Source organism: Mustelus asterias, chromosome 19, assembly GCF_964213995.1.
Source record: "Mustelus asterias chromosome 19, sMusAst1.hap1.1, whole genome shotgun sequence".
Taxonomy (NCBI): Eukaryota; Metazoa; Chordata; class Chondrichthyes; order Carcharhiniformes; family Triakidae; genus Mustelus; species Mustelus asterias.
Window position 1 is genome coordinate 19,821,367 of NC_135819.1, and position 119,940 is coordinate 19,941,306.

Below are 119,940 nucleotides of genomic sequence, written 5' to 3' on the forward strand. Positions count from 1 at the left end.
GTCAGGGCTCAGTGGGAGCAAAACTGAAAACCCGGGGCCCGAACACCCTGTGGGGGAGGGGTGTGGTTGTATTGGGGCAAACCAAGGAAACCAAAAAAAAAGGGAGGGGGTCAAAAAGCAGGGGAAAGTTCTGAGTGTAAAGTTGTTGAACGGCACGGTGGGACAGCGGTTAGCACTGCTGCCTCACAGCACCGGGGGCCCGGGTTCAATTCCAGCCTTGGGTCACTGTCTATGAGGAATTTGAACGTTCTCCCTGTGTATGCGTGGGTTTCCTCCCCCACTCTGAAGACATGCGGGTTAGGTAGATTGGCCATGCTAAATTGCCCCTAGTGTCAGAGGGATTAACTAGGGTGAATGGAGTTATGGGGATAGGGCCTGGGTGGGATTGTGGTTGGTGCAGACTCAAAGGGCCGAATGGCCGCCTTCTGCACTGTAGGGATTCTATGATTCCGTGAAGAGTTCAGAAGGCTGTAACTTGGAAGACAAGGCTGCTATTAGCACATCCTCAATCCTTAACGTCACCATTAACCTTTGTCTTATGTCCATGATATCTTTGATTTGATTTATTGTCACATGTATTAGTATACAGTGAAAAGTATTGTTTCTTGCGCGCTATACAGACATAGCATACCGTTCATAGAGAAGGAAAGAAGAGAGTGCAGAATGTAGTGTTACAGTCATAGCTAGGGTGTAGAGAAAGATCAACTTAACGCGAGGTGGGTCCATTCAAAAGTCTGGTGGCAGCAGGAAAGAAGCTGTTCTTGAGTCGGTTGGTTCGTGACCTCAGACTTTATCTTTTTCCCGACAGAAGAAGGTGGAAGACAGAATGTCCGGGGTGTGGGGTCCTTAATTATGCTGGCTGCTTTGCCGAGGCAGCGGGAAGTGTAGACAGAGTCAATGGACGGGAGGCTGGTTTGAGTGACGGATTGGGCTGCGTTCATGGCCCTTTGTGTTGCCTCTTATGGGGCAACCTAGGACAAGAGGTCACAGGTATTGGTTGCGAGGCGATTTGATTTACTGTCACATGTATTAGCATACAGTGAAAAGAGGGGTCACGAGCTCAAGGTGAGAGGGGCGAAGTATAACTCAGATATTAGAGGGATGTTTTTTACACAGAGGGTGGTGGGGGCCTGGAATGCGCTGCCAAGTAGGGTGGTGGAGGCAGGCACGCTGACATCGTTTAAGACTTACCTGGATAGTCACATGAGCAGCCTGGGAATGGAGGGATACAAACGATCGGTCTAGTTGGACCAAGGAGCGGCACAGGCTTGGAGGGCCGAAGGGCCTGTTTCCTGTGCTGTACTGTTCTTTGTTCTATTGTTTCTTGCGCGCTATACGGAGAAAACATACTGTTCATAGAGAGTGCAGAATTTAGTGTTACAGTCATAGCTAGTGTGTAGAGAAAGATTACCTGTCAATTGCTCCTTAAGCTGTGACCTACCCCTGACCTTCTGATCTGCCTGACCCCTGTATGATTCGTCATGTTTCTATCCCTCTTCTGGGTCTGTTGAAGAATCACGTGGACTGGAAACGTTAACTCCGTTTCTCTCTCCGCAGATGCTGCCACAGCTGCTGAGCTTATCCGCCCTGTTCGGTTTCTATTTCAGATCTGCAGGGGTATTTTGCTTTGATCTGAATGAACGCCACCGCATTAGGACGTGCAGGAATTAGGGCCTGCAAGTGGGCTTTCGCTTGGAGTGTTACTTTTTTAAAAAAAACTTATTTTCGGGAAATGAAGAACGTTTGCAAATTCACAGAGCTCATCACAAACACTGCCGGCGACTCATTTGTACGTGTGACATAAAATAAAGGAGTTGGGTGGTTTGCCATCATGTCTCATTGCACAAGAATGCTTTCCAGCCCGCTGCCCCGTGCAGCCTGAAAAACAGCACATGACGCCATCCGAGATTACAGTATTTAACAAGACTCGAGTGTGAAAAGGAACACACTCCAGATTGTGGGGGACACAAGGTCACTTACAGGAGTTACTGACAACAATAAACCAGAGACACGGGCTGGAATAAAACCCCAAACGAGACAAGCACATTAACCTGAATTTATTATTTGTGCGTCTGGGAGACAGAAGTATAACATAGGAAATTGCACACGGGTTTGTTATATTATCTCGGAGAAGTGCGCTCCGAGCAGCGTGGCGAAGACAGAAAGCACACACACAAGGAATGTACGGCCGGAAAGAATGGCCCAAGTTGTCAAACCCAAAGCGAGTATCTGAATTCTCGGAGTGCCGTCCTCACGTCTATAAATAATCCCAAACCGTGTGAAGGGGAGCGATGTGAAACCTGCCTTGACGGGACAAACACCCCCTCAGTGCGCGGATGCCAAATTTCCAGAGTTATCCGTGCTCCCTCGCATTGAGATAGCGATGCGGTGCGTGGTTAATCACCCCTGCACAACATCGGCCATCTGAAGCAGACACTCCCAACTCTGGACAAACACGCGCACAGGCCCGTCAGTGTACAAGAGGGTTGAGCTCAGACCTTCCATAGGGAGCAGACCACTCGAGGGGGTCGGATACAGACCCTTCACTGTAACCGAACTCCCAAGAGGGCCAGGTGCAGACCCTTTATCAGAAACAAACTCCACACAGCATTGGGTGCAGACCCTCATTGTTGTAAGCACTGGATGAGATAGCGAGGAGAGTCTGATGTTCGTAGGTCCTCTCTCCCTCTCAGCTGCTGGGTGACATGTCTCGAAATTCAGATTCTTAGAATTTACCATTTCTTTCTTTATTTTTGGGACTGGAAACAGGGAAACCATCTCATCCGGCAGCCCCTGGAGAGCTTAGGAATAGGGAGGTCACAAGGCATGGTTTGAACGTTGGTCAGCTATCACTAGAGTCCCACCAGAACGGCCCCAGAGTCCTGCTGGCATTGCTCTCGTGATCGCCTCAGCTACAAACTCCACTCCCCTGCTGCGCCCCTCCCTAAAAACCAGGCCCACCAGCCCTCTCATCTAACACCCCAATCGACTAGCAACTGGAATCGGTGCGTCACAGCTGGAGGGCTAACAGCTGTCCGTTTGCAATTTATTCTTTTTTTAAACACAGTCTTGCCTTGAAAAGAAAATCTTAATTTTCTAAAAATGTTCTAAAAAGTGCTTCAAACTAAAACAAAATTTAGTTCCTTTAAATCTTCAGCCCCTTTTTATCGGGGCTTTGTCAGCAGAGGCCTAGATTACTGCGGAACCATCTTGTACCAACATCTCATACCTTAGTTAAGACATGATTCCATAAAGTGCTGAACGTGGCTCTTCCACCCCTGACAGATGCTGCGGAAATTCATCTCACCAAAATAGAATCGTAGAAACCCTACAGTGCAGGAAGAGGCCCATCGCGTCTGCACCGACCACAATCCCACCCAGGTCCTATCCCCCCCCATAGCCCTACTTATTTACCCGGGCAGCACCATGAGATAAACAGCCTGAAGCCAGCCGAGGGGCCAGAGTCCTGAGCTGTTGTGCGAACGGCCACCAGAAACCTGCGCCACCTCAACACTCGATGTCTCCGCACCACCTCCACCCCAGCAGCATATCTCTACCTGCAAAAGGGCTGCAGACAGTGACAACACAAGTCCCAGTCTGGATGCAGATGAACTCCCCGCTTCGATCCCAGCACTGCACTGCTGCCAAGCCGTCATGATGTGGAGATGCCGGCGTTGGACTGGGGTGATGGGTGATGGACTAATGGTACTTGCTACCAAATAAACCTGTTGGACTTTAACCTGGCGTTGTTAAAACTCTTACTGCTGTCAAGCGACAGACTGGTTTCACTCACGTCATTTGCATTGTGCAACTTAACCCTCCGCTCACTGCACCGGGGAAATAACCCTCCTTTCATTGAGAGGTGTCACTGGAGATTGTTTTAAATAGACCTGGTTTGCTGCGATGGAGGTTAAACAGATTCTGGCAAATAAATAAGACTTTGCTCGCCGCTAAACACTTACTCAGCGTCCGACCACAACTCTCCCACTGCCTCCAACTCACTGGCCAACACTCATGTCAACTGGCACCTCCTGAGGGCGGAGAAAAGGAGTTGGAAAAAGACACTCCTTTTGTGCCCAACTCACAAAGCAAAATAAAACTGTTGATGGTCACTTCCCAGATGATTACTGACTGATGGGGAAATCAATAGCCAGTAATAAAAAAAATAAACTGGTCATACCGGCGCCAGTTCCAGACGTCACGAAGAATACATCAGCCTTGGAGGGGAGACGGCCAAGGCTGAAAGGATTAAGTTGAATATTCTGGAGGACAGGGTGAGCAAATCGAGGTGTTTTGACATGATGATAGAACCACGCTGTAAGTGGGGGTTAAAATGCAGTATCTAACTGGCTGGTGGAGTTGGAAAAGCAGAAGGGACCGAACAGCCCAGAGGCTGATCTCGGAGGGTGACAGACCCCAAACTTTAACCCTGCCCCATTTGCCAACACATTGATCCAGTTCACCGAGGGAGGTGGCAGAAATAACGGATCATTACCAGACCGGGAGCACACTCCAACGCACAGGGAGAATGATTGAAGTCACTTGAAGTCTGGTCGGGTCGATTTACCATCAGGTGAGACAGCCAGTTACTGTCACACTTAACCAGCGGAATACAGAGAAACGTCAATGCTTATAGTTCATTGCTTTAAAATCACTAAATTACATGATAGTCTCTCAGTAATGTTCCCTTCGTATTAATACATAAAATTTAAAATATCTCTACTCGAAAGTAATTCTTCCTTACAGTAAACGTGTCAGTTATTTGGAGGAAGGACTTCCGTTACTCACTCCCTCAGGCCACTCTGTTGCAAGTGCCCCCCGTCTCACTCGAAAGCACAGAGGACAAACCCTCTGCTGATCCTCCCCAAAGGTGTGCGTGTGTGTTTGATCGGAAGGTTTCGGTTACTCCACACCGTGTGGGGACGGCTGGAATCGCTGTGCAAGGCCCGGGGCAGCGTCTGGAGCACGCACCACCTTCAGTTTACCGACAGGTTGTCCTCGTAAGTGGTTACCCTGTGGGGGGAGGAGGGCACAGACAGGTTTAAAATCAAGGTCCGGTCGCACAAACACAACTCGAACAACCACCAAGCATTTCGTCATTAGTCTCAATAATTGTGGGAGCCACGCTGATCCAGATCCTGCTCTGTGAGGCTCCCAATCCGGTTTGATCTGGGGACTGACTCTAACCAGAGTGAAGCTTGATTCGTACATGGACGGGAAACTATTTGGGAATGCCAAGTTCAGCAAGCTTTTAAAACTCTTCGGAGATGAAGGCAGGCACCACAATCATTGAAATCATTGAAATCATAGAAACACTAGTGCAGAAAGAGGCCATTCGGCCCATCGGGTCTGCACCGACCACAATCCCACCCAGGCCGTATCCCCATACTCCTACATATTTTACCCCCTAATCCCTCTAATCTACACATCTCAGGACACTAAGGGGCAATTTTAGCATGGTCAATCAACCTAACCCGCACATCTTTGGACTGTGGGAGGAAACCGGAGCACCCGGAGGAAACCCACGCAGACACGGGGAGAATGTGCAAACTCCACACAGTGACCCAAACCGGGAATCGAACCCAGGTCCCTGGAGCTGTGAAGCAGCAGTGCTAACCACTGTGCCACCGTGCCGCCATAATGCACAGGGAGTTCTTGGATTTTCTTTTGCTTTATGCATTTTTAAATTGAATTTAAATTGGACCACATAGTCGTTTATCATTAATGATGCCCTCACATGGACAGTTTTGCTTTCAGTGTTAACTCGAACATATCGGTCGCACCCAGAGCCCAACACCAACTGTTTCTTGGATGAATGAACCGGAGGGGCAGACGCTCCTACTCTGGGTTCGAATCCGGCATTAGCTGTACTTTGGGGAAGGGTATGACAGAGTGAAGAGTGATATTTAACACAGTGTCGACGGCTCCCCACAAGGATGTCAGCTTGACGTGGAGCGCACGTTCCCTTCCGACAGCGACACGCACGCAGGGAGCCCAGGGTACACTCACTGGACAATAACCAGACACAGCGCAGGGAGCCCAGGGTACACTCACTGGACAATAACCAGACACAGCGCAGGGAGCCCAGGCTACACTCACTGGACAATAACAAGACACAGTGCAGAGAGCCCAGGGTACACTCACTGGAGACTAACCAGACACAGTGCAGAGAGCCCAGGGCACACTCACTGGAGACTAACCAGACACAGTGCAGAGAACCCAGGGTACACTCACTGGAGACTAACCAGACACAGCGCAGAGAACCCAGGGTACACTCACTGGAGACTAACCAGACACAGCGCAGAGAACCCAGGGTACACTCACTGGAGACTAACCAGACACAGTGCAGGGAGCCCAGGGTATACTCACTGGACAATAACCAGACACAGTGCAGGGAGCCCAGGGTATACTCACTGGACAATAACCAGACACAGTGCAGGGAGACCAGGGTATACTCACTGGACAATAACCAGACACAGTGCAGAGAACCCAGGGTACACTCACTGGAGACTAACCAGACACAATGCAGAGAACCCAGGGTACACTCACTGGACAATAACAAGACACAGTGCAGGGAGCCCAGGGTATACTCACTGGACAATAAACAGACACAGTGCAGGGAGCCCAGGGTACACTCACTGGAGACTAACCAGACACAGTGCAGAGAACCCAGGGTACACTCACTGGACAATAACCAGACACAGTGCAGGGAGCCCAGGGTATACTCACTGGAGACTAACCAGACACAGTGCAGGGAGCCCAGGGTACACTCACTGGAGACTAACCAGACACAGCGCAGGGAGCCCAGGGTACATTCACTGGAGACTAACCAGACACAGCACAGAGAACCCAGGGTACACTCACTGGAGACTAACCAGACACAGTGCAGGGAGCCCAGGGTATACTCACTGGACAATAACCAGACACAGTGCAGAGAACCCAGGGTACACTCACTGGACAATAACAAGACACAGTGCAGGGAGACCAGGGTATACTCACTGGAGACTAACCAGACACAGTGCAGAGAACCCAGGGTATACTCACTGGAGACTAACCAGACACAGTGCAGGGAGTCCAGGGTACACTCACTGGAGACTAACCAGACACAGTGCAGGGAGCCCAGGGTACACTCACTGGAGACTAACCAGACACAGTGCAGGGAGCCCAGGGTACACTCACTGGAGACTAACCAGACACAGTGCAGAGAACCCAGGGTATACTCACTGGAGACTAACCAGACACAGTGCAGGGAGTCCAGGGTATACTCACTGGAGACAAACCAGACACAGTGCAGGGAGTCCAGGGTACACTCACTGGAGACTAACCAGACACAGTGCAGAGAACCCAGGGTATACTCACTGGACAATAACCAGACACAGTGCAGGGAGACCAGGGTATACTCACTGGACAATAACCAGACAGTGCAGGGAGACCAGGGTATACTCACTGGACAATAACCAGACACAGTGCAGAGAGCCCAGGGTACACTCACTGGAGACTAACCAGACACAGTGCAGAGAACCCAGGGTATACTCACTGGAGACTAACCAGACACAGTGCAGAGAACCCAGGGTACACTCACTGGAGACTAACCAGACACAGTGCAGGGAGCCCAGGGTACACTCACTGGAGACTAACCAGACACAGTGCAGGGAGCCCAGGGTACACTCACTGGAGACTAACCAGACACAGTGCAGGGAGCCCAGGGTACACTCACTGGAGACTAACCAGACACAGCGCAGGGAGCCCAGGGTACACTCACTGGAGACTAACCAGACACAGTGCAGAGAACCCAGGGTATACTCACTGGAGACTAACCAGACACAGTGCAGAGAACCCAGGGTATACTCACTGGAGACTAACCAGACACAGTGCAGAGAACCCAGGGTATACTCACTGGAGACTAACCAGACACAGTGCAGAGAACCCAGGGTATACTCACTGGAGACTAACCAGACACAGTGCAGAGAACCCAGGGTATACTCACTGGACAATAACAAGACACAGTGCAGGGAGCCCAGGGTACACTCACTGGAGACTAACCAGACACAGTGCAGGGAGCCCAGGGTACACTCACTGGAGACTAACCAGACACAGTGCAGAGAACCCAGGGTATACTCACTGGAGACTAACCAGACACAGTGCAGGGAGTCCAGGGTATACTCACTGGAGACAAACCAGACACAGTGCAGAGAACCCAGGGTACACTCACTGGACAATAACCAGACACAGTGCAGGGAGTCCAGGGTACACTCACTGGAGACTAACCAGACACAGTGCAGAGAACCCAGGGTATACTCACTGGACAATAACCAGACACAGTGCAGGGAGACCAGGGTATACTCACTGGACAATAACCAGACACAGTGCAGAGAGCCCAGGGTACACTCACTGGAGACTAACCAGACACAGTGCAGAGAGCCCAGGGTACACTCACTGGAGACTAACCAGACACAGTGCAGAGAACCCAGGGTATACTCACTGGAGACTAACCAGACACAGTGCAGAGAACCCAGGGTACACTCACTGGAGACTAACCAGACACAGTGCAGGGAGCCCAGGGTACACTCACTGGAGACTAACCAGACACAGTGCAGGGAGCCCAGGGTACACTCACTGGAGACTAACCAGACACAGTGCAGGGAGCCCAGGGTACACTCACTGGAGACTAACCAGACACAGCGCAGGGAGCCCAGGGTACACTCACTGGAGACTAACCAGACACAGTGCAGAGAACCCAGGGTATACTCACTGGAGACTAACCAGACACAGTGCAGAGAACCCAGGGTATACTCACTGGAGACTAACCAGACACAGTGCAGAGAACCCAGGGTATACTCACTGGAGACTAACCAGACACAGTGCAGAGAACCCAGGGTACACTCACTGGAGACTAACCAGACACAGTGCGGAGAACCCAGGGTATACTCACTGGACAATAACCAGACACAGTGCAGAGAGCCCAGGGTACACTCACTGGAGACTAACCAGACACAGTGCAGAGAACCCAGGGTATACTCACTGGAGACTAACCAGACACAGTGCAGAGAACCCAGGGTACACTCACTGGAGACTAACCAGACACAGTGCAGGGAGCCCAGGGTACACTCACTGGAGACTAACCAGACACAGTGCAGGGAGCCCAGGGTACACTCACTGGAGACTAACCAGACACAGTGCAGGGAGCCCAGGGTACACTCACTGGAGACTAACCAGACACAGCGCAGGGAGCCCAGGGTACACTCACTGGAGACTAACCAGACACAGTGCAGAGAACCCAGGGTATACTCACTGGAGACTAACCAGACACAGTGCAGAGAACCCAGGGTATACTCACTGGAGACTAACCAGACACAGTGCAGAGAACCCAGGGTACACTCACTGGACAATAACCAGACACAGTGCAGAGAACCCAGGGTATACTCACTGGAGACTAACCAGACACAGTGCAGAGAACCCAGGGTATACTCACTGGAGACTAACCAGACACAGTGCGGAGAACCCAGGGTACACTCACTGGACAATAACCAGACACAGTGCAGAGAACCCAGGGTATACTCACTGGACAATAACAAGACACAGTGCAGAGAACCCAGGGTATACTCACTGGAGACTAACCAGACACAGTGCGGAGAACCCAGGGTACACTCACTGGACAATAACCAGACACAGTGCAGAGAACCCAGGGTACACTCACTGGACAATAACAAGACACAGTGCAGAGAACCCAGGGTATACTCACTGGAGACTAACCAGACACAGTGCAGAGAACCCAGGGTATACTCACTGGAGACTAACCAGACACAGCGCAGGGAGCCCAGGGTACACTCACTGGACAATAACCAGACACAGCGCAGGGAGCCCAGGGTATACTCACTGGACAATAACCAGACACAGCGCAGGGAGCCTAGGGTACACTCACTGGACAATAACCAGACACAGTGCAGAGAACCCAGGGTACACTCACTGGACAATAACCAGACACAGTGCAGAGAACCCAGGGTACACTCACTGGAGACTAACCAGACACAGTGCAGAGAGCCCAGGGTACACTCACTGGAGACTAACCAGACACAGCGCAGGGAGCCCAGGGTATACTCACTGGACAATAACCAGACACAGTGCAGAGAACCCAGGGTATACTCACTGGACAATAACCAGACACAGTGCAGAGAACCCAGGGTATACTCACTGGACAATAACCAGACACAGTGCAGAGAACCCAGGGTATACTCACTGGACAATAACCAGACACAGTGCAGGGAGCCCAGGGTACACTCACTGGACAATAACCAGACACAGTGCAGAGAGCCCAGGGTACACTCACTGGAGACTAACCAGACACAGTGCAGAGAGCCCAGGGTACACTCACTGGAGACTAACCAGACACAGTGCAGAGAACCCAGGGTATACTCACTGGAGACTAACCAGACACAGTGCAGAGAACCCAGGGTATACTCACTGGACAATAACCAGACACAGTGCAGAGAACCCAGGGTATACTCACTGGACAATAACCAGACACAGTGCAGGGAGCCCAGGGTATACTCACTGGAGACTAACCAGACACAGTGCAGGGAGCCCAGGGTACACTCACTGGAGACTAACCAGACACAGTGCAGGGAGCCTCGGGCATATTGGCTGGAGACCAACCAGAAACAATGATGTAGGAAGTCTGGGTGTACACGGCAGGTGTAGGGCAGCACCGTAGCACAGTGGTCAGCACTGCTCCCTCACAGCGCCAGGGACCTGGGTTTGATTCCAGCCTCGGGTCAGTGTGTCTGTGTGGAGTTTGCACATTCTTCCCGTGTCTGCGCGGGTTTCCCCCGGGTGCTCCGGTTTCCTCCCACGCTGTGGGGTTAGGTGGATTGTCCATGATGAATCGCCCCTCAGTGTCCAAAGATGGTGTAGGTTAAGGGGATTAGTGGGGTAAATACGTGGGGGTTACGGGGATAGGTCCTGGGTGAGATGCTCTGTCAGAGAGCTGGTGCAGACGTGATGGGCTGAATGGCCTCTTCTGCACTGTAGGGATTCTATACTTATTGGAGAATGTCCAATTGGGGCGGCACGATAGCACAGTGGTCAGCACTGCTGCTTCACAGCTCCAGGGTCCCGGGTTCAATTCCCGGCTCAGGTCACTGTCTGTGTGGAGTTTGCACATTCTCCTCGTGTCTGCGTGGGTTTCCTCCGGGTGCTCCGGTTTCCTCCCACAGTCCAAAGATGTGCGGGTTAGGTTGATTGGCCAGGTTAGAAATTGCCCCTTAGAGTCCTGAGATGTGCAGGTTAGAGGGATTAGCGGGTAAATATGTGGGGATAGGGCCTGGGTGGGATTGTGGTCGGTGCAGACTCGATGGGCCGAATGGCCTCCTTCTGCACTGTAGGGTTTCTATGGTTTCTAAACAATGGTGTCGGGAGTCTGGAGTAAACTCACTGGAAAATAACCAGAAACAATTGTGTCGGGGGTCTTCTCCGAACTGCTTCTAATGTAATTGTATGCTTCCTTGAGTAAGGAGACCAAGGGGTGGGGGGCTGGGTGCCACATGGAGAACGTTCTGACGATTTGAAGGCCATCTTATCAGGCCCACAGAAACCACAATCGCACCAACTTCCTGCCTTACCTGTCACAGCAGCAGAAAAAGGAGCAGACGGAACTCTCCACTTCACGGAATTTGCCAGAGTTTGGAGCATCTGTGCACTCGGCGATGAACTCGCGCAGCTCGATGGGGTGTACCCCACTGATACCATGGTGCTGGAATAGAAACAACACAGAGTCTGACTGGCGCTCGGCACGGTGGGGAGTCCCCACTGCTTCAATGTTAAACCGAGGTCTCAGCTGATCTCTGACGCCCAGACCCCATTTTAACATAAGAACTAGGAGCAGGAGTAGGCCATCTGGCCCCTCGAGCCTGCTCCGCCATTCCATAAGATCATGGCTGATCTTTTCATGGACTCAGCTCCACTTACCCACCCGCTCACCATAACCCTTAATTCCTTTACTGTTCAAAAAATTATCTATCCTTGCCTTAAAAACATTCAATGAGGTAGCCTCAACTGCTTCACTGGGCAGGGAATTCCACAGATTCACAACCCTTTGGGTGAAGAAGTTCATCCTCAACTCAGTCCTAAATCTGCTTCCCCTTATTTTGAGGCCATGCCCCCTAGTTCTAGTTTCACCTGCCAGTGGAAACAACTTCCCTGCTTCTATCTTATCTATTCCCTTCATAATCTTACATGTTTCTATAAGCTCTCCCCTCATTCTTATGAATTCCAATGAGTATAGCCCCAGTTTACTCAGTCTCTCCTCATAAGCCAACCCTCTCAACTCCAGAATCAACCGAGTGAATCTCCTCTGCACCCCCTCCAGTGCCAGTATATCCTTTCTCAAATAACTCAGAGCAGGAGCTTTCCCCAGCGTCTTCTACGAAGTAGAAAGGGTCGAGAGCTTCAGGTTTTTAGGTGTCCAGATCACCAACAAACTGTCCTGGTCCCCCCCATGCCGACACTATAGTTAAGAAAGCCCACCAACGCCTCTAGTTTCTCAGAAGACTGAGAAAATTTGGCATGTCGGTTATGATTCTCACCAACTTTTACAGATGCACCATAGAAAGCATTCTTTCTGGTTGTATCACAGCTTGGTATGGCTCCTGCTCTGCCCAAGACTGCAAGAAACTCCAAAAGTGGTTGTGAATGTAGCCCAATCCATCACGCAAACCAGCCTCCCATCCATTGACTCCGTCTACACTTCCCGCTGCCTCGGAAAAGCAGCCAGCATAATTAAGGACCCCACGCACCCCGGACATTCTCTCTTCCACCTTCTTCCTTCGGGAAAAAGATACAAAAGGCTGAGGTCACGTACCAACCGACTCAAGAACAGCTTCTTCCCTGCTGCTGTCAGACTTTGGAATGGACCTACCTCGCATTAAGTTGATCTTTCTCTACACCCTAGCTATGACTGTAACACTACATTCTGCACTCTCTCCTTTCCTTCTCTATGAACGGTATGCTCTGTCTGCATAGCGCGCAAGAAACAATACTTTTCACTGTATACTAATACATGTGACAATAATAAATCAAATCAAATTATCAATATTCACCCTTGAACCAATATCATTTAAACAGACAATCTGGTCATCTCCAGTTTGTGGGATCTTGCTGTGCACAGACTGACTTGCCAGTTTCCTACATTACCTCCCATTAAATGCTTTCCTGTAGTGTTTTGGGATGCCCCGAGTGTTTGTTGGCTGGGTTGACACCCAGTAGGACTGGCAGTGAGACAATCCGCCCTGTGCAGCAACACTGCCACCTTCAGGGTGATACAGAGGATGGCAGCTCCAGGATCCCTCTCGCATAGATCTATCTATAGCTGTACCAGCCGGTAACACGCTGTGAGGTGTGGGCAGTGCCAGTCACTGTGCACTGCTGCTGTAGTTCCTGTGCCTGGTCTGTATACTTTGCCAGCCGCAGGTACTGCAATTGTTGTCCAGAGCTGGATGGACTCAGCAAAGGCCCCCTCCAATTCAAAACCTCAGGTCCCATCACATCAGGGAATCTCTCCCAATCATTCATACGCAAGGAAATCCCCCATTCTAAATGGAGGAATGCAGATTTTCCCCCCCATTTTATCTCCCCTTTATATCCTCAGATACTTGGGGCATCATCCTGGGGCTCTGTTGCCCAGTAAGAATACCACTATGTCACCACCTGCCCCTCATATAAACCAGTTCACTCTAGGTGTCTGGGACCAACTGGGCGAGTCTGTGACTACCGTCTGGGAAATACAGGCTCGCTTTAAGACTTGCTCCTCCTCAACACCAATTATTAGGGCAGCACGGTGGCACAGTGGTTAGCGCTGCTGCCTCACAGCTCCAAGGACCCAGGTTCGATTCCCAGCTTGGGTCCGTCGCCTGTTCGGGTACACTGAGGGAAAATTTAGCACGGCCAATGCACTTAACCAGCACGTCTTTCGGACTGTGGGAGGAAACCAGAGCACCCGGAGGAAACCCACGCAGACATGGGGAGAACGTGCAGACTCCGCACAGACAGTGACCCAAGCCGGGAATCGAACCTGGACCCCTGGTGTTGTGAGGCAGCAATGCTAACACTGTGCCGCCCATGTAGACCTCCATCAGGTCTCCCCTCAGCCTCCGTCTTTTCAGTGAAAACAATCCTAGTTTATTCAATTTCTTCTCATAGCCGACACCCTCAGTGTAAAGGCAAAACATCGCGGATGCTGGAATCTGAAACAAAAACAGAAAATGCTGGAAAATCTCAGCTGTCCGACAGCATTTGTGGGGAACTCTGATGAAGGGTCACCCAGACGCGAAACGTTGGCTCTATTCTCTCCCCACAGATGCTGTCAGACCTGCTGAGATTTTCCAGCATTTTCTATTTTTGCGCCCTTAGTTACTTTTCCAGGGCAGGGATCAGTCACATGGGGGGCCGGGGGGGGGGGGGGGGGGGTTACAGGTTTGAAGGCGAATGAGTCTTAGAGTGTGAGAGCACAGGCACTCGAGGGTGAGTGCGTGCTCGTGAGGGTGTGAGTGAGCGTAACGCGGAGCGCGTAACACGGAGAGCGCAACGCGGAGAGCGCAATGCGGAGCGCAACGGAGAGTGGGGGCAGTACGGTGGCAAAGTGGTTAGTATTGCGACCTCACAGCATCGGGGACCCAGGTTCAATTCCGACCTCAGGTCGCTGTCTGTGCAGAGTCTGCACGTTCTCCCCGTGTCTGTGTGGGTTTCCTCCGGGTGCTCCGGTTTCCTCCCACAGTCCGAAAGACGTGCTGGTTAGGGTGCATTGACCCGAACAGGCGCCGGAGTGTGGCGACTGGGGGATTTTCACAGTAACTTCATTGCAGTGTTAATGTCAGCCTACCTGTGACACTAATAAATAAGCTTTAGGTGTGGGAGTGTGTGTGAGCGTGAAAGTGCAGGCACGAGTGACAGCGAGTGTGGGAGTGAGGGTGAGGGAGAGTGAGGGTGAATGTGCTACTGACACATGCAACCACCCAGTTTGAGATTAGTTAATGTTTCCTGTTCTGTATTGCTCTCTCCCTCATCCTGAGCACTGGACTAAAAGCCCTTATGAAGTACATTTTAACCCAATAACTCTATCTCAGTAATTTTATACAATGTCACTAACTGAGTGAATTTACACAGAGTTTCACAGCACAGTTACAGGCAATTCAATATAACACTTTATTTTCTGTAGAAGCCTGCTCCTCCTTTAGCCTCCAGATCCCTCTTAAATGTCGCTGGTGTGCCTGCTTCCGCCACCTCCTCTGGCAGCGCGTTCCAGGCACCCGCCACTCTCTGCATGAAAAACTTTACCTCACCTCATCAGCACCCCATTCCTTTCCCAAGTGTAGAATCCTACAGTGCAGAAAGAGGCCATTCGGCCCATCGAGTCTGCACCGACCACAATCCCACCCTGGCCCTATCCACATATCCCTACATATTTACCCACTAATCCCTCTAACCTATGCATCCCGGGACACTAAGGGGCAATTTAGAATGGCCAATCAACCTAGCTCGCACATCTTTGGACTGTGGGTGGAAACCGGAGCACCCGGAGGAAACCCACACAGACACAGGGAGAATGTGCAAACTCCACACAGACAGCAACCCGAGCCGGGATTTGAACCCAGGTCCCTGGAGCTGTGAAGCAGCAGTGCTAACCACTGTGCTACCGTGCCGCCCAACTTACCAGCTTCCCCTTAGAGGCATCAACACTATTCAACTCGATGTAATAATCTGCACGTGCCTGTCCTTGCAACTCTGTTCACACAAGAGCTTCAAGTTTTTAGGTGCCCAGATCACCAACAACCTGTCCAGGTCCCCCCCATGCTGACACTATCGTTAAGAAAGCCCACCAACGCCTCTGCTTTCTCAGAAGACTGAGGAAATTTGACATGTCCGCTACAACTCTGACCAACTTTTACAGGTGCACCATAGAAAGCATTCTTTCTGGTTGTATCACAGCTTGGTATGGCTCCTGCTCTGACCAAGAACGCAAGGAACTACACAAAGTCGTGAATGTAGCCCAATCCATCAGGCAAACCAGCCTCCCATCCATTGACTCTGTCTACACTTCCCGCTGCCTCGGGAAAGCAGCCAGCATAATTAAGGACGCCACCCACCCGGACATTCTCTCTTCCACCTTCTTCCGTCGGGAAAAAGATACAAATGTCTGAGGTCACGTACCAACCGACTCAAGAACAGCTTCTTCCCTGCTGCTCTCAGACTTTTGAATGGACCTACCTCGCATTAAGTTGATCTTTCTCTACACCCTAGCTATGACTGTAACACTACATTCTGCACTGTCTCCTTTCCTTCTCTATGAACGGTATGCTTTGTCTGTATAGTGCGCAAGAAACAATACTTTTCACTGTGTGTTAATACATGTGACAATAATAAATCAAATCAAACCAAACCTTGACGGCTTCATAGGAGCCAGTGATGAGGGCGATGAAGAGACTGAGGACCATGTAGATGAAGAGACTGATGAAGGTATACAGGTACAGCTGGCTGAATAGCCACACCAGCGTACTCTTCTGCCTCATGTGAGAGAAGGTCACAAACATGTCGTCCCCATTGATGAGTGAGAACAAGCACTCCGAGACCATGGAGAGCGTTCGAAACTGCAACATGAGGAGGAGGAGGAACATCAGGACAACTTCAAACAGACTCGCCTCCCACCCCTCGCCTCTCAGGTAGAAACCCTCCCACTGCGCACTGGCTCAAACGCTGACCCACAGGAGGTCAGCCAGCCTCTCCTGTTAACCCCGGACAGGCGCTGAACACAAGAAATACTCAGCAGCCAACACCGACGGGGGAGCGTCAACATAAAGGGCCCACAGAGCCAGGAGTGGCCCTAGCAAGAAGAGGATGGGGGGGGGGGGAGGAGGGCAGGGGGGAAACCGAGCCAGAAGGTGAGAGGACTGGGTGGGAGGAGAGAATGGAGGGCCGGCGGCAGCCAGGGGGCGGGGGTCGGCAGCCAGGGGGCGGGGGTCGGCAGCCAGGGGGCGGGGGTCGGCAGCCAGGGGGCGGGGGTCGGCAGCCAGGGGGCGGGGGTCGGCAGCCAGGGGGCGGGGGTCGGCAGCCAGGGGGCGGGGGTCGGCAGCCAGGGGGCGGGGGTCGGCAGCAGGGCTGCGCTGAATTTGAAAGCTGAAGCCACGGAGGGTTTAAAACACGAGGATGAAAATGTTAATAATGCCCAGGTCAAAGTCCATTGAATCCCTACAGTAGAAAAGGAGACTGTTCGGCCCATCGAACCTGCACCGACTCTCCCAACCAGCATCCCACCCAGACCTCATCCCATCCACCCAACACCAAGACCAATCCATCTTTGGACTGTGGGAGGAAACCCACGCAGACACGGGGAGAATATGCAAACTCCACACAGACAGTGACCCAAGCCGGGAATCGAACCCTGACGAGGTGAGGCGGCAGTGCGAACCACTGTGCCACCCACAAAGCGAGCTCAGAAATTACAGCATTGGCTGTAAAGCAAATTGAGACACTGTGAAACAGCTATAGAAATGCATCATCTCCCTATGCCTGCGTGTCCCCCAATGCCCCCCACAACCTACCTTGTCGTGATAAGGCCCCAGCACTATCCAGCCACAGAAGCAGTAACCCATGTAGATAACAGCCACACAGCAGCAGAACCGGATTACGTTGGGGAAAGCAGCTCGCAGAGTCACGATGAGGATCTGCGGAGAAAGCAGTGTCACTTCAGGAACCCAGAAGAGTACCGCAGACAGTGACGCACACCGCGACAACACACACGAACTCAGATAGTACTCTTTCCAAAGGGGTAAGTATATTCCAGAGGGGCAGTGCTTAAAAAAAACAGGAAAGTCAGGATGGAGTTTGAAAGAAATCTGAGGTTTGGAAGGAGGGAGACAGGGAGGGAAATCATAGAATCCCTACAGTACAGAAGGAGGCCATTCGGCCCATCGAGTCTGCACTGACCACAATCCCACCCAGGCCCTACCCCCATATCCCTACATATTTTACCTGCTAATCCCTCCAATCTATGCATCCCAGGACACTAAGGGGCAATTTTTAGCATGGCCAATCAACCTAACCCGCACATCTTTGGACTGTGGGAGGAAACCGGAGCACCCGGAGGAAACCCACGCAGACACGAGGAGAATGTGCAAACTCCACACAGACAGTGACCCAAGCCGGGAATCGAACCCAGGTCCCTGGAGCTGTGAAGCAGCAGTGCTAACCACTGTGCTACCGTGCTGCCCGGTGAAATGTTAAAGCTGTGGACAGCACATGTCAAGGAGATTCCACTGGTCTGGGAGTGAGTGCAGTTTCACCAGAGGGGCACTGGTGCTAAAAGGGTGAAATTACAAAGACAGGTCGCACTGGGAGAAGATTAGGAAGAATGGAAATGATTGAAGAATTTGGAAAGTGTGGAGAGTGAGAAACATTTAATATCAGTTGTTTAGGTTTAATCTCAGTTGTTTTGGGTTTAATCTCAGTTGTTTGGGTTTAATATCAGTTGTTCTGGGTTTAATCTCAGTTGTTCTGGGTTTAATATCAGTTGTTTGGGTTTAATCCCAGTTGTTTGGGTTTAATATCAGTTGTTAATATCAGGGATTTGTTCCCAGGAGCAGGCTGAGGGTAAGAGAGTGGGTTTTCTGACTTTAATTAATTATTTATTTTTTCAGTTAATTTTGGTTTAAAATCGGAGGTTTTTTTCAAAACCGGAAGTCGGGCCAGGAGAGGCCTGGGGAAGTTTTTGGAGGGTTTAAAAGCGCACCAAAGTATACAGCGGGCAGCATCGTAGCGGGCAGCTGAGTGAGTGGGAAGTTGAGTGAGCTGTCAGGGTTTTGGCTCACAGGGCTTGGACGAGCAGGGGTGAGTTTTTGTTTCCTTACACTCTTATTAACTTTTCACTGTCTTACTTGACATAAAGTGTCCAGTATGAGTGTGAAACCAGTGTGTTGTTCCCAGTGTAGGATGTGGGAGGTCCTGGAGGCATCTGGCCTCCCGGACATCCACATCTGTGAGGGGTGTGTCGAGCTGCGGTTCCTGAGGGACCGTGTTAGGGAGCTGGAACTGCAGCTCGAGGATCTTAGGCTGATGAGGGAGAATGAGGAGGTGATAGACAAGAGCTATCATCAGGTGGTCACACCAGGGCAACGGGAGGAGGCCAAGTGGGTGATGGCCAGGAAGGGTAAGGCTAGGGTGGTTGAGAGCACCCCAGTGGATTTGCCCCTGCACAACAAGTACTCCTGCTTGAGTACTGCTGGGGGGGACAGCCCGCCTGGGGGAAGCAACAGTGGCCGTGTCTCCGCAGTGGAGTCCAGCCCTGTAACTCAGAGGGCTAAGGAAAAGAGGAGGAAGGCGGTATTAATCGGGGACTCGATGGTGAAGGGGACAGACAGGCGTTTCTGCGGAGGTAGGCGGGATTCTCGCATGGTGGTCTGCCTCCCTGGGGCCGGGATCCAGGATGTCGCTAGTCGCGTCCCGGAAATCCTGAGGTGGGAGGGAGAGGAGCCTGAGGTAGCGGTACATATTGGTACCGCTGATGTGGGTAGGAAGGGAGAAGGGGTCATGAAAAGGGAGTACAGGGAATTAGGGAGACAGCTGAGAAAGAGGAAAGCAAAGGTAGTAATCTCAGGATTACTGCCTGTGCCACGGGAAGGTGAGGGCAGGAATGGAGTGAGGTGGAAGATGAATGTGTGGCTGAGGGACTGGTGCAGGGGGCAGGGATTCAGGTTCCTGGACCATTGGGACCTCTTTAGGGGCAGGGGTGATCTGTATACAAAAAACGGGTGGAACTTGAATCACACGGGGACCAATATCCTGGCCGGTAGGTTGGCTAAGGTTACTGGGGAGAATTTAAACTAGATAGGTTGGGGGGAGGGGAGCTAGAAGAGTTGACTAGGATCAAGGAACTAATTGATGGGGTGGAGGATGCAGGGGTAAGGGGAATTACAAAATTAATGGTAGAGGAGAGGGTGCAAGTGAATGAAGGCGGTAATTTAGATAAGGGAGTAGAGGGAGAGGGTGTTCGCGACTCATCAAAGCGGGTCCAGATAAAAGCTGGAATAAGGACACTTTGCCTGAATGCACGAAGCATTCGGAACAAGGTAAATGAGTTGATGGTGCAAATCAGCACGAGTGGGTACGATCTAGTGGCCATTACAGAAACGTGGCTGAAAGGTGACCAGGACTGGGAGATGAATATCCAGGGGTATCAGGCGTTTAGGAAGAATAGACAGGAAGGAAAAGGTGGTGGGGTCGCGCTATTAATAAGAGATAATATCAGGGTAGTACTGAGGGATGACATAGGCTCTGAGGAACAAAACGTGGAATCATTATGGGTAGAGATGAGGAATAGTAGAGGGAGAAAGACACTAGTAGGTGTGGTATATAGGCCCCCAAATAATAATGTTGAGGTAGGGAGGGCTATAAACAAGCAGATAAGGGATGCGTGTAAAAACGGAACGGCAATAATCATGGGGGACTTCAACGTGCACATTGACTGGCAGACTCAAGTCGGTAAGGGTGGAATGGAGGAAGAGTTCTTAGAATGCTGTCGGGATAGTTTCCTTGAACAGCATGTTACGGAACCGACGAGGGAACAAGCTATTTTGGATCTGGTATTGTGTAACGAGGTAGGTAGAATTAAGGATCTTATTGTGAAGGACCCTCTTGGGTCTAGTGACCACAATATGGTCGAATTTCTGATTCAGATGGAAGAGGAGAAAGTTTGGTCCCAAACCAGTGTCCTCTGTTTGAACAGAGGGAAATATGATAGGATGAGGGATGAATTGGCTAAGGTAGACTGGGAGAGCAGGCTGGCAGGTAGGATAGCTGAGGAACAGTGGAGGATTTTTAAGGAGATCCTTTTCAGTTCTCAGCAAAAATATATTCCAGCAAAAAACAAGGATTGGAAGAAAAGGGAGAACCAGCCGTGGATAACGAAGGAAATAAAGGAGAGTATTAAAATAAAAACAGCTGCGTACAGAGTGGCCAAAAATAGTGGAGAAACAAGTGATTGGGAAAAATTTAAGAAACAACAAAGAGAGACTAAGAAAGCGATAAAGAAAGGAAGGATAGACTATGAAGCTCGGCTAGCAATTAATATAAAAAATGATAGTAAAAGTTTTTATAAATATATAAAAAGGAATAGAGTGGCTAGAGTGAATGTTGGACCCTTGGAGGACGAGAGGGGGGAGTTAATAGTGGGAAATGAGGATATGGCTGAGTCTTTAAATAAGTTTTTTGTGTCGGTCTTCACGGTGGAGGACACAAATAGTTTGCCAAATATTAACGATAGAGGGTTGGCAGCAGGAGAAATACTTAATACAATTAATGTTACCAGAGAGGCAGTGCTGGGTAGACTAATGGGACTAAAGGTGGACAAGTCCCCGGGTCCGGATGGAATGCATCCCAGGGTATTGAAAGAAATGTCAGAGGTAATAGTGGATGCGTTAGTGATTATTTATCAAAACTCGTTGCATTCTGGGGTAGTGCCGGTTGATTGGAAAACGGCTAATGTTACGCCGCTGTTTAAAAAAGGAAGGAGACAAAAGGCGGGTAACTATAGGCCGGTCAGCTTAACGTCTGTAGTAGGGAAAATGCTGGAATCCATTATTAAAGAGGAGATAGCAGGGCATCTGGATAGAAATGGTTCGATCAATCAGACGCAGCATGGATTCATGAGGGGAAAGTCGTGCTTGACGAACATGTTGGATTTTTATGAAGATGTGACTAGGGCGGTTGATGGAGGAGAACCGGTGGATGCGGTGTTTTTGGATTTCCAAAAGGCGTTTGATAAGGTGCCCCATAAAAGGCTACTGAAGAAGATTAGGGCACACGGAGTTGGGGGTAGTGTGTTAAAGTGGATTGGGGACTGGCTATCCGACAGGAAGCAAAGAGTCGGAATAAATGGGTGTTTTTCCGGTTGGAGGAAGGTAACTAGTGGCGTGCCGCAGGGATCGGTACTCGGGCCGCAACTATTTACCATTTATATAGATGATCTGGAGGAGGGGACGGAGTGTAGGGTAACGAAGTTTGCAGACGACACAAAGATAAGTGGAAAAGTGAATCGTGTGGAGGACGGAGAAGATCTGCAGAGAGATTTGGACAGGCTGAGTGAGTGGGCGAGGATATGGCAAATGGAGTATAACGTTGAGAAATGCGAGGTTATACACTTTGGAGGAAATAATAACAAATGGGATTACTATCTCAATGGAAACAAATTAAAACATGCTACCGTGCAAAGGGACCTGGGGGTCCTTGTGCATGAGACGCAAAAGCCCAGTCTGCAGGTACAACAGGTGATCAAGAAGGCAAATGGGATGTTGGCCTATATTGCGAAGGGGATAGAATATAAAAGCAGGGATGTCTTGATGCACCTGTACAGGGCATTGGTGAGGCCGCAGCTGGAATACTGTGTGCAGTATTGGTCCCCTTATATGAGGAAGGATATATTGGCATTGGAGGGAGTGCAGAGAAGGTTCACCAGGTTGATACCGGAGATGAGGGGTTTGGATTATGAGGAGAGGCTGAGGAGATTGGGTTTGTACTCGTTGGAGTTTAGAAGGATGAGGGGGGATCTTATGGAGACTTATAAGATAATGCGGGGGCTGGATAGGGTGGAGGCGGAGAGATTCTTTCCACTTAGTAAGGAAGTTAAAACTAGAGGACACAGCCTCAAAATAAAGGGGGGTCGGTTTAAGACAGAGTTGAGGAGGAACTTCTTCTCCCAGAGGGTGGTGAATCTCTGGAATTCTCTGCCCACTGAGGTGGTGGAGGCTACCTCGCTGAATATGTTTAAAGCGCGGATGGATGGATTCCTGATCGGTAAGGGAATTAAGGGTTATGGGGATCAGGCGGGTAAGTGGTACTGATCCACGTCAGATCAGCCATGATCTTATTGAATGGCGGGGCAGGCTCGAGGGGCTAGATGGCCTACTCCTGCTCCTATTTCTTATGTTCTTATGTTCTTATTTCCCTCTGGCGAACAGTCCAGGAAAAAGGGGCAAAAACCTTCAAATTAGAGTTAGAGTGTTATGGGGAGGGGATGGCCTGGTAGTATAATCGCTGGACTATGCGGAAACTCAGCTAATGTTCTGGGGACCCGGGTTCGAATCCCGCCACGGCAGATGGTGGAATTTGAATTCAATAAAAAATATCCGGAATTAAGAATCTACTGATGACCATGAAAACATTGTCGATTTTCGGAAAAACCCATCGGGTTCACTAATATTCCTTTCGGGAAGGAAATCTGCTGTCCTTACCTGGTCCAGCCCACATGAAGGAGCAGCGCGCCGAAAGCTCGTGATACCAGATAAACCACCTGTTGGACTTTAACCTGGTGTTGTGAGACTTTCTACCTGACCTACATGTGACCCCAGAGCCACAGCAATGTGGTCGACTCTCAACTGGGCAACTAGGGATGGGCAATAAATGCTGTAAGAAGTTTAACAACACCAGGTTAAAGTCCAACAGGTTTATTTGATAGCAAAAGCCACACAAGCTTGTGTGGCTTTTGCTACCAAATAAACCTGTTGGACTTTAACCTGGTGTTGTTAAACTTCTTACTGTGTTTACCCCAGTCCAACGCCGGCATCTCCACATCAATAAATGCTGGCCATCCAGCGACGCCCATGTCCCACGTGTGAATAAAAAGGGTGATGACAGCTTCACATCAGCGAGTGTGGGAATCCTGACCCCGCTGGTGACCAGCTGAACAGTGAAGGAATTAAGGTGAGCGGGCAGGTAAGTGGAGCTGAGTTCACGAAAAGATCAGCCACGATCTTATTGAATGGCGGAGCAGGCTCGAGGGGCCAGATGGCCGAATCCTGCTCCTAGTTCTTAAGTTCTTACATATCAAAGCCAAGATTGACAGATTTGAGAGAGGTGTGTGGAATAAAGCAGGGTCGATGAGGTTAAGATACAGTTCAGTCTTCGTCTGATTTGAACAGTGGAAAATGTGTTATCAAGATGAAGCGTCTGCCTTCAAAGACCACAGTCTAACCTCTTGGTTTGATGACAGTTCAGGTTCCACCACATTCTGCGGTGATGCACAAAGTTGACACTTACATTATACTTCTGAAAGAAGCTCAGGTAGCGAATAACTCCAACCCAAACCAACAGGGTTGAGGTTCCGAGTAGAATACTGCAAACGTCATAGGATGCAAAATTCTGAAAAATAAACACATAGATTCATCATGGGTGAGGATCGTTAAGGTGTGGAACAGTGACTGCTTTAAAAAAAACATTTCAATCACTTCAATTGCAAAGTTTACTGATACTAAACCGAGGCCCAGTTTGCTCTCTCAGCAGTAACCTGCTCACTGACGCTCGGTTTGGGTTCCCCCAGGGTCACTCAGCTCCGGATCTCATTGCAACCTTGGTTTAAACATGGACAAAAGAGTTGAACTCCATAGCTAGAGTGAGAGTGACTGTCCTTGACATCAAGGCAGCATTTGACCGCATCAAGGAGCCCGAGCAAATCTGGAGTCAACGGGAATCAGAGGGAAAACTCTGCGCTGGTTTACCCAGCACAAAGGAGGGACCGGGTTCGAGGCCTAGCTCGGGTCCCTCTCTGTGCGGAGTCTGCATGTTCTCCCCGTGTCTGCATGGGTTTCCTCCAGGTACTCCGGTTCCTCCCACAGTCCAAAAGCCAACCTGTGACACTAATAAATAATAAACTTAGATGGTTGTGATCGTTAGCAGTCAACCATCTCAGCTCCAGGACATCTCTGCAGGGGTCCCTCAGGGTAGTGTCCTAGGCCCAACCATCTTCAGCTGCTTCATCAGTAACCTTCCCTCCATCATAAGGTCAGAAGTGGGGATGTTCGCCAATGACGGCATAATGTTCATCACCATTCGCAACTCCTCAGATACTGAAGCAATTGTTCAAATGCAGCAAGATCTGGACAATATCCAGGCTTGGGCTGACAAGTGGTAAGTAACATTCACACCACACAAGTGCCAGGCAATGACCATCACCAACAAGAGGGAATCTAACCACTGTCCCTTGACATTCAATAACGTTACAATCGCTGAATCCCCACTATCAACATAATGGGCTTACCATTGACCAGAAGCCGAAATGGACTAGCCTTATTAATACTGTGGCTACCACAGCAGGTCAGAGGCTGGGAATCCTGTGGTGAGTAACTCACCTCCCAACTTCCCAAAGCCTGTCCACCATCTACAAGGCACAAGTCAGGAGTGTAATGGAATACTCCCCACTTTCCTGGATGGGTGCAGCTCCAACAACACTCAAGAAGCTCTCTGGGTCAAATCCTGGAACTTCCTCCCTAACAGCACTGTGGGTGTACCTACACAACAGAGTGCAGCGAGTTCAAGAAGGCAGCTCATTGCCACTTTCAGCTAAGGATGGGGGATAAATGTTTAGTAAAGTAAGAGTTTTAACAACACCAGGTTAAAGTCCAACAGGTTTATTTGGTAGCAAATGCCATTAGCTTTCGGAGCGCTGCTCCTTCGTCAGATGGAGTGGATATCTGCTCTCAAACAGGACATACAGAGACATGTCTCTGTATGTGTCTCTGTATGCCCTGTTTGAGAGCAGATACCCACTCTATCTGACGAGGGAGCAGTGCTCCGAAAGCTAATGGCATTTGCTACCAAATAAACCTGTTGGACTTTTAACCTGGTGTTGTTAAAACTCTTACTGTGTTCACCCCAGTCCAACGCCGGCATCTCCACATCATGAATAAATGTTTACCCAGTGACATCCACATCACATAAATGAACTTTAAAAATGTAACAGATCGCACAACGTTATTTTAAGTAGAGCAGGAGGTAAAAGTTTATTTTAAAGTTTATTTATTAGTCACAAGTAAGGCTTACATTAACACTGCAATTAAGTTACTGTGAAAATCCCCTAGTCGCCACACTCCGGCACCTGTTCGGGTACACAGAGAGAATTTAGCACGGCCAATGCACCCTAACCAGCACGTCTTTCGGACTGTGGGAGGAAACCGGAGCACCTGGAGGAAACCCACGCAGACACGGGGAGAATGTGCAAACTCCACACAGACAGTGACCCAAACCGGGAATCGAACCCGGGTCCCTGGCGCTGTGAGGCAGCAGCGCCAACCACTGTGCCACCCCAAGATGCCTTGAAAGTGCTGAGATAGGTTAAGGCGCTCACTTGAGGGGAATAAACTTGCCGGGGCTACAGGGTTAGGGTGTGGGAATGGGACTGATTGGATTGCTCCAAGGAGAGTCAACATCATCTTGATGGGCCGAATGGTTAGTAGCTGGGCTCCAATCGACGGGTTTCCAAACCGGGCCAGGACAGAGTGCTGCCAGTGGAACCAGGCTGCCAAGTGGCATGCGACACCTCAGTGCGGTACTGAGGGCATGCTGCATGTGCAGAGGTGCTCGCCAGCAATCAAGTTGCTGATCCGAATCCCCGTCTGCCTGTTGGAAACAATCTCATTAAAAGGGACATTGGTCAACATTTCCCGCTCAGCTAGCAGAGAAGACAAAACAGTTAGTTAGTTATTCATTGAGTTTTCTGTCTGAGGGTGCCTGTGACACTGAAGAGTCATAGAGATTTACAGCATGGAAAAAGGCCCTTCGGCCCAACTTGTCCATGCCGACCTTTTTTTAAACCACTGAGTCAGTCCCAATTGCCCACGTTTGGCCCATATCCCTCTATACCCATCGTACCCATGTAACTGTCTAAATGCTTTTTAAAAGACAAAATTGTACCCGCCTCTACTACTACCTCTGGCAGCTCGTTCCAGACACTCACCACCCTGTGTGGAAAAAATTGCCCCTCTGGACCCTTTTGTATCTCTCCCCTCTCACCTTAAACCTATGCCCTCTAGTTTTAGACTCCCCTACCTTTGGGAAAAGATATTAGAATCATAGAAACCCTACAGTACAGAAAGAGGCCATTCGGCCCATCGAGTCTGCACCGACCACAATCCCACCCAGGCCCTACGCCCATATCCCTACATATCCACCCACTAATCCCTCTAACCTACACATCTCAGGACACTAAGGGGCAATTTTAGCATGGCCAATCAACCTAACCCGCACATCTTTGGATTGTGGGAGGAAACCAGAGCACCCGGAGGAAACCCACGCAGACACGAGGAGAATGTGCAAACTCCACACAGACAGTGACCCAAGCCGGGAATCGAACCCGGATCCCTGGAGCTGTGAAGCAGCAGTGCTAACCACTGTGCTACCATGCCGCCCTAGATATTGACTATCTAGCTGATCTGTGCCCCTCATTATTTTATAGACCTCTATAAGATCACCCCTCAGCCTCCTACGCTCCAGAGAAAAAAATCCCAGTCTATCCAGGCTCTCCTTATAACTCAAACCAGTGGTTCCCAAACTTTTTTCACTGGGCCGCACTTTCGGAATAAAAATTTGCTCGTGCCACACCGAATTTTTTATTGATAAGAAATACATTCAAAAACAAAAAAAAACAACTCCTAGCAACGCTTGATTCATAACATAGAACACAACTACTTTATAATATGATCATGGGACATCCAGAAAGTATAAAACAATCACTTTGGAAAAATATCTAATCCATGTTTAAATGTTTCTTTGATTGTCCTTGAATCTTCCCGCCACACTTGCCATCCTCTCTCGCCGCGCCAGTGTAGCGCGCCGCACGCTTTGGGAACCACTGACTCAAACCATCAAGGCCCGGTAGCATCCTAGTGAATCTTTTCTGCACTCTTTCTAGTTTAATAATATCCTTTCTAGGGTGACCAGAACTGTACACTTCTCTCCTTATGAGAGACAGTGTACAGAGATGTTTCAATATGATCGAGGTACTTTGTAAAACTTTATTGCACTGAACTTTACAACGATAGTACAGGCCCACATGAATCCACCAGGCAGCAGTGCGGATCACGACACCACACTCCACATTCCATAGAATCTCTACAGTGCAGGATGAGGCCATTCGGCCCATCAGGTCTGCACCAACTCTCCGAAAGAACATCCCACTGAGGACAATTTATGGAGCCCAACATAGAGACTAGGATATTAATTTTGATGATCAGTCATGATCAAAATGGCTCACCTGGTGAAGGAGCGGCACTCCGTAAGCTCGTGATACCAAATAAACCTGTTGGACTTTAACCTGGTGTTGGAGACTTCTTGCTGTGCCCACACCCCAGTCCAACGCCAGCATCTCCACATCGTACATCAGATGGAATGGCGGAGCAGGCCCAAAGGGCAGAATGGGTTACTCCTGCTTTAGATTCTATGTTTGTCTCTGCCCCGCCCTTCATCACTCTCACACACCTCACGCCCAGTGGTGGCACAGTGGTTAGTGATGAACATTGTCAGAGAATACAGCAGGATATAGATAGGCTGGAAAATTGGGAGGAGAAATGGCAGATGGAATTTAATCCAGATAAATGCGAAGTGATGCACTTCGGTAGATCTAATGCAGGGGGGAGCTATGCAATAAATGGCAGAACCATCAGGTGTATAGACACACAGAGGGACCTGGGTGTACAAGTCCACAGATCCTTAAAGGTGGCAGCACAGGTGGAAAAGGTGGTGAAGAAGGCATATGGCACGCTTGCCTTTACTGGACGGGGCATAGAGTACATAAGTTGGCATATGATGTTGCAGTTATATAGAACGTTGGTTAGGCCACATTTGGAATACTGCGTCCAGTTCTGGTCACCACACTACCAGAAGGACGTGGAGGCTTTGGCGAGAGTGCAGAAAAGGTTTACCTGGTATGGAGGGTATTAGCTATGAGGTGAGATTGAGTAAACTAGGGTTGTTCTCCCTGGAAAGACGGAGGTTGAGGGGCGACCTAATAGAGGTTTATAAGATTATGAAGGGCTTGGATAGGGTGAACAGTTGGAAGCTTTTTCCCAGGTCAGAAATGACAAACTCAAGGGGTCACAGGTTCAAGGTAAGGAGGGCAAGGTTCAATACGGATATGCAGGGGACGTATTTTACACAGAGGGTGGTGGGGGTCTGGAATGCACTGCCAAGCAAGGTGGTTGAGGCAGACACACTAGGATCATTTAAGACTTATCTAGATAGCCACATGAACAGACTGGGAATAGAGGGATACAAATGGATGGTCTAGTTAGGAACACATGATCGGTGCAGGCTTGGAAGGCCGAAGGGCCTGTTCCTGTGCTGTATTGTTCTTTGTTAGCACCGCTGCCTCACAGCACCAGAGACCTGGGTTCAATTCCCGACTTGGGTCACTGTCTGCGTGGAGTCTGCACATTCTCCCCGTGTCTGCGTGGGTTTCCTCCAGGTGCTCCGGTTTCCTCCCACAGTCCAAAGATGTGTGGGTTAGGTGCATTGGCCATGCTAAATTCTCCCTCAGTGTACCCGTACAGGCACCCGGAGGAAACCCACGCAGACACGGGGAGAACGTGCAAACTCCACACAGACAGTGACCCGAGGCCGGAATCGAACCTGGGTCCCTGGCGCTGTGAGGCAGCAGTGCTAACCACTGCCGCCCATTTCTTCAGCCGAGTGATCGCGAGTGCTACCCCCTTCCCATTCTAGCCGCCCCAGCACGGGGAAAGCTGGGGTCCGGAGTGCGTTTCGGACAAATTACCTTGGATTCTATTCCTATCTTCATGATTGTCCCCAGGAAGGTGAAAATATCGCTGACAATGAGCAGGATGTACCAGCCGTTGAGGAACTCCATGCGGGTGGAATATGACACCTCCTTCCCGTGCTTTTGCTGGAAGAATTTCCCAAATTCCTGGGGGGAGAGAGAGAGAGTGGGTTACTCTGGGATCCATGGTTTTAAATCTCTCAGCACATCAGGCTCACCCAGTGACCCAGGATGAGGGTGGTACGAGAATGCCAGATCTGGGGGTGAGAAAGTGTCAAAACTCTGCCGAGATGGATGGACAACACAGAGGTGTCACATGTTCCCTCAGGTGGGAATATCTTGTCTACATTGGCCCTTGCCTGATTCTATTAGGTTAGCCCTCAAAACCTTCTTCCATAGAATAAAAACCCTGCATGTCCAATCCTTCCCGATGATTATCCCAGTTCTAGTGGTATGCTACAGAACCTTTATTGCACCTTCTCCAGGCCCCTTTATCTTCCCCTTGCAATGCGGAGATTGAAACTGTACATTTGGAACAATCTACTTTAGTCAAATAATAAGCACATGTGTTAGCAGGTCAGCCAAAGGAAGATTTCAGCCTGAAAATAACTGTAAAAAGTCTAGTTCATTAGATGATTAGATGAAGCAGGAAGGGGGGTTTGCATGGTGCACAAACATTAACTTAGCCAATATTGTCCTGTCCATCTCAGAACCAGGGAATCAGGCAAGGTAGTGATATTGCCACTGGACTAGTAATCCAGAGACCCAGGGTAATGTTCTAGAGGCCAAGGTGGAGTATATTAGAAACGAGAAGCAGGAGGAGGCCATTCAGCCCTTCCAGCCTGCTCCATCATTCATTTTGATCATGGCTGATCATCGAATTCAATATCCTGATCCCCCCCCCCGCCTTCCTCCCATATCCCTGGATCCCATAATGGTGACCATCAAACCATTGGCGATTATTGTGAAACCACATCTGGTTCACTAATGTCCTTTAGGGAAGGAAATCTGCCGTCCTTACCCGGTCTGGCCTACATGTGACTCCAGAGCCACAGCAATGTGGTTGACTCTTAACTGCCCTCTGAAATGGTCTATCAAGACACTCAGTTCAAAGGGTGATTAGGCATGGAGAACAAATACTGACCCAGTCATTGACAGCAACCTCCCATGAATGAAAAACGTTATCCTTGATCCCAAGGAGATATTATAGAAGCACACTGTGCCACCGGACGCAGCTCCCCGCCGCCCACGCAGATCCCTCTTTAAAGATGTGCCAGAACACGCTTAGTTTTAAAATCCACCATTTGTGCGCAAACATTTTCCAAATCATCCTGTATAAAAATGTTGGACAAAACTCCCACCATGTGGCATTTCCCAATAATATGCAGATAGCTCCATCTGCTAACAGAATCGCACTATTCCGAATCAGAATCTGCATAGAGTCATAGAGGTTTACAGCATGGAAACAGGCCCTTCAGCCCAACTTGTCCATGCCGACCATTTTTTAAAAACCCCATAGCTAGTCCCAATTGCCCGCATTTGGCCCATATCCCTCTATACCCATCTTACCCATGTAACTGTCTAAACGCTTTTTAAAAGACAAAATTGTACCTGCCTCTACTACTACCTCTGGCAGCTCGTTCCAGACACTTACCACCCTCTGTGTGAAAAAATTGCCCCTCTGGACACTTTTGTATCTCTCCCCTCTCACCTTAAACCTATGCCCTCTAGTTTTAGACTCCCCTACCTTTGGGAAAAGATATTGACTATCTAGCTGATCTGTGCCCCTCATTATTTTATAGACTTCAATAAGATCACCCCTCAGCCTCCTACGCTCCAGGGAAAAAAATAGAGTCAAAGACTGATGGATATTCTGAAGCTCTTGGATGACAAGAGTTCACAAAGGACGCGGGAGCGAGTGAGAAACGCAAGGGGAGAGCCCGTGCCAGAGAGCGACACACGCACATGAGCTGATATAGCCCACGAGTTTGATTCTGGGTTCCCGCAGTTACCACCCCACAATACTGAATAATAGAAACCTGAGTGTACTCACATGTTGCAGCATGATTCCTCGGATAATCGATCTCATGCATAAGACAAAAGACAGCACACAAAGTAGGATGATAAATATGTCAAAGATCAGTCGGCCAGCATCGTTGTTAGCTGTGGTGGGGGTCCGGGGGGGATTGGGGTGAATTGGAGAGAGAGAAGAAAGAAACTTTTAAATGGACAAAAATTTGAAGGATGAATAAAACCAGTGTTAGGCCTTGACAAACAGAAGCGTGTGCAGCCTTTCAGCAACTCTCCAATTCCAAGTTTCAGAGGCTATTAGGGTTCACGTAGGTAGTACTCAGTGCTGCCACTGGGACTTCAATAAATGAGTCACCCGCTTAAAAATAAATGTCACGCCCGGTACAATTATCCACACAAAAAAAGGAGGCATCCATTTGGCCCGAGCAGCTCTCAGAGCCAAGTGGCTCTCAATTGGCCCATCGAGTTTGCACCGACAATAACCACTAAATCCCATTTTCCTGCACTTGTCCAGTTGGAGCGGTAAATAAAGCAAGAGATCCTGGTTAACAGGGCGGCACGGTGGCACAGTGGTTAGCACTGCTGCCTCACAGCGCCAGGGACCCAGGTTCGATTCCTGGCTTGGGTCACTGTCTGTGTGTACATTCTCCCCATGTCTGCATGGGTTTCCTCCGGGTGCTCTGGTTTCCTCCCACAGTCTGAAAGACGTGCTGGTTAGGGTGCATTGGCCGTGCTAAATTCTCCCTCAGTGTACCCCAAACAGGCGGCGGAGTGTGGCACGGTAGCACAGTGGTTCGCACTGCTGCTTCACAGCTCCAGGGACCCAGGTTCGATTCCCGGCTTGGGTCACTGTCTGTGCGGAGTTTGCACATTCTCCTCGTGTCTGCGTGGGTTTCCTCCGGGTGCTCCGGTTTCCTCCCACAGTCCAAAGATGTGTGGGTTAGGTTGATTGACCATGCTGAAGAAATTGCCCCTTAGTGTCCTGAGATGCGGAGGTTAGAGGGATTAGTGGGTAAATATGTAGGGATATGGGGGTAGGGCCTGGGTGGGATTGTGGTCAGTGCAGACTCGATGGGCCGAATGGCCTCTTTCTGTACTGTAGGGATTCTATGAACTAGGGGATTTTCACAGTAACTTCATTGCCGTGTTAATGTAAGCCTACTTGTGAATGCGTGGAATGGGGGGGGGGGGGGGGGAAGAGAGAGAGAGAGAGAGAGAGAGAGAATCAGCCATGATCACAATGAATGGCGATACAGGTTCAAAGGACCTACTCCTGCTTCTAGTTTCTATGTTTCGTAAGCGCTGTGCGCCACAGGCTGGGTTCTAAAGTAAAGTTTATTTATTAGTCATAAGTAAGGCTTACATTAACGCTGCAATGAAGTTCTAGAAGGTGGCATTAGAATGGGCGGCCAGTGCTTACACCTGTCACAGGCACGAGGGGGTGAAATGGAGTTGGGTTAAATAGTTTATGTCCAATGGAAGCGACACAGCAAGGGAACCCAATAACAGGCCCAGTTTCTATGAATAACTGTTTTGTAAATGTTTAATGTGCTCAGAGTAATGCTCAAAATGATGCTGACCTGGCAGTAAATTCTACACTTTCAATTTTTCCATTAAACTATTGCTGCCCAAACGTCTTTCATTGTCGATTCTCAAAAGGTTGCCAGGCCTGGTTGGTAGGGATTAGGGAGTAGTGGTGGGGGTGAGGTAGGAGGAGAACAAAAGAAGGGATTTAATCGTCAGGGATATTTAGCAACCTACTTTTTCAATGACATTTTTGGAGCAGGAATCAGGTGTCAAATACGAGTCATTTAGACCATTGTGAAGCGGGGATTTAAAAGGGGCCTCCCAGTTGGAGACTCACTGCACCGTTGCTGCCTCACATCACCAGAATATCGTCTCCCATCTGGGAAGCCCCCAGTTAAGATGTTTAAACTGAGGCCTAGTCTGCCCCCCTCAGATGGGCAGACAGATTGTGTGCAACTATGTTATACAGTGACGAGATTTCAAGAGTGTGTTGCTGTCTGTGAGTGCTTTGGAATGTTGGAACGAAAGACGTTATATAAACACAAGTGTTCTGGGAGTAGGGCTGCCTACAGCTGGCCGGTCTCACGGCCTCGTGTGTACCGAGGTGAGGAGGAGACATTCCCCAGGATCTCTAAGTTACGAATGGCCACCCGGGCAAGGTGGCATTAGGCTGTCAGTGCCATTGGAACCATTATGGGAAAGTGATGGCCTCGTGGTATTATCGCTAGATTATTAATCCAGAAACTCAGCTAATGTTCTGGGGACCCGGGTTCGAATCCCACCACGGCAGATGGCGAAATTTGAATTCAATTTTTTAAAAATCTGGAATTAAGAATCTGTTGATGACCATGAAACCATTGTCGGAAAAACCCATCTGGGTCACTAATGTCCCTTTAGGGAAGGAAATCTGCCTCCTTCCCCGGTCTGGCCTACATGTGACTCCAGAGCCACAGCAACGTGGTTGACTCTCAACTGCCCTCCAAGGGCAACTAGGGATGGGCAATAAATGCTGGTCAGCCAGCGACGCCCATGTCCCAGGAATGAATAAAAATAATGTGCCAGCGGGGTTCAACATCTCAATGTGGGAGGGGAACCGCTGCAAATGCAAGGAACTGGGATCACACGGAAAGCAGAGGTCATGTGTTATCTCTGCAGAGATTAAATCCCCCCCATTCTCTGACGGCCAATTACATTCTGGCTTCATTGCGCAAGTGACCATTCCTCAGCCATGAGCCACAGCGGGGAGTTTCGGCAGGGTAGCTACGATCCAAAGATAGCTTCACGGACATCATCGTGGCGTCAGAGTTACTGAACGATCAGCGGCAGAAACCCAGATGCCAGACAAGCAGAGACTTACAGCCGAGGAGGTAGCCTTTTGGCCATTATATCCGTGTTAAAATAACTAACCTATAGCGTCTTTAGCGTCAGGAAACATTGCAAAGGGTTTCACAGCAGCAATATAAAACAACATATGATACCAAGTCATAAAACCTTGGTCAAAGAATCAGGTTAAAATAATCTGAAAGGAGGAAGTAGAGGAGGTAGCAAGGTGTATTAGATATTCCAAAACCAATCCCCCCCGTCACATTCTTTCCACACAACCCTGTACCGAACCCAAACTAATCCCACTGCCCACTATCGCCCCTTGTATTAATCCCAAACTAATCCTGCCACCCCACTCTGTCCCCATAGCCCTGTATCAATCCCCATAGTCTAATATCAATCCAAAAATAATCCTGCTACCCGCTCTCTCCCCATAGCCCTGTATCAATCACAAACTAATCCCACTGTCCCACTCTCTCCTCATAGCCCTGTATCAATCCCCAAACTAATCCCATGGCCCCAATCTCTCCCCATAGCCCTGTATCAATCCCCAAACTAATCCCACTGCCCCACTCTCTCCCCATAGCCCTGTATCAATCCCCAAACTAATCCCACGGCCCCACTCCGTCCCCATAGCCCTGTATCAATCCCCAAACTAATCCCACAGCCCCACTCCGTCCCCATAGCCCTGTATCAATCCCCAAACTAATCCCACTGCGCTGCTCTCTCCCCATAGCCCTGTATCAATCCCCAAACTAATCCCACAGCCCCACTCCGTCCCCATAGCCCTGTATCAATCCCCAAACTAATCCTACTGCCCTCCTCTTCTGATAGCCCTGTATCAATCACAAACTAATCCCACTGTCCCGCTCTCTCCCTCCAGCCCTGTATCAATCACAAACTAATCCCACTGTCCCACTCTCCCCATAGCCCTGTATCAATCCCAAACTAATCCCACTGCCCCACTCCTAACCCATAGCCCTGTATCAAGCCCTAACTAATCCCACTGCCCCACTCCCTCCCCAGAGCCCTGTATCAATCCCAAACTAATCCCACTGCCCTGCTCCTGCCCGTAGCCCTGTATCAATCCCCAAAACTAATCCCACTATCCCTTGCTCTCCTGGTACCCATTTAAAGTTAGCAGAATTCTGTTTAGAAGGTTGTCCATTCGATATTCTCACCATATCCAAAAACACTGGGATCAGAGCACTCATTGATGACCACATCATTATCGAGGGTGATCTTTATCCGGCCACTATGAGCCTTGTTATCAAACAGGATCTGAAAAGCAACAGAAAGCACTCATCACAATTTCCTCATCACATGCTCCCAACACCACGACCCCCATCTCCCCACCCCACACATCTGAACGTGCCATCGAGCGAGGGGGGGGGTCATGGATTCTGTTTGCCCCTAGCTGCCGCTCTTCATTATTCAAGAGTCCAAACAGCGGGCTGTTCAACTGCAGAGGGCATCACAGCTACGCCCGATCCTGTCCATTCACCCTCGCACTCAGCAATGGCCGGGAATGCAACCGGGCTTCACTGAATCGGCAGGGAATGCAACTGGGCTTCACTGAATCGGCATTAGCGGCAAGCTGGATGATGCTTCACCCCCTCTGCAGCTCAAGGAGTCCAACTGTTTCCCCCAGTTGAGATCAGCTTACTGAAATCTGCAGCCTTCAGACTTGCTGATGGTACACCCACACCTTAGACACAGGAAGCTTCAGGACTTTGACCCAGTGACAGAATGTAGTTATAATCCCAAGTCAGGATGATTTTTTTAGTTTAGTTTATTTATGAATGTCACAAGTAAGGCTTACATTAACACTGCAATGAAGTTACTGTGAAAATCCATTAGCTGCCACACCAGCGACTGTTCGGGTACACAGAGAGAATTTAGCACGGCCAGTGTACCCGAACAGGTATTTTCACAGTAACTTCATTGCAGTGTTAATGTAAGCCTTAGTTGTGACTAACAAACTTAAAAGTTTAAAAGTAAAGTTTATTTATTAAAAAGTGTGTTAGTCACAAGTAAGGCTTACATTAATTCTGTAATGAAGTTACTGTGAAAATCCCCTAGTCGCCACACTCCGGCGCCTGTTCGGGTACACTGAGGGAGAATTTAGCACGGTCGACGCACCTAACCAGCACGTCTCTCAGACTGTGGGAGGAAATCGGAGCATCCGGAGGAAACCCACGCAGACATGGGGAGAACTTGGAAGGGAACGTGATGGTGTTCCCATGCCTCTGCTGCCCTCGTCCTTCCGGGTGGTAGGAGTTGGGGGGTTTGGAAGGTGCTGTCGAAGCAGCTTTGGAAAGCTGCTGCAGTGCAATCACGATGTGGAGATGCCGGCGTTGGACTGGGGTAAACACAGTAAGAAGTTCAACAACACCAGATTAAAGTCCAACAGGTCCAACAGGATTAATCCCCACAGCTTGCCTGGACCTGCAGAGTCTCACTGTCTGGAGACAATACACATCTTTTTAGCCTGTCTTGATGCTCTCTCCACTCACATTGTTTATATCTTAAAGACTTGATTAGCTGCAAGTATTTGCATTCCAACCATTATTCATGTAAATTGAGTTTGTGTCTTTATATACCCTGTTTGTGAACAGAATTCCCACTCACCTGAAGAAGGGGCTTGGGGCTCCGAAAGCTTGTGTGGCTTTTGCTACCAAATAAACCTGTTGGACTTTAACCTGGTGTTGTTAAACTTCTTGCAGTGCAATCACAGCAGAGCAGTGGAAGAGAGGGCTATTTAAGGCTTTGTGGAAGCTTTCTGCCACACTGCCAGTTCAAGACTAATTCCTTCACCGTTGCTCCATCATGTGAGGAGCTGAACCGGCTCTTACTCGAGTTAACACGCTAAAGAGATTAACACTGGGTTCTGCTTGTGCAGGGAGAGGAACGGGTTACTCAGGAAACAAGCATGAGGATTGTACTTACCAGAATCTGAAATGTGTAGCAATCCGGGATTTCGTGGTTGATAATTGTCTGAATGTTTATGGCTTTCAGCTTAAACCTTATGGAGACATTTATAAGCCTGAAAGCACAAAAACAGAATAGGTTTAACAGGCTGACTGTGAATGTCTTTTTTTAAACCTTTGCTCACCTGCTGTTGCCCAGTGGGTTTTCACAGAGAAATGCCCAGATTCTATCCATGGTCTGCTCTGACAAGATGTGGAGATGCCGGCGTTGGACTGGAGTAAACGCAGTAAGAAGTTTAACAACACCAGGTTAAAGTCCAACAGGTTTTGCTACCAAATAAATCTGTTGGACTTTAACCTGGTGTTGTTAAACTTCTTACTGCTCTGACAATGCAGGAGCAGAGACTCAAACTGACTTTGCCATCAGCAGCTTAATGTAAGTGAAAAGATGTCAAGGAAGGTCAGAACTGGGCTTAGTGATGATGCCCCCCCCCATGGTCGAACACAGTCTGATAGTTATTAAGTAAAAGTTTATTTATTAGTCACAAGTAAGGCTTACATTAACACTGAAGTTACGGTGAAAATCCCCTAGTCACCACACGCCTGTTCGGGTACGCTGAGGGAGAATTTAACATGGCCAATGCACCTAACCAGTCTTTCGGACTGTGGGAGGAAACTGAAGCACCCGGAGGAAACCCACGCAGACTCCACAGACACCAATTACTGACTGCACCTGAAGCTTTTCCAGCCGCTGAATATACTATCTTAAAGGCTGGTGAATACACACTCCACAGTAACTTTAGGAAAGTGAACTGGAAGCAAATATTTGGTGGGAAACTATTGGTGAAGTGGGGTGGGAGTTAATGGTCAGAGTTTACTTTGTTCCAGGTTGTTTTACTGCCCCTTCTAGTGGTTAGGATTCGCTGCTCTCACCAGCAGGGCCCGGGTTCGATTCCCGGTCAGGGAATGAAGACTTATTTGGGGAGGCACGGTGGTTAGCACTGCTGCCTCACAGCACCAGAGACCTGGGTTCGATTCCCGGCCTTGGGTCACTGTCTGTGTGGACTCTGCACGTTCTCCCCATGTCTGCATGGGTTTCCTCCCACAGTCCGAAAGACGTGCTGGTTAGTTGCATTGGCCGTGCTAAATTCTTCCTCAGTGTACCCGAACAGGCGCCGGAGTGTGGCAACTAGGGGATTTTCACAGTAACTTCATTGCAGTGTTAATGTAAGCCGACTTGTGACTAATAAATACATTTTAATTTTACTTTAACGGTGGCAGTTAGAAAAAGGAGAAAGCGCAGGCGAGTGAAATCCAATTTCTATCAAAGACACAATGGGCCAAATGGCTACTGCGCTTTTTTTACACCCAGGTGGCTATATTTAAGTGAACCCAGACAAGCCATTCAATGGTGTGAGAGACATTATTATCTCTCAAATCTGAGCAGATATCAGGGCCAGTTAATCCCCTTCTGTGCTCAGAATCCCTGGGTTGAGTTTTAGCATCAGTGTAAATGCAGACTCCAGTCAGCTAGCTCAGCACAGACAAGGGGCTGCATCTGGAGCTTGGGCTGCAGTAGAACACTCACAATGAGCAGTGTTATCTTATTCAGTGAGACATCAGTGACTTACAAAACAGGGACTGTCAAGCTCAGACACATCATCATCCTCAGACACAAAACACACAAAGCATCAGCAAACACTCCCTGCAGTTATTTTGCACAAATCTGTGATGTCGCAATAAAGTATAATTATTAGCCAGCTCCAATTATTTAAATGAGAGAGATTTAAATGTCCTCTGTCATCTAAAACTAGTGCAATCAGGCCAGGACTCTCATTTTCCCACTTCAAGGTTCACTTAAATCAGATGAATGATCTTTGATGATCTTTAATATAAACAGTTACTTTCCCTGTTACTCCTCATTCTCTCAGGGCTACAGGTCCCTTCCTCCCCGGAGGGCACTAACTTACTGGGGTCAGGTCCCCCTTCTCCTGCAGGTGCAGATTCACACTGGGACTGGGCCACAAAATGCAGCTCACATTGGTGCCATTGTCATAGAATCTCTACTGTGGAGAAGGAGGCTATTCAGCCCATCAACTCTGCACTGACCACACTCTCACCTATCCCCATAACCCCATGCATTTACCCCAGATAGCGTCAGGGGGACTAAGGGGCAATTTAGCATGGCCAATCCACTTAATCCGCACATCTTTGGACTGTGGGAGGAAACCGGAGCACCCGGAGGGAACCCACGCAGACACGGGGAGAATGTGCAAACTCCGCACAGACAGTGACCCAAGCCGGGAATCGAACCTGGGTCCCTGGCGCTGTGAGCCAGCAGCGCTAACCCACGGTGCCACCGTGCCACCTCTTGTTCAAAATAACCCAAGACACAATATGTTGGGAGATTTTCCAACTGATGCACCACAGCCTATCCTCATTCAGCACCAGTTGTGCCAGTTAATGTAGCACACGCAGGCGTTACCTCGGTCTGCTTCACTGCAGGCCAGTTCTGTGACCAGTACGCCACGGTGTTTTAAATACTTTGTAGTTTTAAAGGTACATGTAATACCTTTAATTAGTCCATACATATAAATATTTCTTCTATACATTTTTAGAAATTAAACAAAGAAACTTAGATGCACAGTTACAGAGTGCCCCTTTGATACCAAACATATGTTAGATACATTCCTTTAAAACACCCAACTGTTGGAATCACAAGGCCATAAAGGAGACTTAATTGCCTCACCAGACACCTTATCAGAAACAACTGATACAAGAGTGAGTTTTAATGAAGCTGCCTTCACAGTTTCTAATCAAAACAGAGTCAGAAAGATATTAATGTCTTAGCCAATGAAAGAGTTATGGTCGGGGACTTAGTGGGAACTGACAAGAATTAATGGGAACATGATGATACCCCTTCAAATGTAGGCAGTGATTAAAAAGCCCAGCCATTGGATTGATAAGTAATATATCCATGTGTTTCATTATGCTGGCAATAAACAAACCTATCAGAGCTATAATTGGGAAATATCCTGAAGGCAAGACGAGTTGACCACATCCCTTAGAGATTCAGTTAACTTCACTGACAAGGCCACAAAATACTAATGGCTTTTGTAGGCCCCCTTTATCAATTGAAGGATGCTCATGTGAGACCGTTTTAGCGAGGATGCTTTGTGAGGCTGCTATCAAAAATAGAGTAAGGGTTTTAACAACACCAGGTTAAAGTCCAACAGGTTTATTTGGTAGCAAATGCCATTAGCTTTCGGAGCGCTGCTCCTTCGTCAGATGGAGTGGATATCCACTCCATCTGATGAAGGAGCAGCACTCCGAAAGCTAATGGCATTTGCTACCAAATAAACCTGTTGGACTCGAACCTGGTGTTGTTAAAACTCTTACTGTGTTTACCCCAGTCCAACGCCGGCATCTCCCACATCATCAAAAATAGAGACATGATGTCTGACTAAGAGACTAGAGGACAGGCTTAGGGATGATCTTTTGGGGTATCCCACGAGGTATCGTGATCTCATAGGAAAAAATACTGAACCACCCTGATCTACTGGATCAATACGTAAAGTATGTCATTTGCAACACTTTTGATTGGATTGTGTCCAAGTGACTGTGAGCTGCAGAATTGTATAAACCAGGATGATTTTCTTTGTCTGGTGGACTGGGGTCTCTGGCCCATTGTGTCGAGAACCTACCCCCTTGCTAGCAAGTAAAATAAAGACAATCTGGCGGTTAGGTATCTTGTGTTAATGTGTGTTTATGTTGAAGTTAAACTCGGAAGTCGAGATTTCGACAGTAGGAAGCAAAGCCCCGAGTAAGCTGGGCCTGGTTAAGGATATTGGGTTCATGTCACACTATTTGTAACTCCCACAGTTGCGTGGACCTGCAGAGTTTCACTGGCTGTCTTGTCTGGAGACAATACACATCTTTTTAGCCTGTCTTGATGCTCTCTCCATTCACATTGTTTTGTTTCTTAAAGACTTGATTAGTTGTAAGTATTCGCATTCCAACCATTATTCTGTAAATTGAGTCTGTGTCTTTATAAGCTCTGTTTGTGAACAGAATTCCCACACACCTGAAGAAGGGGCTTGGAGCTCCAAAAGCTTGTGTGGCTTTTGCTACCAAATAAACCTGTTGGACTTTAACCTGGTGTTGTTAAACTTCTTACTGGTTAAGGCGGCAGCCCATACAGCTCCCCCTGAGGAACAGTCACCACGCTGGCTCCCACACAATGAGTATTAAATTAAAACGTGCCATCATCCCTGAGGTATTAGCCATGTCGAGGCCAGAAAGTGAGAGAAACATGAAATCTATAGCAAGGGTCAGCTTCTTCAATAACTCCCTCTGTCTGTAGATTTTTAAAATATGTATACATATTGTACATAAAAATACATATCTATTTCTTAGACCTGGGCAGATAGACACTGACAGAATAATTCAGGAGAAACAGCTGTACTCAGAATGGTTAGAAACTCGCTACCACATGGGGTTGTTGAAGAGGAAACTAGACAAGTTAAAGAGAGAAAGGAATAGCAGGCTATGTAGACAGAGTAGATCAGGAGGGGCTTTGTGTGGAGAACCAACATTGGGATAGCCCAGGTGGGCTGAACAGGCTGTTTCTGTGCTGCAAATTCAACATCATTTTATGAAGTGACTGGTGACAAGACAAAGGCAATCAGCATTGCCACATACTTAAAGTTTATTCATTCGTGTCACAATGGCTTACATTAACACTGCAATGAAGTTACTGTGAAAATCCCCTTGTCGCCACACTCTGGCGCCTGTCCGGGTAACACTGAGGGAGAATTTAGCACGGCCAATGCACCTTAACCAGCACGTCTTTCAGACTGTGGGAGGAAACCGAAGCACCCGGAGGAAACCCATGCAGACACGGGGAGAACGTGCAAACTCCACACAGACAGTGACCCAAGCTGGGAATCGAACCCGGGTCCCTGGCGCTGTGAGGTAGCAGTGCTAATCAATGTGCCACCGTGCCGCCTACGACACACGGAGAAGGGACAAACACAGCAAAACCTCCTGCACACAGACATACACAAGTCGACCAAAGCTATACAGCCACGTCAGCGCTTACCCTCCCAGCCAGCAAATAATCCTAATCATAATTACCCCCTAGCTAATCCCTATATCCCCTTATCCAATCTCCTCGGGAATCTTTACACAATTTCTGCTTCAACAACTAACCTTGGTAGTGAATCTGCAGCTATACATTGTGGAGAAACCTCTCCTGCCCTGGATCAAAATCTTAAACTGCTCTGTATAGCTGCTCAATCTAAGCAGCCTGTTCATATCCTGACCCATCCTTTCCTCATTTGAAACTATATTCCATCACACAGTGGGGCGGCATGGCGGCACAGTGGTTAGCAGCGCTACTCACAGCGCCTGTGGCCTGGGTTCGATTCCCGGCTTGGGTCACTGTCTGTGCAGAGTCTGCACGTTCTCCCAGTGTCTGCATGGGTTTCCTCCGGGTGCTCCAGTTTCCTCCCACAGTCCGAAAGACGTGCTGGTTAGGGTGCATTGACCGTGCTAAATTCTCCCTCAGTGTACCCGAACAGGCGCCAGAGTGTGGCGACTAGGAGAATTTCACAGCAACTTCATTGCAGTGTTAAGGTCAGCCTTACTTGTCACTAATAAATAAATAAACTTTACTTTACAGTGATCTGAGAAGTTGGAATGTATTTCCTCAAACCAGATGGCAACACTGCAGATCTACACCGCACCGTCGCAAACCTCAATGTCCTTCCTGTCCTGTAAAGGCCAATGTTGCACACAGCACTCGAACTCGAGCTTCGTGCAAGCTTAACCTCTTGGCTCTGAACATTGGCGATTCATAACCAGTCAAAGCTGGGCTCAACACAATAATCACAAATGTTGTTTTAACACAAGGATGACATTACTTGTAGAATTTCAGTGTCATGTTCCTGTACTTTGGCGTGTCTCTGGGGTCGATGCGTGAGGCGGGACTCACATTCACACACTCTGCAAGAAAAGGAGCAGAATTACCGGCAAGAATGTTAGAATTCCATTGCAGTAAAACCATTAGCCCCGTCCATCATTCTTAACGATATGTTAGTTGTATTAAGGGTAAGGATACACAAGCAATGACTGATTACTTTATGTTTTAAACGAGTTTTCTTCATAGTTTTTGTGTTAAAAGTTAAAGTTTAAAGTTTATTCATTAGTCACGGGTAAGGTTTACATTAACACTGCAATGAAGTTACTGCAAAAATCCCCTAGTCGCCACACTCTGGCGCCTGTTCGGGTCAATGCACCCTAACCAGCACGTCTTTCAGTCTGTGGGAGGAAACCGTGTCTTGCTGCAGTGTCCCTTTAAGGAGTGGTTTGTTAATTTAAAAAAAAAGTTTATTCACTAGTGACAAGTAAGGCTTACATTAACACTGCAATGAAGTTACTGAGAAAATCTCTCCTAGTCGTCACACTCCGGCGCCCGTTCGGGTAACACTGAGGGAGAATTTAGCATGGCCGATGCACCCTAACCAGCACGTCTTTCAGACTGTGGGAGGAAACCGCAGCACCCGGAGGAAACCCACACAAGACACGGGGAGAAAGTGCAGACTCCGCACAGACAGTGACCCAAGTTGGGTCCCTGGCGCTGAGAGGCAACAGTGTCCTAACCACCGTTCCAGTGTGTCGCCCTTGCTTGCTGCTTGCTTACTCAGGACAGTATAAACAGAGACTTGCCTACCAACATATTAGTCTGAAAATGCCCAATCTCACCTACTCTTGGAAGCCAAGCAGATTCAGGCCTTGTGACCAAGATCAAGCTCAAGATGGGATGCAATGCCTTATCTTGTCAGCTTGGATCTTGTTTATCTCTCTTGTAGGGACCATAAAATGGATTCAATTGGATCTTGAATTTTGTTTTTTTGGAGCAAGCAAGGAATGGATTTGGGTTTGCCTGGTCTGAGGCATTGACTTTGTAACTTTTAAGTAAAGAAAAATGCAAAAAATAGATGAAGGCCTGGTTAGTACTCGGGTGGGAGACCATCTGGAAAATCTGTATAAAGGTGTAAAACAACCCAGTAAGGCAAATGAGCTTTGAAAATTAATTTGAACATAGGAGCAGGAATACACAACACGGGCAGTCAAACTGGCTCCGCCATTCAACAGGAGCACGGTTGATCTTGTATTTCAACTCCACTTTCCTGCTCACAGCCCATCCTTTGATTCCCTGAAACATCAAAATCTGTCCATTCCAGCCATCAATGCATTCAACAATAAAGCATCAGCAACCCTTAAGAGTGACGTAATTCCTTCTCATCTCAGTCCAAATTGACCAACCCCGATGGCCTAGCGGTATTATCGATCGGCTATTCATTGAGCGGCACGGTGGCTCAGTGGTTAGCACTGCTGCCTCACAGCGCAAGGGACCCGGGTTCGATTCCCGGCTTGGGTCACTGTCTGTGTGGAGTCTGCACGTTCTCCCAGTGTCTGCGTGGGTTTCCTCCGGGTGCTCCAGTTTCCTCCCACAGTCCAAAGATGGGTGATTTAGGTGGATTGGCCATGCTAAATTGTCCATTAGTGTCAGAGGGATTAGCAGGGCAAATATACAGGGTTAGGCCTGGGTGGGATTGTGGTCAGTGCAGGCTCAATAGGCCTGCTTCTGCACTGTAGGGATTCTATAATCCAGACGGAAGAAGGTGGAAGAGGGTATGTTTGGAGTGCGTGGGATCTGGAAAAACCATATTGCTGCATTTTACGACTGAGAATCGGCTTGTAGTGGCTTATATCGAGCCCTCCACCCCCTTCAACCCAGTCCAAATCCGCTGCCTCCCCATTAGCTCCCCCCACTATCTCAACTGCTGACATACTGTGGGCTGGATGCAGTTTGTACCCATTTTATTTATTCGTGTCACAAGTAGGCTTACATTAACACTGCAATGAAGTTACTGTGGAAAATCCCCTAGAATTTTAAAGCCTGCCAGGCGGGAAAGAGACGCTCTCGGGCTCGCAACCTGAAAATTTCACACGCCGGTTTCACAGCCCTCGAATCTCTCACCTGTTATCACCTGGGGGTTGATGTTGAAGGTGTCATTTGCAGGGCTGATGCTGCCCTTCTTGTAAAAGCGCTGACAGAGCTGCAGAGCGGTGCGATTCTCATCTCCGTCAAACACATAGGCGTACCGGCCCAGAGACATATTCTGCAGGGCGAGGTACTGCGATGAAAAGGAAGCATTGTGAGTGAGCCGCACTGCAGTTACTCAGGATCCACCCAGTCGGACGCAGGAGCAAGCTACACTTAAGGCCCTCAAGCAATGTGGTAAATGTGGTCAATACCCGGGCACACAATTTAAAATCACCTCAACAATAAAGAGGGAAGCACTCAGGGGCAAGAGCTGCAGAACGGTAGCAGGGAAGAGCACAATGAATAAATAAGCAGCTTACAACTCCACGGCAATTTTCACAATCCCGGGACTTGCCGAAGCACTTTCCAGCCAACGAGGCATTTCTGAAGGGCCGTCACGGTTGTAGTGTAGGGAATTAAGCTGCCAATGTGTGCAACTGGCTCCCATAAATGGCAACGACTAACGTAACCTGTCTTAATGATCTGATCTAATGATGCTACTTGGAACTCCCTTCATAGAATCCCTACAGTGCAGAGAGAGGCCATCCAGCCCATCGAGTCTGCACCGACCACAATCCCACCCAGGCCCTATTCCCGTAACCCCACACATTTACCCTGCTAATCCCCGACACTAGGGCCAATTTACCATGGCCACTCAACCTAACCCGCACATCTTTCAGAGTGTGGGAGGAAACCGGAGCATCTGGAGGAAACCCATGCAGACACGGGGAGAACGTGCAGACTCCACACAGACAGTGACCCGAGGCCAGAATTGAACCCAACCAAAGCAATGGGCGATGCTCTATTTCGAAAGAGTGCTGGGGCATCTCAAGCATCCATCGGAGAGCCATGATGTGGAGATGCTGGCTTTGGACTGAGGTGGGCACAGTAAGAGGTCTCACAACACCAGGTTAAAGTCCAACAGGTTTATTTGGAATCACGAGCTTTTGGAGCGCTGCTCCTTCATCAGCGACTAGGGCAGACAGGCCTTCTGCCATCTCCTGAAAGACTGGGAGAGTCAGCCTGTATTATTTACTCAAGTCTCTGGATTGCGACTAGAGTCTTAAATAGGTTCTGGAGCTCCCTCGATCCTTGTGGCAGAATTTTAAGATTTCAGCGACTTTGTTACGAAGAGCTGGTGGAGTGGAGGGCAGCACGAGGGGGAAAGCAAAGCAATGGGTGATGCTACATTGTTCCTAAGGCCAACAAGATGTAGGAGCAGAAGTAGGCCATTCGGCCCATCAAGTCTATTCTGCCATTCAATGAGATCATGACCTGTCTGATCTGATGTGATAATCCTCAACTCCACTTTCCCACCTTATCCCCATAACCCTCGATTCCCTTGGTGATTAAAGGCCTTTTTATCTCAGCCTTGAACATAATAGGACTACACAAGGTTCCTGCATTGCTCAGGGGAGCAGCAAGGTGTGCATGGAAGCAGAACGCACGGGGGATAAGAACCCAAAGAAGCTTTAGGGAGGAGATTATCACAGGGTTTAGGTTCCCCTCTCCCCCTTTCTCCCACACCTTCCTGACAATGCTGACTCTCTCCTCACTGTTTGGTCAACACCACCCTCTGCCTGCATCTTACAACCACCAGCAGGACAATGACTGGAGATGGGAACAATTCCTCCTGGATTAGTTACGATGCACGATCTCATCAAAACCAAAATCTTAAGATCTGGCTCCAGCCCCCAGAACACTGCCCCATCCCTTCGACTCACCATCAATGGCCGATGACGGCGGCACGGTGGCACAGTGGTTAGCACTGCTGCCTCACAGTGCCAGGGACCCGGGTTCGATTCCCGGCTTGGGTCACTGTCTGTATGGAGTCTGCACGTTCTCCCCATGTCGGCGTAGGTTTCCTCCGGGTGCTCCGGTTTCCTCCCACAGTCTGAAAGACGCGCTGGTTAGGGTGCATTGACCCGAACAGGCACCGGAGTGTGGCGACTAGGGGAATTTCGCAGTAACTTCATTGCAGTGTTATTTGCGGAAGGATGTATTGGCCTTGGGGGAGTACAGAGAAGGTTCACCAGGTTGATACCGGAGATGAGGGGATTATCTTATGAGGAGAGATTGAGTAGATTGGGCCTGTACTCGTTGGAGTTTAGAAGGCTGAGGGGAGATCTTATAGAGACATATAAGATAATGAAGGGGCTAGACAGGGTAGAGGCAGAGAGATTCGTTCCACTTAGAAAGGAAACAAGAACTAGAGGACACAGCCTCAAAATAAGGGGGAGTCAGTTTAGGACAGAGTTGAGGAGGAACTTCTTCTCTCAGAGGGTAGTGATTCTCTGGAATTCTCTGCCCATTGAAGCAGTGGAGACTACCTCGTTAAATATGTTTAAGTCACAGGTAGATAGATTTCTGATCGCTAAGGGAATTAAGGGTTATGGGGAGCGGGCGGGTAAGTGGAACTAAACCACTATCAGATCAGCCATGATCTTATTGAATGGCTGGGCAGGCTCGAGGGGCTAGATGGCCTACTCCTGCTCCTATTTCTTATGTTCTTATGTGTTAGTGTAAGCCTTACTTATGACTAATACATAAACTTTAACTTTGCTTCCAGCTGCCAAATCCTCAAGCTCTGGAATTCTCTTTGATTTATCATTGTCACATGTGTTAGGAGCGACACTTGGAAAGCTTGTGCTACCAAATAAACCTGTTGGACTTTAACCTGGTGTTGTGAGACTTCTTACATGTATTAGCACACAGTGAAAAGTATTGTTTCTTGCGCGCGATACAGACAAAGCGTACCATTCATAGAGGGGGAAAGGTTTTCATCCCAAGACAAATACCTGGTAACCCCCCCTAATATCCTCACTGCCCATTTTTATCCTTTCTGGCCTGGAGCTCTGGGAGTTTTGTTCCCTTATGTTATGGTTGAGGGATGAATGTTGGCCAGGACACTGGAGACATTGCCACCACTCCTCTGAATTCTGACAAGAGACTTTGTTTTTGTTTTTAAAAATCCACTTGAACATACAAATCGCCTCCCAAACCATACTGTGCTCAAGGACATTTAGCAGGCTAGCGTACAAGTCCTGGAGTGGGATTGGAACCCTCAACTTTGTACCTCCAAATATAACAAGCTGAAACTGTTTAGAGCAACATAATGCGCTGGAGGGAAGCCAGCCATTTTGCTGCAAAGGGCTCTGTGATTTTGGCCAACTTCATTACCGAGTCAGTTAGTCACTCTCATGCAGTCTCCTATTGACTCGAGCTGGGGAGGGGGATGTCTCACAGGATTCCAGCTCTGATTCATTATGTAACTACCTTGCCTGGCAACTAAGCATTGGGAGAAAATGGGGGAAGGGCTGGATCAGGTGCGGATGGGATTCCCACTGTGACAGAATGTTAAAGGGGGATGGGTACGAAGCAGCAGAGTGGGATAAGACTGGGTTGAATGTACAAGAGCACCGCACAAGGATCAGGGAGAACATGCATGATATTCAAGTGGAGCAGCCCTCTTTTCCAGCGTGACGAGGCTGGATCCTATAAAATACCTCTTTGACAATCAGGTCACAGAGAGAGAAAACTGGGCAAGTGTCCAAATGGTGAAAGAAGGCAAGCCGGTTCCACTAACAGCCACCAACCTGCGTAATCGTGTAGAAAATAGAATCATAGACATCCCTCTGTGTGTACACAGCGTAGGAAGAATCCGACCCATCCACATAATCCTTCAGGAAGAGGTTCTTAAAGGTCATTGTGTTTTCCTCTGTAAAATCCACCACCATCTGGTTACTCAACCCAAAGAGGATTAACTGTGGAAAGAATATTAAAAGTTATCAGTTTGTAAACATACATTTACTGCCCTAATAGGGCTCTTTCTGTCGCTGGGGCAGGCTAATCCTACGTCAAAGTTGCTTGCACTCCCATCTCTCGAGTCAGAGGTTGTGGGTTCAAGTCTCACTCCAGGATATGAGCACAAAGATATAGGCTGGCGCTCCAGCGCAATACTGAGAGAGTGCTACACTGTCAGAAGCACTGTCATTTGGATGTGGCATTAGCTGGATGCCCCACCTTCGCTGGCAGACAAGAGGAAAAGAAACCCTTTTGAAGGGCAAGGTGTTCGCCCCAGTTTTCTGGCCAATTTTGACCCCTCAACCCCGGTATCACAGGAAGAGATTATCTGGTCATTACCACATGACTTCTTGAGAGTGTCTGCTGAGTTTCACACACACTGCTTACTCGTCAAAAAAACTCATCAGGGCAGGATGAACAAAACTGGCTTGCTAGGAAATGCTTGTTAGGAAATAGTCCACCAATCTAACATAACAGCATATGAAATCAATTTTAAGACGGAACTTGTTTCACCAGCCTGAGTGCAAGACCACAGAGGCGTTCAACCTGCGTGGTCCTGGGGCTAATATTTATTACAACCAGCGGCTTAAAATTAAATTGGATTATTTTATCTCATTGTTTCTGAGAGCTTGCGGCACGCAAAGTCACTGTTGCATTTTCTCCAAAGCAACAGTGAATATTCCTCAAAAGTGGGCGGCACAGTGGTTAGCACTGCTGCCTCACAGCGCCAGGGAGCCGGGTTCAATTCCAGCCTCGGGTGACTGTCTGTGCGCAGTCTGCACGTTCTCTCTCCGTTGCGTGGGTTTCCTCCGGGTGCCCCAGTTTCCTCCCACACTCCAAAGATGTGTAGGTAAGGCAGATTGGCCATGCTGAATTGCCGAGTGCGAGCGGGATTAGCAGGGTAAATGTGTTACGGGGATAGGGCCAGGATGGGGATGGGGTTGTGGTCGGTACAGACTCGATGGGCCGAATGGCCTCCTTCTGCACTGTGGGGATTGTATGAAAAGTGCATTATTGGTTGTAAAGCACTCTGGGATGTAAGGAGCTATGGAAATTAAGCCTTTTCTTCCTATATTTCTCAGACATATGCAAACAGTACCGCTACTGGTCAGTTCCAGAGCCCATGGCATGCCTGATGCTAATAAATCTCTCTCAGTTTCCTTGGTGTTCCCAGCCCATCACCTCCCAAAGAATGGGCTCTCCACCCCCACAATATAGAACATAGAACAGCTACAGCACAAACAGGCCCTTCAGCCCACAAGTTGCGCGAACATGTCCCTACCTACTAGGCTTACCCATAACCCTCATCTTACTAACTTCCATGAACTTATCCAAAAGTCTCTTAAAAGACCCTGTTGAATCCGCCTCCACCACCACTACCGGCAGCCGATTCCACGCACCCACCACCCTCTGAGCGAAAAATTTACCCCTAACATCTCCTCTGTACCTACTCCCCAGCACCCTAAACCTGTGACCTCTTGTGGCAACCATTTCAGCCCTGGGTAAAAGCCTCTGAGAATCCACTCTATCAATACCTCTCAACATCTTATACACCTCTATCAGGTCACCTCTCATCCTTCGCCTCTCCAAGGAGAAAAGACCGAGCTCTCTCAACCTATCCTCATAAGGCATGCCACCTAATCCAGGCAACATTCTTGTAAATCACCTCTGCACCCTTTCTATGGCTTCCACATCCTTTCTGTAATGAGGCGACCAGAACTGGGCACAGCACTCCAGGTGGGGTCTGACCAGGGTCCTATACAGCTGCAGCATTATCTCCCGATTTCTAAACTCAATTCCTCATGGATAAGAAACAGGAGCAGAAATAAACCACACGGTTCATTGAGCCTACTCCATCATTCAACACCATCATCGCTAATCTTGGGCTCAAACTCCATTTTCCACTCTGCTCCCCACATCCCCCAATTCCCCAAAGATCTGTCTGTCGATCCCAACCTTAAAACATATTCAACAATGGAATGCCCAAAACCCTCAGGGATGGAGAATTCCTAAGATTCCCAACCATTTTGAGTGAATGTCTCCTCATCAGTGGCACAGTGGTTAGCACTGCTGCCTCACAGCGCCAGGGACCCAGGTTCAATTCCAGCCTCGGGTCACTGTTTGAGTAGAGTCTGCATGTTCTCCCCGTATCTGCGTGGGTTTCCTCCGGGTGCTCCAATTTCCTCCCACAGTCCAAAGGTGTGCGGGTTAGGTGCACTGGCCATGCTAAATTCTCCCTCAGTGTACCCGAACAGGCGCCGGGGTGTGGCGACTAGGGGATTTTCACAGTAGCTTCATTGCAATGTGAGCGTAAGACTACTTGTATCCAATAAATAAACATTATCTCAGACTGAAATGAGAACACATCCCCATGTTTTAGATTCCCCTGACCAGCAGAAACAATCTCTCCGCATCAAACCCCTTCAGAGCTGTGTCGATTTCAATGCGATCATGTCTCATTTTGCTAAATTCCAGAGAATAGAAGCACTGCTTCCTTGGCCTCTCCGTATAGGAGAACACCCACATTCCCTCCAAAGCCAAGTATATCCTACAAACCCCCTGCCAAGGCCCACGGTCACGTACCAACCGACTCAAGAACAGCTTCTTCCCTGCTGCTGTGAGATTTCTGAATGGACCTACCTCGCATTAAGTTGATCTTTCTCTACACCCTAGCTATGACTGTAACACTACATTCTGCACTCTCTCCTTTCCATCTCTGTGAATAGAAACATAGAAAAACTACAGCACAAAACAGGCCCTCCGGCCCCACAAGTTGTGCCGAACATATCCCTACCTTCTAGGCCTACCTATAACCCTCCATCCTATTAAGTCCCATGTACTCATCCAGCAGTCTCTTAAAAGACCCTATTGAGTTTGCCTCCACCACCACTGACGGTAGCCGATTCCACTCGCCCACCACCCTCTGTGTGAAAAACTTACCCCTAACATTTCCCCTGCACCTACCCCCCAGCACCTTAAACCTGTGTCCTCTCGTAGCAGCCATTTCCACCCTGGGAAAAAGCCTCTGAGAGTCCACCCGATCTATGCCTCTCAACATCTTATATACCTCTATTAGGTCTCCTCTCATCCTACGTCTCTCCAAGGAGAAAAGACCGAGCTCCCTCAGCCTATCCTCATAAGGCATGCCACTCAATCCAGGCAACATCCTTGTAAATCTCCTCTGCACCCTTTCAATCTTTTCCACATCCTTCCTGTAATGAGGCGACCAGAACTGAGCACAGTACTCCAAGTGGGGTCTGACGAGGGTCTTATATAGCTGCATCATTATCCCCGGACTCCTAAACTCAATCCCTCGATTGGAAAAGGCCAGCACACCATACGCCTTCTTAACCACCTCCTCCACCTGCGGGGCCGATTTCAGAGTCCTATGGACCCGGACCCCAAGGTCCTTCTGATCCTCTACAGTACTAAGAGTCTTTCCCTTTATATTGTACTCCTTCAACCCATTTGACCTGCCAAAATGGACCACTACGCATTTATCTGGGTTGAAGTCCATCTGCCACTTCTCCGCCCAGTCTTGCAGCCCATCTATGTCCCTCTGTAACTTCTGACATCCCTCCAGACTATCCACAACCCCACCAACCTTCGTGTCGTCGGCAAACTTACCAACCCACCCCTCCACTTCCTCATCCAGGTCATTTATGAAAATGACAAACAGCAAGGGTCCCAGAACAGATCCCTGGGGCACACCACTGGTGACTGACCTCCATTTAGAAAAAGACCCATCTATACCCACTCTCTGCCTCCTTTGGGCAAGCCAGTTCTGGATCCACCGGGCAGTAGCCCCTTGGATCCCATGCCCTCTCACTTTTTCTAGAAGCCTTGCATGGGGGACCTTATCGAACGCCTTGCTAAAATCCATGTAAACCACATCTACCGCTTTCCCTTCGTCAATGTGCTTAGTCACATTTTCGAAGAACTCCACCAGGCTCGTAAGGCACGATCTGCCTTTGACAAAGAATGGTATGCTTTGTCTGTATAGCGCGCAAGAAACAATACTTTTCACTGCATGTTAACACATATGACAATAGTAAATCAAATCAAATGCCAACCATTCACTGCACCAAAGAAAATCTTCATTCGGACCTTCCTTTGCAAGTTACCCGTGATCATTTTTGTTGTAAAAAAAAATAACATTGTAACAAAGAAAATGCAAACTAAATAATCCCAGGGATCTCTCCTCTATTATCCCAGGTTCCATTTGGTATATGGATCACTCTCTCTGTCAATAACTTCCCAATCTCTGTCCTAAATTTACCTTTCAAAACTTGGAACCTTTGGCCCTCACTTGACTTCCGCAATGTGAAGCAAACCAGAATCAGACTTGCCTTTCTATGGTGCATTCACGCATTTGGGACGTCTACAGATAACGCAGTGCTTTTGAAATCTAGTCATGCTGCAATGAAATGTGTTGTAATGCGGAAAATGCCGAACATGACATACAATTTGTACCCAAAGAGCTCCCACAAACAGCAATGAGATGACTGACAGGATAACCATTCTTGTTATTGACAGAAAGATAAATATTGGGCAGGACACGGGCGAGAACTGATCTGCTCGTCCTCAAAGGGGCCTTAGAATCTTTTACGTCCACCTGAGGGGACGGATAAGCCTCAAATGAGAATTTAATCAGCACAAATTAGTTTATTTATTAGTCACAAGTAGGCTTACATTCACACTGTAATGAAGTTACTGTGAAAATCTCCTAGTCACCACACTCTGGCGCCTGTTCGGGGACACTGAGGGAGAATTCAGCATGGCCAATGCACCCTAACCAGCACGTCTTTCAGACTGTGGGAGGAAACCGGAGCACCCGGAGGAAACCCACGCAGACACAGGGAGAATGTGCAAACTCCACACTGACAGTGACCCAAGCCGGGAATTGAACCCAGGTCCCTGATGCTGTGAGGCAGCGGTGCTAACCACTGAGCCACCGTGCCGCCCCAAGCAATAGATTTGCTACTTACAGCGGGAACAATTTGAGACATTGCCAGAACGGGAGGCAATTTGTTTTCACACACCATTGTTATAAAGCACTGTTTTATGGCACTTTGACATGTTGCCAAGCCACTTCAAAGGGCTTCCGAGTTACTTTTACAGTTCAGGGTCTGCGATATCTGTAAATTACAATATAGTCACCGACAAAGGCTTCCATTTCACAGGTTCACAAAATCGTCCTTACCGGGTCTGAGCTACATGTGGCTCCCTACAGTAATGTGTTCGACTCTTAAGCACTCTCAGGATAAACTTGGGAATGGGCAAAGAATGCCAGTCTTGGCGACAATGCCCACATCCCATGGATGAATAAAAGAAAAGGCCCACAGGCCTGCTGGCACTCACCAGGAATCACCACGATTCTGGACAGCAGGTAACCAAACCCAATGACCTCGGCTAGATACTGGCCTCAATCCATCCACAGCTGTGTGGGCCAGGTTAGAGAGTTCAGACGAATGATTGGGAGGGCCGAATGGCCTCTCCCTGCTCCTATCTTCTATGTTTCTATATTAGTCTTTGGTCAGACATGGCTCAGGGCATTTTGAATGAGCAAATTGAACCTGAGTAACACACATTGCCGTGATCTTAATACTCATTCCCATGTAACATGTATGCGAATTTTACCATTTTTCTGGTAAAATGCTAAATGGAAAGCAGCTTTGGTTGTTGAGTGCTTTACTTCCTTAATTATTGAAGAGTGGAAGGTGCTTGTTCAATACGTACACAGCTAACATGCATTTCCCTGTTCTGCTTGAGAATGTACATCTACTTAGCAATTTCTATTGGAGAATCAGTGTTCACAGTTTACCCTCACGCCTCTAGCACACCCTGCAAGAATTTCTCTCCAAAGCTTAGTCCCTTTGCTCAGGGAGATGCTGAGCATTATTGGAGGGATGGTGCTTGAAGCAACTTGACAAGGCTCCTTCGGCAACACCTTCCAAACCCCTGGCCTCTACCACGGAGAACGAGGACACCAGATGCATAGGAACAATCCCCTAGTCGTCACACTCCGGCGCCTGTTCGGTTACACTGAGGGCAAATTTAGCATGGCCAATACACCTAACCAGCACGTCTTTCAGACTGTGGGAGGAAACAGGAGCACCCGGAGGAAACCCACGCAGACACGGAGAGAATGTGCAAACTCCACACAGACAGTGACCCAAGCCGGGAATCGAACCAGAGTCCCTGGAGCTGTGAGGCACCAGTGCTAACCACTGTGCCACCCACATGATGAACACATCCAGCCTCGCGCTAGGAATCTCCCACGGTTTCATCTCCCTGTGGGGTGGACGGTGTTAACCTGGTGTTGTGAGACTTCTTACGGTGGACGGTGGCACAGTGATTAGCACTGCTGCCTCACAGCTCCAGGGACCCAGGTTCAATTTCCAGCTTAGGTCACTGTCTGTGTGGAGTCTGCACGCTCTCCCCGTGTCGGTTTCCTTTGGGTGCTCCCACAGTCTGAAAGATGTGCTGGTTAGGGTGTATTGGCCGTGCTAAATTCTCCCTCAGTATACCTGAACAGGCTCCGGAGTGTGGCGACTGGGGGATTTTCACAGTAACTTCATTGCAGTGTTAATGTAAGCCTACTTGTAACACTGGTAAACTTAAGCGGGCAGCTGTGAAATGGATGTATATACAGGGAGAGGAGTTTCCCCAAGAGAAAACAAACATTTCATCCAGTTTCCTACCTTGGTCTCCCAGGATTACAAAGAGACAATACAGCAACCCTCAGATTGAGAAGCGTTACAGAAATGCTTCCTTCAAACTCCTTTTTTTCCCAAGATTTAGCAACATAATACAATGCTGGTATTTAAATTTCCAGCAATGAGAGTGGATTCAGTGAATGAGAGTCTACAGGTGGGATCCTCTGTCCTCCCCAAGGCATCTTTCTCACAGTGGGAGACGGCGCGCCGTTCCCTGGCGATAGGATCTTCTGGACTCACTGCTGGCGATGGAGTTTCCACTGACTCCACCCCATGCTGCCAGGAAACCCACAGCGGGACCGTGTCGTTGGCGGGACCGTGCCGTTGGCGGGAACAGAAGATCTCGCCGGTGTTAACAGCTGGAAAGTTCCAGCCCATAAGTTTCCTGCGCTAAAACTCAATTCTATGATTGCTGTAAGCCAACACTTTAAAACTACGTTGTGGGCATGTTGGCAAGGCTGGCATTGTAATGCCCCATCCAGATTTCTCCGTGAGGTGGTGGTGGTGCCCTGCTCTGTAATGGCTACGATCTACGTGGTGATGCAGCTGTTCGGGAGAGAGTTCCAGGATTTGGACCCAGTGATGAAGAAACAGTGAATGCCTTGGAGCTGTGAGGCACCAGCCTTGGACATGCTCCCCTCAACACTGAGTAAATAAAATTTATAACTGCTCCTATCAAAGTACAAACAAACAATGATTTCAGCTGGTGCAATTGCGGCGATCCCAAATCCCCTGCGCAAGTTCCCACATTTTTAATTCTTTCAGCAGATGTGCCAGCATTTGTTGCCCATTCCTAATTGCCCTAAAGACCAGTTAAGAGTCAACAACTTGGTTTCACGTGTCACGTGAGCTGCATGACTTATGAAAGCCATTCAGTTTGGACAGTGCACGGAGCTTGTGGGTATTTGGGAACAGTTGGCTCAGGCCTCGAGGGAGAGACAAAGGTAAAACCAAGTTGGGGGTGGCACGGTGGGTTAGCACCGCTGCCTCACAGCGCCAGGGACCCGGGTTCGATTCCTGGCTTGGGTCACTGTCTGTGTGGAGCCTACACGTTCCCCCCGTGTCTGCGTGGGTTTCCTCCGGGTGCTCCGGTTTTCTCCCGCAGTCCAAAGATGTGCAGGTTAGGTGAATTGGCCGTGCTAAATTGTCCCTTAGTATCAGGGAGACTAGCTAGGGTAAATACATGGGGTTATGGGGATAGGGCCTGGGTGGGATTGTAGTCGGTGCAGACTCGATGGGCCGAATGGCCTCCTTCTGCACTGTAGGAGTCTATGAACCACATTGCTGTGGCTCAGGAGTCGCACGTAGGCCAGGCCGGGTAAGGATGGCAGATTTCCTTCCCTGAAGGGCATTAGTGAACCAGATGGGTTTTTCCAACAATTGACAATGGTTTCATTAGATAACACCTTTCAATTTCAGATTGTTTTTTTAATCAATTGAATTTAGATTCCACCAGCTGCCGTGGTGGGGTTTGAACCCATGTTCCCCAGAGCCCTCTATATGACCAGAACATCACCACTGCCTTTCCTTTAACATCATTTTGAGTGCTGCAGTCCTTGACAGTCCATTCAGCTTCCGTTCCAATCTGTGTCAACCCTACACTGCAGCCTGCTCCAGATGTTGGGCCTTACCTGTGTGGTGACTGCGATGAGCTTGAATATTTGCACCAAGAGCTTGTAAGGCTTCCGGCCTTTTGCTCGAAACTTATCGCAGGGGCTCATGAAGAAATATTTCAGCTTCCTTCTCAGTTCCTCCTCCTGCTCCTGGAAGGAGAGGCTGGGCCGAGGGGGCAAGACTTGGACACCGTCCTGGGAGCCATAACTGTTTACTGGAGTCAGCAGCTTCTCTCTTTCTGAATGGATAGAGAAGGGAAAGTCAGCAACGCACAGAGTTACGCTTTCAGTAAAGAAGCAAATCTCAGCTTTCGGAGCTCAGTCCGACTCCCGGCCCACACAACAATATCCTTAACTCTCCCTCGAGTTCTGAGCCAACCGTTCCCAAATACCCCCCAAGCTCCGTGCACTGCGAGCCTCTCACACCAGTCCAAACTGAATGGCTTTCATAAGTCATGCACCTCACATGACAGGTGAAACCAAGCACCGTCTACACGTGAAGAGGTAACGTTAGAGTATTTGCCCTGGACAGGGGGGCAGGGACCTTTCCTGGTTCCTTAGTGAACACTCCTTCCTCAATAACTACCAACAACAATACAGATTAACTGGTCATTCAACTAACTGCTGTTTGAGAGCCATTACTGGCCCAAAATGAATAAACCATAATTAGACACAGCACTTTCAACAGGTCCATTGTACAGAGTCCAGGATAAAGAGCTAGAATATCATAGAAACCCTACAGCACAGAAAGAGGCCATTCGGCCCATCGAGTCTGCACCGACCACAATCCCACCCAGGCCCTACCCCCATACCCCTACATATTTTACCCACTAATCCCTCTAACCTACCCATCTCAGGACACTAAGGGGCAATTTTAGCACGGCCAATCAACCTAACCCGCACATCTTTGGATTGTGGGAGGAAACCGGAGCACCCGGAGGAAACCCACGCAGGCACGAGGAGAATGTGCAAACTCCACACAAACAGTGACCGAGCTGGGAATCGAACCCGGGTCCCTGGAGCTGTGAAGCAGCAGTGCTAACCACTGTGCTACCGTGCCGCCCGACCTGTTCCGAGCTGTAAAATATTGTGGCGCTGACTCTGGGCAACGCTCACAACTATAGACTCACTGCCCCTCCCAGATATCCCATTTTAACAATATAATATATGAGGATGTATTTTTATTTACTCATTAGTGGGACATGGGCGTCGCTGGCTGGGCCAGCTTTTATTGCCCATCCCTAGTTGCCCTTGGAGGACATTTGAGAGTCAACCACATTGCTGTGGCTCTGGAGTCACATGTAGGCCAGACCGGGTAAGGACGGCAGATTTCCTTCCCTAAAGGACATTAGTGAACCAGATGGGTTTTTCCCGACACTCGACAATGGTTTCATGGCCATCAGCAGATTCTTAATTCCAGATATTTTTTTATTGAATTCAAATTCCACCATCTGCTGTTGTGGGATTCGAACCCGGGTCCCCCAGAACGTTAGCTGAGTTTCTGCATTAATAATACCACGAGGCCATCGCCTCCCCAGTGTATAAGAAAAGAAAGTGTCCCTCATGTCTGCCCTAATGGCCATGAAACCATTGTCCACAATTCAACAAGGTGCTCCGCTATCTCCTCCCCTCACTATCCCGCAAATCCCTTTAAATATCCAAATACCTGCCAATCTCGGTTTTGACCATGCGCCCTGATTAATAAGGTCTCTGGGGTAAAGAATCCCCAGATTCATAATGTTCAAACTGAAGACACTTTTCCTCATCTTTGCCTTAAATAGCCAATCCTTCTTCAGAGGCAGTGACTCCTAAAGCAACATTTATCGCAAACAAAGCGCTCGATATTGGGGTACAGCATGTTTGGAGCCTTCCACCCTTCCTCTCGCAACTTAGGTTCAAAACCACATGAAGCAGAAACTGGTCAGCGTGCCACAAGGATAGTACACTGAAAAGCCCAATTCTCAACTGGCCACTGCACAAGCACAGGGTTCAAATACAGAACTGAAGCTAACATCTAACCAGATATTACTTTGTACAGCTACTGACAAGGAACCTGCGAGTCAATTCGAGGTCACAAGAATAACAATGACCATAATCAGGTTCACTCCAGATTCGCAGGCATTTTAAATCCACTTCCTGTCCTTGCGCACAGACGGAAAAGCCTGCATTCATGTATCTGTCACATGCAATCAATTCCAGAGGCAGACAGAGCAGACATTTTGCACAAAGTTACGATGTCAGGGTCAAAATAAAAGCAAAACACTGCGGATGCTGGAATCTGAAACAACAACAGAAAATGCTGGAAAATCTCAGCAGGTCTGACAGTCTCTGTGGGGAGAGAATACAGCCACCGTTTCGCGTTTGGGTGACCCTTTGTCAGAGCTCATAACAAAGGGTTATCTGGACACGAAACGTTGGCTCTAATCTCTCCCCACAGATGCTGTCAGACCTGCTGAGATTTTCCAAGATGCCAGAGTCACCGATCCACTGACCGCACCCAGCATGAGTGATGATACAGTCCAAAGATGTGCGGGTTAGGTTGATTGGCCAGGTTAAAAAAATTGCCCCTTGGAGTCCTGGGATGCGTAGGTTAGAGGGATTAGCGGGTAAAATATGTGGGGGTAGGGCCTGGGTGGGATTGTGGTCGGTGCAGACTCGATGGGCCGAATGGCCTCCTTCTGCACTGTAGGGTTTCTATGATTTCTATGATTCTTTCTATGTCAGAGACAGAGCTCACTGCGAAGCTCACCCGTGGGTTCAGTATGCTGCCGACGACATCTAGACTGACGCACCATGAATGGGCACAGTGGCACCCGCAGAACTGTAGCCAGAGTCTCGAGAGTCAGCTGGCAAACAGGGGGCGGGGCCAAAAGAAACTGGAGTAATAGTCCAGAATCTCTGCCAGCAGGTGTGACTAAGGAGCAATGTTAAAACAGTTATATTACACCCAGCAAGAGCAATAATCAACCAGCACTCTCGCCTCAGTCAGAAGGTGGTGGGTTCAAGTCTCACTCCAGAGACCCGGGCACACAGTCTGTGCAGATACACCAACCACAATATCAGAGGAATAGCACCAAGGGGGACGCACACTGTCAGATTGGTCACTGTTCGTGTGGATACAAGGTCCTTGGCTGCTGTAGAAAGATGAGCAGTGAATACTTTCCGGTCAGTCTTTAGCTGTGAGCCACCCTCAGGTTACCTGGTCAGTTGCCTGACTGCCGTGGGTAAATTGCCTATTCTAATTGCCTGCGTGTGAATGACTGATTCCAAGATTGCGTCGGAGTGAGGCGGCTTCTTGCAAGCTGTCCCCAACATACCTTCTAATTCTATCTTTTACTCTCATTCTACACCTCTAAAACTTCATTCTGACTCTTTTAAACTCTCTAACAATGTTTTACGCCCTAGCTCTGACTGTAACCCTACATTCTGCACTCTCTCCTTTCCTTCTCTATGAAAGGTATGCTTTGTCTGGATAGCGCACAAGAAGTAATACTTTTCACTGTATGCTAATACATGTGACAATAATAAACCAAATCAAATCAAAGACTGCACTCAAAATGAATGGCTGCAAACTGCTTTGGGGTGTCCCGAGGGTGTAACTACATATTTCACCTCCTCCTCTGAGTTTCCCTCTAATTCCACTCCTATTGTGAGGGATCTGGAGTAATGAAAAGTGCTATTTAATAGAAACTGACAGAAGTTTCAATAAAGCAAAACACTTCTATTTTATTTATTACTGCCACAAGTAGGCTTACATTAACACTGCAATGAAGTTACTGTGAAAATCCCCGAGTCGCAACACTCAGGCGCCTGCTCGTGGACACGGAGAGAGAATTTAGCATGGCCAATGCACCTGACCAGCACGTCTTTGGGTACGGTGGAAGGAAACTGGAGCAACTGGAGGAAAACCCACGCAGACATGGGGAGAAAGTGCAGACCCTGCACAGACATTGACCCAGCCAGCACAGCTTTGGACTGTGGGAGGAAACCCATGATGTGGAGATGCCGGCGTTGGACTGGGGTAAACACAGTAAGAGTTTTAACAACACCAGGTTAAAGTCCAACAGGTTTATTTGGTGGCAAATGCCATTAGCTTTTGGAGCTCTGCTCCTTCGTCAGATGGAGTGGATATCTCCGTCTGATGAAGGAGCAGGGCTCCGAAAGCTAATGGCATTTGCTACCAAATAAACCTGTTGGACTTTAACCTGGTGTTGTTAAAACTCTTACGGAGGAAACCCACACAGACACAGGGAGAAAGCGCAGACTCCGCACAAACATTGGCCCAAGCCGGGAGTCAAACCTGAGTCTCTGTGAGGCAGCAGTGCTAACCACTGTGTCACTGTGCAGCCAACTGGTCAATGAGTCAGCAACTGGTTCAAGCACGTGGGGAATGGGTCACTTAGAGAGCTGGTGTCAGCACGATGGACCGAGTGGCCTTCTCATGAACTGAACAATTGTGCGTGACTCAGAAGATATTCCCAGCACATACTTAAACAGGCAAATTGCACAAGCTACTTACACAATGTTACACGCAGAGAGTCAGGAGCCAGGCAAACTGAGGGGGGAAAAAAACATCAAACACTGCCCCTGAGGATTAGGAGAAATGTGGACCGGCTCAGTCACGCCATCCAATAAACCTAATCACTCCGGCGCCTCATTCAGCTGACTTCGGGATGCCTGCTCCGGCCTCCTGGTCAATCCTATCGCGGGACTAACTTCAGACACAGAGCAGACGGATCCAGTTGGAATTTAAGGGGCCCGTGTGGCACAGGGTAAAACGAGTCAAGAGGTTTCTAGTGTGCAGGGCCGTCCTGTATGACAATAAGTAGACTCCGTACTTCCAGCTAGCATTTGGTTTACTTTGTACATAGCGCCATAGTATACAGGGTCCATAGCACAGGAAAGGTTGTTCGGCCCATCTAATCTGCACTGGCATTTACGTTCCATGGGAATCTCTTCCCACCCTACCAGCATATGTTTCTAATCCTGTTCCCCTGGCGATGATCAAGCCTTCCCATAACACTGTGGACTGTTCTCTCCCTCGGGTAGTGAGTTCCACATTCTAAACCACTGAGTCCTCCTAAAATTCCTGCTGGGTTACTTCGCGATCATATCACGTTTACTTTCAGAAGTAGAATCCAAATTAGAATCATGGAGTCCCGACTGTGCAGAAGGAGGCCATTCGGCCCATCGAGCCTGCGCCAACAACAATTCCACCCAGGCTCTATTCCTGTAACCCCAGATATTTACCCTGCGAATTCCCCTGACACTAAGGGACAATTTAGCATGGCCAATCAACCTAACCCGCACATCTTTCGAATTGTGGGAGGAAACCGGAGCACCCGGAGGAAAATGGGGATAGAGTGCAAGTTAGAATTTGGTAAGCAGCATTGCAACCGGGACCCTCGTGCTGTACCAGACACAGTGAGAAAGTGCCTGCTGAGCTCAGCATTCAAGTGGGCTGGGTGATAAGCTGGGCAGAGTACAAGAAGCAGCAGAGTTCAATAAATAACTGTTAAGAAATTGACATTAGAACAGAGATTAATTAGAAAGTAATTTGTCTGGACATCAGAGAGAATGTGCAAACCGGGGCGGCACAATGGCACAGTGGTTAGCACTACTGCCTCACAGCACCAGGGGCCCGGGTTTGAATCTTAGAAACCCTACAGAAAGAGGCCATTCAGCCCATCGAGTCTGCACCGACCACAATCCCACCCAGGCTCTATCCCCATATCCCTACATATTTTACCCACTAATCCCTCTAACCTACGCATCTCAGGACACTAAGGGCAATTTTTTTTAGCATGGCCAATCAACCTAACCTGCACATCTTTGGACTGTGGGAGGAAACCGGAGCACCCGGAGGAAACCCACGCAGACACGAGGAGAATGTGCAAACTCCACACAGACAGTGACCCAGGCCGGGAATCGAACCCAGGTCCCTGGAGCTGTGAAGCAGCAGTGCTAACCACTGTGCTACCGTGCCGCCCCATTCCCAGCTTGGGTCACTGGCTGTGTGGAGTTTGCACACTCTCCCCATGACTGCATGGGTTTTCTCCCAGAGTCCGAAAGACATGCTGGTTAGGTGCTAAATTCTCCCTCAGTGTACCCGAACAGGCACTGAAGTGTGGCGACTAAGGGATTTTCACAGTAACTTCATTGCAGTGTTAACATAAGCCCTAAACTTTACTTTTTTTTCCCCACACAGTCACTGAAGGCCGGAATTGAACCCTGGTTCCCTGGCGCTGTGAGGCAGCAGTGCTGACCACTGTGCCACCGTGCCGCCCACATCGTTCCGCTATTTCACATCATTTCTTTCTCCCCCAATTCTTTTTCTTCTCATTCTGAGGCCCTGCAGAACAGGAGCAGGGATCCCGGCTGAATTCCCCAGCCCTTGCCGGCCACACGCTCCGACTGCCTTATCCACCCCCCTCCTAACCTCACCCCCACGACCAAGACAAGACGTACTGAGGCCAGGGGACAGCATCCAGCTAAGCGTCTCTGACTTGAGCAGCGGAACCTGGGATTTGAACTTTCTCAGAAAAGGGGGCTGGAGTGCAAGCTAGAATTTGCTAAGCAGCATTGCAACCGGGACCCTCGTGCTGTACCAGACAGAGTGAGAAAATGCCTGCTGAGCTCAGCATTCAAGTGGGTTGGGTGATTAGCCGGGCAGAGTACAAGAAGCAGCAGAGTTTAATAAGTAACTGTTAAGGAATTGACATTAGAATGGAGATTAATTCGAAAATAATTTGCGCACCTCTGAAGATCAGAGTTCAGACTTCGGAATATTGGACTGACATCCATCGAGATAGGGCAGCTATAAAGCTCTTTGACATTTTTAAAAATCCGTGTCACAAGTAAGGCTTACATTAACACTGCAATGAAGTTACTGTGAAAATCCCCTAGTCGCCACAATCCTGTTCGGGTACACTGAGGGAGAATTGAGCATGGGCTAATGCACCCTAACCAGCACGTCTTTCAGACTGTGGGAGGAAACTGGAGCACCCGGAGGAAACCCACGCAGACACGGGGGAGAACCTGCAGACTCCGCACAGACAGTGACCCAAGCCGGGAATCGAAACCGGGTCCCTGGCGCTGTGAGGCAGCAGTGCTAACCGCTGCGCCACCATCATTGCAAGGTGCTTTGTAAATCCATGGATTGGAGATTCCTCTCCCCAGTCAACCCTTCACCCACCGTATCTACTGACAAGCAGTTCAGTCAGGCCAACAAGCGCGTCCTTGTAAAATAAAAGACTTGCAGTTACACAGTGCTTTTCATGATGCCCCAAAGCGCTTTGCAGTCCCATTTGTGCACAGCAAGATCCCACGGGCATCAGTATGGTAAGGAACAGAGCATTCTCTTTTTGTGATAAAGGCAAAATATTGCGGATGCTGGAATCGGAAACAAAAATAGAAAATGCTGGAAGATCTCAGCAGGTCTGACAGCACCTGTGGGCAGAGAATAGAGCCAACGTTTTAAGTCTGGACGACCCTCGGTCAGAGCTGGACGAAGGATCTGATAACGGGTCATCCCGACTCGAAACACTGGCTCTCCCCACAGTTGCTGTCGGACCTGCTGAGATTCTCCAGCATCTTCTATTCTTTATCTTTTTTGTGTGATGTTGCTCGAGGAACAAATAGCGGTCAGGACACAGCACCAGAGCTGTCACTGTGCAGGAGTGGATAGGGAGCAGCTGTTCCCCTTAGTTGAAGGGTCAGTCACGAGGGGACACAAGTTAAAAGTGAGGGGTGGGAGGTTTAGGGGGGATTTGAGGATAAACATTTTTACTTGGAGAGTGGTGAGGGTCTGGAATGCGCTGCCTGGGAGGATGGGTAGAGGCAGGACACCTCACATCCTTTAAAAAGTACCTGGATGAGTAGTTGGCACGCCGTAACATTCAAGGCTCTAGGCCAAGTGCTGGCAAGTGCACGGTGGCACAGTGGTTAGCACTGCTGCCTCACAGCTCCAGGGATCCAGGTTCGATTCCCGGCTTGGGTCACTGTCTGTGTGGAGTTTGCACATCCTCCCCATGTCTGCGTGGGTTTCCTCCGGGTGCTCCGGTTTCCTCCCACAGTCTGAAAATGTGCGGGTTAGGTGGATTGGACATGCTAAATTAACCCTTAGTATTCCGGGATGTGATAGGTTAGAGGGATTAGCAGAGTAGCTAAGCGGGGATAGGACCTGGGTGGGATTGTGGTCGGTGCAGGACTCAATGGGCCAAATGGCCTCCTTCTGCACTGTAGGGTTTCTATGAAGTGGGATTAGGTGGGCAGGTCAGGGCATTTCATGCGTTGGTGCAGACTCGATGGGCCAAATGGCCTCTTCTGCGCTGTAGTATTCTGAGGAGGAAGGCCATTCGGCCCATCAGCCCCCAAATGAGAATCGTGACTTAGGTCTTCCTGGCATTTCTCCAGAATACTGCTTCAGGATACCTTAGAACCGACCCCCCCGCCACCCCCCTCCCTCGCCACCCCCCTCCCCCTGTCCCCACCCCGCCCCAGAGATGTCCTTGCTTTAACACCTCACAAAAGTTAAAGATGGAGCCTCTGACAATGTGCCTCCCCCTCGGTACTGAACTCAAGCCCAGATTGTGCGTCGACACCTCTGGAGTGGGAACAGTGGCTTGGGCTGCTGAATGTGCAAACCAAAGCTGCCTCATGTTGCATCTGGCGGCTGAAGAGAAGGACATTCTGGAGCACTCGACCTGTGTTTGGATTCCGCACGCGCCATGAAAGAAAGCATTGATGCCATCAACGCTCAGTCTGCAAGAGCGCGGCATCTAGACACACTTTGTATGCTCAACAGGATTGGGGAGGTGGGGAGATAAGATTCCACCCGACTCAAATTAGTCAGGATTATTTAAACAAAAACAGAAAAATGCTGGTACAGATCGGTACAAATGACGTAGGTAGGAAGAGTGAGGAGGTCCTAAAGAGTGAGTACAAAGAGCTTGGAAGGAAGTTAAAAAGCAAGACCCCGAGGGTAGTAATCTCAGGATTGATACCTGTACCACGTGCCAGTGAGGGTAGGAGAAGGATGCTTGGGCGGATGAACACGTGGCTGAGGAACTGGTGTAAGGGGGCAGGGTTCTTGGATCATTGGGACCTCTTCTGGGGCAGGTGGGACCTGTACAAGAGAGTCGGGTTACACCTAAACTACAAGGGGACCAATATACTTGCAGGGGGGTTTGCTAGTGTTATTGGGGAGTGTTTAAACTAGATTTGCAGGGGGATGGGAACCAGAGTGCCAGAGCAGATAGTGGAGCCGGGGTAAAAAGACAGGTTAGTTCAAGCAAAATCACAAATGGAAGGGTTGTGTGTGCTGGTAATAATCTTCTGAGGTGTGTCTATTTCAATGCCAGGAGTATTGTGGGGAAGGCAGATGAGCTCAAAGCGTGGATAGACACATGGAAATATGACATTATAGCCATTAGTGAAACCTGGCTACAGGAGGGGCAGGACTACAGGCACACCACTAGTCACAGGCCTCCACTCAGCCTGAAAGACTACAGGGGCGGCACGGTAGCACAGTGGTTAGCACTGCTGCTTCACAGCTCCAGGGTCCCGGGTTCGATTCCCGGCTCGGGTCACTGTCTGTGTGGAGTTTGCACATTCTCCTCGTGTCTGCGTGGGTTTCCTCCGGGTGCTCCGGTTTCCTCCCACAGTCCAAAGATGTGCGGGTTAGGTTGATTGGCCAGGTTAAAAAAATTGCCCCTTAGAGTCCTGGGATGCGTAGGTCAGAGGGATTAGCGGGTAAAATATGTGGGGGTAGGGCCTGGGTGGGATTGTGGTCGGTGCAGACTCGATGGGCCGAATGGCTTCCTTCTGCACTGTAGGGTTCCTATGATTCTATGATTCTATGACTGGCAGCTCAATGTTCCGGGGTTCCAATGTTTCAGGCGGGATAGAGGCAGAGGAGAGAAGGCATTGTTGGTCAGGGAAAATGTTACAGCGATACTCAGGCAGGATAGATTAGGGAGTTTGTCTACAGAGGACCTATGGGTGGAGCTGAGAAACAGGAAAGGTATGACCACATTAATGGGGTTGTATTATAGACCACCCAATAGTCAGCGAGAATTGGAGGAGCAAATCAGCAGGAAGATAGCTGACAACTGCAAGAAACACAAAGTTGTGATAGTAGGGGATTTTAATTTTCCACATATAGATTGGGGCTCACATACTGTTAAAGGTTTAGATGGGGTAGAGTTTGTAAAATGTGTTCAGGAGAATTTTCTACATCAGTATATAGAGGTGCCAACTAGAGAGGATGCGATATTGGATCTCCTATTGGGAAATGAGTTAGAGCAGGTGATGGATGTGAGTGTGAGGGAACACTTTGGATCCAGTGATCATAATGCCATTAGTTTCAACCTGATCGTGGATAAGGATAGATCTGGTCCTCGGGTTGAAGTTCTGAACTGGAAAAAGGCCAAATTTGATGAAATGAGAAGGGATCTGGGAAGTGTGGATTGGCACAGGTTGTTCTCTGGTAAGGATGTAAATGGAAAGTGGGAGGCCTTCAAAGGAGAAATTTTGAGTGTGCAGAGTTTGTATGTTCCTGTCAGGATTAAAGGCAAAGTAAATAGGAATAAGGAACCTTGGTTCTTGAGGGAGATTGTGACACTGATTAAGAGGAAGAGAGAGTTGTATGAAATGTACAGGCAGCAAGGAACAGATCAGATGCTCGAGGAGTATAAAAAGTGCAAGAAGCTACTTAAGAGGGAAATCAGGAGGGCTAAAAGAAGACATGAGGTTGCTTTGGCAGACAGAGTGAAGGAAAATCCAAAGAGCTTCTATAGGTATGTTAGGAGCAAAAGGATAGTGAGGGATAAAATTGGTCCTTTTGAAGACCAGACTGGTAGACTGTGTATGGAACCAAAAGAAATGGGGGAGATACTAAATGGTTTTTTTGCATCCGTATTTACTGAGGAAACGGGCATGGCGTTTACGGAAATAGGGCAAACAGGTAGGGAGGTCATGGAACCTTTACAGATTAAAGGGGAGGAGGTGCTTGCTGTCTTGAGGCAAATCAGAGTGGATAAGTCCCCAGGACCGGACAGGGTATTCCCACGGACCTTGAGGGAAGCTAGTGTTGAACTTGCAGGGGCCCTGGCAGATATATTTAAAATGTCAGTATTCACGGGGAAGGTGCCGGATGATTGGAGGGTGACTCATGTTGTTTCGTTGTTTAAAAGAGGTTCCAAAAGAAATCCGGGAAATTATAGGCCAGTAAGTTTGACGTCGGTGGTGGGCAAGTTATTGGAAGGTGTGATAAGGGATAGGATCTACAAATATTTGGATAGACAGGGACTTATTAGGGAGAGTCAACATGGCTTTGTGCGTGGTAGGTCATGTTTGACCAATCTATTAGAGTTTTTCGAGGAGGTTACCAGGAAAGTGGATGAAGGGAAGGCAGTGGATGTTGTCTACCTGGATTTCAGCAAGGCCTTTGACAAGGTCCCTCATGGGAGGTGAGTTAGGAAGGTTCAGTCGCTGGGTATACATGGGGAGGTAGTAAATTGGATAAGACACTGGCTCAATGGAAGAAGCCAGAGAGTGGTTGTGGAGGATTGCTTCTCTGAGTGGAGGCCTGTGACTAGTGGTGTGCCGCAGGGATCGGTGTTGGGTCCATTGTTGTTTGTCATCTATATCAATGATCTGGATGATAATGTGGTAAATTGGATCAGCAAATTTGCTGATGACACAAAGATTGGAGGTGTAGTGGACAGTGAGGAAGGTTTTCAAAGCTTGCAGAGGGATTTGGACCAACTAGAAAAATGGCAAATGGAATTTAACGCAGACAAGTGTGAGATATTGCACATTGGAAGGACAAACCAAAATAGAACGTACAGGGTAAATGGTAGGACTCTGAAGAGTGCAGTTGAACAGAGGGATCTGGGAATACAGGTACAGAATTCCTTAAAAGTGACGTCACAGGTGGATAGGGTCGTAAAGAGTGCCTTTGGTACATTGGCCTTTATAAATTGGAGTATCGAGTATAAAAGTGGGAGTGTTATGGTAAGGTTATATAAGGCATTGGTGAGGCCGAATTTGGAGTATTGTGTACAGTTTTGGTCACCTAGTTACAGGAAGGATGTAAATAAGGTTGAAAGAGTGCAGAGAAGGTTCACAAGGATGTTGATGGGACTTGAGAAGCTGAGTTACAGAGAGAGATTGAATAGGTTGGGACTTTATTCCCTGGAGCGTAGAAGAATGAGGGGATGGTTTAGAACATAGAACATAGAACATAGAACATTACAGCGCAGAACAGGCCCTTCGGCCCACGATGTTGCACCGACCAGTTAAAAAAAAAAACTGTGACCCTCCAACCTAAACCAATTTCTTTTCGTCCATGAACCTATCTACGGATCTCTTAAACGCCCCCAAACTAGGCGCATTTACTACTGATGCTGGCAGGGCATTCCAATCCCTCACCACCCTCTGGGTAAAGAACCTACCCCTGACATCGGTTCTATAACTACCCCCCCTCAATTTAAAGCCATGCCCCCTCGTGCTGGATTTCTCCATCAGAGGAAAAAGGCTATCACTATCCACCCTATCTAAACCTCTAATCATCTTATATGTTTCAATAAGATCCCCTCTTAGCCGCCGCCTTTCCAGCGAAAACAATCCCAAATCCCTCAGCCTCTCCTCATAGGATCTCCCCTCCATACCAGGCAACATCCTGGTAAACCTCCTCTGCACCCTCTCCAAAGCCTCCACATCCTTCCTGTAATGTGGGGACCAGAACTGCACACAGTACTCCAAGTGCGGCCGCACCAGAGTTGTGTACAGTTGCAACATAACGCTACGACTCCTAAATTCAATCCCCCTACCAATAAACGCCAAGACACCATATGCCTTCTTAACAACCTTATCTACTTGATTCCCAACTTTCAGGGATCTATGCACACATACACCTAGATCCCTCTGCTCCTCCACACTATTCAAAGTCCTCCCGTTAGCCCTATACTCAACACATCTGTTATTCCTACCAAAGTGAATTACCTCACACTTCTCCGCATTAAACTCCATCCGCCACCTCTCGGCCCAACTTTGCAACCTGTCTAAGTCTTCCTGCAAACTACGACACCCTTCCTCACTGTCTACCACACCACCGACTTTGGTGTCATCAGCAAATTTGCTAATCCACCCAACTATACCCTCATCCAGATCATTAATAAATATTACAAACAGCAGTGGCCCCAAAACAGATCCCTGAGGTACACCACTTGTAACCGCACTCCATGATGAATATTTACTATCAACCACCACCCTCTGTTTCCTATCCGCTAGCCAATTCCTGATCCAATTTCCTAGATCACCCCCAATCCCATACATCTGCATTTTCTGCAGAAGCCTACCATGGTGAACCTTATCAAACGCCTTACTAAAATCCATATATACCACGTCCACTGCCTTGCCCCCATCCACCTCCTTGGTCACTTTCTCAAAAAACTCAATAAGGTTAGTAAGGCACGACCTACCTGCCACAAAACCATGCTGACTATCACCTATCAATTCATTACTCTCCAAATAACTATAAATCCTATCCCTTATAATTTTTTCCAACATCTTGCCGACAACAGAAGTGAGACTCACCGGTCTATAATTCCCGGGGAAGTCTCTGTTCCCCTTCTTAAACAATGGGACAACATTCGCTAACCTCCAATCTTCTGGTACTATACCAGAGGCCAACGACGACCTGAAGATCAGAGCCAGAGGCTCTGCAATCACTTCTCTTGCCTCCCAGAGAATCCTTGGATAAATCCCATCCGGACCAGGGGATTTATCTATTTTCAGACCCTCCAGAATATCCTGCACATCCTCCTTATCAACTGTAATACTGTCTATTCTACTCCCTTGCTCTATCCATGTCTCTGAAATAGCCACAACATCGAAGTCCCAGGTACTGATCCACGCTGCAAGTTCACCCACTTTATTGCGAATACTCCTGGCATTGAAGTATACACATTTCAAATTTGATTGAGATGTATAAGATTTTGATGGGTATAGATAGAGTGAATGCAAGCAGGCTTTTTCCACTGAGGCTAGGGGAGAAAAAAATCAGAGGGCATAGGTTAAGGGTGAAAGGAGAAAAGTTTAAAGGGAATATTAGGGGGGGCTTCTTCACGCAGAGAGTGGTGGGAGTGTGGAATGAGCTGCCGGATAAAGTAGTAAATGCTTTTAACATTTATGAAAAACTTGGACGGGTTCATGGATGAGAGGGGTGTGGAGGGATATGGTCCAAGTGCAGGTCAGTGGGACTAGGCAAAGAATGGTTCGGCACAGACAAGAAGGGCCAAAAGGCCTGTTTCTGAGCTGTAATTTTCTATGGTTCTATGGAAAATCTCAGCAGGTCTGACAGCATCTGTGGAGCGAGAACAGAACCAACGTTGAGTCTGAACGAAGGGTTGTCCAGACTTGAAAGAGGCCATTCAGCCCAGCTTGTGCTGCCCGTCACTGTCGGAAGATGAGACTAGTTGAGATATGAGTTCAAAATGCTGATTTCACAACAGGAATTGAAGACAGAAACCCGAACTGTCAGCTGTAAATCTTCCTACTCATCAATCACACACTCCAAGTCACGTTCAAAGCTGCTTCTTGGTTATTTTTAGGTTCCTCTTTTACTCAAAGAAAAAGGCAAGTTGATTCTGAAGTGGAATTCAACAAACAACAGCAACTTCCCCGTGCAGTATCCATACACAAAAGCAGCTGGAACCCTGGAGCGTCCCTTCCCACTCACCTGTTACAATGACTTCCTCATGCCTCTACCTCACAATCCCTATCTCCCCACTCCAGTTAAACTGAGCAAATTCTGCACTGGTCAGGGACTCAACATTCCCATTCCCTGATGATTACACCTTCCACTCTCCAGCTCCCAAACTCTGGAATTCCTTCACTAAAGTTCTCTACCTCCCATAGTGCCTTGAAACTTCTTCCCTGCTGCCATCAGACTTTTGAATGGACCGACCTTGCATTAAGTTGATCTTTCTCTACACCCTAGCTATGACTGTAACACTACATTCTGCACTCTCTCCCTTCCTTCTCTATGAACAGAATGCTTTGTCTATATAGCGCGCAAGAAACAATGCTTTTCACTGTATGCTAGGGGCATACACTCCGAAAGCTCGTGCTACCAAATAAACCTGTTGGACTTCAACCTGGTGTTGTGAGACTACTTACTGAGGCTGTATAAGGCTCTGGTCAGAGTATTGTAAGCAATTTTGGGCCTCATATCTAAGGAAGGATGTGCTGGCCTTGGAGAGGGTCCAGAGGTCGAAGGGTGGGAATACCCTCCCTTCTTCCAGTTCCCATGGCAAGCCGTCATGTGTAAAGTCTCTGGCCTCGAAGGGAACATTGGCTTTGCACGCCTTCCAAATAAAATCTCCAAATATCAGTCCAGAGACTCCAGCTATACACAACCTCCCACAACACTTGCAGGTAGGGAGGAGAGAACTCCAAGAAGGACTCCCCATTCCTTACGGAGGAAAAAACATTTCTTCACGGCACAGTAGTTAGTGCTGCTGCCTCAGCGCAAGGGACCCAGGTTCAATTCCAGCCTCAGGTCACTGTCTGTGCGGAGACTACACGTTCTCCCCGTGTCTGCGTGGGTTTCCTCTGGGTGCTCTGGTTTCCTCGCATAAAAAAGTAGTAAGGCTTACATTAACACTGCAATGAAGTTACTGTGAAATTCCCCTAGTTGCCACACTCCGGCACCTGTTCAGGTCAATGCACCCTAACCAGCACGTCTTTCAGACTGTGGGAGGAAACCAGAGCACCCGGAGGAAACCCACGCAGACACAGGGAGAACGTGCAAACTCCACACAGACAGTGACCCAAGGCCGGAATTGAACCCGGGTCTCTGGCGCTGAGAGGCAGCAATGCTAACCACCGTGCCCCCATGCCCGCACACTCCATGGATGAGCCATGGTAAACGTGTAGGAATACAGGGATAAAGTGGCAAAGAGGGCCTGGGTAAGCTGCTCTGTCGGAGAGTCGGTGCAGACTCGATGGTTCGAATGTCCTGTGCCGCACTGTCAGGATTGTATGATATGATTCTAGTCCAGTTTCCAGTGAAGCAGAGGCAGGAGGTTACCCCATCACCGGAAAACATCATCAGCAGCACATCAGACCTGGAACTGCTCAGAGGCAGGAGGCAGAAACCCTCCCCCACACTGAGAATGCATCACACTGAACAACAAATACAACATCAACACTGACAGACAGCACACACAGAGCTTACAGTGTACCGGAGACACTCATCACAGAGCACACAACACACCTAATCTGGTGGGGGGGGGGGGGGGGGGGGGGGGTGAGGGTGAGGGGGGTGAGGGTGAGGGGGGTGAGGGTGAGGGGGGTGAGGGTGAGGGGGGTGAGGGTGAGGGGGGTGAGGGTGAGGGGGGTGAGGGTGGTGAGGGTGAGGGTGGTGAGGGTGAGGGTGGTGAGGGTGAGGGTGGTGAGGGTGAGGGTGGTGAGGGTGGTGAGGGTGGTGAGGGTGGTGAGGGTGGTGAGGGTGGTGAGGGTGGTGAGGGTGAGGGTGGTGAGGGTGAGGGTGGTGAGGGTGAGGGTGGTGAGGGTGAGGGTGGTGAGGGTGAGGGTGGTGAGGGTGAGGGTGGTGAGGGTGAGGGTGGTGAGGGTGAGGGTGGTGAGGGTGAGGGTGGTGAGGGTGAGGGTGGTGAGGGTGAGGGTGGTGAGGGTGAGGGTGGTGAGGGTGAGGGTGGTGAGGGTGGTGAGGGTGAGGGTGGTGAGGGTGAGGGTGGTGAGGGTGAGGGTGGTGAGGGTGAGGGTGGTGAGGGTGAGGGTGGTGAGGGTGAGGGTGGTGAGGGTGAGGGTGGTGAGGGTGAGGGTGGTGAGGGTGAGGGTGGTGAGGGTGAGGGTGGTGAGGGGGGTGAGGGTGAGGGGGGTGAGGGTGAGGGGGGTGAGGGTGAGGGGGGTGAGGGTGAGGGGGGTGAGGGGGGTGAGGGTGAGGGGGGTGAGGGTGAGGGGGGTGAGGGTGAGGGGGGTGAGGGTGAGGGGGGTGAGGGTGAGGGGGGTGAGGGGGGTGAGGGCGAGGGGGGTGAGGGCGAGGGGGTGAGGGCGAGGGGGGTGAGGGCGAGGGGGGTGAGGGCGAGGGGGGTGAGGGCGAGGGGGGTGAGGGTGAGGGGGGGTGAGGGTGAGGGGGGTGAGGGTGAGGGGGGTGAGGGTGAGGGGGGTGAGGGTGAGGGGGGTGAGGGTGAGGGGGGTGAGGGTGAGGGGGGTGAGGGTGAGGGGGGTGAGGGTGAGGGGGGTGGGGTGAGGGGGGTGAGGGTGAGGGGGGTGAGGGTGAGGGGGTGAGGGTGAGGGGGGTGAGGGTGAGGGGGTGAGGGTGAGGGGGGTGAGGGTGAGGGGGTGAGGGTGAGGGGGTGAGGGTGAGGGGGTGAGGGTGAGGGGGTGAGGGTGAGGGGAGTGAGGGTGAGGGGGGTGAGGGTGAGGGGGGTGAGGCTGAGGGGGGTGAGGCTGAGGGGGGTGAGGCTGAGGGGGGTGAGGCTGAGGGGGTGAGGCTGAGGGGGGTGAGGCTGAGGGGGGTGAGGCTGAGGGGGGTGAGGCTGAGGGGGGTGAGGCTGAGGGGGGTGAGGCTGAGGGGGGTGAGGCTGAGGGGGGTGAGGCTGAGGGGGGTGAGGCTGAGGGGGGTGAGGCTGAGGGGGGTGAGGGTGAGGGGGGTGAGGGTGAGGGGGGTGAGGGTGAGGGGGGTGAGGGTGAGGGGGGTGAGGGTGAGGGGGTGAGGGGGGTGAGGGTGAGGGGGGTGAGGGTGAGGGGGGTGAGGGTGAGGGGGTGAGGGTGAGGGGGTGAGGGTGAGGGGGTGAGGTGAGGGGAGTGAGGGGTGTGAGGGTGAGGGGGGTGAGGGGGGTGAGGGGTGTGAGGGTGAGGGGGGTGAGGGGGGTGAGGGTGAGGGGGGTGAGGGTGAGGGGGGTGAGGGTGAGGGGGGTGAGGGTGAGGGGGATGAGGGTGAGGGGGGTGAGGGTGAGGGGGGTGAGGGTGAGGGGGGTGAGGGTGAGGGGGGTGAGGGTGAGGGGGGTGAGGGGGGTGAGGGTGGTGAGGGTGAGGGTGGTGAGGGTGGTGAGGGTGAGGGTGGTGAGGGTGGTGAGGGTGAGGGTGGTGAGGGTGAGGGGGGTGAGGGTGAGGGGGGTGAGGGTGAGGGGGGTGAGGGTGAGGGGGGTGAGGGTGAGGGGGGTGAGGGTGAGGGGGGTGAGGGTGAGGGGGGTGAGGGTGAGGGGGGTGAGGGGGGTGAGGGTGAGGGGGGTGAGGGTGAGGGGGGTGAGGGTGAGGGGGGTGAGGGTGAGGGGGGTGAGGGTGAGGGGGGTGAGGGTGAGGGGGGTGAGGGTGAGGGGGGTGAGGGTGAGGGGGGTGAGGGTGAGGGGGGTGAGGGTGAGGGGGGTGAGGGTGAGGGGGGTGAGGGGGGTGAGGGGGGTGAGGGGGGTGAGGGTGAGGGTGAGGGAGGTGGGGGGGTGGGGTGAGGGGGGTGAGGGGGGTGGGGGGTGTAGGGTGAGGGGGGTGGGGGTGAGTGGGGTTGAGGGGGGTGGGGGTGAGGGGGGTGAGTGTGGGGGGTGAGGGTGAGGGGGGTGGGGGGGTGGGGGGTGTAGGGTGAGGGGGGTGGGGGTGAGTGGGGTTGAGGGGGGTGGGGGTGAGGGGGGTGATGGGGTGGGGGTGATGAGGGTGGGGTGAGGGGGGCGAGGGGGGTGATGGTGGTGAGGGGGGGTGGGGGTTGTAGGGTGAGAGGGGTGAGGGGGGTTGAGGGGGGGTTGAGGGGGGGTGATGGGGGTGGAGTGAGGGATTGGGGGTGGACGTGAAGGGGGGTGAGGGGCTTTGAGCCTCCTACCTGCCGGGCGGCTGTTGGTGGCCATGGTGCCGGCGGGCCCGGAGCTGCGGCTCCGCTTCCCTCTCCGGGGCTCGGCTTCACTCTGCCTGCCGGCTCCGCCCAGCCGCCAACTCCCGAGGCCCAGCCCCGGCACCCCGTGACCGGTCCGGCCCCGCCCACAGCCTGTCAATCAGCGCAAACCCCGCCCACAGCCTGTCAAACAGCGCACACCCCGCCCACAGCCTGGCAATCAGTGCAAACCCCGCCCACATCCTGTCAATCAGCGCAAACCCCGCCCACAGCCTGTCAATCAGCGCACACCCCGCCCAGCCTAGCAATCAGCGCAAACCCCGCCCACAGCCTGGCAATCAGCGCTAACCCTCCCCACAGCCTGTCAACCAGGACAAACCCCGCCCACAACCTGTCAATCAGTGCAAACCCCACCCATAGCCTGTCAACCAGGACAAACCCCGCCCACCACTTAGAGACCTCCAGCAGCGCAGAAACAGGCCCTTCGGCCCACCATGTCGGTGCTAACCATCTAATACCAATCTATACTGATCCCACCTGCCCGCACCTGGTCCATAGCTTGCCACGGCAAGCGGTGCTCATCCAGATGCTTCTTAATTGTTGTGAGAGTTGCGGCCTCCACCAGACCCTCAGGCAGCGTCTTCCACACTTCCAGCACCCTCTGGTGAAGGACATGTCCTCAGATCCCCTCAAACCGCTTACTCCTCACCTTAAACCCCTGCCCTCTGCCATGGGCTAAAGATTCTTACCATCCACCCGATTGATGCCCCTCACCATCTTACACACCTCCATCAAACCCCCCCCTCAGCCTCCTCTCCTCCAGGGAAACCCAGACTATCACCGGTCAATCACGAGGGGGTACGGATTTAGGGTGAGGGGCAGGGGATTCAGAGGGGAATTCAGAAAACACTTCTTCATGCACAGGGTGGTGGGACGCCCTGCCTGGGAAACCTTACAACCTTTAAAATATTTGGAAACATCATAACGTCCAAGGATCTGGGACAAATGCTGGAAAATGGGATTAGTGCGGCTTTAATGGTAGATATTGTCGATGCAGACTCGATGGGCTGAAGGGCATTTTCTGCACTATACGCCTCTATAACTCCATCCAGTCTGGCTGAAACTTGCCATCCCAGGTAGAACAGTGGTCAGCACTGCTGCCTCACAGTGCCAGGGACCCGGGTTAGATTCCCAGCTTGGGTCACTGTCAGTGCGAAGTCTGCACGTTCTCCCCGTGCCTGCGTGGGTTTCCTCCAGGTGCTCCGGTTTCCTCCCACAGTCCGAAAGACGTGCTGGTTAGGGTGCATTGGCTGTGCTAAATTCTCCCTCAGTGTTCCCGGAGTGTGGCGACTAGGGGATTTTCACAGTAACTCCATTGCAGTGGTAATGTAAGCCTACTCATGATTAATAAATAAACTTTAAAAACATCCTGGTGACTCCCCTCTGCACCCTCTCCAGTACAATCACTTCCTTCCAAAAGTGTGATGACCAGAACTGCACACAGTACTCCATCTGTGGTCTAACCAATGTTTTATAAAGTTGTACCAAGACCTCCCTGTTCCTATACTCTATGCACCAGCTAATGAAGGTAAGCATTCTGTATGCCTTCTTCACCACACTATCTACCTGTCTTGCCACCTTCAGAGATCTATGGACTTGTACACCAATGTCCCTTTATTCCTTAATACTCCGTAAGGATCTACCGTTCATTGTGTTTATCCTATCTTTATTGGGCCTCCCAAAGTGCACCACCTCACACTCATCAGGATGAATTCTATCTGCTCTGCCCAACTTACCAACTATCAATATCAGTCTGTAGCCTCAGACTATTCTCCTCGCTATCAACAATACCACCAATTTCCGTGACATCAGCAAACTTACTAATTATACCTTTGACTTTCACACGCAAGTCGTTAATATATATAGCAAACAGCGAGGGCCCCAGCACCGATCCCTGTGGTACACTGTGTGGTGGACTTCAGTTATGCCTGGACACATCCCCTGCCGGCTCGGCTCCTCCCCTTGTCACCAAGTATAAAGGTGGCTGTCTCCTCCCCCTTGTTCAGTTCGGGTCGGTTACCTGTTGGGATGTGCTCCTGATTCTGTTATGAATAAAAGCCTACAGTTGTATTGGCACACAAGTAGTCTTTTGCCTAATTGATAGGGCTTCACACTGCTGGTCACTGGCTTCCAATCACAAAAACAACCCTCCACCATCATCCTTTGCCTCTTTTTAACAAAACAATTTTGGATCCAATTTGTCTTGGATCCCATGTGATCTGGCCTTTTGGACCACCATTCCATGTGGGACCTTGTCAAAGGCCTTGCTGAAGTCCATGTCAAGCACACCAACTGTGCTACCCTCATCAATATATTTAGTTGCCTGTTCAAAAAACTCAATTAAATTAGTTAGACAGGATCTCCCATCAACAAATCCGTGCTGACTACCCCTGATCAATCCCTGCTGTTGATTAATCTCTCCGAAATGTTTTCCAATACTTTTCCTGACATTAGACTAACTGGCCTGTAATTACCTGGCTTATCCCTGCTGCCCTTCTTAAATAAAGGTACCACATTTTGATTTTTTTTTATTTGTTTTATTATTGTCACATATATTAGTATACAGTGAAAAGTATTGTTTCTCGTGCGCTATACAAAGCATAACGTTCATAGAGAACGAAACGAGAGAGTGCAGAATGTAGTGTTACAGTCATAGCTAGGGTGTAGAGAAAGATCAACTTAATGCAAGGTCGGTCCATTCAAAAATCTGACAGCAGCAGGGAAGAAGCTGTTCTTGATTCGGTTGGTACGTGACCTCAGACTTTTGTATCTTTTTCCCGACGGAAGAAGGTGGTAGAGAGAATGTCCGGGGTACGTGGGGTCCTTAATTATGCTGGCTGCTTTGCCGAGGCAGCGGGAAGTGTAGACAGAGTCAATGGATGGGAGGCTGATTTGAGTGATGGATTGGGCTACATTCATGGCTTTTTGTAGTTTCTTGCGGTCTTGGGCAGAGCAGGAGCCAGACCAAGCTGTGATACAACCAGAAAGGATGCTTTCTATGGTGCATCTGTAAAAGTTGGTGAGAGTTGTAGCTGACATGCCAAATTTCCTTAATCTTCTGAGAAAGTAGAGGCGTTGATGGGCTTTCTTAACTATAGTGTCGGCATGGGGGGACCAGGACAGGTTGTTGGTGATCTGGACACCTAAAAACCTGAAGCTCTCGACCCTTTCCACTTCATCCCCATTGATGTAGACGGGGGCATGTTCTCCTTTACCCTTTCTGAAGTTGATGACAATCTCCTTCATTTTGTTGACATTGAGGGAGGGATTATTGTTGCCGCACCAGTTCACCAGATTCTCTATCTCATTCCTGTACTCTGTCTCGTCATTGTTTGAGATCCATCCCATTACAGTGGTGTCGTCAGCAAACTTGAAAATCGAGTTTAAGGGGAATTTGGCCGCACAGTCATAGGTGTATAAGGAATATAGTAAGGGGCTGAGAACCCAGCCTTGTGGGGCACCGGTGTTGAGGATGATCGTGGAGGAGGTGTTATTGCCTATTCTTACTGATTGTGGTCTGTGAGTTAGGAAGTTCAGGATCCAGTCGCAGAGGGAGGAGCCGACGCCCAGGCCACGGAGTTTGGAGATGAGTTTTGTAGGAATAATAGTTGTGAGCTGTAATCAATAAATAGCAGTCTGACATAGGTGTCCTTGTTATCTAGGTGATCCATGGTTGAGTGCAGGGCCGGAGATGGCATCTGCTGTGGACCTGTTGCGGTGGTCGGCAAACTGTAGTGGATCCAGGTAGTCCGGGAGGCTGGAATTGATTCGTGCCATGACTAACCTTTTGAAGCACTTCATAATGATGGATGTCTGAGCCACCGGACGATAGTCACTGAGGCTCGCTGCTTGGTTTTTCTTAGGCACCGGGATGATGGCCGTCTTCTTGAAGCAGATAGGGACCTCAGATTTGCTATCCTCCAGTCATCTGGAACTTCATCTGTGGCCAGTGAAGATTTAAATCTCTGTCAGGGCCTCTGCAATCTCCTCCTTGCCTCCGATAGCAGCCTGGGATACATCAGGTCCTGAGGATTTATGTACCTTTAATCCCACTAAAACATCGAACACCTCCTCCTTATTAACCTTAACATACTCTAGAACAGTGGTTCCCAAAGGGTGCGGCGCGCCACACTGGTGCGGCGAGAGAGGATGGCAAGTGTGGCGGGAAGATTCAAGGACAATTAAAGAAACATTTAAACATGGTTTAGATATTTTTCCAAAGTGAGAGCAAGAGCATCAAGTGATGTTGAGGACGATCCGAGTCCACGTTGTGATCCAGAACCGCCGTTCGAACAGAGTGCTGAAGAAGAGTCGTTTAATTCTACACCAGTAGCAGGCCCAAGCAAACCTCCAAAAAAGAAAGTTTGTCGACAATATATGGATAGCTATCTGAGTCTCGGTTTCACATGGACTGGAGATGAAAACGTACTTCGGCCTATGTGTTTGATCTGTGGTGAGAAGCTTTCCAATTCCAATATGGTCCCAGGCAAGATGAAAAGACATCTGTTGTCAAAACATGGAAATCTGGCAAACAAGGATGTTCAATATTTTGAAAGGCTTTTGGAACAGCAGAAATCCCAACGATCATATTTCAAAAAATGAATGACAGTCTCAGATAAGATGCAGATTGTATCTTACCAAGTGGTTGAATTTATTGCTCAACAGACAAAACCACGTACAATAGCTGAAAAATTGATTCAGCCTGCCTGCAGCTTGATTGTGAAAACTGTGTTTGGTGATGATGCTGAGCGAGAAGTTATGGAAATTCTGATAATACAATTCGCAGAAGAATAGTTGATATGTCAGCTAATATTGAGAAGCGTGTTTCCGAAAGTATGAAGAATTCTAAACTTGCCATTCAAGTTGATGAATCGACCGACATTAGTGGAAAAGCACAGTTGCTTGCCTATATCGGATTCATTCACAATGACGAAATAATCACACAGTTTCTATTTTGCAAGGAACTTGAAAAACATACCAGAGGACAAGATATTTTCCAAACCTTGTCTGAGTATTTGGAAAAAGTTGAGATTTCATGGGATTCTTGTATTGGAATTTGTACGGATGGAGCGCCATGAATGATAGGGAATGTGAGAGGCTTGGTGGCACACATCAAACAGAAAAATCCAGATGTAATATCAACTCACTGTTTTTTACACAGAGAGGTATTAATCACCAAGACCCTTGTAGCTGATTTGAAGTTGGTTCTAGATCAGACTGTGCGCATTGTGAACTTCATCAAAGCAAAACCACTAAAGGCACGGTTATTTGCTCAACTCTGCAAAGACATGGAATCAAAACATCAATGCCTAATTCTGCACTCGGAGGTTCGCTGGATGTCCCACGGAAAAGTTTTAAATTGGGTGTTGGAACTGAAGAACGAATTAAGAGAATTTTTGGAACAAGAAGGGAACCCATTGTACCACCAACTGGATGACAATGACTGGTGTGCAAAGCTGGCATATTTGGCCGATATCTTTTCCCGGTTGAATGTGCTCAATGCCAGTATGCAAGGCCGCGATGACAATATCCTCACAACTACAGACAAACTAACTGCATTCAAAAAAAAGCTTCAGCTCTGGCTCGGAAGAGCGATGCAACCTAACCTCGAAATGTTCCCACTGGTAAAAAGTTTTAAAACGAGCAATGAATTGTATGGCCTCATACAGGAACATCTTGCAACACTGGTGGAAAAGATTGATCATTACTTCCCATCGTTGTCTACAGAAAAAATCGACTGGGTTAGGGACCCCTTTGCGAATTCCAGCTGTTCAGGTCTGACATTAGATGAGGAGGAGGGAATGGCCTGCATTTCAAGTGATCGCACCTTGAAAATGAAACACGGGAGTATGTCACTAGACTCTTTTTGGATATACAACCAGAAACAGTATCCATGCATCTCTTCAAGAGCATGAGCTATTCTTCTACAGTTCTCCACGACATATTGTTGTGAACAGGGATTTTCAGCTCTGACAAATATCAAAGACCAGAAAAGAGAAAAGCTTCTTTGTGTTGATGAGAGTTTGTCTCAAATTAGACCTAATATAAATGAAATTACCTGACAAAAACAAGCTCACACCTCTCATTGAGTTTGTATACTTACTTACTTAAGGTTATATATGTAAGAGGCTCGTCTATAAGTATATTTTGGGAATGAATCATGTTTTTATGTAGCTGCATTGTTTTATACTTTCTGGATGTCCCATGATCATATTATAAAGTAGTTGTGTTCTATGTTATGAATCAAGCACTGCTAGGAGTTGTTTTTCTGTTTTTGAATGTATTTCTTATCAATAAAAAATTCGGTGTGGCGCAAGCAAATTTTTATTCTGAAAGTGCGGCCCAGTGAAAAAGGTTTGGGAACCACTGCTCTAGAACTTCACCATCCCAACTGTAATCTCCAGCTACAATGTCTCTCCTTCGTGAATACAGATGAAAAATATTAATTTAAGACCTCGCCCACGTACTCTGGCTCCACACAGAGATTCCCCTTTCGTCTCAAATGGGCCCCATTCTTTCCCTGGTCATCCCCCTGCTCTTCAATTACATTTCTTGGCCCCTCGCTGCCCTCCTAATTTCTTTTTTAAGCACCCCTTTACACTCTCTGCACTCCTGAAGGGCCTCCCCCATTTTTAGTACTCAATACCTACCATACACGTCCTTTTATTCTTCATCAGACCCTCAATATCCCTTGACATCCAGGGTTCCCTGGACTTGCCGCCCTTGCCCTTCACTCTTAGAGGAACGCATTGACCCTGAACTCTCAGTATTTCACTTGATGGCCAAACGGGCCACCAAAGATGGTGATTGCAAAGCATGATGGGATAGGATGGCCAAGTGTGTGTAAAGACTGAGGCAAACAGAGTGCAGCCCTAAATGAATACAGGACTGAGACAAGCAGGCCGCAGCCTGAGACATTGGGAATACACAAGAAATAGGCCATCTCAAAAAGAATGGACACTCGTTGGTCAAACATATTCGTTTGCCAGACAAAGGGGCCCTTATTTGGGAGGGAGGGCTGTGACCTATGTGCCTCCAGGACCCACAAGCATGGCTGCTTGGTATACACCCCGAAATCGGTGTGGCAGCGCCCGAGTGGACTCCATCGATCAGGGTGATCGAACCCTGAACAATTGATTGGTAGTGATCGAGGGCCCACCCAAAAGGGCGCAAACTAATCCAAGGATAAAGGTGCTGCGCGACACACAACCAGCAGCAGCGACTCGAGAGACCAACCACCGTGAAGAAAGACCCTGGACCATCCAGAGGAGAAGAAGGAAAAACAGACCAGACCCAGAGGAAGAGGATCCGACCAGACCAAAGACCAGACCAGACCGAGGGGACTGCAGAGACCGACACGTGGATACAGGCCAATATCTGCCCGGGTTTTTGTCAGCCACTCAGTCAAAGTCCAGCGTTGAGTTTGAAACTTCTGTTCGGGTCAATGCACCCTAACCAGCACGTCTTTCAGACTGTGGGAGGAAACTGGAGCACCCGGAGGAAACCCACGCAGACACGGGGAGAACGTGCAGACCAGACTCCGCACAGACTGTGACCCAAGCCGGAAATCGAATCTGGGTCCCTGGCGCTGTGAGGCAGCAGTGCTAACCACTGTGCTGCCCGCTTCTCTACATGCATACTGTAGTCTGGAGCTATGAATGGTGATATTCAATTTCTTTCCATTACATGGCTGACCAGGAGACTCTCCCACTCTCACCGCCAGCCATTGGTGCGTTTGGAAGGATTTTGCAGGTTGACACTCAACCTGTTTGGCGCATTATGAACGCACCTTCCTTAACCATCAAGTCCTGGGGTGGGACTCGAACCCCCGGAGCTTCTGGCTCAGAGGCAGGGACGCTAACCCACTGCGCCACAAGGCCTCCTTCAAAGTACCTCCTTAAAATTGAAAGACAGGGTGGCTGTTCAGCCAAGTGTCTCCCTCCTGTGGCAGACGAGGCACAGCTGAAATGTAGGAGGCCAACCATTAACATGTCCAGGTCATTCTCAGAGGACACCCTGTTTCTCCCAGACCACAAGAGATGCTGATCTGAGCCGCCTTCCATGCGTATTAGTGGGGCTTTCGACAAGGTGGCAATTAGACTCAGGAAACCAATGTCACAGTACAAAAGGGAAAACTTTTATTCAAAACCAGTGATCAGTGGGAGACGTTATCTTGATGGTCACAGATACAGGGTACCCGGACCTCTCAGACAAGTTCTGAAGTTATCAGTAAAAACAGAACGGTTATACATTTTCTTCATCAGATTCCCCGCCCTTCCCGGCTTGGGTCACTGTCTGCGTGGAGTTTGCACATTCTCCCCGTGTCTGCTTGGGTTTCCTTTGGATGCTCCAGTTTCCTCCCACAGTCCAAAGATGTGCAGGTTAGGTGGATCGGCCATGGTAAAATTGCCCCTCAGTGTCAGGGGGACTGGCTAGGGTAAATGTATTGGGTTATGGGGATAGGGTCTGGGTGGGATTGTGGTCGGTGCAGACTCAATGGGCTGAATGGCCTCCTTCTGCACTGTAGGATTCTATAATCTCTGATCTAAGTGTTGCCGTAGCAACTCTCCATTTGATTTGATTTATCATTGTTCCATGTATTAACATACAGTGAAAAGTATTGTTTCTTGCACGCTATACAGGCAAAGCATACCGTTCATAGAGAAGGAAAGGAGAGACTGCAGAATGTAGTGTTACAGTCATAGCTAGGGTGTAGAGAAAGATCAACTTAATACGAGATACGCCCATTCAAAAGTCTGACAGCAGCAGAGAAGAAGCTGTTCTTGAGTCTATTGGTACGTGACCTCAGATTTTTTTGCTGTGAGGGGTTAGGCTGGTTGACTCAGTTGGCTGGGCGACCAGTGTGTGGATCAGATTGATGCCAACAACAGTAGGGGGGAGGTGGGGGGGGGGGGGGGGGGGGAGGGGGGTGGAGGCGGTGGGTTTGATCTCTCTCCCAGCGGGGGGGTGGACCTGGGATCTACCTCCTTGTCCTATCAGCGTAGATGTTGTGGCACCGCACTCAGGCCGAGCTTTAGAAACATAGAAACATAGAAAAACTACAGCACAAAACAGGCCCTTCGGCCCCACAAGTTGTGCCGAACATATCCCTACCTTTTAGGTCTACCTATAACCCTCCATCCTATTAAGTCCCATGTACTCATCCAGGAATCTCTTAAAAGACCCTATTGAGTTTGCCTCCACCACCACTGACGGCAGCCGATTCCACTCGCCCACCACCCTCTGTGTGAAAAACTTCCCCCTAACATTTCCCCTGTACCTACCCCCCAGCACCTTAAACCTGTGTCCTCTCGTAGCAGCCATTTCCACCCTGGGAAAAAGCCTCTGAGAGTCCACCCGATCTATGCCTCTCAACATCTTATATACCTCTATTAGGTCTCCTCTCATCCTACGTCTCTCCAAGGAGAAAAGACCGAGCTCCCTCAGCCTATCCTCATAAGGCATGCCACTCAATCCAGGCAACATCCTTGTAAATCTTTGCGCAGAGATTTTGAACAGCACCATAAAGGAGGTACTTCCAACACAGAGTTCCTGGGGGAGACGGGAGGGGATCAGGAATGCTCTCAGTATTAGGGAGGTTGGCATTTGGGGGGGCGGGGAGCAGAGGCAGGAATTAAGGGGCTCAAGGTACGACTATACAAAGTTCCTGTGAATGTCGGGGCCGGGGGGAAGTTAATCTCACTGCGCTGCTTGTGTACAGAGCAACTTTGAACAGCAGAGCAAAAGGGAAAATGCTGGAAAATCTCAGCAGGTCTGGCAGCCTCTGTAAGGAGAGAAAAGAGCTGACGTTTCGAGTCCAGATGACCCTTTGCCAAAGCTAAAATGCAGAGAAAGTGAGAGATATTTATACTGTAGGGGGAAGGAATGAAAGAGTCATAGCCACAGAAACCAGGGCATCACCAGGGTGCTTAATGACAAAGTTGCAGAATGAGAATCATGGACATGGTTCATTTTAACTAGCTTCAGTGAGGGTCTATATGGATTTCAGTAAGGGTCGTCTATATGGATTTCAGTAAGGCATTTGACAAAGTCCCACATGGCAGGATGGTTAAGAAGGTTAAGGCTCATGGGATACAAGGAGAAGTGGCTAGATGGGTGGAGAACTGGCTTGGCCATAGGAGACAGAGGGTAGTGGTCGAAGGATCTTTTTCCGGCTGGAGGTCTGTGACCAGTGGTGTTCCGCAGGGCTCTGTACTGGGACTTCTGCTATTTGTGATATATATAAATGATTTGGAAGAAGGTGTAACTGGTGTAATCAGCAAGTTTGCGGATGACACGAAGATGGCTGGACTTGCGGATAGCGAAGAGCATTGTCGGGCAATACAGCAGGATATAGATAGGCAGGAAAGTTGGGCGGAGAGGTGGCAGATGGAGTTTAATCCGGATAAATGCGAAGTGATGCATTTTGGAAGAAATAATGTAGGGAGGAGTTGTACAATAAATGGCAGAGTCATCAGGAGTATAGAAACACAGAGGGACCTAGGTGTGCATGTCCACAAATCCTTGAAGGTGGCAACACAGGTGGAGAAGGTGGTGAAGAAGGCATATGGTATGCTTGCCTTTATAGGACGGGGTATAGAGTATAAAAGCTGGAGTCTGATGATGCAGCTGTATAGAACGCTGGTTAGGCCACATTTGGAGTACTGCGTCCAGTTCTGGTCGCCACACTACCAGAAGGACGTGGAGGCGTTGGAGAGAGTGCAGAGAAGGTTTACCAGGATGTTGCCTGGTATGGAGGGTCTTAGCTATGAGGAGAGATTGGGTAAACTGGGCTTGTTCTCCCTGGAAAGACGGAGAATGAGGGGAGATCTAATAGAGGTGTACAAGATTATGAAGGGGATAGATAGGGTGAACGGTGGGAAGCTTTTTCCCAGATCAGAAGTGACGTTCACGAGGGGTCACGGGCTCAAGGTGAGAGGGGCGAAGTATAACTCAGATATCAGAGGGATGTTTTTTACACAGAGGGTGGTGGGGGCCTGGAATGCGCTGCCAAGTAGGGTGGTGGAGGCAGGCACGCTGACATCGTTTAAGACTTAACTGGATAGTCACATGAGCAGCCTGGGAATGGAGGGATACAAACGATTGGTCTAGTTGGACCAAGGAGCGGCACAGGCTTGGAGGGTCCTGTGCTGTGCTGTTCTTTGTTCTTTGTAAGGGGACGATTTGTGCATGATAATCTTAATAAAACTGAAACTGAGCGGGAAGTGGCTGTAAATTTCCTTTTGTCTGAAACCTCCCTTTGAAGAGTATGATTTTGATTTGATTTGATTTATTATTGCCACATGTATTAGTATACAATGAAAAGTATTGTTTCCTGCCCACTATACAGACAAAGCATACCATTCATAGAGAAGGAAACAAGAGAGTGTAGAATGTAGTGCTACAGCCATAGCTAGGGTGTAGAGAAAGATCAACTTAATGCAAGGTAGGTCCATTCAAAGGTCTGACAGCAGCAGGGAAGAAGCTGTTCTTGAGTCGATCGGTACGTGACCTCAGACTTTTGTATCTTTTTCCCGACGGAAGAAGGTGGAAGAGAGAATGGGGGCATGGTGGCACAGTGGTTAGCACTGCTCCCTCACAGCACCAGGGACCCGGGTTTGACTCCTGGTTTGGGTCACTGTCTGTGTGGAGTTTGCTCATTCTCCCCATGTCTGCGTGGGTTTCCTCCGGGTGCTCCAGTTTCCTCCCACAGTCCGAAGATGTGCGGATTAGGTGGATTGGCCATGCTAAATTACCCCTTAGTGTCAGGGAGACTAGCTAGGGTAAATAAATGCATGGGGACAGGCTCTGAGTGGGATTGTGGTCGGTGCAGACTTGATGGGTCGAATGGCCTCCTTTTGCACTGTAGGATTCTGGGGTGTGTGGGGTCCTTAATTATGCTGGCTGCTTTGCCGAGGCAGCAGGAAGTGTAGACGGAGTCAATGGATGGGTGGCTGGTTTGCATGATGGATTGCAACCCTTTGTAGTTTCTTGCGGTCTTGGTCAGAGCAGGAGCCATACCGAGCTGTGATATATCCAGAAAGGATGCTTTCTATGGTGCATCTGTAAAAATTCGTGAGAGCTGTAGCGGACATTCCAAATTTCCTTAGTCTTCTGAGAAAGTAGAGGCATTGATGGGGCTTTCTTAGCTACAGCGTGGATGTGGAGGGACCAGGACAGGTGTGATCAATTGCTTTGATGGTGCACCTTCCATAGTAGCTTCATAGTCTCACCACTTTGTCTCGCTAGTACACAGGTGTGTTCCATTTTAGGTTAAAAGCAAAATGCTGCAGGCGCTGGAAGTCTGAAATAAAAACAGAAAGTGCCAGTAGCGCGGTGGCACAGTGGGTTAGCACTGCTGCCTCACAGCGTCAGGGACCCGGGTTCGATTCCCGGCTTTGGTCACCCTCTGTGTGGAGTTTGCACGTTCTCCCCGTGTCTGCGTGGGTTTCCTCCGGGTGCTCCGGTTTCCTCCCACAGTCCGAAAGACGTGCTGGTTAGGGTGCATTGGCCGTGCTAAATTCTCCCTCAGTGTACCCGAACAGGCGCCGGAGTGTGGCGACGAGGGGAATTTCACAGTAACCTCATTGCCGTGTTAATGTAAGCCTACTCGTGACACTAAAAGATAAACTTAAAACTTAACTCAGCAGGTCTGGCAGCATCTGGGGAGAGAGAAACAGAGTTAACATTTCCAGTCCGTGTGACTCTTCTTCAGAGCTGAAGAGAGGTAGAGACGTGAAGGGTTTTATGCTGTTGAAGAGGGGGCGGAGCAAAATAGGTGAGGGGGTCGGTGGGAGTTCAGGAAAGATTTGACAAAGATTATATTGGACACATGACAAAGAGTGCTCATGGTAGTGCTAAAGGCTGTCAGGTGTTAGTAGTGGCAATGTCAGGTAGCAGAGCGTGTGAATAGGGTAAGCACTCTCTAAAGTTTAAAATGTATTTATTAGCCACAAGTAAGGCTTACATTAACACTGCAATGAAGTTACTGTGAAATTCCCCTAGTCGCCACACTCCTGTTTGGGTCAATGCACCCTAACCAGCACATCTTTCAGACTGTGGGAGGAAACCGGAGCACCCGGAGGAAACCCACGCAGACACGGGGAGAACGTGCAGACTCCACAGACAGTGACCCAAGCTGGGAATCAAACCCGGGTCCCTGGACCTATGAAGCAGCAGTGCTAACCCACTGTGCCACCCCGAAAGCAGGAGTCATACGAACCCGAAACATTAACATTTCTCTCTCCATAGATGCTGCCAGTCCTGCTGAGTTTTTCTTTTTATTCGTGATTTAAGTTGGTTGCTTGTCTGTCTATCTTTGTGCGTACACACAAGTTTGTTTGTGTGAGAAACCCGAGTCACTTTTGGATTTGTAGCAGTCTTTCTGTTCCTGATTAGGTTCTGTCAGCATGACAGACTAACACCAGTATTCTGCCAACATCTGTAATCTGTTTGAAATAGGAATGACTAAGTGTATTCCTGGAAGTTTCACCACACGACTTGTCCCACATTCCAGCTGTTAGCCACCAACGCCTCCTTGTGACACACTGCCTTCCAACACCAATTGTTAAAAATTCCTTCACGGGATGTGGGCGTCGCTGGCTGGGTCCAGCCCACCCCTAATTGCCCATGCACTGACCGTGTGGCTGGGCCATTTCAGAGGGGCAATTAAGAGTCAACCACATTGCCCCGGATCTAAAGTTTATTTATTAGCGTCATAACTAGGCTTACATGGATACGGTAAGAAGTCTCACAACACCAGGTTAAAGTCCAACAGGTTTATTTGGCATCACGAGCTTTCGGAGCGCCGCCCCTTCATCAGGTGAGGTGGTTGAATGGTAGGGGGGCCGGTGAATGGACCATCAAACCCGTTAATTGCATTACAGTTGCGGGTTTGCATAATAACCGGGTTGCCGCCCAGCAACCAGGTTTTAGCCTGACGCCCGATTCTCCGAGCCGTGGTGATACTCACCAGGGGTGAGTGGGCCTAGAAAATCCCCCAGTATCGTTTTTAATGTCCGCTGATTCCTCTCCAAGATTGTACATAACAATGTCTATATTCTGAAGAAGAGTCTCACAGACTCAAACCGTTAACTGTTTCTCTCTCCAGACGCTGCCAGACCAGCTGAGTTTCTCATTTTCTCTTTTTTTTCATTTCAGATTTCCAGCATCCGCGGCATTTTGCTTTTATCCTGGAATCCTAGAATCCCTGCAGTGCAGAATGAGGCCATTTGGCCCATCAGCTCTGCACCGACTGCCCGATATAGCATCCCACCCAGACCCTTTCACCATAACCCCACGTATTTACCCCACGAATCTACACACCTTTTTTTGTCTATTAGTGTCACAAGTAAGGCTTACATTAACACTGCAATGAAGTTACTGTGAAAATCCCCCAGCCGCCACACTCCGGCGCCTGTTCGGGTTACACTGAGGGAGAATTTAGCACGGCCAATCCATCTAACCAGTCTTTCGGACTGTGGGAGGAAACCGGAGCACCCGGAGGAAACCCACGCAGACACATGGAGAATGTGCAAACTCCACACAGACAGTGATCCAAGCCGGGAATTGAACCCGGGTCCTGGTGCTGTGAGGCAGCAGTGCTAACCACTGTGCCGCCCATCTTGAAATGCTAAGGGGCAATTTACCAAAGTCAATCCACCTAACCTGATTTATTGGGAATTAATAGAAACCCCACAGGGCAGAAGGAGGCCATTCGGCCCATCGAGTCTGCACTGACAATAATCCCACTCCCGGCCTGATCCGCATAACCCCACACATTTACCCCGCTGATCCCTCTAACACATCCCGGGACACTATGGGCGATTTAGCATGGCCAGTCAACCCAACCTACATCTCTTTGGAGTGTGGGAGGAAACCGGAGCACCTGGAGGAAACCCACGCAGACACGGGGAGAACGTGCAAACTGCACATAGACAGTGACCCAATTCGGGAATCGAACCCAGATCCCTGGAGCTGTGAGGCAGCAGTGCTAACCCCTGTGCCACCGTGCCACTCACAAGTCAAAGTGGGGAATGAGGGCAACGATTCCACTGTCCCTCACATCTTTGGACACTAAGGGGCAATTTAGCATGGCCAATCCACCTAACCTACACATCTTGAGATACTAAGGGGCAATTTAGCATGGCCAATCCACCTAACCTGCACATCTTTGGACTGTGGGAGGAAACCGGAGCACCCGGGGGAAACCCACGCAGAGACGGGGAGAACGTGCAAACTCCACACAGACTGATCAAAATCTCAGATTTAGCCTTCCATTTCTGGAGACTCCTGGCCCATTCCTGGGAACCTGGCAACCCTGGTGTGAAAGTATGGTGTTAGAAGTTGCCGGAGTCAGAAAGTAAATCACATTTACCGCGGGGCGGCGCGGTAGCACAGTGGTTAGCACTGCTGCTTCACAGCTCCAGGGTCCCGGGTTCGATTCCCGGCTCGGGTCACTGTCTGTGTGGAGTTTGCACATTCTCCTCGTGTCTGCGTGGGTTTCCTCCGGGTGCTCTGGTTTCCTCCCACAGTCCAAAGATGTGCGGGTTAGGTTGATTGGCCAGGTTAAAAATTGCCCCTTAGAGTCCTGAGATGCGTAGGTTAGAGGGATTAGCGGGTAAAATATGTGGGGGTAGGGCCTGGGTTCGATTGTGGTCGGTGCAGACTCGATGGGCCGAATGGCCTCCTTCCGCACTGTAGGGTTTCTATGATTCTATGACATTGTGATGTGATTATCAGAACTTAAATTTGTGTTAGCATCAGAGATTAATCAGAAGAATGGAAATAGCAACCAGGAGACATGTCGGCTACATCCCAGGTCAGGTGTGAGACCCAGGAATGAACTAGAACAATGGAAGCCCTCAAACACTATCACTTAGCTTAGTACTTCACAAATATTTCCCCATTCTAACCTCATTTGAAGGCTTGAAAATTGCCATGACCCCTCAGCAGGAGCCAGGCCTCAAAGGTCAGGCGGTTCGGGCACGCCCTCTCTTTAGAAAAAAAGCAAAGACTTGAAGGGGCCTCAAAGCTGTTAACAGTTAGTTGGAGCTCCACCACAGTCGTTGCTGCCTCAGAGCTCGCAACCCCAGAATCCCGTCTCATGACCCCCACCGAGGGGGGTGGGGGGAGTCACAGACCTCAGTTTGGGAAGCCCTGGCTTAACTATTTTTTATTTATTAGTGGGACATGGGGGTTGCCGGCTGGCCAGCATTTATTGCCCATCCCTTGGAGGCCAGTTGAGAGTCAACCACATTGCTGTGGCTCTGGAGCCACATGTAGGCCAGACCAGGTAAGGATGGCAGATTTCCTTCCCTAAAGGACATTGGTGAACCAGATGGGTTTTTCCGACAATCGACAATGGGTCATCGGTAGATTCTTAATTCCAGATTTTTTTTATTGAATTCAAATTCCACCACCTGCCGTGGCGGGATTCGAACCCGGGTCCCTAGAGTATTCGCTGTTTGAAATTGCCATCCTGTTCCCCTTGTAACGTGAACAGTTAAACCACCATCAAATCCAGAGGTTGGGTAGGAAGGAACTCGCTTCATTATGCATTCTGGGAATTATTTGATATAACTGACACAGAAAGAGCATTCAGGTTATCAGGGAACAGCTCTTCAAGGGCAGAACTGGTCGCCACATTATAGGAAGGATATGATTGCACTGGAGAGGAGATTCCCCAGGATGTTGCCTGGGCTGGAGCATTTCAGCTATGAAGAGAGGCTGGTTAGAATCATAGAATCCCTACAGTACAGAAAGAGGCCATTTGGCCCATCGAGTCTGCACCGACCACAATCCCACCCAGGCCCTACCCCCACATATTTACCTGCTAATCCCTCTAACCTACACATCTCAGGACTCTAAGGGGCAATTTTAGCATGGCCAATCAACCTAACCCGCACATCTTTGGACTGTGGGAGGAAACCGGAGCACCCGGAGGAAACCCACACAGACACGAGGAGAATGTGCAAACTCCACACAGACAGTGACCCAAGCTGGGAATCGAACCCAGGTCCCTGGAGCTGTAAAGCAGCAGTGCTAACCACTGTGCTACCGTGCCGCCCCAAGGGTGGGGTTGTTTTCCTTAGAGCAGAGAAGGCCGAGAGGGGGACCTGATCGAGGTGTATAAAATTATGAGGGACATAGACAGCGTAGATAATTGTATCGCGGATCTGCATATTAATCAGGAACCTGATCGGAGGAGGGTTGAAGGAATCCCGCCAGCCCTCGCACCCAGTGGGAATCCTGAATTTTGGCCAATGCCCCATCCAGTGGGACATTGGGATTCCCACTGGGTATCTGAAGAGTTGGAGGAGGGGTGGGAGGGGGCAACCCCCTCTATGTTTCCAGATTAATGTGGGCGGCACGGTAGCACAGTGGTTAGCACTGCTGCTTCACAGCTTCAGGGACCTGGGTTCGATTCCCGGCTTGGGTCACTGTCTGTGTGGAGTTTGCATATTCTCCTCGTGCCTGCGTGGGTTTCCTCCGCGTGCTCCGGTTTTCCTCCCACAGTCCAAAGATGTGCAGGTTGATTGGCCGTGCTAAAATTACCCGTTAGTGTCCGGAGATGCGTAGGTTAGAGGGATTAGTGGGTTAAATATGTAGGGATATGGGGGCAGGGCCTGGGTGGGATTGTGGTCGGTGCAGACTCGATGGGCCGAATGGCCTCTTTCTGCACTGTAGGGTTTCTATGATTAACAGCTATAGTGATCACATGAACCCACTGGGCCATTGGATAGAGCAAAATTAAAGGGAAGATGTTTCCATTGGTAGGAGAGACTAGGGTTTGAGGGCACAGCTGCAGAGTAAAGGGACGACCCTTTAGAACCGAGATGAGGAGGAACTTCTTCAGCCAGAGGGTGGTGAATTTGTGGAACTCATTGCCACAGAGGAGGCTGGGTCATTGAGTGTACTTAAGACAGAGATAGATGGGTTCTTGATTGGTCAGGGGATAAAGGTTATGGGGAAAAGGCGGGAGAATGGGATTGAGAAACTGTCCCGAGGCATGGTACATTGGTACATGGTACATTGGGGAAACTATGCAGACGCTGCGACAACGGATGAATGAACACCGCTCGACAATTAGCAGGCAAGACTGTTTTCTTCCTGTTGGGGAGCACTTCAGCGGTCACGGGCATTCGGCCTCTGATATTCGGGTAAGCGTTCTCCAAGGCGGCCTTCGCGACACACGACGGCGCAGAGTCGCTGAGCAGAAACTGATAGCCAAGTTCCGCACACACGAGGACGGCCTCAACCGGGATATTGGGTTCATGTCACACTATTTGTAACCCCCACAGGGGCGGCACGGTAACACAGTGGTTAGCACTGCTGCTTCACAGCTCCAGGGACCTGGGTTCGATTCCCGGCTTGGGTCGCTGTCTGTGTGGAGTTTGCACATTCTCCTCGTGTCTGCGTGGGTTTCCTCCGGGTGCTCCGGTTTCCTCCCACAGTCCAAAGATGTGCGGGTTAGGTTGATTGGCCATGTTGAAATTGCCCCTTAGTGTCCTGGGATGCGTGGATTAGTGGGTAAAATATGTAGGGATATGGGGGCAGGGCCTGGGTGGGATTGTGGTCGGTGCAGACTCGATGGGCCGAATGGCCTCTTTCTGTACTGTAGCGTTTCTATGATTCTATGATTCACAGAGTTTCACAGAGTTTCACTGGCTGTCTTGTCTGGAGACAATACACATCTTTTTAGCCTGTCTTGATGCTCTCTCCACTCATGCTGTTTTGTTTCTTAAAGACTTGATTAGTTGTAAGTATTCGCATTCCAACCATTATTCATGTAAATTGAGTTTGTGTCTTTATATGCTCTGTTTGTGAACAGAATTCCCACTCACCTGAAGGGCTTGCAGCTCCGAATGCTTGTGTGGCTTTTGCTACCAAATAAACCTGTTGGACTTTAACCTGGTGTTGTTAAACATCTTACTGTGTTTACCCCAGTCCAACGCCGGCATCTCCACATCATTGAGAAACTTATCAGCCATGATTGAATGGCGGAGCAGACTCGATGGGCCGAGTGGCCTAATTCTGCTCCTATATCTTATGGTCTGAAATGGATTCTTTCTGTTTTGTAACTAACAGGTGTTTGTGTGAATACTGATGGGTGCAGCAAGAAATCCAGCAGATTTGAGAGTTACAACACAGCATGCTGACAATTTGGACTAAAGGTTTTGTGTCTTTTAGAGTCTTGGCTTCAACCCACCCAAGCCATTTGCTATTACGCAAGACAAGGTGCTTGAGAATGGCAAATACTCAAGTTAATCTAAACTGATTACTAAAGTTTATTTATTAGTCAGAAGTAAGGCTTCCATTAACACTGCAATGAAGTTACTGTGAAATTCCCCTAGTTGCCACAGTCGGGAGCCTGTTCGGGTCAATGCACCCTAACTAGCACGTCTTTCAGACTGTGGGAGGAAACCGGAGCACCTGGGGGAAACCAAGCAGACACGGGGAGAACGTGCAAACTCCGCACAGACGGTGACCCAAGCCGGGAATCGAACCCAGGTCCCTGGCGCTGTGAGGCAGCAGTGCTAACCACGGTTCCACCGTAAAAAGCCAGGTGAAGGTTTCAGCCAACCAGCATGGCACAAGGGCATAACGCTAAAATTCAACTGCCTCAGCCCTTTCAGATGCTGACAGATCTGCTGCGTTCGCTCAGCAAATTCACAGCGTGTTTCCATCCAGTACTGTTAGTGAATCGCCAACTCGTTTCAGCGGTTGTGTGCGTCATTTCAATTCCTTTGGACCGCAACTTTCAGTAGCTTAAAAGAACTAAGTGGGCGGCACAGTGGTTAGCACTGCTGCCTCACAGCGCCCGGGACCCGGGTTTAATTCCAGGCTTGGATCACCGTCTGTGCGGAGTCTATGCGGGTTTCCTCCGGATGCTCCGATTTCCTCCGAAAGACGTGCTGGTTAGGTGGATTGGCCGTGCTAAATTCTCCCTCAGTGTCCTTGAACAGGCGCCAGAGTGTGGCGACTCGGGGATTTTCACAGTAACGTCATCGCAGTGTAGTGCGAGCCTACTTATGACACTAATAAATAAACTTAAGTTGTTTAAATATTATCTATTTTAACATTGACATATTTCATCAACATTTGCTTTGTTGTCCACAACTTGAATGTTACTGAAAAGAGAGGCCTGTCTCCAAAGTTTTTCATCTTCCACCCATTTGGACAAATACAAGAATACCAAATTTCAAACAATCACAATGCTTTATACCACAGGTGAAAAGGACGCTCTTTGATCCGCCCGAATCTTGCCGATCTGCCAATGCAAAGATTTGTCCTCGACCGCGTGTTGCAGACGGGCACATTCCAATGCCCAGGGCTACGTGCTGAGAGATGCACCAAAGCTTGGGGCAGCCGCCCACAGAGACGCAATGGGGGAAGGTCGCAGTCTAAGACCTTTCAGAAGTAAATGGGACGAGGTCTACGCTCAGTTGGAGGGCAGGTGAGATTTTGTTGGCTGTATGAATGGATACGGCAAATATTACAAGCATCACAATTGTAGGGAAGCAGCTCAAAGGGCAACTTGACCTATGTAGGCAACTGAAATACCTTTGCACCATTTGCAATGACCATTTCAAAATGTCTGTAACATTTCTTCGACTGTATCAAAACACCTCAAAGTGAAACATGATGTATGGAGATAACCTGAATATTATTGCACAGTGTATGACAACCATTTTGAGATGCCCTTTTCCAGATATTTTACAAATAAGTGTTTTTGTAAAGAATCGCAAGGAAAGAGTGTTTTTTTTATTTGCATAGTGAGTTATAATGATCTGGAACTTGCTGCCTGGGAGGGTGGGACCAGAGATGATGAATGATTCCAAGGCTCACCTGATGAAGGAGCAGCGTTCCGAAAGCTCGTGCTACCAAATAAACCTGTTGGACTTGAACCTGGTGTTGTGAGACTTCTTACTGTGCCCACCCCAGTCCAACGCCGGCATCTCCACATCATGGATTCCAAGATTGGATGGGCAGCACTTGTGAAAGTGGCAGGACGACTGGCAAATGGGACCGATAGGATTGCTCTGCAATGGCTCCATAGGTCAGACGGCCCTTCTACTGTGCCATAATGTCATAAAAAGGTACTACACAAATGCATGATGCTGGGCTCCAGGATTTTGGAGGTTAATCAAAGGTGGGTTCACCCTGAGAAAGCAAGATGTACAGTTTCGCTCGTGCAGGGTTGGGTCTGGGGAGGGTTGCCTCTCTTTGCTTCTGCTGGGCTGGAACTTGGCCCAACTAGTGATCCTAACCACAAACCTATCTGAATGCAATGATGAGCAAAGAGAGGGAAAAACACCGTACTGTGCAGCAATACGGTTTTGCTTAATCAGTACTTTTCTTTGGAATCAGTTTCTTGCATTCAGAGAGAGATTAGACTGTCACATGGCAGCTGTGGTGACAAAACGTTGAACAGGCCGAAACTTGCCGCAGCCAGTCTGCACTGACTTTAGTCAAGGCAGCACAGCCGACCGAGCTGTGTGACTCGCATCGAATGTACACAGTGAATATTACCTCTGTCACGATTAGAATCATAGAATATGCACTGCAGAAGGACGCCATTCGGCCCACCGAGCCTGCACTGTCCACAATCCCACCCAGGCCCTATCCCCATAACCCCATGCATTTACCCTGCTAGTCCCCTGACCTTGAGGCAATTTTAGCCAATCCACCTAACCCGCACATCTTTGGAGTGTGGGAGAAAACCCACGCAGACACGGGGAGAACATGCAAACTCCACACTGACAGTGACCCGTGGCCGGATATTTTTGAAAAAAGAAAGAATACACCCAGAGTACAAAAGAAAACCAGTTATGAATCCAACCGGAAAATGTATTATCGTGCATAGAGAGGTGAGCTATCATAATCCCCTCAGAATTGAATTGTCTATCACAACTTTCCATTCACACAAAACCAGAGGACAACCAGCATCCCTGTGATTAAACCATTAACCAGAATGACACACACATGGCCAGGTGACCCCAGTTTGCGTCACTGTCTGTGCGGAGTCTGCACATTCTCCCCGTGTCTGCGGGGGTTTCCTCCGGGTGCTCCAGTTTCCTCCCACAGTCCGAAAGACGTCCTGGTTAGGGTGCATTGTCCATGCTAAATTCTCCCTCAGTGTACCCGAACAGGCACCGGAGTGTGACGACCGGGGGACTTTCACAGTAACTTCATTGCAGTGTGAATGTAAGCCTACTCGTGACACTAATAAATGTTTGCAATGTTCAGAAGCAGGCACAGGCCTCGAGGGAAAGACACTTAGGCAGAAATTATCCTCTTTATTAACACGAGACATGGAGCAGCAGAGGCTGGGCCAGCATTTATTGCCCATCCCTAGTTGCCCGAGGACAGTTAAGAGTCAACCACATTGCTGTGGCTCTGGAGTCACATGTAGGCCAGACCGGGTAAGGACGGCAGATTTCCTTCCCTAAAGGACATTAGCGAACCAGATGGGTTTCTCCAACAACTGATTCATGGTCATCAGTAGATTCTTAATTCCAGATATATTTTATTGAATTCAAAATTCCACCAGCTGCCGTGGCGGGATTCGAACCCGGGTCCCCAGAACATTAGCTGAGTTTCTGGATTAATAGTCTAGCGATAATACCACTAGGCCATCGCCTGAACAGAAAGGAAACTACAAATGCTTTCTCTGGTGACTGAAGGGCTGAATGGCCTCGTACTGACTGTAACTCGATGATCTTTGCACTGTGTTGCAGTCGAGGTCTTTCTGTCCAGAACAGGAACAATTGGTCGTTACAGACTCGCAACATCCATCATCAACCACCAATTACGAAGCATTTTATTCTTTTCCCATTTATTTTTGTAACAATTGGAATATTACACACAATTACTCCTAGTCCATTTCTGCTGAAGCTGGCTTCAAGTAAACGGATGTGACTTCACACAGATAGAAGAACGGAACCATTGCAACAAACACTTGCAAAAATAACTAACCCCAACAAGGGCAAACAACAGCCGAATAGTTAAAAATTATTGTCTGTAGATTCTGTGGTTAAATGAGGACATATCAGGCACCCAGAACCAGTTAACACTCCCAGGACAGGTACAGCACGGGGTTAGATACAGAGTAAAGCTCCCTCTACACTGTCCCCCATCAAACACTCCCAGGACAGGTACAGCACGGGGTTAGATACAGAGTAAAGCTGCCTCTACACTGTCCCCCATCAAACACTCCCAGGACAGGTACAGCACGGGGTTAGATACAGCGTAAAGCTCACTCTACACTGTCCCCCATCAAACACTCCCAGGACAGGTACAGCACGGGGTTAGATACAGAGTAAAGCTCCCTCTACACTGTCCCCGTCAAACACTCCCAGGACAGATACAGCACGGGGTTAGATACAGCGTAAAGCTCACTCTACACTGTCCCCATCAAACACTCCCAGGACAGATACAGCACGGGGTTAGATACAGAGTAAAGCTCCCTCTACACTGTCCCCGTCAAACACGGGGTTAGATAGAGTAAAGCTTCCTCTACTCTGTCCTCATCAAACACTCCCAGGGCAGATATAGCACGGGGTTAGATATAGAGTAAAGCTCCCTCTACACTGTCCCCATCAAACACTCCCAGGACAGATACAGCATGGGGTTAGATACAGAGTAAAGCTCCCTCTACACTGTCCCCGTCAAACACAGGGTTAGATAGAGTAAAGCTTCCTCTACTCTGTCCCCATCAAACACTCCCAGGGCAGATACAGCACGGGCTTAGATACAGAGTAAAGTTCCCTCTACACTGTCCCCATCAAACACTCCCAGGACAGGTACAGCACAGGGTTAGATACAGAGTAAAGCTCCCTCTACACTGTCCCCCATCAAACACTCCCAGGACAGGTACAGCACGGGGTTAGATACAGAGTAAAGCTCCCTCTACACTGTTCCCCATCAAACACACCCAGGACAGGTACAGCACGGGGTTAGATACAGAGTAAAGCTCCCTCTACACTGTTCCCATCAAACACACCCAGGACAGGTACAGCACGGGGTTAGATACAGAGTAAAGCTCCCTCTAAACGGTCCCCCATCAAACACTCCCAGGACAGGTACAGCACGGGGTCAGATACAGGATAAAGTTCCCTCTACACTGTTCCCATCAAACACTCCCAGGACAGGTACAGCATGGGGTTAGATACAGAGTAAAGCTCCTTCTACACTGTCCTCATCAAACACGGGGTTAGATAGAGTAAAGCTTCCTCTACTCTGTCCCCATCAAACACTCCCAGGACAGATACAGCACGGGGTTAGATATAGAGTAAAGCTCCCTCTACTCTGTCCCCATCAAACACTCCCAGGACAGTTACAGCACGGAGTTAGATACAGAGTAAAGCTCCCTCTACACTGTCCCCATCAAACACTCCCAGGACAGGTACTGCACGGGGTTAGATACAGAGTAAAGCTCCCTCTACACTGTCCCCATCAAACACTCCCAGGACAGGTACTGCACGGGGTTAGATACAGAGTAAAGCTCCCTCTACACTGTCCCCATCAAACACTCCCAGGACAGGTACAGCACGGGGTTAGATACAGAGTAAAGCTCCCTCTAAACTGTCCCTATCAAACACTCCCAGGACAGGTACTGCACGGGGTTAGATACAGAGTAAAGCTCCCTCTAAACTGTCCCCATCAAACACTCCCAGGACAGGTACTGCACGGGGTTAGATACAGAGTAAAGCTCCCTCTACACTGTCCCCATCAAACACTCCCAGGACAGGTACAGCACGGGGTTAGATACAGAGTAAAGCTCCCTCTACACAGTCCCCATCAAACACTCCCAGGACAGGTACAGCACGGGGTTAGATACAGAGTAAAGCTCCCTCTACACTGTCCCCATCAAACACTCCCAGGACAGGTACAGCACGGGGTTAGATACAGAGTAAAGCTCCCTCTAAACTGTCCCAAAGCTGTCCTTTGTGTAGATAGGACATTTCTTCATTCTCCTTTCCCCGGTGTGATGCTGCGTCTCGGTGGTTTAACACTGAACGATGGGAAACTCTGGGCCTGCCGACTGGCAGCTGGGTGTAAACTGGTCAGAAATCATGTGTCGGAGAGACTGCTGCCAGCGCGAGGGCCGAATGGACTTCACCAATCGTGCTATGGTCATTTCCATAGAATAGAATCATAGAATCCCTACGGTGCAGAAGGAGTCCATTCGGCCTATCGAGTCTGCACTGACTACAATCCCACACAGGCTGTATTCCTGTAGCCTCCACGTATTTACCCTGCTAATCCCTCTGACATTAAGGGTCAATTTAGCATGGCCAATCCACCTAACCTGCACATCTTTCCAATTGTGGGAGGAAACCCACGCAGACACGGGGAGAACGTGCAGACTCCGCACAGACAGTGACCTGTGCTGGGAATCGAACCCGGGTCCCTGGCGCTGTGAGGCGGCAGCGCTAACCGCTGTGCCACCGTGCCACAGACAATACAACTTCGGATGGTGCAAATGAGTGGCTGACATTAGGAGGATCTGCGGTTACCTGGGAGCAAGTTCCAGAAACGCAGGGACGGGGGGGGGGGTGAGATCAACCCCAAGTGAAGCTCGGAATGGAGGGCAGAAACAAGTTCAGTTGGAATGGTCAAATGGGGAGGGGGGGGCGCAGAAACAAGGTCAACTCAACACTGCAGTCACTGGTTTTAGGTCTTTTGGGGGTGGGGGAGAGATGGAACCAACGAGGAAAGGGGAAGGGAGGAAGATGCAGTTTTACGCTTGCCAGAGTGACGCAGGCCGTAATGGGACATCTTAGCGTCCATCCAGAGCCTTATCGCGCGCAATGACAGACTCATCGAACTTGATCATTAGGGTGGTGCCCTTGTGCCAATGAGCAGTCACCTTGGCAGGGAAGCCGCTGTACGAGAGAATGGCCTCTACAACGCCCGCAGTGAAGGAGGCACAGTTGAGCGTGCTGTTCTCCTTGGGCACCGAGATGTAGGCGTTGATGAGGGGCTCCTTCTCGATGATATAGTAGGTCTTGTCATCGTCGTTGGCCTGCTCCAGCTTGTCAGCCTCCTTGCCGAACAGGGCCTTCCACACGTTGACCTTGATGAAGAGCAGCACGTTGATGACCTTGGTCTCGCGCTTGCCGTTCTTCTCCCGCATCACCAGCACGTCCAGGATGCGCACGCCCACCTGCTGGCCCAGCTCCGACAGCTTGTTCTGGAGCTCGGACACGGAGTACACCCGGTTCTGGCAGTACTGCACAATCTCCGAGAAGAGCAGAGCAAAGGCGCTGAGGCTGACCTCGGTCTTGGGGCGAGTTATCGAGCGCTCCAGGATGGGAGACTTGCCCCTGGTGAAGCGCGTGTCCATGGCAAACCTTCGGAAACACCAAAAAAAGAATAACCCCAGTTACTGCCTTCGCTCATTCGGGAGTCATTACCGCACAGGAGGCCATTCAGCCCATCTCTGCAGAGCAAGCCAGTTAGTCCCATTGTCCCACGCCATCCCCATTGCCCTTGTGGGATCCTCTGTAATGTTTGCACCCATTAAAAGGCTTCATTTTACTGTATTTCTGCCTAATTATGCTATGCTTTGAAGCTAACTTGAGCTAATTTGGTCACATCAGCTTGGAATTCTGGGTTTAGCTGCGAAAGTTGGCTACATTTGGAAATGCGGTGTTAAGCAGAAACGATTCTTGTTATAAACAAGCTTCATGGTCACAGATGTGACTTGTTAGTCGAAAGTTACAGACATCGGTAGTAACTGGCAATTTCAAAACGGGATATTAGAAAGGTTATTATTAAACTAGAAAGAGTGGAGAAAAGATTTACTAGGATGCCACTTGCTGGTTTGAGTTATAAGGAGAGGCTGGATAGACTGGGACTTTTTTCCCTGGAGCGTAGGAGGCTGAGGGGTGATCTTATAGAGGTCTATAAAATAATGAGGGGCATAGATCAGCTAGATAGTCAATATCTTTTCCCAAAGGGAGGGGAGTCTAAAACTAGAGGGCATAGGTTTAAGGTGAGAGGGGAGAGATACAAAAGGGTCCAGAGGGGCAATTTTTTCACACAGAGGGTGGTGAGTGTCTGGAACAAGCTGCCAGAGGTAGTAGTAGAGGCGGGTACAATTTTGTCTTTTAAAAAGCGTTTAGACAGTTACATGGGTAAGATGGGTATAGAGGGATATGGGCCAAATGCGGGCAATTGGGATTAGCTTAGGGGTTTTAAAAAAAAGGGCAGCATGGACAAGTTGGGCCGAAGGGCCTGTTTCCATGCTGTAAACCTCTATGACTCTAACAAAACATAAGTTATAATGCTCTGTGTAGCTAGCTATATGTTTGCAGCCCAGTAATGTTGAATCCAGTACAAGCTTTCGGATCGAGTCTGTATCCTCTCTCTTCTTTCTTTCTCTCTCTCTCTCACACACCAGTAAATTAATCGCTTTTACTTTCTGTAAAATGCTAATTCCAAAGGATGCTTAATAAACTTTGAACCAGTTGCGCTCAAGTTTATTCTGAAGACATTAGACGCTCCGGCCCTGCATGCTCACTGCTCTCACACCCATCCAATTTCCTTTTGAAATCATTGCTACTTCCACCTCCTCTGAGACAACAAATTCCATTCACAGCATACGTTCTCCCTCATACTCCTCCTATATGTCCCCCACGCTCTTCCTCCCCACCACCCAGTCTCTGCACCATAAACTGAGAACATTATCCCTCTCCAGCAATTGCCATATTGTAATGGCAAGTGCTGGAGAGATAATTTCTGTGAGGCCTTCTAATGTGGAGAGGCTGTCGTGCTGTAGCTATCACACCATCCTGGCTGATCAGGAATCTCTCTCCTCCTTACCTTCTGCCATAGACTCACTAGAAGTACTCACAAGTCGACTGCTTAGCCACGCCACTAATACAGTTCCGTGGGCTATCACGGGGTGGCACGGTGGTTAGCACTGCTGCCTCACAGCGCCAGGGAGCCGGGTTCGATTCCCAGCTTGTCTATGTGGGGTTTGCACATTCTCCCCACGTCTGCATGGGTTTCCTCCGGGTGCTCCGGTTTCCTCCCACACTCCAAAGATGTGCGGGTTAGGTGGATTGGCCATGCTAAATTGCCCCTGTGGTGTCAGGGGGATTAGCAGGCTAAATATATGGGGTTACAGGGATAGGACAGGGTGGGATTTTTGTCGGTGCAGGCTCGATGGGCCAAATGGTCTCTTTCTGCGCTGTAGGGATTCTATGTGACAATAATAAATCAAATCCCTCACCCTTCCTATCTCTGTAGCCTCCTCCACCTCCGAAAGCTCTGTGCTCCATCAATTCTTGCTTCTTATCCAATCCAATTGTCTCCAACCCAATGGTAACTGCTGGCTCAGCCCCAGCTCTGGAATTCCGTCCTTGCCTTACAACACTCCTGCAAACCCACCCCTTTGCTCGCTAATCCAAACGGCTTTGTGTAATGCGGACTTCGTTTGATAATACTTCAGTTAAGTACATTGCGACATTAAAGCACTTCAAAAAAGGTGCGGATAAATGCTTTTGCCTCCACTGCTCTGTTGGAAAATACCTGCCATGTATCAAGCACTCTTCACATGAGGAAGAATTTACTGATATCAAGCCCTGGACTGGAGTTCCAGATCGACCTTCACTATCCATTCTCAAACCTGCCCTCTGAGCTTTCCTCTTCTCAAGGTTGAATAGCCCTATTTTGAAATCAGTCGCCCGCACTCCTTTGCCTTGGAGTCAGATGTTTCTGGGTCCAAGGCCCATTCCAATAACAGAGCCCCGGAATCCAGGCTGACACTCCCTGGGGAGTGCTGCATTGCCAGAGGTGCAATCTTCGGGTGAGGATTGAAAGCATGGCCCTGTCTGCTCTCTCAGGTGGATAAGATCCGATGGTCACCATTTGAAGAGGGACAGGGGAGTTCTCCCCTTTGCCCTCCACAAATCCCTCAACCTACCCTGGCAAAACCGGACACTCTGGTCATTATCACACTGCTGTGTGTGGGAGCTTGCTGTGCACAAATGAGCTGCTGCTTTTCCGCCTTTACAATACGTCAAAAATACTTCACTGGTTGTAAAACTCTGAGTCATCTCAAGGCTGTGAAGGGTGCTATATAAATGAAAGACTGGCTTATTTTAAAAAGACAAAAAAAGTGTTACAAGGAGAAGCACTGTCAAACGGTTAGCCTTCTCATTCCAAATCCTTCCCCAGGGATTATCACACCCAATCTGTCCACCTTGCTGCTACCCCACCTCCCAGGCTCTCTCTCTCTCTCCCTTTGTTCCTCCAGATTATCCGTCTCTCTCCCCTCTCCTGTGGAATACAGCTCACTCACTCTCTGTTCATCAATCTCTCTTCCCTCCACCCCCAACTAACCTCCAAACCTCTCAGTTATCCTGCAACATATCTCACCCGATTCCCCCGACCTCCTTCCCCCAGCCAGATTATCCCTTTGTCCTCCAAATTAACCCTTTATTTCTTTCCCTCTCTCCCAGCCCCAGATATTTTGCTCTCACTCAGTTCTTTCTAACTCCTCTCTATTAAGTGGCCCCCCCGATAACTCTCTCCGTTTACCGTTCTGTGGAACCACCCCCCCCCCCACTCACTTTCCATTTACCTCTACTCCCCATTCCCTTCCCCTCCCTGCACCAGGCCCCTCCATTCCTCCCCCTAACACCCCCCTTATTTCTCCCCCTAACTCCCCCTTATTTCTCCCCCTAACTCCCCCCTCCCCATTTCTCCCCCTCCAACCACCCCCTCTACTTCTCCCCCTCACTCACTCACTCCCTCCCTCCCCCTATTTCTGTCTATTTCTCTCTCTCCATTTCTCTGCCCCCATTTCTCTCTCTCTATATATATATATATATATATACATAGTATATATACCTCTCTCTCTCTCTCTCTCTCTGCAGCTGCTGACACTCTCTCCAATGCAGGATTATTTCTCTCTCTCAGTTCTCTGGGCCGCTTTCACATTCTCTCCCTCTCCAAAGCTGTTTATTTCCGGAAACATTCACTTCCGGGTTAGTGGCCACGCCCACTGCTCTGGAGGACTCACCTGATTGGATGTCCAGATCACATGGGCGCAGCCAGTGGGAGGAGTCTGAGTTTCCCTCCAGGGTTGGTGCTGAATGGTCTGCACATTGCCAGCAGTGTGAGACCTGCACACTCTGCTTCCCCACTGATCAAACCTGACCACTGAACCCGGTCAAAGCTCCCAAACTCTACCCAACTCCACACGGGGACTGGCACCAGTGCCAGATTTAGGCATAAGCTAAACAAGCTACAGCTTAGGGCCTCACAATCCGCAGGGGCTTCACGATATTTCAGAAGGTTTTTACAATGAAGAGAACATTTAAGAGCGGAAACCAGAAAAAAAAAGAAAGCAGCAGTTTGAAGAGCAACTCAAAAAATTACCAAAATTACCAAAATCTGTGAGAGATCAAGCCAGCCAAATGATAAATCTGTAATCAGTAAATGCATTCATTTGAAAATAATTTGTATTTTTCACTTTAAATACCTTGCTATTAAATAATTAAAAGGCATAATTATGTTTTCAATTTTTTTGTGGCGACCCAAGGTCCTGTTTTAGAAATCATAGAAACCCTACAGTACAGAAAGAGGCCATTCGGCCCATCGAGTCAGCACCGACCACAATCCCACCCAGGCCCTACCCCCATATCCTACCCAAGCCTGCGCCAATCATGATGTCTGCCTGAACTAAAACCGTATGTACTTATAGAGTCCGTATCCTTCCATTCCCATCCTATTCATGTATTAGTCTAGTTGCCCCTTAAATGCCGCTATCGTACCTGCTCCCACCGCCTCCCCGGGCAGCGCGTTCCAGACATTCACCACCCGCTGTGTAAAAAACCTGCCTCGCACATCTCCTCTAAACTTTTCCCCACGCATCTTAAACCTATGTCCCCGAGTACTTGACTTTTCTACCCTAGGAAAGAGCATCTGACTATCCACTCTGTCCATGCCACTCATAATCTTGTAAACCTCTATCAGGTCACCCCTCAACCTCCGTCGTTCCAGTGAGAACAAACCGAGTTTATCCAACCTCTCCTCATAGCTAATACCCTCCAGACCAGGCAACATCCTGGTAAACCTCTTCTGTACCCTCTCCAAAGCATCCACATCCTTCTGGTAGTGTGGCGACCAGAATTGTACACAATATTCTAAATGAGGCCTAAGGTTCTGTACAGCTGCAGCACGACCCGCCAATTTTTAAACTCAATGCCCCGGCCGATGAAGGCAAGTATGCCGTATGCCTTCTTAACTACCTTATCCACCTGCGTTGCCACTTTCAGTGATCAGTGGACATGTACGCCCAGATCCCTCTGCCTGTCAATACTACTAAGGATTCAACCTTAAATCCTAGAACTTCCTCCCTGGAATGACTCAGGAAGCCTGACTGGAAAGAAACATACTTTATTATAGAAAGCAAAGTAAAACCACGACACGCCATGATCTAACTGAATGTCTCGAGGGGCTGAATGGCCTCATGTGCCTCTATTGCTGAAATTCATTGCTAACTGAATATCAGGGGAGGGGCAGGATGAGTCCCTCTTTCGACAGTCAGCAGTGTAATTCTAAACAGACTCCTCATCAATATATTCCCAATTTCGGTGCAGTCTTTCTCCAAGGCTGCCAGCAGAGGGTGCTACTTTGCCTCAGTGCCTTTACTGTTCAATGTGGCCTGATGGGTAAAGCTGGGAATCGCCTCCAGCAGCAGACAGACTATTGCCTCTCCCTCAAAAGTGCAAGCGGAATGTCTGCTGCACTCACTCAGTCTGGCTAAAAGAGAATTGTGGCAACTGCTGCCAGTCCTGAGCCAACGTGGAAATGGGCAGATTACAGGAACGGGAAGACCAATTTAACTCATTAGTATTTGGCATATTCTCCCGCCCACTCACTCAATCCTTCCTCACTCTGTCCCTCAATCCCTGCCACTTATTCAGTCCCTCCATCCCACTCACTCACTCTGTCCCTCAATCCCTGCCACTCACTCAGTCCCTCCATCCCACTCACTCACTCTATCCCTCAATCCCTGCCACTCACTCAGTCCCTCCATCCCACTCACCCAATAAATCCCTCAATCCCTGCCACTCACTCAGTCCCTCCATCCCACTCACTCAATCAATCCCTCAATCCCTGCCACTCACTCAGTCCCTCCATCCCACTCACTCACTCAATCCCTCAATCCCTGCCACTCACTCAGTCCCTCCATCCCACTCACTCAATCAATCCCTCAATCCCTGCCACTCACTCAGTCCCTCCATCCCACTCACTCACTCAATCCCTCAATCCCTGCCACTCACTCAGTCCCTCCATCCCACTCACTCAATCAATCCCTCAATCTCTGCCACTCACTCAGTCCCTCCATCCCACTCACCCACTCTATCCCTCAATCCCTGCCATTCACTCAGTCCCTCAAGATAAATCAGCTAGATAGTCAACATCTCTTCCCAAAGGTAGGGGAGTCTAAAACCATAGGTTTAAGGTGAGACGGGAGAGATACAAAAGTGTCCAGAGGGGCAATTTTTTCACACAGAGAATGGTGAGTGTCTGGAACGAGCTGCCAGAGGTAGTAGTAGAGGCGGGTACAATTTTGTCTTTTAAAAAGCGTTTGGACAGTTACATGGATAAGATGGGTATAGACGGATATGGGCCAAAAGCGGGCAATTGGGACTAGTTTAGGGGTTAAAAAAAAGGACAGCATAGACAAGTTGGGCCAAAGGGCCTGTTTCCATGCTGTAAACCTCTGTGACTCTATGACTCTAAACCCACCCACTCACTCTACCCCCCCATCCTATTTACTCACTCAATCTCTCAATCTCACACGACCCCTCAATCCCACCTTGTCACAAAATCCTCAGCCGGGCATATGCCTAACAGCACTGTGGGTGTACCTACACCACATGGACTGCAGCAGGTCAAGATGGCTGCACCCTACCCCCTTCTCAAAGGGAACTAGGAATGGGCAATAATTGCTGGCCCAGCTAGGGACATCCATGCCCGGGGAATGAATAAATCCCTCAAGGCCACCTATTCACCATGTCCCTCTGTCCACCTACCCAACCTCTCTCTATAACCTTCAAACACATGCTTCGACCACACTCTATCGGAAAGGTTTTCCCCTGACGGCTCTCCTCATTCTCAACGATTATTTTAAAATGATGTTATTCAGTCCTTGACCAAAGCTGATCTTCTCCTAAACCCTCTCTCAAAATCCTTTCTAAGTTTCAAACTCTTGGTTAAATTTCCTCTGGGCCTTTCGCCCCCCACCCCCCCCCCCCCATTCCTTCATCCCAGTATCTCAAGATTCCCCTTGCTGCTGCCCCATCACCAGCATCATCTGGTTAACCTACACTCGAGGGAGAATGATACAGAGTTACAATATGAAAACAGACCCTTTAGTCCAGTGGGGGGGCAACTGCAGTCCAGGGGCCACTTGCGGCCCATCTGGGTTCTGAGTGCGGGCCCCACGAGACATTTGTGGACCATTGTCTACCCGCAGGGTTAGCCACATTCCACTGATTTCCACCCGTGCAGTTTTTTTTCCGACCAGTCTGACTGAAGCGATCCGCACTCAAAGCGAGGGCGAGTGAAGTGAGGTGGGTGCTGATTGCTCACATTGACTGTGAGAGCCGTGTGCTCCCTCTGTGTCCAAAGCGTCAACAATTCTTTTGCTTTTACCATTCGAAGTAGATGACAGTTCTGTTAATATATGAATGATGAAGCGTTTTCTATGACTCATTATGAAATATTCCACGTGTATTAAATGTATTCAATCTTATTCATGGGGTCAGGGTTAGCGAACAAGCCCCATTTCAATCTCGTGACCCACTGAGGTGAAGAAGGGGTCACTCACACAGTCCCCTCACTGGCTGTAATAATTCCTATTGAGCTGACCAGTGAACAGGAGATGAATGGGTACACTAGCCTAGGTTGCCTGTCACTGATTTTGCCTCACCAGTGTGTGCAGGGGTCTTTATGCTTCACAGGAACTATATTTTCACTCTGTTCCTGCATCTCTCCTTCAACCACCAATCCAACCCTCTGTCACTGCTAATGGTCTGAGAATATTTACTTATTTATTTATTAGTGTCACAAGTAGGCTTACACTAACACTGAGGTGGAGATGCCGGCGTTGGACTGGGGTGGGCACAGTAAGAAGTCCCACAACACCAGGTTAAAGTCCAACAGGTTTATTTGGTATCACGAGCTTTTGGAGCGCTGCTCCTTCATCAGGTGAGTGCAGTATTGTTTCTTGAGTGCTACACAGACAGAGCATACCATTCACAGAGAAGGAAAGGAGAGAGTGCAGAATGTAATGTTACAGTCACAGCTAGGGTGTAGAGAAAGATCAACTTAGTGCGAGTTAGGTCCGTTCAAAAATCTGACAGCAGCAGGGAAGAAGCTGTTCTTGAGTCGGTTGGTACGTGACCTCAGACTTTTGTATCTTTTTCCCAACAGAAGAAGGTGGAAGAGAGAATGTCCGGGGTACGTGGGGTCCTTGATTATGCTGGCAGCTTTTCCGAGGCAGCGGGAAGTGTAGACAGAGTCGATGGACGGGAGGCTGGTTTGCATGATGGATCACTAGCAACAGCAGAATTGTACTAAACCACAATTTGTAACCTCATGGCCCAGCATATCCCCCACTCTACCATTATCACCAAGCCAGGGAATCAATCCTTGCTCAATGGAGAGTGTAGGACGGCATGCCAGGAGCAGCACCAGGCATACCTAACAATGAGGTGTCAACCTGGTGAAACCACAACACAGGACTACTGACAGTATGCGATAGACGGAGCTAAGATATTCCACAACCAATGGATCAGATCTAAGCTCTGCATGCCTGCCACACCCAGTCATTATGGTGGCAGACAATTAAATAACTGGAAGAGGAGGAGGCTCCACTAATATACTCATTCCCAAAGACAGAGTGTTCAGCACATCAGCGCAAAAGATAAGGCTGAAATATTCGCAACAAACCTCAGCCAGAAGTGCCGAGTGGATGATCCATCTCGGCCTCCTCCATTGGTCCCCAGCGTCACAGATGCCAGTCTCCAGCCAATTCGATTCACTCCACCTGATAGCCAGAGGTGACTGAAGGCAGTGGATACTGCAAAGGCAATGGTCCTGACAATAATCTGGTAAAAGTCCAGAAAACCTGTGCCCCTGATCTTGCTGCACCTGTAGCCAAGCTGTTCCAAGACAGTTACAACATTGGCATCTACCCAACAATGTGGAAAATTGCCCAGGAATGTGCTGTACACAAGAAACTGGACAAATCCAACCAGACAGCCGCAAACGAGATGTGGAGATGGTGGACTTTGTCACGGCTAACTGGGAGGATTCTGTAAAATTTTAACATGGAATTTAAAATGTTAAAAATTAAAACCAGGGTCAAAAAAATGCATTTAGCATTATCATCATGGGGCGGCACGGTGGCACAGTGGTTAGCACTGCTGCCTCACAGCGCCAGGGACCCGGGTTCGATTCCTGGTTCGGGTCACTGTCTGTGTGGAGTTTGCACGTTCTCCCCGTGTCTGCATGGGTTTCCTCCGGGTGCTCCAGTTTCCTCTCACAGTCTGAAAGACGTCCTGGTTAGGTGCATTGGCCATGTTAAATTCCCCCTCAGTGTACCCAAACAGGCGCCAGAGTGTGGCGACTCGGAATTTTCACAGTAACTTCATTGCAGTGTAAATGTAAGCCCACTTGTGACACTAATAAATCAACTTTAAACTTTAAGCGCTGCTGCCTCACAGCACCAGGAACCCGTGTTCAATTCCGGCCTCAGGTCACTGTCTGTGTGGAATCTGCATTTTCTCCTGCGTCTGCGTGGGTTTCCTCCGGGTGCTCTGGTTTCCTCCCACAGTCTGTAAGAAGTGTTGGTGCAGGGATATTGGCCATGTTAAATTCCCCCTCAGTGTACCCTAACAGGCACCGGAGTGTGGCGACTCGGAATTTTCACAGTAACTTCATTGCAGTGTAAATGTAAGCCCACTTGTGACACTAATAAATCAACTTCAAACTTTAAGCACTGCTGCCTCACAGCACTCCAGGAACCCGTGTTCAATTCTGGTCTCAGGTCACTGTCTGTGTGGAATCTGCATTTTCTCCTGCGTCTGCGTGGGTTTCCTCCGGGTGCTCCGGTTTCCTCCCTCAGTCCAAAGATGTGCAGGTTTGGTTGATTAGTCATGCTAAACTGACCCTTGATGTACAAAGATTAGGGGAATTAGCAGGGTAAATATGTGGGGTTATGGGTACAGGGCCTGGGAAAGATGCTCTGTCAGAGAGTCAGTGCAGAGTCAATAGGACAAATGGCCTCCTTCACACTTTAGGGATTCTATTTTGAGAAAGAGCAAGGGGAGTTCTCCCCTGTATCCTCGCCAATATTTATCCCTCAAATGACATCATAAAACAGATGACCTGCTCCTGGTCACCTAGCTGAATGTGGGAGGTGGCTGTACCTAAATTAGCCATGATGTGGAGATGCCGGCGTTGGACTGGGGTAAACACAGTAAGAAGTCTCACAACACCAGGTTAAAGTCCAACAGGTTTATTTGGCAGCAAATTAGTTGCCAGTGACGACACTTCACAACGGCATTTCATTGGCTGTAAAGCACTTTCAGGTGTCCGCAGTGGTCGTGAAAAGCGCTATCTAAATGCAAGTCTTCCCTTCTCACCTGCCCAGGGGCACTGAACCCCCATTGCAGACTTGCAAGACCCCTTTAACACACGTACTCTCACCAACTTTTACAGATGCACCATAGAAAGCATTCTTTCTGGTTGTATCACAGCTTGGTCTGGGCTCCTGCTCTGCCCAAGACCACAAGGAACTACAAAGGGTCATGGATGTAGCCCAATCCTTCATGCAAACCAGCTCCCATCCATTGACTCTGTCTACACTTCCCGCTGCCTCGGGAAAAGCAGCCAGTACAATTAAGGACCCCACGCACCCCGGACATTCTCTCTTCCACCTTCTTCCGTCGGGAAAAAGAGACAAAAGTCTGAGGTCACGTACCAACCGACTCAAGAACAGCTTCTTCCCTGCTGCTGTCAGACTTTTGAATGGACCTACCTTGCATTAAGTTGATCTTTCTCTACACCCTAGCTATGACTGTAACACTACATTCTGCACTCTCTCCTTTCCTTCTCTATGAACGGTATGCTTTGTCTGCACAGCGTGCAAGAAACAATACTTTTCACTGTATGTTAATACATGTGACAATAATAAATCAAATCAAACCAAATCAAAATCTAAGTACTGAGGTCTTTCCCCCAGCAAGAGCCACCAAGGTGCTTCAGTGAGGACAGGGTCGGTCAGGGAGGTACTGCAGCCGTACAGCAGAGGGCAGCCCGTGCTTCCAGCAGCATTTTTGCGTCGGCTCAGTATCAAAGAGGGAGGCTTTCCCTTTAACCCTCCTGGAAGGGGCCAGTTGCACAGAATGTGGGATTGCTGCTGTCTCAGGTGTGCGGGGCATGCTGCCACTCACCTTTCCCGAAGTAATTCCCAGTGATTCAGACCCTCCAGGAATGCAGCAGTGAGAGAGAGAGCCCTGTGCTAAAACCAGAGCTTTGATGAGGTGCATGCAAAATGTTCCAGGCGAATGAAACCTTTTTTTAAAATTCCACAAATTTGGAGCTGCTGTTCTGCTGAAGAAAGATCGAAGGGACAAGGAGCAACTGTGTCAAAGTTTGGAAGCTTTCGGCAGTGGACCCCGACACTCAAGGCAAAATCAAAACTGTTTACGAGTGTGGAATGGTTGAGGTTGTGAGTGTGAAGCTGGTTAGTTTCTAAGACCTCTCTCTGCAGGACCAGCAGGGACAGCTGAAGGACTGGCCGCTGGAAAAGGGGAGGGAGCTGCTCTTGACTTTGGTTCTGAGTAGGTGATCAATGGGACTGGCAGTTGTGATCAGGAGGTCCCAGGATTGAGGGTCTCCTGTTTCTGGATCTGCTCCTTAGCCAGCCCCACCCCCTCTCCCTCCACCCCGCCCACCTTGCTGATGTGACCCTGGTTCTGTCTCCGGGAGCTGGAAGAGCCATGGATGGGAGAGTGATGAAAGACAGCAGGGACAATCAGACGGTCCCAGGCATTTGGGGTCAGTCTCACGCCCCGGCGACCCAGCAGCTCACAGTGATGGTCAGAGATTTTGCGGATTCGCTGGGACAGTTCAAGGATGCCCTTCACATGGCAGGTAGGTGCTGGAGGTCGGAACACGCGAGCTGTCACCCCCTTGAACTGTGGCAGTTTCCATCAACTTTAACACTTGAGTGAGAAACTTTTTCCGCTGTGTCCAATCCATCTGGGACAACCAGGAGCAGATCAGGGAGAGCTTCCGTCATTCCCAATCTACGTTGTGATATCAATAAATATTGATGGTTTAGTTGTGATCAACAGTCTTATACAGTGACAGACCCATCCCCACCAGTACTGTACCCCAGTGTTATACAGTGACAGACCCGTTCCCACCAGTACTGTACCCCAGTGTTATACAGTGACAGACCCGTTCCCACCAGTACTGTACCCCAGTGTTATACAGTGACAGACCCGTCCCCACCAGTACTGTACCCCAGTGTTATACAGTGACAGACCTGTCCCCACCAGTACTGTACCCAGTTTTATACAGTGACAGACCCGTCCCCACCAGTACTGTACCCCAGTGTTATACAGCGACAGACCCGTCCCCACCAGTACTGTTCCACAGTGTTAGACAGTGACAGACCCATCCCCACCAGTACTGTACCCCAGTGTTACACAGTGACAGACCCATCCCCACCAGTACTGTTCCACAGTGTTATACAGTGACAGACGCATCCCCACCAGTACTGTACCCAGTTTTATACAGTGACAGATCCGTCCCCACCAGTACTGTACCCCAGTGTTATACAGCGACAGACCCGTCCCCACCAGTACTGGACCGCAGTGTTATACAGTGACAGACCCGTCCCCACCAGTACTGTACCCAGTTTTATACAGTGACAGACCCGTCCCCACCACTACTGTACCCCAGTGTTATGTAGTGACAGACCCGTCCCCACCAGTACTGGACCGCAGTGTTATACAGTGACAGACCCGTCCCCACCAGTACTGTACCCAGTTTTATACAGTGACAGACCCGTCCCCACCACTACTGTACCCCAGTGTTATACAGCGACAGACCCGTCCCCACCAGTACTGTTCCACAGTGTTAGACAGTGACAGACCCATCCCCACCAGTACTGTACCCCAGTGTTACACAGTGACAGACCCATCCCCACCAGTACTGTTCCACAGTGTTATACAGTGACAGACGCATCCCCACCAGTACTGTACCCAGTTTTATACAGTGACAGACCCGTCCCCACCAGTACTGTACCCCAGTGTTATATAGTGACAGACCCGTCCCCACCAGTACTGGACCGCAGTGTTATACAGTGACAGACCCGTCCCCACCAGTACTGGACCGCAGTGTTATGCAGTGACAGACCCGTCCCCACCAATACTGTACCCCAGTGTTATACAGTGACAGATCCGTCCCCAGCAGTGCTGTACACCAGTGTTATACAGTGACAGACCGATCCCTACCAGTACAGTACCCCAGTGTTATACAGTGACAGACCCATCCCCACCAGTGCTGTACCCCAGTGTTATACAGTGACAGACCCAACCCCACCAGTACTGTAGCCCAGTATTATACAGTGGCAGACCTGTGCCCACCAGTACTGTACCCCAGCATCACACAGTGACAGACTCATCCACACCAGTGCTGTACCCCAGTGTTATGCAGCGACAGACCCATCCCCACCAGTACTGTACCCCAGTATTATACAGTGACAGACCAATCCCCACCAGTACTGTATCCCAGTGTTATACAGTGACAGACCCATCCCCACCAGTACTGTTCCCCAGTGTTATATAGTGACAGACCCATCCCCACCAGTACTGTACCCCAGTGTTATACAGTGACAGACCCGCCCCCACCAGTACTGTACCCCAGTGTAATATACTGATAGAACCATCCCCAGCAGTAATGTACCTCAGTGATACACAGTGACGGAGCCATTCCCACCAGTACTGTACCCCAGTGTTACACAGTGACAGACCCGTCCCCACCAGTACTGTACCCCAGTGTTCTGTACCCCAGTGTTATACAGTGACAGACCCATCCCCACCAGTACTGTATCCCAGTGTTATACAGTGACAGACCCATCCCCAGCAGTACTGTATCCCAGTGTTATACAGTGGCAAACCTGTCCCCACCAGTACTGTACCCCAGTGTTATACAGTGACAGACCCATCCCCACCAGTACTGTATCCCAGTGTTATACAGTGACAGACCCATCCCCAGCAGTACTGTACCCCAGTGTTATACAGTGACAGACCCGTCCCCACCAGTACCGTACCCCAGTGTTATACAGTGGCAAACCTGTCCCCACCAGTACTGTACTCTAGTGTTATACAGTGACAGACCCATCCCCACCAGTACTGTACCCCAGTGTTATACAGTGGCAAACCCATCCCCACCAGTACTGTACCCCAGTGTTATACAGTGACAGACCCATCCCCAGCAGTACTGTACCCCAGTGTTATACAGTGACAGACCCGTCCCCACCAGTACTGTTCCACAGTGTTATACAGTGACAGACCCATCCCCACCAGTACTGTACCCCAGTGTTATACAGTGACAGACGCGTCCCCACCAGTACTGTACCCCAGTGTTATACAGTGACAGACCCATCCCCACCAGTACTGTACCCCAGTGTTATACAGTGGCAAACCCATCCCCACCAGCACTGTACCCCAGTGTTATACAGTGACAGACCCAATCCCAGCAGTACTGTACCCCAGTGTTATACAGTGACAGACCCATCCCCAGCAGTACTGTACCCCAGTGTTATACAGTGACAGACCCGACCCCACCGGTACTCTTTGTGGGATGGAATGTCAAATGGGATTGAACTTTTCTCATTCGCACAGTTTTAAATTGATGATATAAACAAACCATCTTGAATCTCTCTAATTAGGCTGACTAAGGCCTATGAACATGGCAGTTGTGCCTACCAATTTCTTCCTGTTGAATAGACCAGGAAGACAGATCGGAATCCCCTGTCCCATGAACTGCCCAGCAATTCAACCGCAATGTGGTCACTCTTTAACATCCTTATTTTTATTCATTCATGGGATGTGGACATCGATGTCTGGGCCAGCATTTATTACCCTTCCCTCATGTCCCTCGAATTGAGGCCATTTCAGAGAAGCAGCTAAGAGTCAACCCCATTGCTGTGGCTCTGGAGTCACATGTAGGCCAGACCGGGTAAGGACGGCAGATTTCCATAGAAACCATAGAACCATAGAAACCCTACAGTGCAGAAGGAGGCCATTCGGCCCATCGAGTCTACACCGACCACAATCCCACCCAGGCCCTACCCCCACATATTTACCCGCTAATCCCACGCATCACAGGACTCTAAGGGGCAATTTTTAACCTGGCCAATCAACCTAACCCGCACATCTTTGGACTGTGGGAGGAAACCGGAGCACCCGGAGGAAACCCACGCAGACACGAGGAGAATGTGCAAACTCCACACAGACAGTGACCCGAGCCGGGAATCGAACCCAGGACCCTGGAGCTGTGAAGCAGCAGTGCTAACCACTGTGCTACCGTGCCGCCCCTAAAGGACATTCCCTAAAGGACATTTGTGAACCAGATGGGTTTTTACAACAATCGACAATGGTTTCATGGTCATCATTAGACTTTTAACTCAAATTAAAGTAAATTTATTTATTTATTAGTCACAAGTAGATTTACATTTCCTCTGAAAATCTCCTAGTCGCCTGTTCGGGGACGCTGAGGGAGGATTTAGCATGGCCAATGCACCCTAACCAGCACGTCTTTCAGACTGTGGGAGGAAACCGGAGCACCCGGAGGAAACCCACGCAGACACGGGGAGAACGTGCAAACTCCACACAGACAGTGACCCAAGCCGGGAATCGAAACCCGGGTCCCTGGCGCTGTGAGGCAGCGGTGCTAACCACTGTGCCACCGTGTCAAATTTCACCATCTGCCACGGTGGGATTCAAACCTGGATCCCCAGAACATTACCCAGATCCAGGTCACACAGCCCAAAGTCCATTCTCTATCTGCGGGCCCAGACCATCATTACTGGAGACTGTTCGACTGGGAGACACCTCACACTTGTGCACCATCCCGTCCTAACTCTCCGGGACAGTGAGCGTGAGCTGCCCAGACTGATGGGATTGGCGAATCTGATTCACTCCAAGGTGGGGAGAGGGAGCCACAGAGCCCCTTTTCAAGGGAGGGGAGTGAGTGGGAAGACAGCCCTTCTCCAAACAGCTGCCCCACTCTCCAAGCAGGAACCCAATCAAGTCAGCCTCTCCCACTGAGCTGGATTGGATCTGGTTTTAATGTGCGGTGCCCACTTGGATGGAGTTGCCCCTCCCACTGCCCCTCCCACTGCTCGATTCCCCCTCCCACTGCCCCATTCCCCCTCGCACTGCCCCATTCCCCCTCCCTCTGCCCCATCCCCCCTCCCACTGCCCCATTCCCCCTCCCACTGCCCCATTCCCCCTCCCACTGCCCCATTCCCCCTCCCACTGCCCCATTCCCCCTCTCACTGCCCTATTCCCACCTCCCACTGCCCCATTCCCCCCTCCCACTGCGCCATTCTCCCTCCCACTGCCCCGTTCCCCCTCCCACTGCCCCGTCCCTCTCCCACTGCCCCATTCCCCCTCCCACTGCCCCATTCCCCCTCCCACTGCCCCATTCCCCCTCCCACTGCCCCATTCCCCCTCTCACTGCCCTATTCCCACCTCCCACTGCCCCATTCCCCCCTCCCACTGCGCCATTCTCCCTCCCACTGCCCCGTTCCCCCTCCCACTGCCCCGTCCCTCTCCCACTGCCCCATTCCCCCTCCCACTGCCCCATTCCCCCTCTCACTTCCCCATTCCCCCCTCCCTCAGCCCCGCTCCCCCTCCTTCTGCCCCATTGTCCGCTGTGCCGCCGTGCTGAAGGTGTGTGACTTTCTCTTCCAGCCGAGATGCCGGTGGATCGGGAGCAGCTTCAGGAGAGGTTGGCCACCTTGCTGCTGGACCTGCAACTCATCACCAGCCGCTACCCCTCGCTGAATCCCAACAACTCCGTGCTGGAGGCCGCTGCCAGCGTGGCAGATATGGTGCACGGTAAGAACCCCCCTCTCTCCTGAGCTCATCAGCTTTACATGTGGGGCCGGTGTGGGAGCCACGGACCCCAATCCCTACCCTCATTGTGGGGGGGTGGCGGGGGTGGAATGTGGGGCTGGGGAGAGTGTGGGGCGGGGGGAAAACGTGGGGCGGGGGGGGAATGTGGGGTGAGGGGGATGATGGGGATGGGGTAGAGAGCGTGGGA

General features: G+C 49.5%; 3 protein-coding genes across 3 annotated transcripts in view; 1 reads left to right on the plus strand and 2 right to left on the minus strand.

The window, feature by feature from the left end:
* Window positions 1-2,042: 2,042 nt before the first annotated feature.
* mcoln1a (mucolipin TRP cation channel 1a) lies at window positions 2,043-76,622 on the minus strand. Its single transcript, XM_078235121.1, has 14 exons — window positions 76,486-76,622; window positions 57,663-57,883; window positions 49,105-49,272; window positions 45,443-45,599; window positions 43,320-43,401; window positions 37,415-37,511; window positions 35,647-35,746; window positions 31,638-31,747; window positions 29,582-29,731; window positions 24,076-24,177; window positions 17,589-17,711; window positions 16,431-16,637; window positions 11,619-11,749; window positions 2,043-5,013 (listed from the first exon to the last, which is right to left on the minus strand). The coding sequence occupies exons 1-14, from the start codon at window positions 76,508-76,510 to the stop codon at window positions 4,977-4,979; spliced, it is 1,710 nt and encodes a 569-aa protein (XP_078091247.1). The 5' UTR covers window positions 76,511-76,622; the 3' UTR covers window positions 2,043-4,976.
* Window positions 76,623-99,358: 22,736 nt separating this feature from the next.
* Window positions 99,359-106,559, minus strand: trappc5 (trafficking protein particle complex subunit 5). The gene is made up of 2 exons (XM_078235138.1): window positions 106,423-106,559; window positions 99,359-102,914 (listed from the first exon to the last, which is right to left on the minus strand). The coding sequence occupies exon 2, from the start codon at window positions 102,905-102,907 to the stop codon at window positions 102,341-102,343; it is 567 nt and encodes a 188-aa protein (XP_078091264.1). The 5' UTR covers window positions 102,908-102,914; window positions 106,423-106,559; the 3' UTR covers window positions 99,359-102,340.
* A 7,452-nt stretch (window positions 106,560-114,011) lies between these two features.
* Window positions 114,012-119,940, plus strand: part of gmip (GEM interacting protein) — a 94,003-nt gene continuing 88,074 nt past the window's right edge. Inside the window, exons 1-2 of the mRNA XM_078235112.1 lie at window positions 114,012-114,750; window positions 119,589-119,735. Of these exons, the coding sequence (XP_078091238.1) occupies window positions 114,597-114,750; window positions 119,589-119,735 (301 nt within the window). The 5' untranslated portion in view covers window positions 114,012-114,596. The remainder of the gene's footprint in view (window positions 114,751-119,588; window positions 119,736-119,940) is intronic.

Excerpts from the sequence above, each read along its gene's own strand:
- mcoln1a (XM_078235121.1), bottom strand. The coding sequence starts at position 76,510 with ATGGCCACCAACAGCCGCCCGGCAG. Across the intron at positions 57,884-76,485 it reads CACCAACAGCCGCCCGGCAG|AAAGAGAGAAGCTGCTGACT; the intron begins GTAGGAGGCTCA and ends CTATCCATTCAG. Across the intron at positions 49,273-57,662 it reads TCATCGCAGTCACCACACAG|TTAATCCTCTTTGGGTTGAG; the intron begins GTAAGGCCCAAC and ends TTCTTTCCACAG.
- trappc5 (XM_078235138.1), bottom strand. The coding sequence starts at position 102,907 with ATGGACACGCGCTTCACCAGGGGCAAGTCTCCCATCCTGGAGCGCTCG.